Below are 109,736 nucleotides of genomic sequence, written 5' to 3' on the forward strand. Positions count from 1 at the left end.
AGGTGTGTTGAGATTGTTGTTCAGTTTAGTCTTTAAACAAAAGAATGGAACTAAATATCGGAGGAGAAGTGTCTTGTGTAAAGGTAACACTAACATCAGAAGTATTGAGTATGTTATTTATTTAGATGAATGACTGCTACAAATAGCTTTTGGTTTGAGGCATTTACAATTGTTTTTTCTTAACAGTGTAATCCAAAAGTACTTTTTTTTCATTCCAGCTGCCTTTAAATTAGTAAAAGATCCTTATAGAAATGAGTTTATGTACTTAGTGAACAGATAACTCTTTTATATTTCCTTTAAAGACTTTACTTTTCACGTTTATGTGACTTGTTAATTAGTAACTGTTTGTGCCGTCCACCTTTGACTCGTAATCTTGGCTTTAATGTGTTGTCACGTGTGCAGAGCATTTGGAAGGGACTGACTGGGAAAGTTATGGATATAGAAATGTTCAACTATGATGGTGAGTGTTTATCATACTGAAGCTGTTGATGTCATTGAGGTGATTGAATGTTGTCCTTTGTGTACCCAGGCTTGACTCCTCTTCATTCTGCTGTGTTGGCTCATAACGCTGCGGTGTCTGGATCCACGCTCTGCTGCTTCCTATGCCACTAAGGTTTATTGTGTTGATGGAATAAAGCAGAGTCAGGTGTTTGTCGACTAATGTGTCATTTGTGCAGGACCTGTTTACACATGGCAGCTGAAGAGGCCAACAGTGATGTGTTGAACATGTTGTTTGATCAGTCTCCTTCACTGCCCGTTGTAAACATCAAGGTCAGTAGTGGTAATAGTAATATGATATTTTTTGGATATTCCCCATTGAGAATGAATGGGCTTATGCAAGAAGATAGAATTACTTTGAAGGAATAATTGTTCCTGCCATAGTTTACCAAACCTTTCTTTCAAAATAAAGTATTTAATTATGAAAAGATTGTGATAGTTGAGACACCTCAGACTTTAATTTGCATAGCAGTTAAATACTAATTATTTAATGGTAAACACTGACCGAGAGTGTTTGACTGCACGGTGGGTGTTTTTATTTTAGAGTATACTGTTGATGCATTAGATTAAACTGTAGTCAAGTAAAGCACTGTCATTTTCATGCATATCTGTTTTGTGTTGCAGGTTTCTCCACATAGCAGTGGCTCAAGGTAGATGGGCTATGGCTTACGCGTTGGCCAGATGCGGCTCCCTGGATCACAACGGACAGGTAAGGATGCTCAGGCCTAGTAGCTGTAAATGCGTAAAGGTTGATATTTTTTTCCCAATCTAATCTGTACTCTGTCTCTATCGCTGCGGCCACCAATCAGCACCTGATTCTGCATGGAGCTCAGATCAACACCAGAGACTTCTGGGGTCGCTCTCCCCTGCACGCTCAGAAAGGTCATTTGTCTCGTCTTCAGGTGTGTTGTTGAGTTCAGCCTTTAAACTAAATATAGGAGAAGTGTCTTGTCTAAAGGTAACACTAACATCAGAAGTATTGCGTATATTATTTATTTAGATGAATGACTGCTACAAATAGCTTTGAGCCATTTATAATTGTTTTTCTTAAGTGTAATCCAAAAGTATTTTTGTTTCACTTCAGCTGCTTTTTAAATTACTAAAAGATTTATGTACTTAGTGAAGAGATAACTCCTTTAAAGACTTTACTTTGCATGTTTGACTGTTATGTTGTATTGACTTAGCTGCAGTTAATCTTTGTGCCATCCACCTTTGACTTGTAATGTGTTGTCATTTGCATGTTGTTGCTTGTGCAGAGCATTTGGGCTGGGAAAGCTATGGACATGTTCAACTATGATGGTGAGTGTTTATCATACTGAAGTTGTTCATGTCATTGAGTTGATTTAATGTTGTCCTTTGTGTATGCAGGCTTGACTCCTCTTCATTCAGCTGTGCTGGCTCAAAGAGATGAGGTGTCTGCTGCATCCTATGCCACTAAGGTTCATTGTGTTTACAGAATAAAGCCTAGCAATGTGTTGAACCTGTTGTTTGGTCTCCTTCACTGCCCATTGTAAGCATCAAGAGCAATATTTTTGGAAATTCCCCATCGGGAATGAATGGGCTTATGGAGGCCCCACGAAGATAGAAGATAGAAGATAGAAGATAGAAGATAGAAGATAGAAGATAGAAGATAGAAGATAGAAGATAGAAGATAGAAGATAGAAGATAGAAGATAGAAGATAGAAGATAGAAGATAGAAGATAGAAGATAGAAGATAGAAGATAGAAGATAGAAGATAGAAGATAGGTTCTGCACCTCTGCCTAGCAACCGAAAAAATTGCTGAAACTGAAGTCCTTCACACATGCCATTTTATTGACTTTTCTAAACATTACAAATAAAACACATTACATTGCTTTCTTTACAGACCTTCAATGGAAAAACATTGTTAGCTCTTTACAATGTCACAATAACAAATTTGTCATGAAAAAGAGCAGACCCTGGAATAAAAAAAAAACAGTGAAAAGGTAACATCTCCAAACACTTGACATTAACTTTAGCATTACAAACTCAATGCTAACATTTGCTTTTGGTCCCCCAGATCTTAAGGGAAGAACACTGTTAAACAGTCAACACAATGAAAATTTTACTTTTTAACCATTAGCTTTACTTTAGAAATTCATGTATTAACTTAGATTTAGTTACTTTTAAGAGCTTCACTTTGTTTACCATTGATGCCAAATGTACTCTGCAATAATACTCAATTACATATGTTGGATACTAAAATTTTATTTTGGGTTTCAACAATAAAAACATTCAAAAGTGACAGGTGGAGTAGTTTCTTAATGGACTTACATACTAGGGCCTCCGTCCAGTACTCTCAGAGCCTACAATGAGGGACAGACATTTGCAATCATGAATGAAAAAGGCAGCACTTTCAAATAGAAAATGATTCTGGATAATAGTTCTCTGCAGTCTTTGCTCACCTCAAAGCGAGGGCGACACCAAGCTCACCTGACGCAGAAGACAACTTTGTAACTCAGCTGATATCGTTTAGGAAATCAAAACTTTAACACTTGGAAAACTTTTCCCTTACCTGAGCCGCCATCAGGACCCAGACCAGCACGTGGACAATGTTGCGTTTACGGATTTCAGACTTCAAGGCGACGCTGAAACGAACAAGAAAGTAGTTGACACAAAACAGACAGATACTTTATGCATCCAGTAGCAGTAACAAACATTGAACATACAATACAAAAACTATATAAAAATAGAAAGTAACTAGAAATAAAGTGACCAGTAGAAATAGTTTTTCTTATAGCTATGAGGACTGTGTGCACTTAAATGAAAATCACACACGTGGTAATGACAGTGTCCAGTAAGTGGTGCTAAAAGATATGTCCATGTTCAACATGATTCAGAGAGGGACACAATTTTACCTCATCTGGTAATGACAGTCTGAAAGCCATGATGGAAACCTAAAGACAGAGTTAAAAACACATCAGGCAAGACGAGGACTGCATGCATTAATGGTAGATCTGTAACACATGGCAGGGAAGCAGGACCTCTTAAATGCACGACACCTGTGCTTACCTGCAGTGAAAGGACTCATTAGTAATGCAAGAAACACATTGGAGATAATCCCAGGAATTGAGATTCACAGCTGCAGACACCTTGTTAATCAATGGCAATTTCATTGATTTAACAATAAAGTTGTCTCGAGGCAACACAGAAGAAGGAGGAACAACATTCAGGTGACGCATGTTACTTTAGTTTACCAAACAAAAGTGTCAGCTTAAAAGATTGCAAAAATCAGGTTTAAGTGGATAACTGCAGGCCACAAAGACTGGGCTGCTCGACGACCACAGGTGAGGAGCAGCTCCACTGCGCAGGCGCGTCATTCACAGCTCCTGCTTTAGCATGTCCAGTTAGCACATTAGGTTTTACCACTTACCCGTTTCTTGGAGCCCTCTCAGCTTCGCGCGTCAAACCTACGAGCAAACCCTACGTCTTCTTTTAACTTACCATCGTTCAGATTACTGTTAATTGCAACATTTACAGCAAGACAAGTTGAGCTAACGAGCTAAAGCTAGCTGCAGTAGGTCAAACATACGGGAAGCTTAGCACAGCTTTCACATAAACGGAAAGCCACGCTGCCAAACAGACACGTATCGTAAAATAAAGTACTTCTAGCATAAGTTGAAGCACTTACCTGCTATATCTAGCCTTCATAAAACAACGTTCCGACTACAACGCTGGCTAAAAAGCATCTAAAGCCGGGCGAGAGGGGTATATTAAGCGTGAACGGTGGACAGGAAGTATGACGTGTCGACCTGCAATTGGTCCCCGTTTAACTCTTCCCCTTCCTCCCTCTCCTGATTGGCTACGCGTCAGGTGTTTCCGTTTATCGCAGTGATTGCAAGTGCAGACGTCACCCGAATGTGCCAGCTGCAAAACATTTGTAATTTAACTTCTATGGATTTTAACTGGAAGTTTAATTAGGAGAACGCAACCAATAGGAGGTTAGCAGATGGGTGGCAGGAAAATGCCAAAGTGTTGTGCAGTATATGGCTGTACAAACCAGGGAAAACAAAAAAGTTTCTTTAAAATTCCCAAAGAGGTAACGCTACAGTAATTACACTACTTAAAGAGCTGACTAAAACTGTCAAAAATACAGAGCAGGGTATTATAATATTACTAGAAACATACACATATATATATATTGTCTGTCTACCTCTGCTACATGTGGTGACTGTGATTTTCATTCATTTTTTTAATTTCATTCATCTGTTTACAAACTAATTTAATTTAATTGCACACATTCCCCCCCATCTGTAGCTCTCATATTTATAACAAAAACCTTCTACTTCTACTGGTCACATTTTATTTTTAACATAGTTTATAGTTGTATAAAACATTTTATTTCTAGTTACTTTCTATTTTTTCTATAGCTTTTGTATTGTCTGTTCAATGTATGTTACTGCTACTGGATGCTTGAATTTCCCTCGGTATTAATAAAGTATCTTGCTATATATATATATATCTATATTTGTGATTACCCTTTGAAGTTCCAACGTTAAGCTATGTGGCCATCACTAGTGTCGTTGTTTTTAGCATTGCTAGCTAATGTTAGCTATCACGACCAGTGGTTCTCAAATTGTAGTCATTGTCTATCTATGTACAATACAGTCTTGGTAGTCTGGTCAGAATCATCTAACAAAAAAATATTGTCAGATCTCTGATTGAGACGGCCCTACGGACATAATAGGAAAACGGTAGAGAATTATTTCAGACTGTAACAACGTGATGTAAACTACAGTTGTCCCTCCTTCCTCTCAGTTCAGGGTGTTAATCACATTTATTTTATCTTGGCTGGCCAAGTGCTGTCCCTGATGTAAACTCTCCAGACTGGTCTCCTACGTTCATCTTGTCTACCAGAGAGGTCAACCAGCGACAGAGGCGTCACGACGACGTGAGGAAAGATTGAGGGCCAATTACCACCGCCTTGATGAATACAATTTGTAAATTATACAACTAACCTTTCTCCCTCTCGTCCTCTTTGCAAAATATATTCTATATATGAAATTAAAACGTTTTTACACAAGTGTCTGTTCATCTAATTGAGTAAAGAATGTGTGTACTTTTGGCACCGCTGTATATTGTACATGTGTTTTTATATTTGTCTTCTTACAGATAGGTATTAAGAATATTTCATACTTTGTTTAAAAACTGTGTCATCACCCTGATATGCTTCCAGTGAAAGACGACAGACAATATTGAGTCATCACCCTCCCGTACTTAATTCATAACAGTTCTTTAAACTGACATCACAAAGTGGGCTTGGCATATTTCAGAAACTCATTTATTCTTTTGTGATAGATACGATTTTGACCTGTTGTGGTCACATTCTATGAAAACCTATGGACATACATGTAAAGACGTGAGAACATATAAACATTTGATTCACTCTTTCATTTTAACACCAGCTTCAATGGAACTGCTCCAACGTGTGAGCAGGATTCTGACAATCTGTTGGTAAAAAGGACAGAGAAAAGGAATTATGCATTTACAGATAAGATCTGTTTTTCACAGCACAGTGATACTATTAAGTAACACAAACAACTGACAGACTGCTTTGTTTACGTCGCTGAGAACCTAATTTTACATACAGACGGTGTGCTTCTCTGCTTTCTGAACTTACTCTTAAACACCAGACAACTTTAACTGGATATTACTGTACCTGGACATAACGAAGTCGATGTCTTCGAGTCTATTTATGTTGTTTTTTTTGTGTTTTTTTTTTTATTTTCTCTTCAAAGACTCACAATTTATTTTATTTTCGGACAAACGACACGTTAGCTTGAGACACAAGCTGCGTTGTTAGCTTAACATCAATCAGACTAATTAGCCGACACCTGTTCACTACTTCCTGTTTCTTCTTCTTCTGATGTTTAATAGCAGTTAGCAAACCACCTTAAAGGTGCATTACCGCCACCTACTGGACTGGACTGGAGGAACATGAGATTACAGGAAAAAAAGAGAATTAACTGTTCCTCCAGGTGGTTTTCCTGAACATCCTGTCACAGCATTTACAAATCAACATGTCTGTACAGGGTTTGAGAACATTTGCAGATAAAACAATTTATTAAATATATTAAGGATGAAGCAGGTGCAAAGTTACAGAATATTTCTTCTTTTTATTACTTCAATTTTTATTGAATTTTCACATGTATATAGGCAAAAAAAAAAAACCATACAGCAAACAAGGTACAAGTTAGAGTAACAGTAATAACACTAACGTACTGTCTGGAGATACTACTGTTCAGTCCACTGTTCCATTTAGCGTTTGTTCAGTTGGTGTCACATCTCATGTAAATGTTCAATTTTTCCCAGTTTCTTTCAAATACATTCTCTTTGAGTCTCAACAGGTATGTCAATTTTTCCATAACAAATATTTCCTGGACAATGTCCAACCACTGCTCCTGGTTTGGAGTGTTCACATTGAGCCAGTTTCTTGTGACCGCTTTCTTGCTTGCCGCAAGTAATACTTTAGTCAAGTACATATCTTCTCTCATTACAACCTTCCCAATATTCCCAAGATACATTACTGGACAAGTATTTGGGATTTCATATCCCAAAACATTTTTTACAACAGAGTTAACATTTTGCCAGTATGTCCTCATTTTTATACAGTTCCAGAAGATGTGTGCATGGTCTGCTTCAATGCTCCCACATAATCTCCAGCAGTCTTGTTGTATGGCAAGCTGCCTGGATTTTATCTTTGGTGTTATAAAGTAGCGAATTAGGTTTTTCCAGCAGAACTCCCTCTATATTAATGAATTTGTTGATGTACATTGTGTCTCACACATGTGGTACCACTCCTCCTCTTGTATTTGGATTTTTAGTTCTGCTTCCCATTTTGCTTTTATATAAAGCGTTGAATCCTTCCTGCTCTCACCCAGAGCTCGACAGAAGGCAGAGATGGGCCGAGACCCCTTCTGTTTGTATGAATCCATAATAACGGCAATCACCTTATTTATAGTTTCATTTGACCTTATCTCTTTTGTGAAATAATCTCTCAACTGCAAGTATCTATAAAAGTCTTTGTTTTCGAGGCTGTACTTTGTCTTTAAATCTTGGAAACTTAGGAACTGTCCACCTTCTGATACTGTACATATTGCTGTCACACCTTTTTGTGTCCATTCTTTGAATGTGGAATCATAGGCAAACCACCCCAGATTGCATATATTTCTCTTAAGTTTGTATTTTCTTTCAACAGTGCTCCATATTTCAAGTGTAAATGCTACTATTGGGTTCATAGCGTGTCTCAAAGCACCTATCAAATGTTTATCCCCCACCAATATATGGGTTTGAAAGAATATTTCTTTTTAACCCTCTTGCATAATCTCTCTCCGTCTGTCCATTCACTTGGGGTCCCAGAGACCCCGAAGGTAGCACGAGGCTTAAATTAAGCAAAACAACACAAGCTACTCCGCTATTAGCTTCGAAGCTAACCGGTAAACACGAACACGTGGTCAACTTTAACTGAATATTACTGTACCTGGACATAACTCCCAGTTTCCGTGTCTATTTAAACTTTTTTATTTCCTCTTTAAAGAGTCACAAGTTATTTTATTTTAGGACAAAAGACACGTTAGCGTGTTACGTTGTAAACTTCACATCAATCAGACTAATTAATCGACACCTGTTCACTACTTCCGGTTTCTTCTTCTTCTGATGTTTAATAGCGGTTAGCAAACCATCTTAAAGGTGCATTACCGCCACCTACTGGACTGGTCTGGTGGAAAATGAGATTACAGGAAAAAAAGAGAATTAACTTTTCCTCCACGTCTTTCTACGTCGTCTTCTCCTGTTTTTGTCAGTTTTGATTCTAATAGTTACCAATCTGGGGAGACGGGGTGGAAAAAATGAAAGAACAAGGAGCCAAATTTGATAAGCAACACTTTTAGGAAGCTGTTTAATCACATATCAGCCTCTAAACAAGTGAAATAAATCCTGGACCCACCCTTAAAAGAACTCCTCCGTGGTGCAGCTCTGAAGAGTGGGAGGATTTCACGTCTGCTGAAGCTGCCTCCAGGAGGACGTCTGCTAGTGGAGCCTTTGTGCTTCGGTTTCTTCTTCTGGGGCGAGCGTAAAATAAAGTAAAATGATCGATTTAACGCCCGACGTCATCTCTTTACAGGAGTCAAATGAAATACTGAATGATGTTCTGAAGAAGTGTGCTTCAGCTTCGCAGTGTTGTTTTGTTTTTTATTTAATCTGTGTAGTCCCAGTGGCTCGGTGCTGTCCACCTTAGAGCAGGTGAAGACCTACCTGCTGACGGATGGAACCTGTAAATGTGGTGTTATAACAACTCAAGGTAATTATCATTTAATAATTTAGCCAACCGTGGTCAGGCCATGAACTAACGGACAAACGTGACTGCTCCCACTTGCTGGACGTCCAATGAGAACGAGTGTTGGCCGAATGCCTCTTCAGACGGCACGTTGTTTTAATCAACTCTTGACACGTCTTGGCCCCGAGATAGGACATGTTTCACTTTCACAACCCGAAGCTCGGAAGGTGGAATGACCTTTTCAGCATCCAGAAGTCATCCTTTTAAAAACTGTGGTCATCCTGAATTAATGCCGGCTACGGTCTGTGTAGAGACCAGATTTCAAGGTGGGGAAAAAGCTTTCAGACCCGCTCCTGCAGCATTAATCCTCTTCTCCGCTCAGGAAGTATGAAATAAATTCAAGCTGGCCGCTTCACTGATTTCTGTGCAGCTACAGATGTTGTTGTGAGGCGTCCACTGTATCACGTTACATGAGGTAACCCAACCGATTATCCTTCTCGATGCTAAATTTGTCCCCAAAAACGCCCCATGTTTGTCGGATCAGGACATTATGGGTCTGATTTAGTTTCATCTTTCTGTTGGACGCTCCAGAATATCCTCCTTCCTCCTGTATATACTTTTCCAAGATGTAGGAACTAAACGAATGATTACTTTGGGATAACCCCACAATCCACGTCTTTTTCCAAATCACCTCACATCCCTCTTTTTTTCCCCTCAGGTGTTCAACTTCGACCCCGGGGCGGCCGTGAAGCTGAGGACAGCGGAGGACGTGAAAGCAGATGAAGACGTCACCAAGCTCTGCATTCACAAGAGGAAGCTCCTGGCCGTGGCCACGCTGCACAAGAGCATGGAGACGCACCCACCTCTGACGCTGACCAGTCCGGGTGGAGGTACGGATGCACGCGACGTACACATGAAGCCTGAAAATCACACACGTGTTCTTAGCGTGTAGAAGCAAACTGGTTTGTGTTTGCGTTTCAGGTACATCGTCTGTGGTCGCCGTTCATTCCACGACTCAACGAGCAATAAGGACTAAACCCAGCGATGGGCTGCTCAGTGCTGTCGGCCCCGACTGCAAGAATTCCTTCAAGATGATGATGGCAGCCGGACAGCAGCAGCAGCAGCAGAGGCTGTATCCGCCCCAGGAGATGAGTGGAGCCCAGCAGCCGGAGCTCTACTCTGGGTACCACAGGCAACAGAGGCTGAGCAGTGGGGAACCAGGCCCCAAATCTCCTTACCGGTCCGGGTACGGAGGCATGTTGAGCCCACCTCCCTCCGGTGCCAAGCTGTACGGAGACGGCTCGCAGTCTCCCAGCGCGGACACTCTGGGGAGTCCCGAGGGCTTTCAGCGGACCAATCCCTGTGGGTTTCCTGGAGCTGGTAGTCCCGGCTCAGCCTCCATTCACGGGAACACCAGGACGCCCCTTTCTCCCCCCGGCCTGATGCTCCACGGCTCCCCTGCGGGCCAGGTCTCCTGTGCCATGACAGGGAGGACTAGTACGCCCCTTTCCCCAACGGCCACTGCCAAAAGCCCTGTCATGAACATGAACATGCCAAGAGGGAACTTCCCCCCTGGCATGGATTTGCCACGTGCAGCGTTTCACCATAAAACACAGCCCCCCGTGCACCCCGTACCCCCCCCACCATCCATACCGCCATCCTGTGCGCTTCAGAAAAGGCAGTTGACTTCTGAAAAGGACCCCTTAGGCATCCTGGACCCCATTCCCAGTAAGCCGGTCAGCCAGCCGCCTGCCAACACCCAGAACCCTTCCAACTTCCAGCCTAGCATCCACTCTCAGGTACCAATGATGAATGTAAACATCCCCCCTCCCGCCATCATTCCTTTGCCAAGCAACTTACCTTTACCCACAGTGAAGCACGGGCCTGTGGGGCACGGTGGCCACGTTCAAAGGACTCAACAGGGTGGTCCGGCTTCCTCCATGTCCCCCTCCCCCGTCACCTCTCCTGTCCACATGGCTGGACCTGCGCTTGGGAGGATGGAGGCCTCCCCCCATCGCTCACGTTCATCCTCCACCTCTTCTGACCACGGGAACTTTGCGATGCCCTCAGGGCACCAAGGCCCGTGCGGCAGCATGAAGGTTCCTCCGCGTTCCCCCAGGTCGGCTATGGGGTCTCCCCGGCCCGCCATGCCCTCAAGCCCCTCCACCAATAAAACGGATCCACTCCACCAGTACAAAGACTCCCAGCTGCTGCCTGGGATGGGAAACTCGATTGGCGCCCAGCAACACAGCAACCCCATGTACTCGCCGACCTCTTCCTCTTCGTCGTCATCTTCCCTGGCAACGCCCAGCGCTTCCCAGAAGGGCCACCCAGGACTCCTGGGGATGCCCCTCAACCAGATCCTCAACCAACAGAACGCCGCTTCCTTCCCCACCAGCAGTCTCCTGTCAGCTGCAGCCAAAGCACAGCTAGCAAATCAAAACAAACTCAGCGCTGCTGGCAGCGGCACTGGTGGCATGGCTGGTGGTGCTGTTGGTATGTCGGGCATGGGGGCAGGGGGCGGAGGAAACGGAGGCGGCGGCGGTCACCCTGGCTCTATGAGCGGCCCTCGAGGCTTGGACGGACACAGCGCTTTAAACCCCATGCTCCCTCCAAACTCCACCATGCTGCTCAACACTCCTGAGGGCCGGAGCGGCCGGGCGGCGCTCAGAGACAAGCTCATGGCTCAGCAGAGGGACCCCATGCGCAAACGGAAGCAGTCGTCCGGCGGCGCCGCTGTAAACCACGACAGCAGCAACAACGTGGTCTACAGCATGCTTAATAAACCCCACATGCCGGGGCCCAGTGCCACCGAGCAGCTGCGTAAAGTGGGCAGACAGGGAAACCTCCACCCGAACACCTCCATGGCTCAGCTGCTCCAGACCATGAGCTGCCAGAGTTCCCATCGTCCAGGCCTCAGCCCCGGCCCGGGGTCTGGTGCTCCAGGATCTGCACCTCTGCACTACAACGACAGCACAGTCATGGTCCCCGGTGGCCCTCAGCAGAACCTCCTGGTCCAGCAGAGGCTGCGGGGTCCAGGAGACGCCATGCAGCACTGCCAGAGCATGGACACCTCCGGGGGCCATCTTGGCTCCCGTCAGAGCCAGTTCCCTGACATGATGGCTCAGATGCAGGCGTCCTCCATGAGCAGCTGTGGCCCTATGGGGCCGGGGGTCATCGGGCCGGACGGCATGCCGCTGGGACGCCCCAACGCTAACCCCCCACCTCTGTCCCACCCCGGCCCCCACCCGTCACAGCTTCACAGTATGGGACGGACAAACATGGTGATGCCACACGGAGGTGGCGATGGCAGCTGTACGCAGACCATCTCTGATACAGGTGAGACATGAGCGACCCCCTCCCCAACCCTTGCCCCGGGGCAGAGACGTTCAGGGCCCTCGTCTAGCTGTCACTCAGCCAGAGTTGTGTCTCTTTGTTCTATTTGTGCGCTCGCAGTCAGTCAGCGGGTCGGTGTGAGGAGATGGAAACGGGATCTGCATCACGCTTTAAGGGAAGCGGCCTCTAAAGAGCTTCTCCCCGGCAAGCTGGTCGCTATAGTAACCCTGAATAGAGACCAGAGTGAAGCCTTTGATGAGGGTTTAGGCCTGTGTGTTACTACTTGTGTGTGTGTGTGTGTGTGGGACCCAACCACCACCAGCAGCAGCAGCAGCAGCAGCAGTTTTATGTATTCGCCGTGCGTCCCCCGTGTCCTCATGTGGTTTATAATGGAGATATCAGCGAGGTCTGCTGCAGGCCACCTGTTCTTATCACCGGGGGCCCTGGTGAGCCCAGGCGGTGAGATTCAGGGGGTCTGGTGTGGGTCAGGGGGGGTGGAGCGGGACGTTTGTCACCAGTGGGAAAAGAAAACACCACTTATTATTATTTATTTAGCCTCCTGATTGGCACAATAACTGCTGCTGGATTATGTTTCATATAGTTTATATCATGACAGTCGATTAATACTTAAAATTAAAACATGCTTAGTTGCCAAAACATTAGGTACACTAGTGAAAGTTAATAATGGTCCGTCGTCCTGGTATCACAGGATAAGATAACGTAGAGCTCTGAAAACTCCCGGGCCTGGTGGTCGGTGGCGTCTTAGCTTTAGCCTCTAGCCATCTGTTTCTATACAGCTAGCCCCCCCCCCCCCCCCCCCCCCCCCCGCCTCCTGAATGTTCAGCTCAAGTCTACAGACTAAGACCTACAAGTCATGACGCTGAACATGAATCAGAATAAGTTCAGGTATTGCACATCTTTAGCAGACCGCCCAAAAATGCACTAGAATGCTGGAAACCACATCTACTTAATCCAAAATCTCCTGGGGGTGGACCTTCAGCTATGTCTGCTTCACAGAATGTAACCAATATTGTCCATCTTCAGTGGGCTGCCCCTATCAACAGCTTTGGACCTCCCCACAAACCACCAGAATGCAGGGTACAACATGGGTACAACATCAAATTAATTCCAATTATCTTATATCTGAGCCACCAATTTGTGTGACTGCGTGCGCGGCATAATTTTGGTCACCCACGACAAAATCTCACTCCAAGGTTTTTTGAAAAGTTGGCAGGTATGCACTCGGTTCCCATGACAACCTCCCCCGGCAACAGCCGTCACTATATCATAGCAGTAGCGGAGGATGTGGGGAGGAAAGAGAAGGGGGGAGGGCTGGCCGAGTCGTGGCTCTCGGCGTTAAAGAGAGAGAGAGAGAGAAAGAAAAGAGGAGGAGGAGGAAAAAAAATGGAGAACACACACAGCTGCCCTTTAGCAACGCAGCATCGCACCAGCTGCTCCGGTCGCTGCTCGTCCACACACACACACACACACACACACACACGGCGGCGGTGGCGGCGTCAGGCCTCTGAGAGCTCGTGTTTTGCTCGGGCTTTGTCTGCGTCACGTTGCTGCCGGCCTCCCTCTTCATTCACTGATACACAGGGGCGCCGCTAGGGATTTTGGGCCCCATTAAAAGAATCTTTACAGGGCCCCCCAACACAGCGGCGAAATTTTTTGATGCTATTTTACATACAATTATGCATTTTAATGGTATTTTTGACTATCATTACAATATTTGTGAAAGAAGAACAACATGACAGTTGACATGTACAGTAGGGGAAGAACTGAGCACTCTGAATACAATGGAATTCATTTTGATTCATTTATTTGCTGCAACATTGATTCTTAAATTGGAAATAAACTCTTCCATGAAAAAATAGCAATTATAATCAGTGGAGAGAAAAAAATCTCAGCAAAAACAAAAACACCATCAAAATACAAAATGGCCATATATGATTTCTCATCATTTAAGTAGAACTTAATATATGAAAGAATGGCAAATATATAACGTTGCCGACTGAGTCAAGCTTCCTTTTGCAACCTTTCAATCACCACCATTTTACATAAATAGGGGGGGGGGGGGGGGGGGGGGGCCCTGCAGGCGTTGATGTTGCCAAAACAAATAAAGTTATTGTTACCAGGATTATTTGTTAGTTAATAACTTAGTGTCATTATTTTTTTCTGTATTATAATTTCATCATCATTAGGGGCCTCTCTGGGCCCCCCTTAATCATGGGCCCCTAGAATCCGTCTCCTTTACCCCCCCTTTTCAGCGCCCCTGCTGATACATCTGTGGCCTTGATGTGTTTTTGTTCCCGCTCTCTGTCCTTGGATGCTGCGGCTGCACGCTCCATCTGTTGGCGCCGGACGCAACAGATTGTTAATGTGTGCAACTTTTTCTCAACGGCTTTTAAAAACCTCTACAAATTCCTCTGAACTGATCTTTAGAGAGGATTACGTAGATTTAGTTTTACAAATTCTTTTTTTTTTTTTAATCCAGGAAACCCGTCGTCACTCGGCTGCAGCATGAGCGCCCTGCAGCCGCACGTCGGCGCCGGCGGAGGTCCGATGTACCAGCGGCAGGTCCACCAGGGCGCCATGCAGCACCCGGTCTACCAGGGGCAGCAGCACTTCTCTGACGCTAACTCCGGCTCCCTGCCCTGCCTCTACCAGAACTACCAGATAACGCTCCACTCCACTCTAACCTCTGCAGCTTTTCATTTGTCATCGAGTCGTCACTTTAACGTTGTGTCCACAGCAGGGGATGATGTCGCACCCACAGTACGGGGAGGAGCAGCAACCCCAAGATGAGGGGCTTCCGTCGGGCACGCCTGGCTCCGACAGGGGTCCCGGTGGAGGCCCGGAGTCGGTGGACGCCATCTACAGAGCCGTGGTGGACGCCGCCAGTAAAGGTGTCCACGTAACCATCACCACCACGGTGAGTGGGACCACACAGGCCAGTCCGGTGCCTGCCCTCAGCGCCATGAGTGCCTTCACTGCCTCCGTAGGGGAACCCGTCAACCTGCCCCAAGCGGTGAGCGCTGTCCTGCACGGACACCAGGAAGGGGAGGCCATGCCCCCCCAGCAAGCCAGGCCGAGGCAGGTGAGGCCAGGGCGGGGTCAGAAGAAACTGGATCCGGGGAAGAGAACTCCAGACGGCCCAGAGGCTGGGGACTACTTCCGTTCTCCGGGCAGTGGGACCCCCAGGGGCCAGTGGGACGGGGAGACGCAGCACGGAGGAGGCTTCGACGGTCACAGCAACAACAGCGCTTGGGGCGGCGAGGAGTTTCTGGAGTGCTCGACCCAAGTAAGGAGTAGTCCCTGCAGTCTGGCCCCTGCTCCACCGTGCCCCACCGAGGGGGCCAACGACCACGGACTGGCCCTGGCCCATGAGAAGGCCTTTCTGGACAACGGCTACCGGTTCAATAACTGCAGTCGGACGCCCGCGAACTACAAGGAACGTCTGGAGCAGACGGTGGAGCGCTGCACCCACATCAACGGCACCACCCCCCACTTCAACAGTCGGGCTTACGGAGAAGCCCTGGGTCCCCCGCGGCAGGAGCTGACGGGGGACGACCAGTCGCCCAGATCCTCCACGAGCCTGGAGGGGCCCCTGGCCACAGCCAAAGACTACAGCCACTACAACGGCCACTTCAACGGCATGGCCCCCAGCCCCTCGGACACAAAGAGCCCGAGCAGCGAGGAGGACCTGCGGCAGCCGGACTCCCCCTCGTCAGAGCTGCTCCGCTACCGCTCCAGGACCTTCAACATGGGAGAGTTGGTCTGGGGCCAGCTGAAGGGCTTCCCACCCTGGCCCGCCAAGCTGGCCGGGGACGAACAAGTGCACAGTGCTGCTATGCAGCTGAGGGAGCAGGCCAAGGTGAGACACCAGAGAGCTCCCCGTAAACAAATAAGATCAGTTTAGTCTTTAGCAGATCAGAATAAATTAACTCCAGATGGAAAATTGTTTCAGTGCTGAAAAGTCAGAGGCTTGTTTTTGTGCAGCAGCCATGGTGGCAGATGGATCCCAGCGTCATACCTGCCAAGTGGTAGAATAGAAACGGGTCCGACTAGAGATGGCTGCCAAGCTTTCTGGTAACATGTCTGGGACGGCTCTGAGTCGTCCAAGAGATTGAAGAGTTTCTTGAAGATGTTTTGTCCTTCAGCCCTTTAGACATGAAGAAGCTCCTTAGAGGAAACGTCTCCGCTCTGATGAACTCTGGTCTGTTTCTGAGCTTGTTCCTTGTTCTTCCTGCAGGTGGAGCCAGAGAAGCTAAAAACACTAACTCACGACTTGGAGGCACTTGACCGAGCCGCCAAACGAGGCCTGAAGTAAGTCGCCTCCACCACGATTAAACACGGCATCCTAAAAAAAAAAAAACAAGTTTAATGTGAATGTTTTCATCCGACAGGCCGGGGAAACTGAATAATCACTTGGAAGCTGCTATCCACGAGGCCATGAGCGAGCTAGACAAGATGTCAGGCACAGTGAGTATCCTCTCTGATAACCTCGCAGACCGGTCGTCCCCTTTACCTCCACGCCTCACCTCAATGTCTCCCCCTCAGATCCCATCCCGGGACCGTCAGGTGAAGCTGCCCAAGCCCAAGAGGAGGAAGATCTCCAGATAACATTGAATGTGTCGTCCTCAAAAAGCCTTCGGAGGCGCCGTGCGTCCGAGCTCTCTAACAGGTGCTACGCATGGACTTTCACTGGTACATCCTCGTCCCATGATCTCAATGAGGTGCTGGAGATGATCCAACCACCGATACAGTTTCAACTGTAGTAGGAGAAAAACACAAAACGGAAAAAAAAACGAAAAGAAAAAGACAGAAAAACATCGGTTGCAATTTGTCTACAGCTCACTGAATAATTAACTATTTTTTTCTAGTATAAGATAGTAAAAGAAACAAAAAAAAAACAAGCATTACCTAACATATTTAAGAAGAATAGACAGTCCAAATATTTCTGATACATTTTCAATATGTATATAGATAATCCTGAAATTTCCTGCTATTAAGAATTGTATGTAAATATTGTACAATGTCATGTACAAGCGTACCTAATGCACATTTTATCTTTTATTGTACAAAAACAAAGCAGAAGAAGTGTACCAATGTCTTGGTTTCTATTCAGAAATGATGCGGTCGGCCGCATGCGTAGGATAAATAAGAATACAGCCTAAAGCTTTTATATGATCACCTGTAAGACGACGAGCTGGGTTCCTTTACTCTTTAGTTCCTTTGGTTGTTTGTTAGTTTTTATTTTTCAAGGCGACAGCAGTGGAACGGACATGATCTCCATTACAGTTAAAAAGATGAAACCACAGAATGAACTTTACCAGCAGAAAGTGTTCAGTTTCCTTTTCGTTACGAGCACCAAAACAAAAAATACATAAATAAATAAAAAGGCAAGATTTAGCTGCTGATATTTCTCAGTTTGAAGTTTGAAGTCATGTGTTCCAGTCCCAGGATCAGGAGAGAGGTCGATGCACGATTCAAAGAAAAGGGCTTTAATTTAACTCCGCCATATTTTTAAACCTCTTGACGTAGAAACATCTGTAATCGTCTGGAAAATGGAAACACAACAGGAAACTTGGGACGTCCAGATCCAGGTTGTTCCTCCTCCTTCTTCTTCTGTGGTGGCAGTAGACTAGCATCAGAGCTGCCACAAAAAATCCCAGAAGAAGAGACAAACTCTTCTACCACCACCACTACTACTACTACTACTACTACTCTTCTTCTTCTTCTCTTATAATGATGGTTGGACAGCGTTAAAGCTGCCAAAAATCCCAGAAGAAGACGACGACAACAGAAGAGACAGCGTCAAGGAGAAACATCTTCCAGAGAGGGTTAGGGAGTTTATGGCAGCGTTGGATGACCAGAACATTTCTGGAGTAGAGAACACAAGGTACCAGCTACCCTCTCCACACTACATTAACACAGACAGACAAAGACAGACGTCAGGAAGCTACAGGAGACAAACTCTAGGACATTTAGGGCCAAGGATTCAGCGTCAGAGGTCACTTCATTCATTTCCTCCTCATAGTTGGGTGGCTGTAAAGAGAGCAGCTCCATCGTCTCTCATCTGCTGGTTGTGATCATGTTTTCGTGCTCGTTTGTACAGTGACGACATATATTTTTATTTCCTCTCATGACTGTAGTCACCTAGAGCTTTAGTAGCGACTAGCTCAGAGTCTAGATCATCACAAACACTAACTGGGTTTTCAGGAGCGTTGAAAGCATTTCTTCTTTAGGGGCCTTTTGTTTTTTTGTTTTTGTTTCTTTTTTAATTTTTTGATGTAAATTATTTCTGTACAGTACTCCATATTTATTTTAAGCTTTACAAATATGCTAGATGGCAATAATTCTACCAAGAGTTGAGAACTCAAGCCTTATATGTGTATATGTATGTTGTTGTTTTCTAACCAGTGAATAGATCATGTATCCAGAGGTCAGAGGTCATATCCCCTCCCTATTTAACGCAGACGACACTCTTTTCTTTTGTTGTTGCTACGGATTGTGTCACTGAGGGTTAAACAAAAAACACCATATTATTTCCGACGCAGTTTTTGACACTACAAGCGATCCGTCTACAAACTGACAAGTGTTGGGAACTCACACCTGAAATCACTACAGAGAAATATCAAGTGCAATATGATCAACCCTTTCCTTCTTTTTACGTTGCTCCAAAATGAAGTTTTTATTTCCAGACGTGCCACAACCCCCGCAGAATAAAACCTTTACCATTACTTGAATTTCTTTCTTTTCTTTCTTTTGTTGTAGTAAGAAACTAAACGACCTAAAAACCAAATAATCCACTAAACAAACCGATGATCCGTTCGTTAAAACATATCTTAGAGACGCTTTCACCTTCAAGTCAAGTTGTACTGTATTCTCTGATCTGAGGTGTCGTGTGCACGCTGAGAAAAAACAAACAAAAACACTTTTGCCCATAAACATTATCTTTATTTTTATCTTTATTTTCAGCGTGCACACTTTCACAGATCTTTACTGTAAACCGTGGCGAGGAAATCTCTTCCAGCCGTTTAAAAAAAAAAAAAAAAAAAAAAAAAACTAAATAAAATGTGACGTGAGCTCTTTCGGTAAAGTTCATTCTGCCTCCTCCGTTATTTTTTTTTATTTTTTTTGTGCAAAGACGAGCAGGAGCCCGTGGATCTGTTCTATCGTGTTCTCTGTTAAAGAGGTGGCGTGTGCAGTCTTTTTATTTTCCTCCTTCCACCTGTGATCATGTGTGTGAGGCGTGAGTGTGATTTCTTTTTGCTCTTTTCGTTGTCAGTATTTTATTTCCTCAACTTGTAATTAAGTATATATTTTCTCACTAATATATACTTTACAAAAAATAGACTTGCGTGAAGTATGATGTGCACTTGATTGCTTTTTTTTGTTTGTTATTTTTATTTTTTTTGCATTAACGTGGGCTAGGGATAGTTTGTCCATTATTTTGAGATTGTTTTTTTTTTTTTAATGGTTTGATGTAAGCAGCATTTTTTTGTAAATATTGTGAAACATTACAGGTCATGCAGTGATGTAACATTTTGAATAATGTTGCACAGATGTTTAAGATATTAAAAACATGGTCACTCTTACTTGAACAATCTGGTTTGTGTCTTTGTCCTCTTGTTGCGTCATACTGTCCCCTAGTGGACGAACAGGATAGCACACCTTTAATATGTCAACTAACCAAAATGGTCCACCGACAACGCTGCATCATTGATGAGGTCTTTCGTTAGCGAAACGAGGGTTCGATTCTCATTTGTTCTTTATTATTTATTTTATTGTTATATGTATATAATTTTCTTATAATAAACTTCAAACCACATATCCATGTAACGTAGTCGAATAGGAATGTGCATGGCAAATCAAGTCCCGTACAAGCATGAACCAGTAAGACACGTCTCCATTGCACTACATTTTATTGTCCACTAGATGTCCTAATAGAGCACTGTGTCACTGAAGCTTCGAGCAGTGAACCTTTTTTTGAATCACGTGTCGAGGCTTCAACAAAGCCTCGATTGCCCATCACTAATCATGAAGACTCCCACCAGCAAGCAAGGAAACGTCATCCTACTTCCATGTGTGTTTTCCTCCATCTTCTGCCCAAATACAGATTGCCAACACAAGCAAGTAGAAGATGATCATCATTAATGAAATAAAACATCTTTCCATCACCGTCTGACTTTTACCTACAGGCTGACATCTTACTGACATCTTATGATTTTCAAACTAGATGCTGAAATTGTATGAATGCATGTAATGGACATTTTTATATGATTATGGTTTACAACTACCAGACACCGCTTCTACAACTTGGTACTGTCCAGCTCCCCCTTCTATAAATCACATTGGATTCTTCCACTTCCTGTTTGTCAGTCTGGCCTTCTACCTGGACAGGTGTGGATGGAGCACATGGAACAAACATTTGGGTAATTTGAATTTACGAGTGAATGAGACTGAATGTGAATGTTTATTTCTCTGAGTTAACCTGAAATCCTTCAAATCAAACATTTATCAATGAAATCATTTAATAAAAGTCCCAGATTAAAATTCATTGATGCCCATTCAAAGAAGTTTAGCGAAGAAGTTTAGTCCCCCACCACCAGTTGTAAATGTGAGGATGAAAATCAACTAACAACACAGGAAACCACAATTAAAGAGACGCCAAGACAGCCACTGCTACTTGATGAAAGACTGAAGTTGTGACGTTTTGTTGAAAGTTTAATTATTATTGGGGCCTGAGCAACGAAGTAGCAGGGGCCCAATGGGGCCATGCAATGGGAGTTGAAGGACCCTATTGTTTTCGTACTGTCCGCGTCTTTCCTCCAATGAGATCATGTCTAAACATGCACAAAAAGTCCTGAAAATCTGCAGACGCCTGTGTTCGCCTGAAAAATTTAATGTATAAGGAAGGGCCTTGAGCACGGGGGTGGCAAAATGGCTCTGTAGCGCCATCTTTGGACCACCCCCTGAAGCCCGTTGGGTTTAAAAATCTGGAAATATGTCACATATATGTAACATCCCAGGACGCACAAAAAAAAGTCATTTGGAGCCATATTCTAAACCCAAAAGGAAGTCTGTTATTTTGATAAAACAGTGAAAGTTGGACAAAGCTTTGGTTGTGTCTTGGTTGCCCTCAGGCTAGATGCCTTATCAGATTGACTTCAGAATTTGGAAATAAGTTGTTGAAAGATAGGCGAAGGAACCTGACAAGTTTTTGACTTTTCGTCAAAGTGGCATGGGTGTTTGTTAGTGTGACCTGCTGTTACTGTCAGGGTGATTGGATTCTCTTCATATTTTATCAGGACAGACTTATGCCCATCGTGATGACTTACTGTGAAACTTGTGAGTTTTCGTTAAACTTTGGGCCTGTTCTGGTTGTGAAAGTGAAATGAGTCACTGTCTTACTAATTCCATCATCATTTCATGTAGTGTGCTACTTTGTCCAGCAGATGGAGCCACAGCATTTCTCTCTGGTGGCTGTCAGTGTGTGTGTGTGCGTGTTGGTTACCCTGTAATAGTTGGTGAAGCTGTTTTAATGTACTTAATTATACAAATATTATAGTGCCACCTATTGAGAACAGGAAATGTCTTATTTTGTAGCGTGACCTGCTGTTACTGTCAGGGTGATTGGATTCACTTCAGATGTTGACGGGACAGCAGATAGAGCCAAATACATTTCTCTCTGGTGGGTTGTCTGTCTGTCTGTCTGTCAGTGTGTGTGTGTGTTTCTTAGAGCCTTTCAGTCTTGACTGACTTTGTTTTTTTGTTGTTGTTTGTGGAACTGGATTCAGCATGGTGTGTGTGAATCATTGGAAGGCTGCTATATAGTGTCTGTCTTTGAGGCTTTGAAGCTTTTTTGAGGAAGAAGCCCTAAAAGCTTCCTCCACCCAACTCCAAGCCTCTAAGCCAGAGCTCATACAACACTTATACCTATTTTTACATCTTTTCAGTCTGTCACCTTGGTATTAATATTCAAAATGGATTTATACATCCAGAGCTTTAACCCAGACCTTCATAATCTCTGAGGAAAGGCTTCACATCATGAGCCACAGCTCCAGAGCCACTGAGGAGAGAGGACCTAAGAACAAGGAGTTACTAGGATATCTATAGATGTAGTTACTGGCGGTGACCACTGGAGGGCAGTGATCGCGGTAGTTTCTAACCACTTCCTGTCCTCTGTGTTGATTACATCGATCAGGATCAGGTGTGCCTCTAATGCATCTGAGCTTCATCACTCCTCCTCCTCCTGCTCCTGTTCCTCTGGATGTTTCAGTCTCAGCGTCGTGGCTTCTTCTCTCCTGCTGAAGGTAAAAACGTTTCTCTCGTTCTTCTCCTTTACTCTGGTGTCGGTTTGTTTGCAGTGTTTGTGTTGATGAACGGGCTGCGTTCACCTGCGCAGGTGAGTCTGTTTTCAGAGCAGCGAGCGTCCTCCCGCCTCTGCCTGTTGAATTGACTCGTTAAAGAGTAAAAGCAGACTCTGCAGACTGACCTGCTGCTTCCTCTCAGTGTTCATTACTAAGTCACTGAACTGACTGACAGTTGGTCAACTCACTGTAGAAACATTAAACCAACACACGGACAGAGTCCACGTGTTGCTGCTCCGCTGTCTCCACTTCCTGCTAAATCCGCTGCGTTCAGGACAAATCGGACATTTCAGACACGTTGGTGAAATCCACCTGCATTTAGAAAAATAATAAACTGACAAAATAAATGTTGATTTAAAGCAGATTTTCTGTATTTTATCAACAATAAAACTAATAAGTAAAGTGTGTGATCTGATCACTGCAGAAACAAATGTCCTGACAGTTCAGTCTGTTACTGATCATCTCAAAATTATAGAGACAAGGGGCGATTATTTAAGATGAGATGAACCTTTATTTAAAAGGGATGCATCAGAAATGTAAAATAATAAAAATCATACACCTGTCTCCATACAGTCATGTCAGAGTTAAATCTGACAGGAACTTGAACATCAAGTTAGTATCTGTCTGTAAATAAGAAGAATAATGTAGATGGAGAGTTTAAATCAATACTTGGTCTGTAAATTAAAATGTTGAGGCTCCTTCTGTAAAAGCAGCTATAATTAGATAAACAGCGTCTCTAATATTTTGGACTTTCTATCGCATATCTTCAACAGGAACAAATGATCAACGTCTGAGGTGGGAACTCCTGGTTGACTCCACATGGAACGTCCTCCTCTTGTTTGTTTGTAGCTGTTCATGTCATTTAGACTGAGTTCAGTCATTTTTCAGATTAATTCGAATTTTGTGGACGTTGATGAATCCTCTAAATGTTTCTGTGTCTCTGTGTCCTCTTCCTCCTTCAGTCAATCCAGGATGTGTCGTTGTCTTTTCGTTTCGATGAGTTTCCAGATGAAAACTGAAGATGAGTCGTCGTCTGACTTCGTCACCTTCTCATACTGTACCTTTCCTCAGAGCTCGTCTCATCATGAGCTTCACAGAGAAACCTTCTGACATCAGGTCAGCACAGTCTCCGCAGAAACGGTAGAGAAACTAAGATAGACAGATGGATAGGTTTTATTTGTCGCATGCACAGTGAAATGTATTGTTGTACCTGCAGCCAGTAGTAAAAAAAAATAAGGACTTCAGTGAAACGGTAGTAATTGTAAAGAGTCATTCATTGGACAGATTTATTTTTCTTAAATGATAAAATGTACTTCCACAGTGAGGCCTAAGAGGAAAGTGTATTAAAATGTGATTTGATGTTTTTGGAGAAAATAAAAGCTTCTCTGTCAAACAAAGAATGAATGATTTATTTTTTTATCTGGATTGTTCATAATATTTTGTCCCTGTTGTAAAAGTGATTTCAGCAGCAGCCAGGTTTTGTGGTGAAACATCAGTCTGAGGCTTTAAAAGGACGTCTGTCTGTCGTTCACGTGTGGTGAAGTTTTGGAGGTTGTGTGTTCATCTCCAGGTCAGACGGTCCTCCTCACCACCTGAGTTATTTCAGAGAAAGAATCATAGTAGGGTGGGTGGGTGGCATAGCTCAGTGGGTAAAGCAAGCTGTCCACGAACCATAAGATCAGGAGTTCAATCCCCAGAGTGTCTAGCTCAAAGTATCAGTTGCGAAGACAGGTGAGAGGTGGGGTTGGAGAGGCTTCGCTTCGCTTCGCCTCTCCAACCCCACCTCTCAACTCCCTCCCACCTCCCAACTCCCTCCCAATGACAGGTGAGAGGGGGGAGGTGGGTTTGTGAGAGGCGGAGCGAAGCGAAGCCTCTCACAAACCCACCTCCCCCCTCTCAACTGTCTTAAATTGGCGTGGTTTGTGAGAGGCGAAGCCTCTCACAAACCACGCTTTACCTTTTGTTAAATTCTCTAACAGTTTAACTCTCTAACAGCTAAGTGTTTTAGCTTTACTTTTACCTTTTGTTCAACTCTCTAACAGCTAAGTGTTAACAGCTAACAGTTTAACCCTCTAACAGTCAGAGCTGTAGAGTTCATGTTTTAAAAAGCAGCATTCTCTCAATATTATCAATGACCAGAAACACATCCAGCTGTTTTTTCTGACTTTTATTAAAACATTCCATTTAGTCACAAACACACATGATATGATTGGCAGAGCTGCCCTCAGAGCGTCACGTCCAGGTTCTTCTCTGCAGCGCTGTCCTGAAGGCTGCAGTAGATGTGGACGAACTGGACCGCGCTCGTCCATCAGCGATAGTGATCTTCAGGCTGCAGACTGCTGGTCAGACAGAAAGAAGACAACAAAAAGCTGAACTTACCATGAAGAACTGGATGCTCCTGATGCTGTTGAACAGTTTCTCAAGTTGGAGGAGACCAACACATGATGCCCATCACGCTGGCAGCAACCAGGAGAATCCCACAGACCCACCTGAAACAGAAGGAGGATGTGTTGATGTCTCATGTCTCACGTGATAAACATATTAAACTTTAGCTCATGTTGATGCTGAAAGTTAGTGTTCAGTTTCTTCATATCATATTAGATCTACTCTTCCAACTGTCACGACCTGGCTCAGAGGAAGGACAAAATGTGGAGACCACACACGTTTCTTTCAAAGTAAAACTCAAACAGTACTGCACAAAAGCGAGAACAATCAAACCCTTGTGTTCCTTCAAACCACAACCCAGAAAGGAGAGAGAGAGAGAGAGATTGAGACTGCCTGCCCCAGTATATATAGGTGGGCGGTAACAGGTGTCAGCAATAAGGGAAAATAAGCCCCTCCCCAGATCCTAGTAGCCATCTTTAACAGACAACAGGCCTTGAGGCCCACAGGGTGTCACACAACAGATCTTCCAATAAAGAAGAGACATCCTCTCATTAAAGGACACATGTAGATGATAATTTGATCATTAGTCAGTGGATAAAGAGACACTAATGACTCCTCAGTCATATTCTCGTCAGCAGTGCAACAAAAGTTGATGAAACCATTTCACATCATCCTGAAACATGACTGTATCTGACAACAGCAGCCAACACACCTGCAGTTAGACGCTGGCTGCGTTTCCTCCTCCAGATCAGACACGTATCCTGGGCTTGGGTCACTTTCCAGCGTCCTGGTCAGTCACCGCTTGGCTCAGAGTCACAGAAGAAGCAGAGGGATCATCTGTCGGTTTGGTGAACACCACGGAGCGCTTCTAAGATCTGTCTCTCCGTGAGTCCATGCTGAAGTTAATCTGGAACAGAGATGAGGACATGCACAAGGGTCAAATGAAATCAAAATGTTTTTATTCATTTAGTGTCAACTGTATGAATCCTGAATCCCTGCAGGATTTACCTTGAAGTCTCTGACCTCTCCGTCTTCTCTGAGCAGGATTTCAGGAGTAACAACAGGGCTTGGTCCTGGTGGAGACTCACTGCATCACTGACTGTTTTCCTGAACATCATTTATTAAACATATTTATAAATTTAAGTCTTGGCTTGGTACTGTATGGACATGTTAACATTTATTCAACTTTGTTCAAAATATAAAATAACAGTAAACTATTACGATTAATATTGAATCAACACTCAAACCAGTTTAATTTCAGAAGCAGGTGCAAAGCTACAGAATATTTCTTCTTAACTTTAGCAAAACAACACAAGCTACTCCGCTATTAGCTTCGATGCTAACAGGTAAACACGAACTGTACCTGGACATAACTCTGTCTTCATGTCTATTTTAATTATTTATTTTTTTAATTTCCTCGTCGCAAGATATTGTATGTTAAGACCAACAACACGTTAGCTTGAGACCGAAGTTACCTCAGGTAATTAATTAATCAGGTTAATTAACCGACACCTGTTCACTACTTCCGGTTATTGCTTAGATCCAAAATCTAAATAATAATAAACTCCTCAGGTGTAGCTACTCTAAAAAAGTACTCGTCTTTGTTATTTAAGTCCTAATTTTAATAATTATTAATATTATTAGTGACTTTGTACTGTCGGGTAAACTTGTTTTATTCATCAACATAATCATAAAGTCAGTGCTTCCGGTTCATTTGATTTTATTTTATTTAAAAAAAAAAAATAATGTTTGTTCTTTTTGTCTCTTCGATTGAGTTACACGAAAGCATTGCAGTTAAATGTAAATATCTCCTCCAGGTGCATAAAATAATTAATTAAATATATTATTACTTTTAAGTCTTAGCTACAGCAAACGTTAACATTTCTTCAACTTCGTTAAAAATATAAAATAACAATATTACGATTAATATTGGTATTTCAGACGAAGCAGGTGCAAAGCTACAGAATATTTCTTCTCAACTTTAGCAAAACAACACAAGCTACACCGCTATTAGCTTCAAAGCTAACAGGTAAACACGAACAGGTAGTCAGGGCAGGTAGCTGCTGTAACACGGAATATTACTGTACCTGGACATAACTCTCGATGTCTTCGTGTCTGTTTTTTTTTTATTTTTTTATTTCCTCTTCATAGAGTCACAAAATATTTTATGTTAAGACAAACAACACCTCGAGACCGAAGTTACGTTAATCAGGCTAATTAACGGACACCTGGTCACTACTTCCGGTTAATGCCAGTATCCAAAAACTAAATAAAATTAAATAAACTAACTGCTCAAGTTTTTTAAAAAGTACCCGTCTTTGTTATTCAAATCCTAAATTATCATAATTATTAGTATTATTAGTGATTTTGTACTGTCAGGTAAACTAATGTTTTATTCATCAACGTAATCACTTATACAATAAAGTCAGTGAGTTGCTTCCGGTTTACGTTCTATTTTATTTATTTATTTTAAAAAAGTGTTGTTTCTGTCTCTTCGATTAAATAATTTTTTTTTTTTTAATTTTTTAAAATTTTTTACAACGTAGGCTACTACACCATAACATTTTTATATAATTTAATTCTATTGTGTGATCTTCCTCTATCTCCTCCAGGTGCATAACATTTATTAATTATATTGTTATTTTCAAGTCTTGCCACAGTACACGTTAACATGTCTTCAACTGCGTTAAAAATATAAAATAATAACAGTAAACTATTAATATTGATAACTTAGATGAAGCAGGTGCAAAGCTACAGAATATTTCTTCTTAACTTTAGCAAAACAACACAAGCTACACCGCTATTAGCTTCGATGCTAACAGGTAAACACGAGCAAGTAGTCAGGGCAGGTTGCTGACAAGTTTAACACGGGATATTACTGTACCTGGACATAACTCTCGATGTCTTCATGTCTATTAAAACCGTTTGTATTAATTTCCTCTTCATAGAGTCGCAACTCACAAGTTATTTTATTTTAGGACAAAAGACACGTTAGCGTTGTTCGTCGTTCACATCAATCGGCCTAATTAACCGACACCTGTTCACTACTTCCGGTTTCTTCTTCTTCTGATGTTTAATAGCGGTTAGCAAACCACCTTAAAGGTGCAATACCGCCACCTGCTGGACTGGACTGGTGGAACATGAGATTACAGGAAAACAAAGAGAATTAACTTTCTCTGGTTTGGTCACTAACTGTTAGCCTGGTCGTTACCATCCTACGTTTCCGCCCAGACCGAACAGGATGGTAACGACCAGGCTAACTAACTGTAACTTCTTGAGTAAAAACCTTCTTCTCTAAAATCGTAGAAATCAATTTAAAACATGAATCAACGTTAAACTGACCTGTGATGGAGATATGCGGTGAAACGATGAACTGCATGATGTCGCTTTAATAATAACACATAGAAACCATCACGATCACTGCCCTCCGGTGGTCACTGTCAGTAATTACAACTCTCCACATCCAAAATCATACTGCTCTCTCTCTCTCTCTCTCTCTCTCTCTCTCTCTCTCTCTCTCTCTCTCTCTCTCTCTCTCTCTCTCTCTCACTCTCTCAATTCAATTCAATTCAATTCAAAATGAGCTTTACTGGCATGAAATTTTCTTAAAAAACAATATTGCCAAAGCAAAGCATTAAAGTACAATACAATAAATCAAAGATATATACATTATGAACATTCTATTAGTTATATACAGTGTGTGTGTGTGTGCGCCTCGATCACTCACTGTCCCTCAGGGTGTGGCATGTTAACACATACTGGGCAGCAAGGTGTGCCGGCTCTCCTTCTCCGAGGAGTATTTTTAATGTGGAGACGTCGTCCAGCTCTTTGAAACCTAGAACCAAAGAGCTGAACTTGTTCCAATAAATTTCTCAAGTGTCATTTAATTTTGTACATTGTCGGAGAAAGTGCATCTCCGTCTCAACCTCACCTGTCCAACAGTGACCACATGTTCTGTTTTCTTTTGGTTGCCATGATTTTTTGTGTCTTCCTGTTTGGATTGCCAGTTTGTGGTCACTGAGCCTGTACTTGGTTAGGATCTGTCTCTGCTTTCTATCTCTGACAGTAGAGAGACATTCTGCTAATTCATAATCTCTTTTAAGGGCAAGGTAACATTCCAATCTACTTTGGCTTTTAGTTGTTTCTTCCCAATGGTCCAGATAGCTTTCTTTACATTGTGCTATAATTTGCTTTACTCTGATTACTGTTTGTAGAGCAGTGTTGTTGTGAGGCTGGTCAGACTGTGTCTGAGAGGGGGCAGTTAGCCTCAGTACCAACTGACATAGGGGACTCTTCTCTGGGCTCAGCTCTTGGGTTTGGAGGGCTTTGGAGTAGAGGGTGTCTCTGGGGCTGGATTTCAGGTGGTTAAAAAAGTTGAGCGTTCTCTTCTGAACGTTGATTATCAGTGGGTATCTGCCTAATTCTGCTCTACGTGCATTTGTTGGTGTGTTTCTGTGTACGTGTAAAATGTATCTGCAGAATTCTGCATGGAGAGATTCTGTTGGATGTTTGTCCCAACGGGTAAAGCTCTGATGACTGAGTGGACCCCATACTTCACTACCGTACAGCGCAATGGGCTGGATGACAACATCAAATATTTTAAGCCAGATTTTTATTGGAATATGGACATTATAAAATTTTCTCTTAATTGCATATAGAGCTCTTGGAGCTTTTTCTTTTAGTGCATTCACTGCCATGTTGAAACTCCCTGATGCTGTTATAGTTATACCAAGGTAGGTATAACTCATGCTGTGTTCAATGACATGATTATTGATGGTAAATTGGTGTTTGCTCTCATGACACCTGGGGCGTTTTTGAAAAATCATGACATTTGTTTTCTTCACGTTTACTGCCAGGGCCCAGTTCTGACAGTGCTTTTCTACTACGTCCAGCTGTAGCTGTAGTCCTTGTTCAGTAGGAGACAGTAGAACAAGGTCATCAGCATAGAACAGAGACTTCACCTCTCTATCTCGGAGGGAGAGGCCCGGAGCAGCACGTTTATCCAACTCGACAGCCAGTTCGTTTATATACAGATTAAATAAGGTCGGACTTAGGTCGCAACCCTGCCGAACGCCTCTTCTCTGGGGGAAGAAATCAGTTAATTTGTCTCCAATTTTAACAGCGCACATGTTTTCCGAATACATCGATTTAACCAGATCGTACATTTTGCCACCTATGCCACATTTTAAAAGTCTGTAATAGAGCCCTTCGTGCCAAATAGAGTCGAAAGCTTTCTTGAAATCAATAAAGCAGGTGAATATTTTTCCATTCTTAGTTTGTTGTACATGTTTGTTGATTAAAGTGTGAAGGGTATACACGTGGTCGGTGGTGCGGTGTTTTGGGAGGAAGCCAATCTGACTTTTACTTAAGATTGACTGTTCCTCAAGGAAATCTAGTATTCTTGTATTAAGAATACTACAGAATAGTTTACCCAGACAGCTGCTGACACAGATGCCACGGTAGTTATTAGGGTCTGATTTGTCCCCACTCTTGTGAATGGGGGAAATGAGCCCTTTGCACCAGATGTTGGGGAAACATCCTGCCTGTAGTATAAGGTTGAACGAATGTAACACTGCGCCCTGCATTTCTGGGGTGCTGCTTTCGAGCATTTCATTTCTAATGCCGTCTGGACCCCAAGCTTTCTTTGGCTTCAGACGTTTTATCTGTGTGGTTATTTCTTCCCAAGTAATTTTGAAATCAAGGGGGTTTTGGTTGTCTTTAATTGTTTCTTCTCATTTTTGGAGTTTTTCTTTCATAATACACCGATCTGAATTGATTTGATTGATTGGTATGTCTTTGTATAAATTTTAAAAATGTGATCTCCAGATGGTACCGTTTTGGATGGGTCATGTCTGCTGTTGCTTTGTGTTGAACTTGTTGGTTAATGGCATTCTCAATATCTTCAAGTTTCAATTGGGTATAATTTTTTTTTTGGATCCTAATTGTGTGTTTATATGTGTTTAAAATGTCATTGTATCGAATGCGCGGGGCTGGGTTGTTCGGTTGGCGGTGTTTCTCGTTGGCTATTTTTCTCAGCTCTTTTCTGATTTCTTTGCATTCCTGATCAAACCATTTGTCGGTATTTTGCCTTTTAACAGGTCTCCGTCTTTGCTTTACGAGGTCAGCCCTCATAGCTGCCTTATGAAATATCATATTGATATCATCAGTGGCCTTGTTTACCCCATCTCTGGTGGGGACATAATGATTTTGAGTCTATATTGATATGTAGTTCATCAGATCAGGGGAGTTTAAAGCCTTGGTGAATTTGTCTCCACTGTCTGGGGCCCATCTGTAAGAAGGATTTAATTTATGCAGCTTACTGGGCTTCCTTTTTGTGTCACTAATTTGACCTGACAATTTAAAGAACACATTAATTTGGTTGTGGTCTGAAAGGGGGGATTGCTGTCTGACAGTGAATGCACTGATACTTGAGGGGTCCGTGTCAGTGATTGCGTAGTCTACGACACTAGACCCGAGAGCTGAGGAGTATGTGAACCTCCCCAAAGACTCCCCTCTGAACCTACCGTTAACTATGTACAGGCCTAAGGCCCGACAGAGATGCACCCTCTCCCTGCCACTTTGATTTCAATATTGAGTCAAGGTTATTCCGACGGGTGATGTTTGGTGTGGTAAACAGGGGGGCCTGACCAAATACATGGTTGTTGCCCTGTGTGTCAGTGATATCAGGTTCAAGTCCTGCACATCCATTTGGATCTCCAGTGAGAAGTACATTTCCCTGGGCCTGGAAATAGGCGATTTCTGAATTTAGGGTGTCAAAAATGTCCTCTTCAAAATAAGGAGAATCCACTGGGGGTATGTAAATTGCACAGAGGTATAGATCCCTATCGGTCATGCCTGGGGTTTGATCTAACCTCAACCAAATGTGCGATTTACCCTGTTTTACTGGTGAGATCTCCTTTATACCACACCGAAATCCCCCCCGATGTTCTGCCCTTGCGTATGTTTTTTAGTTTTATGGAGGGCACCGGGGGCTGGAGATAGGGGGGAGGAGGTCTGTGATGGTCTCTGAAGCTTCTGGTAGAAGAGAGGGTGGAAGGGCTGCGTCTTTGCAAAGATATTCACCTTCTCTCTGTGTAGATGGAGTCCGTCGTAGAGGTCCCAGGTGCCGATGGTCGGATGGAGGGCCAGGTGGACGTTGGGTAAGGTGGCGCGACCTCTTCTGATCTCCATATTGATGTCCTTTCTCAACAGCTTCGTTGCTTGGCCAGTGCTGCTGCAACGTTTAGACAGCGCTTTCTTAGAAGGAAAAAGCTTGTCAGTGTCCAGGAATTTCCCGTTTGAGTCAGCCAGCAGGACCACTTGTGGGGCTTGTTCTTCGGGCTGAGTGGAGGGCAGCTGGGATGGACGGGGTTGGCTGCTGGGAGCTGGCTGTGTGGGTGTTGGTAGGGTGCAGAGCAGAGATGGTGGGACAGAGACAAGGGAGGGGTTTGGAAGACTAGCAGGGAGAGTCTGTGTCTCTGTCTCTGTAGTTGTCTTTTTGGGGACTGATGAGAGTTGATCTGTCAGGTGTCGGACTTGCCTGATGAAGTTCCTTTCTCTGTTCTCAGCGTCCTCTTTCACTTTGGCTAACTGAGCCCGGAGCACACTGTTCCTCCTGTTTTAGTGCCTCTACACTTCCTCTTAGCTCAGATGTCGAGGCCTGGTTTTCACTCTTGAGCTGCTGGAGCTCCTCTTGAAGCTGCTGCACAATGTCGTCTAGGGGGGCAGACAGCCTGGCCTGGGTCAGCTCTTTGAATTCAGCAAAGTCCAGCTCCAGCAGGGCCATACTCTCCTTCAGCTGGTTGGTGGAGCTGGCAGGCGTGGGAGGGGCAGAGATGGACAAGGTGGTGGGGTTCTCTTCTCTGTTGGGCTCTCATCATCTTCACTGCCACAGAGAACATTGCACCTCTCGGTCTCCACCTCAGCTTTGATCAGGGAGAATACTTCTTCAAAGGATTTCAAGTTTCCCCTGGACCATCACCTTTCCCTTTGTGTAGTAGGTGATGGTGAGCAGGGGGTCGTCCTTGTTCATGTGTTTATCCTTGCAAATCTTCAATCGGCCTCCTGAGCCGATGCCCTCGCTGGAGATGTAAGGATATTTCTTGCGTAGACTTTCCTTCCAGGTGTATATGGAGTCTGTGAAGAATATGAGGTTGTTCTTCTTCCTCCCTTCTTTGCGTAGAGCATAGTCCGTGAACAAGACTTCTTTGTTCTCCTGAAGTGTCTTTTCCTTAAACTTCTCCCTGGCTGCTGCACTCTTGCACAGAGCAGGGTATATAACCTCCCTGCTCTCTGTTCGCTGCTTGGCTGTTTCCATGGCGACCGCTTTGTTTGTTTACTAGTGGGCTAACTCTTTACTGTTGCTTGCTTTTTTAGCCTTTAAATACAGTTATTAATGTTATGGTTTTTGATTTGTTCTTTTCTTCTCCTCCTTATCTTCATAAAACACCTCTTCTGTTATCTCTTATCTCTTTCAGAGACAGAGGATTAGGAAGGCCCCGGGACCCGATGGTGTGTCTCCGCCCTGCCTGAAAGTCTGTGCTGACCAGCTGGCTCCCATCTTCACTCAGATCTTCAACAACTCCCTGGAGCTGTGCGAGGTTCCCTCCTGCCTCAAACGCTCCACCATCATCCCGGTTCCCAAGAAGTACCCTGTCACAGGATTAAACGACTACAGACCAGTCGCCCTGACATCTGTGGTCATGAAATCCTTTGAACGACTGGTGCTGACCCATCTGAAGGACATCACGGATCCCCTGCTAGACCCCCTGCAGTTTGCCTATAGAGCAAACAGGTCAGTAGATGATGCAGTCAACATGGCTCTTCACTACATCCTGCACCACCTAGACTCTGCAGGGACCTACGTACGGGTCCTGTTTGTGGATTTCAGCTCTGCGTTCAACACCATCGTCCCGGAGATCCTCCACCAAAAACTGTCCCAGCTCACCGTGCCCCCCTCCACCTGTCAGTGGATTACCAGTTTCCTGACTGACAGGAGGCAGCAGGTGAAACTGGGTAACTTCACTTCCAGCACCCGTTCCCTCAGCACTGGCGCCCCCCAGGGATGTGTTCTCTCCCCACTGCTCTTCTCCCTTTACACTACTGACTGCACCTCAAGGGACCCCTCTGTGAAACTCCTGAAGTTTGCAGACGACACCACCGTCATTGGACTCATCCGGGACGGCGACGAGTCTGCATACAGAAGGGAAGTGGAACAGCTGGTCCTCTGGTGCAGTCAGAACCACCTGGAGCTAAACCCGCTCAAGACTGTGGAGATGACAGTGGACTTTAGGAAGAGACCCACATCAACATCTCCTCTCACCATTCTAAACAGGACAGTTCCAACTGCAGACTCATACAGGTTCCTCGGATCCACAATTTCACGAGACCTGAAGTGGACCTCCCACATTGACTCCATTAGGAAGAAGGCCCAGCAGAGGTTGTTCTTTCTGCGTCAGCTCAGGAAGTTCAACCTGCCTCAGGAGCTGCTGACCATCTTCTACACAGCTATAGTCCAGTCTGTCCTGACCACATCCATCACTGTCTGGTTTGGATCCGCCACCAGGCAAGACAGGGACAGACTGCAGAGAACAGTCAGGTCTGCAGAGAGGATCATTGGTACCGATCTTCCCTCCATTCAGGACCTGTACCGGTCCAGGGTCAGGAAGCGGGCCAGAAAAATCACCACAGACCCCTCACACCCTGGCCACAATCTGTTCAGACTCCTCCCCTCAGGTCGGCGTTACAGAGCGGTGTACGCCAAAACCACCCGACACAAGGACAGTTTCTTCCCCCGGACTGTCGCTCTGTTGAACTCTGAGTAGTCACAGAGTGTGAGTCCATACACATGATCAATAAACTATTTTTGTATATACTCACTGTACAATAACCCCAGTTCGGTGTATATATTATCCTGTTTTTATGTGTACAATTTGAAGATTTATTTTATTTTTATCTTATTTATCTTATTTTTTTTATTTTTATCTTATTTATGATGCTTGAGTACTAGAGAGGAAGGTGCCGGAGTCAAATTCCTTGTATGTGTCATACTTGGCCAATAAAGCTGATTCTGATTCTGATTCTGATTCTGATTCTTATTTAGTCTGGTTCCTCCTTAGAAATGTTCTCCACTGTGGCAGGTGGTAGCCCACAGCAGTTGATACGCAGTTGCCGGCTAGCTTTTGACAGTCAGCTGGTTGTTTTCATTGAAAAAATATATCCAAAAATGGTATTTTCTTTCTTCTGTTTTGCTGATAAAGTGTTTACCTTTTCTTTAGAGTCCTTTTTGAAGAAAATTCGATGGTCTTGTTTTGGAAAATGTCCAACTTTTCAGGTCCATGCTTGAGATGAATTCAGGAGCACATTTTTCATGCAGCTCGTCTCTCTCACGTTCTCTCTACTGTTTACTGCCCTCTGGCGGTCACAGCGAAGAACTACAGTTAGCAACCACATACAACATATAATACATATAATAAACCAGCGATACACTGGATAGACACTACTGTGTTCACTGAGAAATCAACAAGTTCAACAAGTTTCAGACAGGGAGTTGGCAACCCTATACGCAACACTTCAGCAACCCGGTATATAAATGGCATTTATTACAATAGGCTACTGTTACGAGCTTGCTTTTGTGTTCCGGTAAGGTTAACTAACGTTAGCTAGAAGCATGCAATCAACTCAAGCCGACATTAACGCCTGGTCTGGTAGGCTGCTATTATAATTCATAAAGTTAGCCAACAAGATTTCTTGTTGCAAATGTCTTAAAGCGGCGTGGTTTGTCAGAGGCGAAGCGCTTTCCCTTTTGTTTAACTCTCTAACAGTTTAACTCTCTAACAGCCAGAGCTGTTTGAGTTCATGTTTTAAAAAGCAGCATTCACTCAATATTATCAATGACCAGAAACACATTCAGCTGTTTTTTCTGACTTTTATTAAAACATTCCATTTAGTCACAAACGCACATGACACGATTGGCAGAGCTGCCCTCAGAGCATCACGTCCAGGTTCTTCTCTGCGGCGCTGTCCTGAAGGCTGCAGTAGATGGCGCTCGTCCATCAGCGTGTTCCCCCACCTGCTAAAAACATAGATCAGTTTACTGTTTTTGATTTCAGATCATTTACAACAGGTGATTAAATAAAAATGCATACTTTTCCACCTTTGGTTTCTATGATAAACTGAGATAGTGATCTTTAGGCTGCAGACTGCTGGTCAGACAGAAAGAAGACAACAAAAAGCTGAACTTACCATGAAGAACTGGATGCTCCTGATGCTGTTGAACAGTTTCTCAAGTTGGAGGAGACCAACACATGATGCCCATCACGCTGGCAGCAACCAGGAGAATCCCACAGACCCACCTGAAACAGAAGGAGGAGGAGGATGTGTTGATGTCTCATGTCTCAAGTGATAAACATATTAAACTTTAGCTTATGTTGATGCTGAAAGTTAGTGTTCAGTTTCTTCATATCATATTAGATCTGCTCTTACAATAAAGATGAGACATCCTCTCATTAAAGGACACATGTAGATGATAATTTGATCATTAGTCAGTGGATAAAGAGACGCTAATGACTCCTCAGTCATATTCTTGTCAGAAGTGCAACAAAAGTTGATGAAATCATTTCACATCATCCTGAAACATGACTGTATCTGACAACAGCAGCCAACACACCTGCAGTTAGACGCTGGCTGCGTTTCCTCCTCCAGATCAGACACATATCCTGGGCTTGGGTCACTTTCCAGCGTCCTGGTCAGTCACCGCTTGGCTCAGAGTCACAGAAGAAGCAGAGGGATCATCTGTTGGTTTGGTGAACACCACGGAGCACTTCTAAGACCTGCCTCTCCATGAGTCCATGCTGAAGTTAATCTGGAACAGACATGAGGACATGCACAAGGGTCAAATGAAATCAAAATGTTTTCATTAATTTAGTGTCAACTGTATGAATCCTGAATCCCTGCAGGATTTACCTTGAAGTCTCTGACCTCTCCCTCTTCTCTGAGCAGGATTTCAGGAGTAACATGGTTGTGCTGAGGGCTTGGTCCTGGTGGAGACTCACTGCATCACTGACTGTTTTCCTCCAGGTGGTTTTCCTGAACATCCTGTCACAGCATTTACAAATCAACAACATGTCTGTACAGGGTTTGAGAACATTTGCAGATAAAACTATTTATTAAATATATTAAGGATGAAGCAGGTGCAAAGTTACAGAATATTTCTTCTTAACTTCTTAACCCTCGTGCTACCCTCTTGCATAATCTCTCTCTGTCTGTCCATTCACTTGGGGTCCCAGAGACCCCAAAGGTAGCACGAGGCTTAAATTAAGCAAAACAACACAAGCTACTCCGCTATTAGCTTCGAAGCTAACCGGTAAACACGAACAGGTGGTCAACTTTAACTGAATATTACTGTACCTGGACATAACTCTCGGTGTCTCCGTGTCTATTTAAACTTTTTTATTTCCTCTTTAAAGAGTCCCAAGTTATTTTATTTTAGGACAAAAGACACGTTAGCCTGTCACGTTGTAAACTTCACATCAATCAGACTAATTAACCGACACCTGTTCACTACTTCCGGCTTCTTCTTCTTCTTCTGATGTTTAATGGCGGTTAGCAAACCATCTTAAAGGTGCATTACCGCCACCTACTGGACTGGTCTGGTGGAACATGAGATTACAGGGAAACAAAGAGAATTAACATTCTCTGTTTTGGTCACTAACTGTAACTTCTTGAGTAAAAACCTTCTTCTCTAAAATCGTAGAAATCAATTTAAAACATGAATCAACGTTTAACTGACCTGTGATGGAGATTTGCCTCCATCTCGCGGTGAAACGATGAACTGCATGACGTCGCTTTAACGTTAACACATAGAAACCATCACGATCACTGCCCTCCAGTGGTCACTGTCAGTAATTACAACTCTCCACATCCAAAATAATACTGCTCTCTCTCTAGTGTTTATTGCCCTCTGGTGGCCACAGCAAGGAACTACAGCTAGCGCCCAACAGATGCACTGTAAAAAATGGAACCGAAGAGCTGCACTGCAATACATCTACTCACAGGATAGACACTACTGTGTTCACTGAGAAATCAACAAGTTCAACAAGTTTCAGACAGGACAGCCATATCAAGCAAAACAGTGAAATTCAACGAGGAAGCATAAAAGACCACCGCACTAAAATAGGAATACCTTTGGCGATAAGTGAGACCAGTATACATCAGGAAGCTCTTTTATATGCTGAGAGTTAAGTTAAATAACATTATATCAGATCCCGACTGATCTGTTATTGAATTTAATGAAGCAAATGATCAACTAAAGATGAACTTCTTGTTTCTGCTGCTGCTGTGATGCTGCAGGTGTTTATTAAATTCAAAGGACAGACTCAGACATATTGTGGTAACAAACTGGACATCAGCCGGTTTATTAATGTTTCTGTAAAATCCAGAATTACAAACACTGACACCTGAAAAACATTATTTCAAAGTTCAGACATAAATCTACATTAACAAATTTCAGATCTGCATAAGTTATAATAAAATCTATATTTTGAAAGATATGTCAAAAGCTTATGCAACAGAAAGTACATAAAAAATTAGAGAAGAAGCAACTAAACCATATAACAACGTGCAATAATCCTTATGGAAAACCTAAAAGTGCCATTAATTGTCCCTATTTCACATTAAAACATTACCTTTATGTTTTTCTAACTGTTGATGCTGGTTTATTAATGTGTCTAAATAATTCAGGAGAGGGACTGATCTTTACTTGTTGGTGCTATTAGAATAGTTTGTGCAGATCTGTTGAGGATCTTAAATCTCTTCACTCCACCTCCCAGTAACATGGTCCAGTCAGAGTCTCTCTACACACAAGCTGCTGCTGATTCAACCTCTCTGGATCGTCAGGACTCGGCTCATCCTCTCTCACCGCACATCATTATGTTCACCCTCATATTTGCAAAGACCACTAGCTGTTGACAGAAGAAGAACAACAGGAGATACGTTCGTGTTTACAGAGAATCACTTCATCAGAGCAGCTACGGATATTCACAGTTCATAGGATTCTTGGGCTGTGAATATTTTGAACATTGAAGCACAATCTGTATAGTTTTACTATTAAATATACTTAACTACTACTACTCGGTGTTAACTGCACCAAACACCAAGACAAATTCCTTGTGTGTGAACACACGTACATAGAAATAAATCATATTTTGACTCTGGAGCAGCTGAGGAGCTCAGCCAGCTTCCTTTCAGCTCTCATGTTAACATGTTGGAGCTGGAAGGTCACAGACCGGCAGAGACTTTTAGCATCAAGTCTGTTTCCTCTGCAGATTTCTCTCAAGTCCACAAAGGAAATAAACTGCTGAGAGTCATGAACACTTCATTACTGCACAAACACTTTAGTGATGGATATACAGCTGTTCAATTTACATAAAGAATCTGAGTGTTGATGAACATCTCATGTGTTTCTGAAGCATCAGCTGACTAATAAACATTGAAGATATCTGATGAAACTAATGACAGAGATACAGATGTGATGACTGGACCTCGGCAGAGGTTCTGCTCTGTATAAAGACCGATGGTTACTAAATGTAATGATGGTTCTGTGATTTACAGGCTTCAGTCAGACTGATCTCAGAGCTGTGACAAAGATGAAACTGATCAGTTGGTTAGTTTTGTGTTGAGAGAACAAACAGTCTGAGATCAGATTTGATGAATGAGGACCACTGTCTCTATTCATCTAGTAAGGCTGTCAGCTGGAATCCAGATTTATTTCCTGAAAACATGAACACAACAAGCTTCAGGATGATCTGATTGGCTGACTGTTGTCTCTGTCTTTCTGTCCAGTCCTGAAGTTTGCCACCATTCTCCTCTCACAGCTTCACAGAGGAAAACAGCTGCATGTTTACAGGAGATACTGGATATTATATTAGGGCCCGAGCAATGAAGTAGCAGGGTCCCAGCTGGGCCATACAACGGGAGTTGCAAGGACCCTATTGTTTTCATACTTTCTGCCTCTTTGCTCAGCTTTATCAGTGCCTAAACATGTACAAAAAGTCCTGAAAATTTGCAGACGCCTTCGTTCACCCAAAAAAAATGAAATCTGCGTGCGTCTTGAGCATGGGCGCGGCAAAATGGCTCTGTGGCGCCATCTACGGACCAGCCCCTGAGTCCTGTTGCGCCTAAAAATCAGAAAATTTGCAAAATTTGGAGTAACATCCCAGGACGCACAAAAAAGTCAATTATGTCCTGTTATTTGATTGAAACTGTGAAAATTGGACATATTTTTTGTTTGGGTTTTTATACCTCCAGGCTTGATGCCTTATCAGATTGACTTCAAAAGTTGGAAATAAGTTGTCAAAAGACAGGCAAAGGAAAATTACATAAGTTTTTGACTTTTCATTGAAGGGGCGTGGCCGTTCTGGCCCATCAACGTTCCACGACTCGCCATGAAACAGGAAGTTGCATTAAACGTGCTGTAATTTAGCCATACTTTGCCCAAACTGCATCAAACTTTACAGTATTGTTAATGGTCCCTAACTTCACACATCCATATGTTAATATTTATATAATTATTGTAGCGCCACCTATTGAGAACAGGAAATGTCTTATTTTGTAGTATGTTGTGTGACCTGCTGTTACTGTCAGGGTGATTGGATTCACTTCAAATGTTGTCAGGACAGCCTTACGCTTGTCATGATGACTTACTGCAAAACTGGTGAGTTTTCGTTGAAATTTGGCCCTGTTCTGGTTGTCAAAGTGAAATGACTGACCGTCTCCTTAATTCTGTCATCATTTCAAGCAGTGTGCTACTTTGTCCAGCAGATTGAGCCATTGCATTTCTCTCTGGTGGGTTGTCTGTCTGTATGTGTGAAGCTGTTTTAACATACTTTGATGCCACAGAGAGGATACATTCAAAACAGCCAAGACTTACAGCTGTCACAGATGATGTGCTCTGAAAAATATTCAACTGCACAGACTATGCATCGTGCCACAGTGCATTGTTACTCCAGTGTATCCCCTGAGATCTGCAGTAACCACGCCGTTGCCAGTCCCCGACGGGTGCGGGGTGCGAGGTGCGAGGGCCCGTTTAGCGCAGCTCGCAGCTTTAATTCTACCTGTGTTCACTACAATGCTATGGAAAGAAGCACAAGATAAACTTATCCTTTATTTATACTGACCTCAGAGTCTTTAGTCTGCAGTCTGGACTCTCCTTAAGATCAGACAGCTGCTTCACTTCAGAATCCAGCAGCTTGTTTCCACGCAGGTTCAGCTCTATGAGATGGGAGGGGTTGAACTTCAGAGCCGAGACCAGACGATCACAGCTGATTTTTGACAAACTGCAGCAACTCAAACTGAAAAAGGAAAATGTGTATATTTAGAGGACATGTACAAAACATCAAAAACCAAAGTGATGATGGTTTGAGTCGTTGATCAAACAAAAACAATACAAGTTTTTCCAGTTTGTTCACTGTCTAGATTTGCTTTATTCTATCTTTCACTCTAAAGACACTGCCTGGCCAAAAAAAAAAAGTCACCGCCACAAAAAAAGGCCAAACACTCTAATATTTCGCCTTTTGCTTTGATTACAGCACTCATTCTCTGTGTCATTGTTTCAATAAGCTTCTGCAATGTCACAAAATTTCCATCGAGTGTTGCATTAATTTTTCACCAAGATCTTGTATTGATGATGGGAGAGTCTGACCACTGCGCAAAGCCTTCTCCAGCACATCCCAGAGATTCTCAATGGGTTCAAGGTCTGGACTCTGTGGTGGCCAATCCATGTGTGACAATGATGTCTCATGCTCCCTGAACCACTCTTTCACAATCTGAGCCCCATGAATTCTGGAATTGTCATCTTGGAATATGCCATAAGGGAGGAAAAAAATCCATTGATGGAATAACCTGGTCATTCAGTATATTCAGGTAGTCAGCTGACCTCATTCTTTCGGCAACATAATGTTGCTGAACCTAGACCTGAGCAACTGCAGCAACCCCAGATCATAGCACTACCCCCACAGGCTTGTACAGTAGACACTAGGCATGATGGGTGCATAATTTCATCTGCCTCTCTTCTTACCCTGACGCCCCCATCACTCTGGAACAGGGTAAATCTGGACTCAACAGACCACATGACCTTCTTCCATTTCTCCAGAGTCCAATCGTTATGCTCCCGAGCAAATTGAAGCCTTTTTTCCCGGTTAACCTCACCGATTAGTGGTTTTCTTAAGGCTACACTGCTGTTCATTCCCAGTCCCTTGAGTTCCCTTCACATTGTACGTACAGAAATGTTCTTACTTTCACTATTAAACATAGCCCTGAGTTCTACTGTTGTTTTTCTTCCATTGGATTTCACCAAACGTTAAGGGATCACAGGTCACGATCAATCAGGATTTTTTTCCGACCACATTTCTTCCTCAAAGACGCTGGTTCTCCACTATCCTTCCAGTTTTTAATCATGCGTTGGAGAGTTCTTAACCCAGTTTTAGTAGTTTCTTCAGTCTAACTGGAAAAAATGCCCCTCCAAAAATAAGCAAAAAAACAACAAATAGAAGACATTTTTGCTTGAAATAAGCAAAAAAATCTGCCAATGGAACTAGTGAAAATTGGCTTGTCAAGATTTCTTGAAATAAGATTTGATATTTAGGACTTTTGAGATAAAGGTGATCTTGAAATTAGCCAGAAAAAAAATTATTTTGAGCTATATTTTAGTGTATTTAACTCATTTTAAGTTCTAAAATAGCGACATTGTCCTAGATTTCAGACCATCACCAACTTGAAATAGGATTAGGAAGTGATTATTTAAGCATTTTAGGATAAAATATGCCTTGAAATTAGCTGGAAATACTCATATAATGCATTTTTTTAATCATATTAAGAAGTGCTTTTGTATCGTAAGACACAATTCATCTCAATTCAAGTGCATTTAGCTTATTTTAAGTTCTAAAATAGTGACATTGTCCTAGATTTCAGGATAAAATATGTCTTGAAGTTTCATTTTTATACTCATATTAAGAAGACAATTCATCTCAATTCAAGTGCATTTAACTTACAGTAAGCTCTACAACTAGATTTAAGACAACCACCTACAATGAAAACAAATCTTGCATTAAACAAACAAATATTTATTTTCTCTGCATAAGAAAGAACATGCATTTTTAGCTCTGAAATGCAGGAGTAAACAGCTCTTACAATTAAGTGCAGTTAGTCAGTTACACTGAGACTTCACAGCATGTAGTGTATGACTGGAGCAGTCATGTTTTGGCTCACAGTATGTATGGGACTGTAATAAAATAATAATAATTCATAAAAAAAAAAAAACATAGCAAAAACATAGCATAACATGCCATATATGTGTAACACATGGATTACAGTCAGACATGAACATCTGACATCTGTCCCCTCAATACACTTACAAAGTGCTTATTCAAGTTAAGGGTCTTGGGCTAACATTAACATGACTATCTGACCAATGTGTCTCTCAATACATTAACAAAATATTATTGCTACCTTAACATTGGGCAACATTGGGCTACATTTGCTAAATTACGAATACGAATGGAAACAGCTTTATTCACCAACAAAAGCTTTCCAGTCAGCCGTGCCCTTCTTGAAAGATGGTGTGAGGTCTCGCTCATGGATTGTGTCCAAGAGGACCTCCGTTTGTATGACAGAAAGCAGAGGAGCTACACACCTGGGGTAAGTAAGATGTAAACTTTCTGACTTCAGGTCAGCACAGTCACCTCTCAGAAACAGTCAAGTCGCTTTCTGTGGACAGATTTCTTTTTATTAAATGTGAAACTGAAGCTTTAAAATTGAACAATTTCAAAATGCGTTTCTGCCTTCTGGAAAATAAGTATCGAGTACTGAGGCAGAAATAATGTTTGTGGGGAAAAATAAAAGGTCCGTGGCGTCGGACTGGTGTTCCCGATAAAGCGCTGCATTGAGGTTTGGTGGTGAAACATCAGTCTGAGGCTTTAAAAGGACGTTTATCCGTCGTTCACCGTGTCACTCAGGTGTGGTGAAGTTTTGGAGGTTGCGTGTTCATCTCCAGGTCAGACAGCGACTTGAAGGAAGTCCTCCTCACCCAGAGGAAGAATGGCCCTCACCACCTGAGTCATTTCAGAGAAAGAATCATCTGATGATTCAGAGAGGTGAAACATCTAAGAAGAAGCAGCTGCCACATGCTGAAATGCTGAAATTGTATGAATGCATGTAATGGACATTTTTGTATGATTTACAACTACCAAACACCCATTCTACAATGCCCAGCTTGGTACAGTCCAGCCCCCCCCTTCTGTGAATCACATTGGAATCTTCCACTTCCTGTTTGTCGGTCTGGCCTTCTACCTGGACAGGTGTGGATGGAGCACATGGAACAAACATTTGGGTAATTTGAATTTACGAATGAATGAGACTGAATGTGAATGTTTATTTCTCTGAGTTAACCTGAAACCCTTCAAATCAAACATTTACCAATGAAATCATTTAACAAAAAGTCCCAGATTAAAATTCATTGATACCCATTCGAACCAGTTTAGCGAAGAAGTTTAGTCCCCCACCACCAGCTGTAAATGTGAGGATGAAAATCAACTAACAACACAGGAAACCACAATGAAAGAGACGCCAAGACAGCCACTGCTACTTGATGAAAGACTGAAGTTGTGACGTTTTGTTGAAAGTTTTCTTGTCACTTTTATGCTCGTAACATAACCAGGCAGACCAGAGACTCTGGTATTCACTCAACAAAACCTTGTCACAACTTCAGTCCTTTATCGAGCAGCGATAGCTGTCTTCATGTCTCTTTAATTTTTATGTGAAGGTCCAATGTCAAAACTTTTTCGTTGCAACTTCACATTTATATATTAAAATTCATTGATACCCATTCAAACCACCATAGTAATAAAGGCCAGACTGTCCCCCACCACCAGTTCAACCGCAACTAAAGACACACGAAGACAGCTAGTGCTAAGTGATGAAAGACTAAAGTTAGACTAAAGAATACACGAGTTGAAGAACGTGAAAACATTTGCCTTTAAGCTTGTAACATAACCAGGCGGACCAGAGACTCTGGCAGTCCTTCATGTCTCTTTGTGTTTTTGTTGCTGCTTCACTTTTACTAAAATGTCCATTTTCTTTCAACATGCTATACTGTGACATTATGACTTCTTTTATAATAGCAGAGTAACAGGTTGTAAAAAAATAGTAATGTTTTTTGTTGCAACAAGTCAATCTTCTAAAAGCATATATCTAAAACATACAGTATTATATGATGGCAAACTCATACAAGTATGTTATTTTCTATAAAAGAAAAAAAAATCAAGCATTTTAAGATGCACATACTGCAGATCCTTTATTGTTGAGCAAACACAACATTCTGTTTCACGACCCTTTGTTTCACGCGGATGCCATGTATAGTATTATCCAGCAGGTGTCGCCACATTTAATTGTATCAAATGCTTCATGCACCTGAACCATTTCAAAACAACTGCTTCAGATTGATTCAGTGGTTCAGAAGGCTTTGGTTTCTCCATATGTTTCCTCTCTTTCTTAGAGCCTTTCAGTCTTGACTGACTCTGTTTTGTTGTTGTTGTTGTTGTTTGTGGAACTGGATTCAACGTGGTGTGTGACTCATTGGAAGGCTGCTATAATTGCAGACGACCATTGGGTGTCACTGGTAGTGTCTGTCTTTGAGGCTTTGAAGCTTTGAATCTTTTTTGAGGAAGAAGCCCCAAAAGCTTCATCCACCCATCTCCAAGTCACTGAGCCAGGGCTCATGCAACACTTATCTATTTTTATATTTTTTACATCTTTTCAGTCTGTCATCTTGGTATTAATATTCAAAATACATCCAGAGCTTTAACCCAAACCTTCAGAATCTCTGAGGAAAGGCTTCATATCGTGATCCAGAGGATCCAAGAACAAGGAGTTACTGGGATATCTATAGATGTAGTTACTGGCAGTGACCACTGGGGGCAGTAATTGCGGTAATAGTTTCTAACCACTTCCTGTCTTCTGTTGATTAAATCGATCAGGATCAGATGTGACTCTAATGTATCTGAGCTTCATCACTGCTCTTCCTCCTCCGCTTCTCTGGATGTTTCAGTCTCAGCGTCGTGGCTTTTTCTCCAGCTGAAGGTAGCGACGGAGAAACCGAAGCTTTCTGAACCACTGAATCAATCTGAAGCAGTTGTGTTGAAATGATTCAGGTGTTTTGAAGCATTTGATTGATACAATTAAATGTGGCGACATCTGCTGGATAATATTATACATAGCATTCACATGAAACGGGTCGTGAAACAGAAAGTTGTGTTTGCTTAAACCTCATACCTGATTTTAAAATAGTTACGTTGTTACCACTAAGGGACAAAAGTGTCCTCTTTTAAAATGCCATAAAAATGGCACATGTTAATATTTTTTTCTGCTTTTTTTTACATAAATCTTTTCATCTACTTCAGTCCTAATCATAAATACCAAATGTTTGATTATTTTCAATATTTTAACCCTTTATATGCCAGTGTTTGTGATGGCATCCAAAATTTATCGTAAAAAAACACACAAAAAATTAAATATTTTCAATAATCTAAATGCAAAGTGGATTTTTCTTGGGGGGATTATTAGAGCCTTGGATATGTCAATAAATGGAAGCAAGATTGATTTTGATGGATTATTATTAGTAGTATTAGTATTGTTTTTTTGTGCTGTGTACAAACAACTCCCATTGAAATCCAATGAACCTACTGTTTTGTACTTTGCACCTGCGCGTCTTTGAAGTAAAAGGATACATGTTATCGATCAAACGCCTCAATTAGACACACACTGCAAAAGGACACTTTTGTCCATATCAGGGTTAACAATAAAGGATCTCCAGTATGTGCATCTTGAAATGCTTGATTTTTGTCTTTTATATAAAATAATAATATACTTGTATGAGTTTGCCATCATATAATACTGTATGTTTTAAATATATGCTTTTATAAGATTGATAGAAATACAAAAATATATTTACAAAATGAGTGAAATGCTTGTGCATCTGGGGACGGTGATGACGGTAGTTGTACAAAATGCTTGTGAAACTGGGAAGGGGATTTGGGTGGTTCAGAGATTTTTATGATAATTTCAGCTGAGTTAGGCTTTAGTCTGTTCCTCTTCTCTGTATGTATATCAATGTACAGTGTGTGAATGCAAGTTATGTTATACTAATCTTACCTTAAACTTCACTCTCCACTATTATCACACTACAGGTGAATGGGACTTTTTTTTCCTCCTTTATAGATAACCTCATAAACTTCTACCAGTTTAATCTTCATATTAAGAGAAATACTTTTTGTATTACACTTTGAAAAATAAAATAAAATATGCGTACATATAAACTCTTGAAGCTACAGATTTTCTGAGGTGTTTACAATGACCATGTAGTGTAAGAATTCTGGTTTGATATGTTTAATTGTGTTTCTGTAGATGTTCAGTGTGGATGTTGTGTGTGTGGGGCTTTTTAAAAGAATACAAGCATTTGATTAATACAGACATTTTATATCCAACCTTGCTATTGTCATTGGAACATTAACTTAAAGTGAAAAATACAGAACAACATGTTTATTCTCTGTGTTGCAAGGTACAACTTTCAACTTTTTCTCAACAGAGTCCAGGTATGGGGATGATGAGAACTCATTCAGTGATAGGATTTTTACAACTATTGCCTCCCTTGCATTTGCAGTACTTGCAGCAACGGATACAAGCTACCCGACAGGGGCAGCCATTCATGTGTGCACACTTGCCACACGAGCAGGGATTTGGCAAACTTTCAGGTTTTGAGATTACAATCTCAGGGACTAATAAACTGCCCTTTCTTACAAAACCATAAGCATCTGCATTTAAGATCGAGGTGGCGTCTGTAAATGGTGCTTGGACCCAAAGCTGCAGTTGATAATAGGCTCTTTGTATATGTTTTCTTGCCTTAGTTGAGGTGCAAGCGGTCCTCTCAAAGTCCGCCTTAAGGGCATTACTGTCGGATGCAGCAATGCGCAGGTTGTCAAATGTCTCCATGTCCATTGATGGTTTGAGACATTTGAATTCCACTCTCTGTTAGATGTGGACAGTTGAAATTGAGAATCAAAGAAGAGTTGTCTGGTTTGCGGACAGTGTTCAGAGCTGCAAGTTTGGTTGATATTTTGCTGGTTGTATCGCACCCAGTCAGCGCATGTAGTGCTGGGAGAGCTTTGGTTAATAAATAACTGTCAATTCCTGTTTGTTGCTAGTTTATATATGCATATTTAATGAGATATTTCCTCATTTGCATATTACATTTTATTGTTTTTTTAGACAAAGTGTAATATAAAAAGTATTTCTCTTAATACGAAGATTAATCTGGTAGAAGTTTATGAGGATATCTATAAAGGGAAGAAAAAGTCCCATTCACCTGTAGTGTGATAATAGTGTCACCTATTGTGGTCATTTTTCAGGACTTTCGTCCCGGGTAGAGATTTTGGCACACATCCCACGTTGTTCTGTGGGGTCATATTAGTCTATAACAGTTGAGATATTCTCCGCTAAATGAAGTGCATACAAATCTTACCCAGGACCTCTACTATTTACTCTGGTCTGGTGTCAGTTTGTTTGTGTTGATGAACGGGCTGCGTCTGTTTTCAGAGCAAAACCAGACTCGCCTGCTGCTTCTTCTCAGTGTTCACCATTAAGTCACTGAACTGACAGTTGGTCAACTCAGTGTAGAAACATTAAACCAACACACGGACAGAGTCAACGTGTTGCTGCTCCGCTGCGTTCAGGACAAATCGGTGAAATCAGCCTGGGTTTAGAAAAATGATAAACTGACAAAATAAATGTTGATTTAAAGCAGACTTTCTGTGTTTGATCAACAATAAAACTAATAAGTAAAGTGTGTGATCTGATCACTGCAGAAACAAATGTCCTGACAGTTGAGTCTATTACTTGATCTATAAATTAAAATGTTGAGGCTCCGTCTGTAAAAGCAGCTATAATTAGATAAACAGTGTCTCTAATATTTTGGACTTTCTATCACATGTGTTAACTCTTCAACAGGAACAAATGATCAACGTCTGAGGCGGGAACTCCTGGTTGACTCCACATGGAACGTCCTCCTCTTGAATGAATCCTCCAAATCACAGGTGTCAAACTGATCTGTGAAAGGGCTGCTGCAGGTTTTCAGTCCAACCATGCAGCACACCTGTCTATATCAAACATCAAGGTCAGTAGTGGTATTAATATTTTTGGATATTCCCCATTGAGAATGACTGGGCTTATGCAAGAAGATAGAACTACTTTGAAGGAATAATTGTTTCCGCCATAGTTTGCAAAACCTTTCTTTCAAAATAAAGTAGTTAATTATGAAAAGATTGTGATAGTTGAGACACCTCAGACTTTAATTTGCATAGCAGTTAAATACTAATTATTTAATGGTAAACACTGACTGAGAGTGCTTTTATTTTAGAGTATACTGTAGTCAAGTAAAGCACTGTCATTTTCATGCATATCTGTTTTGTCTTGCAGGTTTCTCCACATAGCAGTGGCTCAAGGTAGACGGGCTATGGCTTACGTGTTGGCTGCCAAGATGGCCAGATGCGGCTTCCTGGATCTAAAGGAACACAACGGACAGGTAAGGATGCTCAGGCCTAGTAGCTGTAAATGCGTAAAGGTAGATATTTTTTTCCCAATCTAATCTGTACTCTGTCTCTATGCGCAGATTGCAGATCGCTGCGGCCACCAATCAACACCAGAGACTTCTGGGGTCGCTCTCCCTTGCACGCTCAGAAAGGTCATCTTCAGGTGTGTTGTTGAGTTCAGCCTTTAAATATAGGAGAAGTGTCTTGTCTAAAGGTAACACTAACAGAAGTATTGCGTATATTATTTATTTATTTAGATGAATGACTGCTACAAATAGCTTTGAGCCATTTATGATTGTTTTTCTTAAGTGTAATCCAAAAGTATTTTTGTGTTTCACTTCAGCTGCTTTTTAAATTACTAAAAGATTTATATAGAAATGAGTTTATGTACTCAGTGAAGAGATAACTCCTTTAAAGACTTTACTTTGCATGTTTGACTGATGTTATGTGACTTGTTAATTAGTAACTGCTGTAGTTAATCTTTGTGCCATCCACCTTTGACTTGTAATGGGTTGTCATTTGCATGTTGTTGCTTGTGCAGAGCATTTGGAAGGGCTGGGAAAGCTATGGACATGTTCAACTATGGTGAGTGTTTGTAATACTGAAGTTGTTCATGTCATTGAGGTGATTTAATGTTGTCCTTTGTGTATGCAGGCTTGACTCTTCTTTATTCAGCTGTGGTCTCTGGACAAGCCCTGTTCCTACATGTTGATGAAGATGTTTGGTGACTGCATCAGATGGGTGCTTCCTATGTAACTAAGGTTCATTGTGTTTACAGAATAAAGCATAGCAATGTGTTGAACCTGTTTGATCGGTCTCCTTCACTGCCCATTGTAAGCAGCAATATGGCTTCATTTTGGGAAATTCCCCATAGATAGAAGATAGAAGATAGAAGATAGAAGATAGAAGATAGAAGATAGAAGATAGAAGATAGAAGATAGAAGATAGAAGATAGAAGATAGAAGATAGAAGATAGAAGATAGAAGATAGAAGATAGAAGATAGAAGATAGAAGATAGAAGATAGAAGATAGAAGATAGAAGATAGAAGATAGAAGATAGAAGATAGAAGATAGAAGATAGAAGATAGAAGATAGAAGATAGAAGATAGAAGATAGAAGATAGAAGATAGAAGATAGAAGATAGAAGATAGAAGATAGAAGATAGAAGATAGGTTCTGCACCACTGCCTAGCAACCGAAAAAATTGTTGAAACTGTCAAACCTTCACACATGCCATTTATTGCCTTTTCTGAACAGTACAAATAAAACACATTACATTGCTTTCTTTACAGACCTTCAGTGGCACCACAACACATTGTTAGCTCTTTACAATGTCTCAACTGGAGGCTGTTAAACTGCTCATGAAAAAAGGAGCAGACCCTGGAATAAGAAACATTGAAAATGAACTGCCTTCACAACTTGTACCTGAGGGGCCAATTGGTGAAAAGGTAACATCTCCAAACACTTGACGTTAACTTTAGCGTAGCATTACAAACTCAATCAATGCTAACATTTGCTTTTGGTCCCCCAGATACGACAGATCCTGAGGGGGAAACACATTCACACTCAACACTATGGAAATTTGCCAGCTAAAGGCAGATGGTTGTGGTTTCAGTGAAACATCTCAATTGTTTGTTACCATGTAACATTAAACTTTACTTTTAAAAGCTTCACCTTGTTTACCATTAATGCCAAATGTACTCTACAATAATACTCAATTACATATGTTGGATACTGAAATTTTATTTTGGGTTTGAAGAATAAAAACATTCAAAAATGACAGTTGGAGTAGTTTCTTAATGACTTACATACTAGGGCCTCTGTCCAGTTCTCCCAGGCACTTGACACTCTCAGAGCCTGCAATCATGAATGAAAAAGGCAGCACTTTCAAATAGAAAATGATTCTGGACAATACTTCTCTGCAGTCTTTTCTCAGCCACACTTGAGTTCATTTCTTCTTCTTGTCCTGCGTGCTGGTGAACCACTGATCCAGCAGCTTCTTGCTGTAGTAGATCTGCCAGCCGTGCACCTGCACAGCGATGACGATCACCAGGTACATGACCGTCACGGCCGAGAAGCCGAAGATGAAGCGGTAAGCTTTGCCGTGGCGATACAGCTGCTGCGCCACCGGGAACATCTCCATGCTGCCGTAGATCAGAGGGGCCACGCAAAACAGTCCGCCGCTGATCATGGACACCACCTGGTAGCTGATGTTGTTACGGGGCAACGCCAAGAAGCTGAAGACCGTGGGGATGATGCTCAGGAGGTAGGGGTACTCCCACTGGTACGGAGAGGCCACGATCTTGTGGGACACGAGGCTCAGCTGGCTCACCGTCACCTGACACGGAAGACAACTTTGTAACTCAGCTGATCTCGTTTAGGGTATCAAAACTGAAACGCTTGGAAAACTTTGCCCTTACCTGAGCCGCCATCAGGACCCAGATCAGCACGTGGACAATGTTGAGTTTACGGATTTCAGACTTCAAGGCGACACTGTAACAAACGAGAAAGTAGTTGACACAAAACATGGATACTTTATTGAACATACAACACAAAAAACTATAAAAAAGATAGAAAGTAACTACAAATAAAATGTTTTATACAACTATAAACTATGTTAAAAATATAAAGTAACCAGTAGAAGTAGGTTTTTTTTATAACTATGGGAGGACTGTTTGTAAACAGTTGAATGAAATGAATAAATGAAAATGACAGTCACCACATGTAGCAGAGGTAGACAGACATGGTAATGACAGAGTGTCCAGTAAGTGGTGCAAAAAGATATGTCCATTGTCAACATGACTCAGAGAGGGACACAATTTTACCTCATCTGGTAATGAGAGGCAACACGCTCCCTGTGCTGAAAGTCGCTGCCGTCTGTGCCCGCTGCTCTCGGACCTTCTCTGGAAGCCATGATGGAAACCTAAACAGAGTTAAAGACACATCAAGCGAGACTAAAAATGCCTGTTCAATCAGAGCACTGCATGCATTAATGGTGGACCTTTTCAATGCACGACACCTGTGCTTACCTGCAGTGAAAGGACTCATTAGTAATGCAAGAAACACATTTGACATAATCCCAGAAATTGAGCTTCACAGCTGCAGACACCTTGTTAATCAATGGCAATTTTAGTGATTTAACAATAAAGTTGTCTCAAGACAACACAGCAGAAGGCGGATCATCATAATTGTAGAATCTAATACAACATTCAGGTGATACACGTTACTTTAGTTTGCCAAACAATTCTTAGCTGAAATGATTGCAAAATTCAGGTTGAATAGATAACTGCAGGCCACGAAGACTGAGCTGCTCGGTGAGGAGCAGCTCCACTGCGCAGGCGCGTCATTCACAGCTCCTGCTTTAGCATGTCCAGTTAGAACATTACGTTTTACCACTTACCCGTTTCTTGTAGCCCTCTCAGTTTCTCGCACCAAACCTACGAGCAAACCCTGCGGCTTATTTTAATTTACCATCGTTCAAATTACTGTTAATTATTATAGTTACAGCAACACAAGTTGAGCTAACGAGCTAAAGCGAGCTGCAGTAGGTCAAACATACGGGAAGGTTAGCACAGCTTTCAGATAAACGGAAAGACACGCTGCCAAACAGACACGTAGCGTAAAATAAAGTACTTCTGGCATAAGTTGAAGCACTTACCTGCTATATCTAGCCTTCATAAAACAACGTTCCAACTTGAACGCCGGCTAAAAAGCATCGAAAGCCGGGCGAGAGACGTATATGAAGCACGAACGGTGGACAGGAAGTATGACGTGTCGAGCTGCGATTGGTCCCCGTGGAACTCTTCCCCTTCCTCCCTCTCCTGATTGGCTACGCGTCAGGTGTTTCCGTTTATCGCAGTGATTGCAAGTGCAGACGTCACCCGAACTGCCAGCTGCAAAACATTTGTAATTTAGCTTCTATGGATTTTAACTCCAAGTTTAATTAGGAGAACGCAACCAATGGGTGGCAGGACAACGGCAGGAAAATGCCAAAGTTTTGTGCAGTATATCGCTGTACAAACCGCGGGAAACAAAAAAGTTTCTTTACAATTCCTAAAGAGGTAAGGCTACAGTAATTAAACTACAAAAAGAGCTGTCTAAAACTGTCAAAAATACAGAGCAGGGTATTATAATATTATTAGAAACATACATATATATATATAGCCTGTCTACCTATGCTACATGTGGTGACTGTGATTTTCATTCATTCATTTTTTTCATTTCATTCATCTGTTTACAAACTAATTTAATTGCACACAGTCCTCCCCATCTGTAGCTCTCATATTTATATAAAAAAATAAATTAAAAAAAACCTTCTACTTCTACCGGTCACTTTATATTTTTAACATAGTTTATAGTTGTATAAAACATTTTATTTCTAGTTACTTTCTATTTTTTATATAGCTTTTGTATTGTATGTTACTGCTACTGGATGCTGGAATTTCCCTCAGAATTAATAAAGTATCTATCTATCTATCTATATATGTGTGTGTGTGTGTATATATATATATATATATATATACGTGTGTGATTACCCTTTGGAGTTCTAACATTAAGCTATGTGGCAATCTCTAGTGTCTTTGTTTTTAGCCTGTGAAGGTTCTCAGTTATCCAGGTCATGGTGTATCCAAAAAAGGCAAATGGACTTGTAGATTTTTAGAGAAGACGTTTCACCACTCATCCGAGTGGCTTCTTCAGTTCTGGGGGACTGGTGGGAAGTCTGAGGTTTAAATAGAAATTCCTCCTGAAAAAACTTGCTTGTTTAGCTGTAGTTTCTGGTTATTAGCATAACAAGCAAGTTTTTTCAGGAGGCGTTCTTATTTAAACCTGAGACTTCCCACCAGTCCCCCAGAACTTTAGAAGCTACTCGGATGAGTGGTGAAACGTCTTCTCTAAAAATCTACAAGTCCATTTGCCTTTTTTGAACCTTTTTTTTTTTTTGGGATATTTGTTTTTAGCATTGCTAGCTAATGTTAGCTATCACAACCAGTGGTTCTCAAATTGTAGTCATTGTCTATCTATGTACAATACAGTCTTGGTAGTCTGGTCAGAATCATCTAACAAAAAAATATTGTCAGATCTGATTGAGACGGCCCTACAGACATAATGTGAAAACGGTGGAGAATTATTTCAGACTGTAACAACATGATGTACAGTTGTCCCTCCTTCCTCTCAGTACAGGGTGTTAATCACATTTATTTTATCGAGGCTGGCCAAATGCTGTCCCAGATGTAAACTCTCCAGACTGATCTCCTACGTTCATCTTGTCTACCAGAGAGGTCAACCAGCGACAGAGGCATCACATCGACGTGAGGAAAGATTGAGAACCAATTACCACCGCCTTGATGAATACAATTTGTAAATTATACAACTAACCTATCTTTCTCCCTCTCGTCCTCTTTGCAAAATATATTCTAGATATGAAATTAAAACGTTTTAATACTATTACTTGAGTAATAAAGTTGTCTATCTAAATGAATTTGAATCAATCGAGTTACTTTTGTGAGTCTGTTTTTACACAAGTATCTGTTCTTCCAACTGAGTAAAGAATGTGTGTACTTTTGGCACCTCTGTATATTGTACATGTGGTTTTATATTTGTCTTCTTCCAGATAGGTATTAAAAATATTTCATACTTTGTTTAAAAACTGTGTCAAAATATCCCCAAATCACCCTGATATGCTTCCAGTGAAAGATGACAGACAATACTGAGTCATCACCCTGCCGTACTTAATTCATAATTTATTTAAATTGACATCACAAAGTAGCCTTGGCATATTTCAGAAACTCATTTATTTTTTTGTGATAGATAAGATTTTGACCTATTGTGGTCACATTCTATGAAAATGTATAGACATGAGAACATACAAACATTTGATTCATTTAGACAATGTTGGAGAGTGGGTGATATACTTAGATATCCACTTGCACTTTTCCATAGTACAACATTCACTCTTTCATTTTAACACCAGCTTCAATGGAACTGCTCCAACGTGTGAGCAAGATTCTGACAATCTGTTGGTAAAAAGGACAGAGAAAAGGAATTATGCATTTACAGATAAGATCTGTTTTTCACAGCACAGTGATACTATTAAGTAACACAAACAACTGACAGACTGCTTTGTTTACGTCGCTGAGAACCTCATTTTACATACAGAAGGTGTGCTTCTCTGCTTTCTGAACTTACTCTTAAACACCAGACAGTCCTCTATGATACAATATATCACACATGGCCAGTTTACCACAGAAACTAAAGTCAATATAAGCTAATATCTCACTAGAAACAAACTACAGTATTCTCACAATAGCTGCTCTGCTGTCACATTGTTCAAACAACTGGACAAATTACTAAAGCAGGGGTAAAGGTGGCCTAATTCTGAATGTTTACATGTTGATTAGGTGTTCATTTATTATGATTTACCAGTGGTGGACAGTAACGAAGTAAATTTACTTGAGTACTGTACTTAAGTACAGTTTTTGAGTATCTGTACTTTACTTGAGTATTATTTTGGGGGGACACTTTTACTCTCACTCCACTACCTTTGAAGGACAAATATTGTACTTTTTACTCCACTACATTTCTGTTGATGTGCTCGTTACTCGCTACTTTTGAGCTTACGTCAGCTGATTATTTTTTTATTTTATTTTATTTTTCAAAATTGTGAGAAAAAACAAATGATATCACGGCCTACAAGAACTCGTCTTCCAACCTGAAAAAGCACCTCGCGGTATGTAAAGTAGCTACTGACGTTAGCTAGCTTAATGTTTGTTAAATTGCTGATGAACATTTTAAACGTAATTGTATGAGCTAGAGAGAGAGAGAGAGAGCTGATTCAATAGACTTTGTTATAAATCTTGTTCATTTAAGAACATTAATCTAATGTTGTGATACATATTTGAACTGGCAGGATAAAAGCTAATTAGCCAACCAAAGGACACACTGAATGTTACAATAAATGTTTAGGTATTGGTAAATATACTTCACGATGTCTTCAAATGTAACCACAATATGTAAAAATTGCATTTGTTGATGAATGCAGCTGAGTCTGTGTTCTGAGGCTTCTTGCCTTTATTTGTTCATTTTTGAGCTATAAACATATCTGTAGCAGAATCGCATCAGTGGATTGTACAATGACAATAAAGCTACTTTCCTGTATTTCCTGAGATACTTTTTAAATACTTTTACTTAAGTATTTTTTTAAGCAAATACTTTAGTACTTTACTTAAGTAGTAGTTTGAATAAGCTACTTTTACTTGTATTGGAGTAATATTCGACAAGGAGTATATGTACTTTTACTCAAATATTGAAGGTGTGTGTACTCTGTCCACCTCTGTGACTTACCCAGCCAATACAACGGCAACGTGCTGTATCAACTTCTCCGTTGTCCTTAGCCACGACCCACGTTTTCAACGGTGTCTCATTAGACCTCATTAGAGAATGGTTGCCCTAGCAACATTAGGTAGAAACCAGTTAGCTACAGTTAGCCAGCTAGCTTGTAGCCTGGTGCCAGCGGTGCATTCATGTAACGTTACATTAAAGTTGAAACCGCAATGTAAAGAGAGTGAATTACATTTACTCACCCGGGCAAAAACAAGACAGGAGCCATTCAGTGCTGCTTTAGGATCCGAGGCCGCTGACCCAACCACTTGTACGCCTTCATTTGGCTAGCGGTGTTGTAGGAGGTCTGGAGGAAGAGGTCATTTGTGATGTCGACGGCCTCGATACGAGGCTTGTCCGACAACAGGTACGAAAAATCACCTTTACTTAGTGTGTATGGGTCACATCCTACATATTTTTCTACTTTTTCGTAATACCTGCTACGTGCAGGCTCGCCCAAAGCTTTTGTGTACTCGACTTTCCAACATTTCTAATCACCTCTCTCCACTTCCTGCCCCCATCTGAACTTTGCGCGTCATCGGAATCACGTGACTGCAAACCACAGTATGTAAAAACGCCGCTTCCGGCTCGTACCGGAAGTCTCGCCCATAATTCACGCAAGTGCTCATGGGAGCTAGGAATAAGGTGGATACTGGAGGATCTGCTTTCTCACAGTAGACCGTTCACTAATAAAATAGTGAAAAGGATGACGTTCCATTTTTGGAAGTCGTGGTTTATATTCACAAGCCCTTCAATTCAGTTTAACAGCAACACAATCTAAACCCTCCAAAATGCTCATGAAGTTCAATTTTTGACATAAACTGAACGGCCGTGAAGCTGGGACTTAATGCAGTACTGTTATATTCAATTCAATTCAATTCTAATTTATATAACGTCAATAACAATACAAATCGTGTCAAGACGCTTTACAAAACCCGGCCTGAAACCCCCAGAGCAAGCCTGAAGGCGACGGTGGCGAGGAAAAACTCCCTTTTAACAGGAAGAAACCTTGAGCAGAACCCAATTCATATGGAGGGACCCATCTGCCTAAGGCCAGCCTGGTGGAGACAGAAAAGAGAGAGAACAGCAGGAGAAACGAGATAAACATACATCTGTCATAGATACATATATCTGACTAAAGCGTACATGCGGAATCTCATGATATAAACTGACGATGTGACATGACAGTTTGAAAATGTAAGAGGAATCAAAGGCAGGTTGGAGAACTGTTCATTCAGGTAGGAGTACATAACTGCAGGAGGCCATGAAGACCGGGCAGGATGATGAGACCACGACAACAGATGTAGTATAGAGCTCCACATATCAGTGGCGGCTCCAGAGATTTTCTGTTGCAGGTGCTGTGGGGATGCTCAACACTGAAGAGAAGGTGCTTTGAATTTTGGTGCGTTTCATTATGGAGGTCGCATCGGACCACCCTTGGTATATATACAAACACGTGCACGCCCGCATTAACTATACTCGTTCCGCGAATATATGTAAAAGTATTCAACACAAGTAGGGTTGCCAACTCCCTGAAAAATAAATAAGGGAAACCTCATTGTCAGGGCCGGTTGCCCTCACCCATGCTGGCGTGGTGAAACATTTTAGCCCTTATTTGTGTGTGTGAAATTATATTTTAACTATTTGACTCGAACCTAAATTGAATTAAATTCATATTTTTGAGTGATATGAACACATGGAAAACAATTATTCAACTATTTATTTTTTAAATAAAATAAAATTAAATAAATATCTTTCTTAAACAGAAACCTGTCCTGCTCAACTTAAAACGGTATAAATTAATAGAAAACAATAGGAAGCAGAACATTCCTCTTGTAATAGTGCAATAAGAAAAGTGCAAACATAAAGTGTGAGGAAAAGTTGTTGCTTTGTTGTCTTCCGGTATCTTCTTCTCAAGCGACAGTACCTCGACCAATGACATGGTCACAGAACAGGAGACGGGCTGGGAATAAATTTACCGTAAATGTTCGTATAAAGCGCCCTGTCATTCATTCATTCCACTGACATTTTACACTCTATTTTGGATTCTCACGGTAATACGGGACAAAGTGAGCTGAAACGGGACGCGTACTTTTGTTTCTAAATACGGAACGATTCCATTTTTCAAGGGACGCTTGGCAACCCTAAACACAAGGGCTATAGATACAACATACTTAAGCCTGATAATGTAAACCTCTGAAAATAATATTTCACACAATTCTGTCACAGTCGAGCCCTGAATACAACGGAGCAACAAACGGCAGCAACAGAAGGCAACAGACACTGCGCACGCTTCGGCCTAAAATGCTCCGGTCACGGAATCACACAGCCAGTTACCAACACTAGTATGATGAATAATTGCTAATATCACCTGCAGCACAAACCAGAACGTCAGCATCCTCAGTTGGCCAAAGAAGATCACCTGTTTGGGCCTCTTGTTTTTTTAGACTAAAATATTTTTATTATTATTGTTCAATTCACATTTTTAAACTACATGAAAAAGACTACTCAAATATGACATTAAAATATAAATATAAAAAAATCCCAGACATTTCTTGGGGGTGCTGGGCGGGTGCTGTGGCTATTATGGGGTAATGTGAGCGTTCAAGCTAATGTGTATAAAAAAAATCAAAGAGGGACAAATGTTTCACTTTCTTTATTAATCCCAAATCGAAGCAATCCAAACGACACAAATCGACATTCACATACTTTGGCCACAGCTTTAATTCTGTGCACCGTTGTCCAGCGGAAAGATAAAAAAAAAAGGAAAAACATTTAAAAAAATTTCATTCCAAAACGGCACATCCACAGTTTGATGAAATAAAAAATATATATAAAAAAAACAGGCACATTTTGGTATGCGTGAACATAGTTTGGGAATACGTTTCTCCACAGTGTGTACGTTGTATTCTGCATTTTGGAATGAACTCCCTCATTGACCGTTTAACACACAAGACAAATCCAAATAATCAGTAGTCGAAAACATAAATTACAGACAATACTGACAGACCTTTCAAAAGAAGTCATATTCAAGACAAACAAAAAAAAATAAAAATATCTACGACTCCCAACGGGTCAAAGGTTCTGGAGAAATTTGATGAAATACTCCGCCAAATGCTCATCTTATCCTCACCTAAATATGAAATATATTGTTAAATGTGCGTGAAGACTTTGGTTTATTCGAAAGCTGTGTGTTACAAATAATACAAAAAGACTAACAATAATTTAATAATTGCATGATGAGCCCACCTACTTTATTATTACGAGTAAATGACTTGTATAGTTTTATGTGCCCAACGTACAGTTTGAAACTGTAAAGCAAAAAAACGGTATCCTGTTATCTTATCCGTATTATGAACACTGGTATATTGTGCGATGATGGATATAAGAATAAACGAGCAATGTAAATGTAAATGTACACGTCGACGGACTGTGTACGAACCGTGACAACTGTGGTATCGGTTGACCTCTGCTCCCAAATGATGTAGCGTTCCGCTTACGTACGAAGGCTTCCTCTGCCGCCCCTCATTGTAAACCGTTTAACAGGACCCACATTGTACCTTCAGTCTGAAGTAGTTTCACCCTCGTTGTGGTCAGATTTACCGTCGTCGCGTCATCGTGCTTGGCTTTGTTTTTTCTTACATTGGGTACAGTAAGTATCCCGAAAACGTGGAGTGGACGTACTGACCGGCGTAAAGTCCCGCCGCCTGCTCCGACGGCAGCTGCATGTGCACCGTGTCCCCTTTTCTTAACGGGAGTACCGCGCTCCCCGAAGCCTGGTCCAGCAAGCCCTTTTTGTACTCGTCGTAAGTGTACATCACCGGCTCGTTGTTCTTCATCAACGCCACCCAAACGTTACCTCCTTTGCAGTGGACGTGGTAAGCAAAGTAATAGATCCCCGGCACGCTGCAGGTGAAAATACCGCTTTGGGGACTGTAGTCCTGGTTGCCGTTGTGCAGGAGTTTGTCGAAGACGATGGGAGAACCCACGGGAGGGAACGGGTTCGTGAGCTTGGCGGTGAACGAAGGCATCTCCAGGCCGGCTCCCCCGATCTCGCCTCCGTTCTTCTTGTGACTTTGGTTCGGGCCGGTGTAAGGGCCCGTCGCCGGGAGAATCTGTCCCAGGTCGGGCGATACGGCAGGTGGTCCCGGAGGACCGGGAGGCCCGGGCTGTCCCGGTTGCCCGGGAAGTCCGGGAGGCCCGCTCGGACCGGGGATGCCTTGAGGGCCGTTGTGACCGGGGGGTCCCGGGTTTCCTTCGCCGGGATATCCAGGTTTACCGGGAACGCCCGTTTCGCCTTTTTGCCCCGGAAGCCCGGGAGGTCCGATCGGTCCCCCTGGTCCCATGAGCCCGGGAATGCCTTGAGGTCCCTGGTGGCCTTGATCTCCAGGCTGCCCCCCCTCTCCTCTCGGCCCCGATAATCCCGCTGCGCCGGGGGCGCCGGGCAAACCCCTACCCCCGGCTTCGCCTTTAGGGCCGATCGGCCCCTGCAAACCTCTCGGCCCCGGCTGTCCGACTTCTCCCGACCTGCCGGAATGTCCCGGAAGGCCCGAAGGCCCCATTTCACCCTTTATTCCAGGAATTCCTCTCGGTCCCCCGGCGCCGTCCTCTCCCTTTTGTCCCGGGAAGCCGAGACCGCCGGGGAGCCCTATCGGACCGGGGGGACCCGGCATTCCGTTCGGACCGGTTGAGCCGATGACCCCCGGGGGACCTCCGTGACCTTTGTCGCCTTTCGGGCCCGGCGGTCCGGGAAGACCGGCGTGTCCCTTGTGACCCTTGGGTCCCGGAAACCCCGGTTTACCGTAACCCGGCAAGCCAGGGCCGCCCGGAAAACCGGGAGGGCCCGGTTCCCCTTTCCCTCCGGCGAACCCCGGCTGCCCTCTGAAACCGTCTTTTCCCGGTTTTCCAATTCCCGGTACGCCGGGTGGTCCCGGTAGGCCTCTTTCGCCGGCCGGCCCCGACAGTCCCGGTTCTCCGGGAGGACCGGGTTTTCCCGGGATCCCCGGTTGCCCGGGGAGACCGTTCAGGCCGGGTTTTCCGATGCCAGGCATGCCCGCGTGGCCGGGCGGACCAGGTGGACCGCCGGGTCCTTTCAAACCCGGAAAGCCGGGCACGCCGAGTCCTTTCTCTCCCTTGGGGCCTGGAAAACCGGGAGGCCCCGGTAGACCTTTTTGGCCGGGCTCTCCCAGAGGTCCCGGTGGTCCCGGCAGCCCTTGACCTCCTAGTTTGGCAATCCCGGGGAGTCCCGTGGGACCGGGGAGCCCCGGCTGACCTGGAAGACCTGTCGGTCCTTCGCCGCCGCTGGGACCGAGGTCGCCTTTTGGTCCGGGTAAACCGGGTCCTCCGGGTTTTCCAGGCAATCCTGGCATGCCGGGCTTTCCTATTCCCGGGTAGCCCTGAGGACCGGCGGGCCCCGGCTTTCCCGGCAAACCTGGCAATCCTTGGCCCGGTAGCCCGGAGGGACCTTGCGGTCCCGGGGGTCCCGCTGGTCCCGGCGGGCCCTGAATTCCTTGCGGTCCCTCTCGGATACCTTCTCCGCCGGGAACGGGAGGCTGTGGGCCTTTGGATCCTCTGGGGAAAGTTGGTCCTGTAAACGTAAGGAGATGGAGTGTGAGTAGCCGTTACAGGTTTGAAAGTGATAGTATTCCATCTAAAGCGGCGTAGGGTTGCCCGTTTGTTTGATTAAATATAAAGACAACGCAGAGTAGCTGAGAGGAACTTTGCTCATTGACCTCACCTTTGCTGTCGGTCAGCGGTCTCTCTTTGCCCATTTGCAAAGGCAGTTGAGGAAACTCTTTCCCGTACTGAGGCAGCAACGGCGCCTCTTTGCCGTACGGCAGGTGTGGCATCTCGTTCCCTAGGAACTGCTGCTGAGGATATCCGTCGTTGTACTGTGGCAAGGGCTGGGGCTGGTGCTGCTGAGGCGGCTGTTTATGTCCGTAATACGCGCCGCCGTGAGCCAGGTGTAGTAAACATAGCTGGAACGCTGTGATGAGTAGACAACAGGGAAGGAGGGGGACGGCCACCATTTTCTGTAAAACAAGCACATTTAAAGTATTACGCCGCCTTCGTCGGCTTCAAGTTGTTGCCGATGTTCCATCCCTCATCGTTTGAGGTTGCTCAAGTTAGTAATTTACTTTCCAGCAGGACAGAGATATGAAATAAGAGTACGGTCCCGCGGTCTGTTACTCACCAGTGGGACATAGATTGTACAAACAGTGTTTAACTCTTCCATAAAAGCAGAGAATCGACACTGCGGCTCTTAGTGTTGTCTCTTAAATCGTGCAGCTACAGAGATAAATCCGTGAGCCAGCAGCACGAGTGTTATGAAACAGAATGTGGTCAAACTGACAAAAAAGAAACTGAACCCCTCCGCTGCCTGTGTCCTCCCTTCCTCTTGTTTACAAATCTACTCAAACACGCTGCGTAAAAGCCTCCGACTCTCGTATCCTTGAAGTGAATTACACGAGTGTATTCTGCAATTAAGAGGGCACGCGGTCAGTTTCGAACATAATCCTTAATCCTTTAAACATGTGTGCGCTAAAGAGGTTGGCAGAGCGCTGCCGAGAGCGCTGTGTGAAAACAAACGGCGATGGGCGAACGTATGTTTTCCTCGGCTGCGGTATTTGTGTGTTCTGAAACGGGACCAAAGAGATGAAAGATCTTGGAGAGCTGCAATAATTGGGGTAAGAACATTGCATTCTTTAAGCCAATTATTTAAAAAAAATTAAATAAAAAGAAGCAAGCTACAGCTGGATGCCTAGAGTGGAATATTTTTAGAACAGAGGTACTTGTCTGTGCAGTCCAGCTGCTCGATAGGCAAGTCACAAAAGATTCAATAGTGAGGGTGAGGGTATGGCGGACTGGTGAGTCTCATACGTACGTCAGTTTGAGTTTAACTCCAGATTTTCCCTCCTCTCAAACTGAAGGTCCTCTTTCCCCCCCTCTGGCCCGGCCTCCTTAGTCAAGTTCCTCCTCTTCCTCCCCTCTCTTTAGGTCTCTTCTCGGGGTCTTTTCCAAGGCATGAGTGGGGCTTCGTCCCATGCACGTGATCCGGCCAGGTGGTGGGAGCTGCAGTCCCGCTGGGCCCTGGGAACACACGAGCATCAGCTTCAGTGAATGTCGGGAGGCGACCTTTCGCGGATGCCTGGAGTTTGTAACTCGAAGCCGCCATCCCCACCTGGCAGACACGCTCACTTGGCATGTGCGATATAACCTTATCTAAAGGTTAGAGATCTTCCTCAGTTATAAGCCAGGAGGCTGAATCTGACTCTTATGTGTGAAATCTTGCTCGCTTTAAACTAATCGGATCGAGTCTTCTGGGTCATTACGTGTACAACGTATACATCCAGCACCATGGACAGTGACTGTTACGCTGACAGCCCCTATAATGTCTCTGGTGTGATCAAACCTGAGTAAAGGAAATGCAAAAACGATAGGTTCAATGGTGTCCACGAGGAGACGGCAAACTGTCAAAAGTCCAGCTTTACATTTCTATTAAATGTTTTGAAGACTTCGCCGACATGGGAAAGTTCCACGCAGACTCGATTTAAAGCAGCTCGACAGCTGACTAACATTCAGTCATGTTTTGATGTCACATGCTATTAAGGCCACACTCAGCCAGTTGCTTTTCATGTTTCCCCAAAGTCCAGCGCCGGAGCAAATCACTTCCAAAACATCTTTTTCCTATAGGAAACCAGCAGGAGCTCGACCCTCGCGCGTCGATCTCCCAAATCGAACATGATTTCGCCCGCCGAGACGTGAAACCGAGCGCCGCTGCAGTCAAAACGTCTCGGACCCGAAGCGAGGAACACGTGCTTGGCGAGAAAACCAGACGACCACCGTATAAAACAACAATAAGTCGCCCGAAACAAAGAGGAACGGGGCCGGCGCTTTGAAACTCACCCGACCACCGAGGATACGCCAAACTGCAGGGCTTACTCAGACGAAAACACATCTTGTTCCGTTTACAGTATGAGCTGCATGAGTAACAGAGAAGGTTTGAGTCTCCAGGACACATGTGACAAGGTTACAGTTACCAATTACGTCAAGTATGATGGCTAATTGTTTTTATAGGATCTGTCTTGCACTACACAACAGTAGCTGGCGCAACAACAACAACAACAGTTGTTTTGCAGATTTCCTGTAAAACGAATTGAAAATGTGGATGACTCATCCCGTATTCGGGGGCGTGTATTAATTCTTGAATTTTCCATTTTTCCCCTCCCCCCGTGTCTCTCTCCTTCTGGCTTTAGGTCGAACATGAATGTCAGGCTTTTACCCGAAACACATCCTATGCTAGCTGCTTTTTTTGTTTGTATCGAGATTTCGCGACTGTTAATTTGTGTTTTATTGGTGAAGTCCAAACAAAGATGTCCAACATAGCTAACGTGGATCAAGTCCAACAAGCTACAGTACGTGCACTACGCGATTTCAAGAATTACACGCTGGCAATGTGTCGAGAAAATTGGACAAAATAATCAAAACGCCAGTCTCCACATTTCTTCAATCTTCAGATACACAAACGTTTCGTGGCATTCACTCTTGCGCTGTATGCCTTGAATGCCTGGACCGGGCTATTTACTCCACTATAGCTACCAATTGCCTTTACTACACACAGGCTTTGATTACACACAGTCCGTATCATCAGTCATCTTTTGGTTTCCAGACAGTGTAATGGGAAAGCCATTAAAGAGTCTGGACCACAGACCGAAGCCGCGATAAGTATTGAATAATAAGAAGATTACACCGTCTGTACGTTGAGCTTTCATACAACGTATAGTGACTCTGTTATGGTTTCCTGCTGTTGTCGGGCTCTTTTGGAAGATTTAACAGGAACATGATTTTTGATCAGGAAACATGCAGCGATAGGTCTTCCAAGATTTATTGAGCAATTTAAAGTCTCGCAGAGCTGGAATTCAGTGCCATTTCTGATCTATTTTAAAACTCAAGTCCAAGTTCTGATGTTTCGTCTGATGCTTCCTGTTTTTTGAATTTTTGACTTTTTGAGGGTTGGGTGGTTTATATTCATTTTCCTTTTGCTGGAAAGAATTTCCCAAACAACACACCAGACGGTTTGTGAAGAGTGAACCATTTACGATGTAGCCTTAACATGCACTCCCATGTTTATTGTTCTTTTTATCATCCTTGTTATGGCTGCAGCAAGTCGCTGAATGGAAAATATACAAGCTCAACAAGAAACTATCTCCTCTCACCAGCTACAACCAGTCAGAATCCGCTTACGACCCCGTTTATTTTCTACTCTTTCGCCTTTCATCTCGCCCTTTACCGAAATCTCTTCAGACACCTCCACGCCCCTCGCCCTGATGACAATCCCACGCAACAAAGAATGCTTGCTGGTTCCTCTGAACCTCCCTGCCAACGCTTACAACCGCAGCCCGCCCCGCTTGGTGATGAGCCACGAGTCTTTTATCACCTCCAGCTCGGCTTTGAAAATAATCACATTTCCATTTCTCCTCCGTGTTCCTCCTCCTGACCGATTCCAGATGGGGGGACTCGACCGCTCCATAAACAAACGATGAGGAAGAGAGGCATGTCATTGCTTACAGGCCCGAGTGCCAGTCTTAATTGCTTGTGGTCGGGTCTGCTGGCTTTTGTGCAGAGGCTCCTTCTTTTCCAATGAGAGCGGGACGCTAATACGAAGTAAAATGAAGACACGCGGGTCCAGGTTAAGAGTGATTTCGGGGGACTGTGTTTCCTTCCTCACGTCATCTATTGGTATCGCCTATACACCGATCAGGCCTAACATTATACTAATAATTGTGTGTGTGCCTGTGTCAGGCTGCGTCCTGCTGGGGATGGCTGCTGCCATCAAGGAGTGTCATTGCTATGGGGTGGGGGTGCCTGGTCTGGTCTAGGTGTCAGTGGTTTTAATGTTACGGCTGATTGGTGCATTAATTAACCTGCAAGATATTGATGTTTTAGATATTGTGCTGCAAGAAAATAGCTTCGTCCCTATTTTATGCTAGCCAAAATCACTGTATTTGTGGATGAACCCATTCCTAGATCGTACTCAACTGGTTTTATGCAAATTATATTTTTTCCAAAATAACATATACATTAATTTTAATAGGGAGTATTCTAACGTTTAACTTAAACATGTAAACATGATAATTCTGCTTAATATTACATGCAAATTTAGCTTTACATCAATTTGACTTGGATTTGGCTTTTTATTATTACTGATATTTCAACAACGTAGACATAAGATTCAATTCCTAGATCAGTAAAGATGCTGTTCTTTCTCTCATCTTTGCACCAGTAAATATGTGCAATTTTTCAGTTTGGATAATGCCATTTGGTAAATTAGATTATTATTATTATTATTTTTTTACAGTCTTTTCAAAAACTACCTGCGAGTATTTTGTCAGGGCACTGTGGAAAAGCTCCCACACACATGCTAACAAAACCAAAGGAATGCAACAATCAGCTGACAGCAGCCCAGCAGCCAAGACAACATCTGGGGAAAGCACCTGTGTGTGCGTGTGTGTGCGACTATCTGCGATGCTGTGTATTACATGACCTTAATAAGAAAAAAACACTCCACCTCTACAGTTACTCTCTTGGGTGACCGTCGGGGCTTCTGCTGCAGGTGTGCTCGGAGTTTCTGCAGGCAGACACTTGAGGCCAACAGACACTCACTGTATCTAGAGCGGAAACTATAAGCCGTTAATCAACGAATAGAACATTTTAAATGTTTTTTTTTTTAGAAGATACAGGGTTTTCTTTTCCAAAAGCCCAATCACAATGCAACTATAGCAGGTAGTAAGGCAGTCGGGGCATTAGGGGGCGCCAAACTCCATTTCTGAATTAAACCTAAAAGCCATCAATACTCTGAATCTGTCAGTCTGTGTTGTTCTCTGGTATTTTCCAAAGACTGGGTGGAGAACTAAAAGTGGATTCCAGTGGCGAGAAAACACCTAATCATCCTGACAAAGGTTGTGTTTGTTGGCTGATATTATTTTAGTTTTTTGGTGATATTAACACCGGACATTGTTTTTCGTCCATTCCCCATCTCTCGTGAAGTCACATTTAGAGTATAATGTTGTTTTTCTTTGCTGCGTCCGCGCACTTCCCCGTCTCTGAGCAGGTGATTTATCCCAGCTCAATCGGCAAGCAGCGTTTCCTTAACAGGAAGGGAAAACATTCAGTTTTCCACACACTCCGAGTTGACAAACGGAGCAAAAATGCACGCGTCTGCTCCACCCTGTCCAGTTCCTCTACATGGTATGTTGCTCTTTTTCAGCATTCCTTCACACCTACTCGATGTCTCTACGGAGCTGAGGCCGGAGACGTCCGCATCCTCAAATTGGGCGACGAGGGCGAGGGGTTACCTGACCTTCAGGTGGATTGAAAAGGCCTATTTCACGTTCCAGGCGACAGCGAAGAGGAAGTAACACCCGGCTTACTGCCCCACTGACCTTTGACACAAACATACCTACACGCACGTAGTCGCGCTCACTCCATCCGCAGAGTCTCTCCGACCTCTTCACCCATCTCCATTGACAGATTTTCCCTCCCCTACAGTTCTGGGAACCACAAGTAACCGAATGTCTGGCCACAATTTTCATCTCAGGCAAAGACTGGATCGGGAGGAGAATTATTTTCCTATTAGCCTTTGAGTTCTGTCAAAACAGAGTATCTGATGTCAGTGGACGGCAGTTAATAGCGACTCAGAACTAAGAAGCACTTCAGACTTTATGCACTTCTCCGGACGTTGTTTCCGTGTTTCCAGGCAAAGGATCGTGGGAAAATATTGACTCTCATTTCACGTGACGTGTTCCGCTGTATCGCACAGCAGGAAGGTGAAACTTTTTTTTTTTTTTTAGACATTTCTTTGACTCTGAGCGTCGGATTAATCCCAGTCTTTGCCTGAACTTTTTTCCTCGCTCGCTCTCATATTTGCACTGGCTCTGGAGCGGACGCCGCACTGGGGGATGAATATTTTTATAGGCGACAACAATGTTTGGCCAATAATGGGATCCGATCACTTATAGTATGTATAAAACCACAGAGTCCGCTGGGGAATTGAGCAGTTTGCAGCTGCATAAATATATTTTTGTGTTATGTAGCAATCAAAAAAGAGTGGGGGCAGAGACCTCTCCTCCTCTGTCTTTGACCCTTCCAACTGTATGTCACTTACTGCATTTAGTAGCTTGGATATTGTCCTTCTTACGCCACGAAACGATCTGATAGTTGTCTAGTTAAAAACCCTGTTAATATAATAATGTTAAAGATTAGAGAGGCTCCTAATCTTTGGGGCAACAGGTGACATTTTACAAGTCTAAAGTCAAGTCTCCAACACCGCAACATTTCCAAATGTGAAAAAAAAACAGGTGAATGGAAATGTTCCACTAAATACAGAATTCTTCCCTAAACTTTGGAGAGGAGTTCATTTAAATCGAGTACGGAGGCCTGAAGAGGAAAAGTGTTATTTAGTATTTCGTATAAAACGAGTGTCAGATTAAACTCTGAGAAGTGACATTACATTTGTGCAGCAGATTTAGATTTATTTTGTGACCAAACAGAGCGTGAACACACGCTGCTTTCACATTAATGCAGCACTATCAATAATCAATCCGCTCTGTTACGCTCTTTTACTCAAATAACACGCAGACAGGGGATATTTTGAATGCTAAACTTTAACTTTTTACTTCAGAGATTTGAATTATGTTTCAAGATGCTTCTTCCGCCTCCGCCAGCGAGTCTGATAAAGGCCCAAAAACACTTCCAAACAGACCTGAAAAACCCGCAGGAGACTTCCACCGTCGTAAAATTAATGCTTTCGCGATTCAAACGTGCAAGACATCAAAAATATAGCACGAGTGGGCAAGTGGGAGTCGTAATTGGTGTAATTTGGAGGCTGGGAGCAGTATAATATTCAGAAATGACTGATTATATGTTGCTCTGAGAGAGGATCTCTTTGGGTTTATTGCTGGCAGTTTCACTGGCGTGATGGTTTCCTCAGAGAAGGCTTTGCATTTGCAAACTTTCTACCTTCTTACACGCATGTCAATTTATTGAGCCCATAAAGCGGCCAGGGGAACATTTACGCTCTGCCGCAACATGCGTTTGCTGCCTGACCGTTGACGGTAACGCGATACGACGACAGTCCTGGAAGGCTTAATGGGTTACACAGTCACACCATAAAATGTGCCACTCAGACAAAAATATGATCCTCCCTTTCCCTACTGTCCAGATGTTTTTGCTGCGGAGTATTTACGAGAGATAATAAGGGCTACGACTCCATCCACTTAGGAGTTTAGATAAGAGATACTTTGCAATAAATCTGCAAAACTCAAAGCCCCGATTCCAGACTGATGTTTTTAAAAAATAAGCAAGCACTCATGGCACAAAAGGAGAGTGTTTGCAGCTAACGGGAGAGATGCAAAAAAGAAAATGCAAACCTGACTTCATATTTTGAAGCATTTCTACGGCTGCAGAGGTGTGCACGGTGGCACTGTTTGGGAGAGAAAAACTGTCAGGAGAAACTAACAAATGTATAAAGTAAGTCACAGCATGCTAACAAAACCATCAGCAAAATCTGCAACCTGGATATATGTTATGTGCACGCTTTTAATTAATGCAAACAAGAGGCATCTAAGAGCATCCTGTTGTATTCACAATACACTAAAATAATGTAAAATTAAAGGAGCACTTGATTTAAATGGTGATAGTGTAACAAGACAAGAAATCACACCGCTCTCGTATCTGTAAATGCAATAGCTATGTAGCAAGAGCAGCTAGTTAGCCTAGCTTAGCTTAGCTCGAACGCTGGCAGCAAAAGGAACCAGCTTTGCCTATTTAATATTAAATTAATAAAAGAAAAGCCAGGTTTAAGCGTCTCTAAAGCTCTTGTGTTTCAGTCTTTCTAAGCTAACTAGCTTCATATTTAGCATGCTAACGACGGGGTGTCAGTTTTTGATTCATACAAATCGTTTTTCAGCAATTTGAACGTTTTCAGGCAGACTAATCGCAAACTCTCTAACACGCTAACCAAAAGTTGCGGAGATATTCCGCCATCTGCTCTAATTTCTTCTTCTGCAGTCATTTCATGTGTCACAGTTTCTTTTACTGGACAAAAACATTATCTTCTGTCAGAAGTCAGGCCTCTGTGACCAAAAAAACAACACAGCACGTGCCTTAGTGACAGCTATTTTTAAGGACCTGAACCCAAAGCTTTTTAGGCTCCATCCAACAATAATGATCACAGTCAAGTGCTACATGTTATTCAAGCGCTTATCGCCTCATTGCATCAGACAGGCCTGTTAGGCTCAGGAGCTGGAGTCCAAACATTTCTATTGCTTCCGTGCTCTTGCGAGGTATTCTGCAGCAGAAAAGAGAGCCAAGGAAACAAAAGCTTCATCTTGTTTAATCCGTGCTGGAGCGAAACAGGGATTCCCAACTGTTTCCTGGCAGGTGCACGTTCGCGTATACCGCGCTCGAGCTACGCCCGAGAGGATAAAGAGAGGGCTTCTGGTCAGGTTTGCTCTCGCATCATCAAAGCGGTTTTTAACCTGACTCAGGAGCCTCGTGATTGAAAACACTCGCTGCATGATAGGAAAGGACGGAATTGTTTCCTGAGGCCCGACATTTCCACCTCTGACTCATTTCTCAGAGCCACCGTCCTGCCAGAAAGCCCAGAAAGCCTACCCCTCAGTAAAAGTGTTTTTTTATTAATCCAGGTCTTCTCTTATTTATATGGGACGCTGAAAACTACAACAACCATAACACTTAATCCTCTTCTTCCTCGGCCGCTGGATGAAAAAGGGGGCCTGCATTTTTCCGTCCTTCGGCGCTGAAAGACGTGCAACTAAAATTTCTAAGATGTTAAGACATTCCATTAACTGCTGCTAAATCCTGTCAAGATGCTGCACCCTGCATTTAGTTTAACAAGCTTAAGACTGAGTTATTCTTCCCAGGTGTCTCTTTCGGGTTTTCTGGATAGCTGTCAAGCATTATCTGCAAAGACTCCTGTCCCAGGCGGAACCACGCTTGGTGAAGTGGAGTCTTATGAAACATTTGCTTCCATGTTGAATAATCCAAAAAAAAAAAATGAATAAATCAAACAAAGAAGAAGAGGGAAGTAACAGAGGTCTGCACCGGAATCCGGCAAACGCATAACTGTGCGCTTGACCGTGCCTCGGCGAATGCATCAAACCCCTGAAAGATCCTGCTGTGCCAGCGTCGACGCATCACTTACCTCTGCGTGCGCTGCTGCTGCTGCTGCTGCTGCTGCAGGGTGGAAGTACCACAGAGCTATGAGGAGCTTGAGACAGACGCTGAACAGAAGCCCCGGTGAGGGCTTGGCTTTTATCTACAGGTGGGTGGAGCTGCACGAGCTGCGGATCTGTGCATGTGAGAGAACGGAGGGAGGAAAACAGGATCCGTGTGAGAGAGAGAAACCGCCAGTGGAGCTGCATGTTTGCAGCATTAGAGGTTATTATACACAGACGCAGAGTGCAGGGGGAAACAGGAAACCCAATCAGCTGCACGGCTATTCATCACGAGGAGGAAGATTCTCGTTTGACTTGGACCCCTCGCCGCATTCTTTGCATGCAGAAAGATTTAAGGGCAGGGTTTTACTTCGGTTAGCCAGCCCTGGCTGAGGTCAAGCTCAAGCTGAGAGGGGAGGTTTTTGTGGCAACCGCAGTGCACACACAGGAGTCCATTTTTCTAAGGACTTCCAAAGAGACACGGATGACAGACCAGAGACACTTAGTTTACACTTAATTTACTTTCCTCCTGTTATTTCACCTCTGCTTTCTTTTTCATAATAAAAGTCTACAGCCGGCCTTGCAACTTTGGGGCGTGCAGTCATTGTTCCGACTCTACGTGCTTTTCAGTCGGAATGCAGAAATTGAACGGGACGTTTCTTTGTATTTCTTTGCTCCGAGTGTTACAACAAGACCAGAGAGCCGTTTCCAGTGTGCGCGCGGGACGCATGATTCATTTCAAGCATGTGAATGTTAATCATTAAAACGTCTGCGTTCGCTCAAAAATGTTAATGTTTGGGAGGAATGTCGACAGATTTGCAGAACTTAATGGTACTTCTGCCATGTTCCTGCAAATACCACGTCAACAACTCATCGAGACTCATTTTTCCACTTTTTTTTCCGACGTCACACGAACACCCAGCTCATTACGGCATGAATTCATTCATTAAAATGCTACTACCGGTGCCGCTCTCCTTGTACTGTATTAACTAACGGCTCATAGAGGAGATGTGCACCAAGATCGCATTCGAGACAAAACAAAAGTTTGGGAGATGGATCTTGGTCTTGAATGTGATCTTGGTGCGCCATCGTGGTTTGCAATCATAAAAACTGGTGCCAAAAAGTCAGACAACCGCCAAGTCTATTTGGGAATCATATTTTGGATGCGGCGGACGTTTCTGACAAATTTGACGCCAATGACGGCGGTGAGATGTTTCTCCACTGCCCTGAAATCCACCACTAAGTGGGATTTTTGCTGCCAAACGCCAAAGACATTCAAGGCTTGACTCTAAACGAGACGAGCTGAGCTAAGCTAAGCTAAGCTAAGCTAAGACCTCCCACGCAGCTCTTCCCGAGGTTGAAAACATTTTTTTTGCTTTTATCCAAATTCTTCGCTGTGTCAAAGTAAGAACCGGAGTCGGCGGGGGAGAACGCGCGCGCTCTCAGCAGCTGGTTCAGATTTGAAGGAATTACTCTTTGTGCTTTTGTTTGTGTTGCTATTTTAGTTCCTTAACGCGTTCTCATGCCGGAGCTGCTTGGAGAGAAAACATTTTGGTTTAGCCCCCCGGACTGATTTCACTGTCAGCCGAATCTCACGGTGCTAATTTGTGCGACTTCGCTCGTTGATCTTGTTAATGTCAGACAGAAAGGGACAGTGACGCACTTCTTTGTGCGAATCAAAAAAGCAGTATTTGTATCACTACTTAAAAACTAATCTTCATTTATCACTATCCGCAGAGTAAGAATCTGTTTTCCCAGCAAAGTCTAACAAGACACATTCAGCTGCATGGAAATACTGACCTCATACCTGTCTGCATGCATAATTCCTGTTCGTGTGGCTATTAGCCTGCCGCTTAGATCTCAAGGCCAAGTTGCTGCAGCAGCTCAGGCAGATTCTTATTACTCCCTGTTTCCTGTTCCTCAATCAGCTAGCTTTCATCTCCAGTTGGCAGCTTGTAGTCATGAGCAATAGAAATTGTGTTTTGTATCTTGTCTATTGCTTGTTTATGTGCTGTGAAGTGGAATTAATTACTCATGCGGGATTTCAATTGGAACTATCTGACGGGCCCAGTCGAACAGCCCCCGACTGTGGAAACGTCTTCCATATGATTTGACTGAAATGCAGCTAATGTAGTCACCATGGATGCAATTTGCCGGCGGGCACGGATTTTGCGCAACATTTTGCAAAAACTCGAAATATGTTGCGCTCCAAAACCAACACCACATGAGAACTAAGTAGAGAGGACATAGAGGGAAAGCGGTTCTGTTTCTTTTCCTGGCGCCTCTCTCTGACATGATCGTTTGAAGGTGGAATTATTCCTGTCGAGGTGCAAAGAGTTTGGTGCTACACTGGTGATCGGGATGGCACTTAGTACCCCCCTCAAGAAAGACTGGAGCAAAGAGAAACGCACAAAAACAAGGGGGGACAATTCAGCAGTGTATACCGACTTCATATTGGTCACCTGACTTTTTTCCATTTAGCAGACCCACACCGTCTGGAGTTAGAGCATCTCATAAAGTCTCAAAAAATCTGCAGACCTTTCCTTTCTTCCTGTGCACGTCATGGTTATTCGGTAGAGTAAGGACCCAGGAATTCATTTAGATTTTATGAGCGAGGAATACAGTGGAGCAAGCATGAATTTAAGCTAATTTGCCAGCATGAAATGGTCCGTTCTTGTCTTCCTCCTTCTAAAATGTCCACCTGCTTGTCTATAGGCTAATATGAAAGCGACCAAACTACCAAATAATCTGAGATAGATCAGAGAAACCCTACAGACGACTCATCTTTACTGTCCGTCAGGTTGAATGTGTGTGCTCATACTTCATGCACTAATTTGTGGACAGCCAGTCTTACATCCTGGATCTGGTTTTTGTTCCTTGTGGAGATTTTGGCTCATGAGAGACTTTCAGCAGATGCGGCTCCTGACTTTAGTTACATGATGTCATGACATGAAACGATGCAAACGAATACCAGTTACAGCTGCAGGCCAAGAGGGCTGGGGTTAGTCCTGCGTGTATATAGTCGCAACGTACAGTACATATGGCGCTCATAGTAATAGGTTGTGCATCAGTCAACGCCGTCTGCAGGACTTCCTCGCGGCGGAACAAGCGAACCCGCTGATTCCTGCTGGAAGCAGTTACTTACCGCGTTGACGAGCTGTTTGTGCTCTCGCGACCGCCTCCGAATTTTTCTGTCTGGCTGTTAATCCCGTCGTCTCAGAGGCTGCAACCTGAATGTTCCTCTCCATCTTCTTCCAAGGGTTTGGGGAAGGCACTGAAAGAAATGCAGAAAAGATGACATATACTGTTCATTTCATCGGTTTAGAAGTTGTTGAGTGGATAAAGACTAGAAAGCTACAAACGTTTATTCCAATTGGAGACTTGTGCCTAGGTAAATTATACAACTAAAAACAACTGCTCTTACTGTTCAAAGCAGCAGTCTCTCTGTTACTAATAACATGCTCCGTTCAAGTGTGCCTCCAAGCCACGGCGGGGTGACAGTAAGGCCTTGGTTTCTGGTTTTCTCTCATTTACATATCAAGCTAAAGTGTCCCAGTCTAACTAAGATTGAATCATCTCCATCTGAACTAAATGAAGGAAGAACATTTCCACCGTGCGCCGTGTGCTTCGAGTTAACGGAGCATGTTCGACTGGAGTTTAGCCGCAGTGTCACAGCTGTCTTGCCGTCTCTGGATTTTCCAAGCTGTCTGGTTTTCATGATCGCTAACAATGCAGCATGTGCTTGTAATGTTTAATCATTTCTTGGATTTTAACTTTATACTCTGGCATATTATTTCTGGGCAGAGGTGCTCGCAGTCAAAAGGAGTTTATCCAATCCAAACATGCAGCTTCAGGGCTCTTTAAAGCAGAATTTATGTGTCATTCCTGATTATATTTGTACAGTAAATTTAATGTACAACATATAGCATGACAGCTTTAACTTAAAATAGCACTTGGTGAGGTTTTTGAGGAAAAAAAAGAGAGCTGTCGCAAACAGCAGACTTTTCAAAAAATCTAAATAGCTCCTATGGTCAAATATTATCATTAGCATCTAGCAGTGATGAAGCCTTTCACTGTAGCATGAGACATACGGGGCTTGTGAAAACAGAATGCTGGTCGAGCCTCTTTGGGTTGGAGAAGAAATAGAATAAAGTGTATTCATGTTGTCACTAGCGTGTTTTCCTCCAGGCCAATTACAGGGCAAAAGCGCGCCAGTTCCACGTGATATCACAGGAAAAGGGTCGTTAGCCGCTAACCACGCTTGCCGTCATTTCCTGCGGTCATTAAGTCTGCAGAGAAGGGGTTGTTCGGGGACAAACTGCCTCTACTCCGCGCCGTCGGCCCCCCGTTTCTGGCTTCGCCTGTGTCGCTGTGCTCTCTACAACATGTGGAAGGTGTACGGACAACATGGACGGCGGCCGTCCCGTCTGAATGTTTTCCTAAGTATGAGGCAACCGTCTAGCTTCAGCAGACCAGGATGCATTAATGACTCCAAACTGTTTTGCTGGCTGAAGAAAACAGTTGAATTAGATGTCATCCAGGGAGCACTGCAATGAAGTTTCACATACTGGTACACTGTTAGATATCATCGGTTTGTGATCAAAACGATTCCAGATGTGTTGTTGTTAGCTTGTTTCGGTACAGCCTCAACCTGCAATGCGGTGTAGGTACTGGTTTCTTGTAGTTCCCTGAATTTCAACGTCTCGAGAGACTGAGAATTGTTTTGCTTTAGATAAACTTCAAGCTAGGCATTCAGGACAATAACATATGGAGTTGGTCTTGACCGTTTTCCGCATATAAGGACCGTCACGTCATTCGTAGGATTCCTGAAGTGTGGTTTATAAAGTCAAAATGTGTGGCACAGGCCGCCGCCATCTTGCCAGGGCCTGACAAGATGGCCTAAAAGTGAAAAAAAAATTACAAAGCAGCCAAGAGTAGTCAGCTACACTGTCGCCGACCATTTAAAAAGTAACTAGCAAAAGAAACGTCACTGTGGCATTTGAGCAAAGAAAAAATTTGAAGGCAGCTTAACTCTGATACGTAGCATGATGTCCGCCACCCCTTGCTTGTCCATTGTAGCCTGTTGCTCTTCCGTCACTCGTGTGAACCCATCATAACTCCTGGCTAATTCAAAAATGATCAAAGAGGCGGAGGGTGAGTGGGGCTCAGGCAGACAGCTAGCATCCCATGAGGGCACCCATGTTTTGTTTACACGCAGCTTTAGGCCTTTATATGGTTTAAGTTGGTGGGCTATACAATGATTTATCCCCATAAAGTTGTCATTAATGGAGAACTTAGTTAAAAAGAACAAAACAAGTTTTCATACCTGGCTGGAGACATATTTATTTATGCTGTAAAGTTGGGGCAATGTGGGGACGGACTCACTTTTGAAGACAGCCTCTAGTGGACATTCAAGGAACTGCAGTTGATTTAAAGGCGGAGGCAGCCACCTTCCCGAGGCCTTAAAAATGAGATCGGATCTGGAGACACATTTGGAGATGCATGTCAAAGGGGAATTACTATTTTTTACAACCTGGACCTTATTTCTGGCATAAAATATGATCGTTTACTCACCCATATAACTTTGGTTTTATTTAGAGTCGTTCGGAAGATATTTAGATCCAGCGGAGTGCCGTGTATATCCATATAGTGGGAGTGACTGGGGCACCGAAAATTCAGCCTCTAAATGATGCATTATCTGCCGCGAAACTCGTTCATTTGACCAATATTTTGTTATGATAGTGCTATTCCCCCGTTGAGTCCACTAAAGCTGGATCTGACAGCAGGCCCAAAGTCCCTGTGAGCACAGTCTCCTGATTAGTACTACTGTTTATGGAGAAAGCCCCCTCTATTGGTTGATTGGTACGGCCTATATTAATGCTTCTTGCTTCCTAGTATCTCCCTCTGATGTCAGGTAATCAATAGCTGGCCAAATACTTGTAGAAATGTGAAAGGAACACATTACAGGCGAATAGAGATGCCCAGAGATAGATTTAAAAACATCATGGACGGATTTGAGGCCATGAAGGTGGATACATCTAGGCATTTGATGCCTTTTTAGGGTTGGTATGGATGTTTCCCTAAAACACTTCTAATGTAATACACTTCCCAGAATGCAACTCCATCTGTTGTTATGCCATGAATATAGTAGTTAGTATAATTAATGCTTTTTGACATAAATGTTGCTCAAGTGAAGTTCAAGGCTACCAAATACAAACTGTACAGATATTTTTGCTCATGACTTCAAATCTTTCTCCTTTCTGCTGTCTTTAATGTCAGATGTTTAATTTAACCCTTTCAGCTCAAAAAGCCTGAAGTCTCCAAACCTTGGTCGAGATAACCTACAACGAAACCAGTTTTATGTTCTCAGTCAAGGCACTGCAGAGCCACGGAAGACATTAAACAACCGTTTTCATAGAGGCTGAAAAAGCCTCGGTCAATAGACCTATTGTGTACGGTTCTCTGTCTCCGTGCTTCTGGGCAGGAATGTTATGGTTACTAACAGCACCGCTGGAGTAAATCCATTTAAGAAAATGACCGAATTTAATCCGGGGCTGTTTACCTTTTCTGCTTCTCTGCTGTCTGTCAGTCAGCAACTCCTGCTCGCTGCTCTTACTGTATGAACGCTCACAAAAATGCACGCGCACACACACAGGGACGTAACGGCAGCCAAGATCCCTTTACAAATAAATTTACTAGATGAGAGTAATTAGATTAAAAACACTGGAAAAATACGTCACTACCTGCATTTCAATTGAGTTAAAACACTTTAACTGATATAATTTCGAATCCTTAAATCAGTCTTCCTTGCTTTAAGTTTTTGGACATATATTATGTTAATACCTACTCTGAAGATCAAACTTTCCATGGCATATGCACAGAATTATAGTACTTTCCACACTCCCATGTCAACCATGTTGTTATCTGACTCTACTTTGTCGGCCTTGAACGTGAAGGTAATCTCTGTCCGTCAAGATTACTGCATGAACACGAGAGAATACCGCAGCTTTAGGAGAGACTCCCTATCCGATGTTTTATTTATTTGGCTGTGAGTTTGAGCCAAACGCTTCGGTTTGCGTCTCATTCCTCTGCCGCCCTTGGAATGGAGGCCAAATATGTGTGGACTGGAAACCCCCGGAGTTTTGACGGTGGGAAGTAAATTAATAAGTTTTAGGTGGATCTGAGAAAAAAAAAAAAAAGGAGGGTGGGCTTGCTCGTGGCTTAAGAAGCAGCTGAGTCACTGTCTGTTCATCTGGTTCTGCGTCTGGATGAAGTCTGGGCAAACTGGGAAGAAGGGAAATGTTTGCCCTTCGATCTTGGCAGAAATGATCAGGGCAACATTTGGAATGAAGGAAAATGTTTAAAAGCTGGTCCCTAAAGGCCTGAGGACTGCATCTTCGAATCACTGGGTTAAAATGTGTACTTGTTTGACATGTAAATAAGCGTAATAAACTGAAAAGTGTTCAGTATAAACGCCCCCGCACAAAGATTGGACTCTTTCAACTGGTATTTCTTTTGCAACACAATTCTAAAACGATCCAGACGGCATGAAACGGGACATAAACGAGTGATAAAACGGGTTTAACAGCGCTCCCTTTGGGAGAAGTAGCGGAGCAGAACAGTGTGGATAAGGTTGCAATGAGAACTCGTGTCCAGGGGACCAAATAAATATTGGCTTTGTGTTAAACTGTCCGTTCTCACACTCAGATGACCTTAATGCGGCTAAAAATAAGATTAACAGCATGTTATAGACTTAGCGTCACTGAACTCAGTTCTGGATGAGGGCATTTTCAAAATTAAGCTTCATTTATAGGCTGCACTGTTTTTAAATTTTACCTTTCAATCTTAGACTGTTTCAGATTATTTTTAGCTTTTGTCTTTATGTGTTCTTGTCTCTTAGGTAAAGCAATGCAATTCAAAGTAAGAGGGTTGTTAAAGTCTTCTTCCTACTTCATTAACACACTACAAAGCATAGATTGACTCAAGACAAGCATGTGAACAAATAAAAACATAATTAATTAGCAGATAACTATATGTTATTTTTTTCTGATTTCAGGCCTCATATCTTGGCAAAAAGGTGACTAAACTACTAAAAACAGCTGTTTAATGCACGCTATTTTGCCAATGTTTTGTTGACCCATCCATCCACCACAACCTCCTCCCTCGCAGACTCCTTTGCTCCCTTATAAAAAAATCCACTGTTCTATCTTGCAGTCAGAAAATGTGCGTGCAATTATTTTCAGTGTTATTTCAAAGCCAGGACTGACAGCTGTGACATTCACATAAAACGGGATGAAGGTGTGAAATATTATAGCTCAAAGAAGCAGAAACCGAGCCAGACTCTTGTCTCTTTTCCATGGACTGTCAGAGCTGTCCAGGCAAATGAGAGGATCATTTTCACACAAACCCTTTTTCTTCTACTCTACCTATTCACGGAGGTTAGGCGGCGGTGGGTGGGTGAGAGTGAACAGCCACCTCCTTAATGGGGAATTTATACATCGCACGCTTTGAACTATGAGGAGCACAAAGCCACAGGTATTTCGGCCATGTGTTGTGAAACAGTCAAAGGAATCATTACAGATTCGTGTCGAGTGCTTTCAGGAACATTTGTCAAGTCAGAGAGCATGATGTTGAACAGAAATCCGTTTTTTTGTGCATGTGACCGTGGCAAAAAGGCTGAATTCCTTCCTGCTTTTGTGTGTCGGACGAAGCCACAGCTCCCTGCTTTATTTCTGAACTTGGCAAAATGTTGGCACTAATGTCTTTAAAACACTCTCCGCCTCGCCAAAGAGAACCCTGCCAGCGCCAGAAACCGAACATTGATCCCAGATTCTGTCTACTGCGCACACACACACACACACACACACCAGCTCTATCCAACACCATTAAGGCAAACAGGCTGCAGCCGTATCACCAAAGACGCTGTACTCTTTACCACATAAAACACAGATGCATGAACCGTCCTGACAGGCAAGAGAAATGACTTTATGCGTGTGGATTTGTACGAAACAGGAGTACTGGGCCGGCTAGAAGCAGCAGAAGCAGAAGCAGACAGAGCAAACAATTCCCGGCATTCCTCTGAAGAGCAGAGTAAACTGACCTCGGCCTTCGTTTGCCACACAGGCCGAGACCCTGGAGCCTGAGCGTGGATGCGTCCAGTGCCACGACAAAGAAACAAGGAGATGTTCCTCAGTAGGTCCGTTTCCGGGCCAAGACCTTCGGCTGCGAAGGCCGGCCGGTCTCTCCTGACTCGTGCTGATCACTTGGTCTATGGTTTATTCATCTTGGAGGTTCAGATTACATAATCCAACAGCCAACCAGAGCCAGTCTCCCTGAGGGACTAGCTCCACAGCTGTAATGCCACCAACAGGCGATCAACTACTGCTAACGGTGCAGGACACACCTCAAAAGCTAGGGCCATAGATGCCAACCGTTGACTTGGCCTTTAAAGAAAAATTTTAGCTACGATAGGTACTCAATCTGCAGTACCTACGGTAGCTGCTCGTTGCACTCCTACTAACTGGAACAAAAGCTCCAAAACAGCCTCTTAAAACGTAATAAAATCAATGTCGCAAAATCAGCTCCTTTGCTCTTGCTTCATAAAAACCACTAGCACCACGGCATCTGTTGTTCGGCCTTCGTCGTTCTGCGGGGGCCAATGTCTTCCAGACGGTGGTCGCAGAGGAACGCTGATTAATAAAACGACCAGAGTTCAGTGGAAAACTCTGGTCTCCGGAGCTTTAAGAACAGAAACTCCCAATTATCACGCCTTCGACTGGTATAAAATTGAGCCTCTAAGCCAAAACCACAACTTCGATCTGGAACTTTATTGTCAGAAACAGGCTGCTGTAGCCTAATGAGGCCTCCATGGTGGACCGCCTGTGCTAGACGACTGCATAACGATGAAGGATATTCTGAACACTAATGTCCATTAAATAAAAAGGAATAAAGAGTATCGCTTAACATTCTCTGGAAGATTGATGTGCGATTGTTCTGGATCTCAGAGCGCGAGTGTCATTTGAAAGTGTGAACGAGTCAAAACAGAGACGGAGCAATAATAAGAGCGCAGCCAGGGCCAGAAAAGGAAAGAAGAGGGCTACTGTTGGTGTTCGCTCTGTCTGGACCCTGTTTGTCCAGCTTCGACGGACCCTCTCTTCGCCTGCCAGGGGAGCGAGTTTTTACTGGCTCGGCCCGGTCGCACGCAGGGAGATTACGCACAGAGTGTTGACTGAGAACGCCGCCCGAGAAGACTTGAGAGAGGGGCCTGGTGAAGTTTACAGCAGCTAAAGCCGAAGAGCAACAAGTTTGTCTGCGCGTCTCGGTGTTTACAATCCCTAAAAGAAATGAAGCAACGTACTTAGGACCTCATGTTACTCATTACAAACCCTTTGTTTGCACTCACACACAACGATTTTGACTTGTAACATCCAAACTTGCGGCTCCAGAATCTACAGTTTGAGATGTTATCGGTGAAGACGTGACAAGTACAAAAAGCGTTGAATTCACGCTCATCTGATGGAAGTGAACTTGACTCTGATACATGAGATCCAGCAGGCAGAGGGACTAATTGACTACAGGTGTGTGTGGAGGCGGTTTGCCTCCTTTTTTGGGCTACTGGTATTTATAGCATTTTCTCAACGCTGGCCGACTGAGAATGTCTTAATATCTGACAGGGGTACAGAGTGTTCCTCATCCAGACCACCAAAGACGTGATATCGGCGGTGGGTTCACACGCGGGGTCAGTTGAAAATCATCTTATCGTATGTGTTTTGGCAAGTTTAGATTGAAAATAATACGTTTTAATCTCTCAACAGTGATGCCATCATTTTGCATTTAACTTCCCAGCTTTGTTCAGAGGTCAAGGCTTCGTCCCAGCTGCTCACAGGGACTCAACCAAACAATGTTCTCCTCACCCTGTTACTATGCACATAACCTTTTTGAGCATTGTCCGACTGTTTAGTCGCCTTTTTATTATTTTGATTCCCGAACAATACACCCTTCCTTCCCGTCTTCTCTTTTTCCTGCTTGATTCAGCGTAACGGAGGGAAACAAGTCCCCACAGCGTCTCGCTCTTTTTCGCACATCGGCCCTCGCTATTCTTCTCACCAGTTTTAATTTGGTTCAAGGTTTCTCTACTTTTCCGATTACTTCGAGAAAATGTGGCTCGGGCCCTTCGCGCTAATGCTCAACCCAAAGCTATTCTGTGTCTGCGGTCATCTCTGGCATTCCCAAAAACCACATTTAAGAGAGACATCCTCTCGTGAAGTGCTCTCTCTCAATTTGGTATTTCAGTGCGACTGGCACGGGGGCTAGAACGGCAGCAGCAGCGGCGGCAGGATTCGCACTTTGCCTCCAAGCGGAGACCTGGACGGCGCGTCTCCCCGCCTCGCGACGTAGGTTTGGCACGTCCGCTCGTACATGTGTCACGGGCCTCACCTCATCTGGTCTCGGCCCTAATATGTTTTTTACAGGGTTGTCTTTGGCAGGGGCGCGGAGGCCGTCTCTGCCTCGGCGTCCAAGCCAAACAGTGAGGAATTAGAAGGGGAGGGCGGACGCTTCGAGGCGGCGCAAAGAATCTGAAACTAAATAACTTTGTCACAGTAGAGACAGTCTTCTGTTGGATGACGCTCTTTAAGCCGGACAGTAATGTTTTAACAGATGTTAGCTCAGATTATTTGTCATCATTTCTTACTAATAACCACTAACGCCACCCTAAACTTTGCTATATGTAGATAGCATATAATGTCACAAGGTATGCCTGTTTTGTAAATAGGAAAATATATTAAGAGGGTGGAAAAGGTTTCTGCAGCCACAAGGTGAAAGACAGCGTGCATGTAATCCATGACCCACAATTCCTCGGGCCCGGATCCCGGCTGTCTCCTTGGACCGCGTCAGTAAACAAGATCTGATTTCCGAAATTGACGCACTTTGAGGTAACATTCCCATGGTCTCCATTCTGAAGAGCAGTTCAGGGTTCCAGGTTTGGCAGAGGCCGGCAGAGACAAATCAGAGGAGCGCCGAGCCGCAGAGACGAAAACAGAAATAATGCAGGGATATCGACAAACTCAAACAACCGCCTTCGCAGTGAGTTTTCTAGAGGAGGAGAGCTGATTTGATTGAGATTAGACTATTATACGTAATAGCAGGATATGAATGGTTTGTGTTTCTTCGGTCTTGGCTGGGTCGCTGCGCTTGACCGTTGGACAAAAATCTAAGCCGGGGCGTCGGGTCGCCAAAATGTCGAGTTCAAGCTGCAAGGAGAAAAAGGGAAATCCCTCATCGGGCTGAAAACGAGCCTACCAGAACGCAGGAAATGTCAAGGATCAAGACCCAAGGTGGAACAATACAAATTAGCTCCAATTGTTCTGTTTGGGGAGCGAATCCTGGCAAATGATGGAGATCTGACCGTCAGCTCAAAATGAATTTGTAACTCCAGAAGGTGCTTTGAAACATTCCAACTATGTTTTTTTAATTTTTTTTTTTTATTTCCTCGCTCAGGATTCACAGACAGCCAGTGAAGGATATTTTTCTTCCTCCCCACTTAGGCCAATTGATTGGGAGCTAATGCAAGATTAACGACGTTACACCAAAAAAAATTACTAGAGGGAAAATACGACGCTCGTTTCCAACTGTGACAGCGAGAAAGAAAGAGAGATGGGGTGTGATCAAATGTTCCCTGGCTCCTCCAGGAATCGAGTGTTGGCTTTGGAAACGTCTCGTAAACTCGTGTAATCAAAGGATTAGCTAAATGACTGATCTGTGATTAGATTGTGATTACAAAGTCCTGGCTCCGACCATAAATCAGGAATCGCTTTGTGAAAAAAAATAAAAATAGCCTGGAGGGATTTTTAATAGTAAATTAAACATCACTTTAACAGAGTTTGTCAGGGAGGGTTTGGGCTTCAGGCCACGCTGCTGAAGTGTTCGCTCCGCGTGTCCTCGAGTCGACATTAAACCTCGATTCAGCCCTAATGTTCCCGCTCTGTAGCCGAGTGACCTTTGACCACCGTTTACAGACTGGGATTTAAATTTTAAACTATTCAAGCTTAACACGGTCTTCTTTCAATACAGCAATCACTTCAGTTCTCTTTGTCCTACTTTACTTCACTGGGCAGCTTTAGTCCACCACTGAAACCTCAGAAAGTTTCATGAAAAGTTCCATTTAATTTTTATACTACAAAGAAAGGCAATATACAATGGATACAAGTATAAAGATAAAAACAAACTAAAAATCATAAAGCCTATAATGCTAAATCTAACGCTAGCCTGAACACTAGCATGCTAATAACGAATAAATAAAATGTTAGCCAAGGGTGCTAGCATGCTAACATTCACCAGTCTAATAAAATTCAGGGGGTCGATAACAGTTCAAGGATCCAAATCAGCTTCAGTATTTTTTATATTATCTCATCATACTCCCTTCACCTCCTGCTAGCTATCCTCTTGGATCTTCTCAAGCCGAGGTTTGTTGCCTCCTCTCCTGCATCATCTGCAGCAGCAGCAGCAGCATCCTTGTTCCTGGGCGTTTTAGCTTCTCCAGTCTTCACTTGGTTTTTTGGTTGTGAAGTCGTGCTCTGAGCATTTTCAGCTGTCTTTCTGCTCCCTCTAACGGCTTGTGAATTTAATCCCCGCTCCTCTGCTTTCTTCCGTTTCCCCCTGGCTGATTTAACCGTCGGCTTCTCTTCTGCCGATTTCTGCTTCGGCTCCTCTTCCCTCGGCGTCTTCATGGCTTCACTTTTGTTCTTATTTGCAGTTTCACTCTTCGTGCGTTTACTCTTTGGGGATTTAAGTTTGTTTGTTGCGTTTTGTAAGTTTTCATCAGTTTTGACTACCTTTTTTCTGTCCTTTCCTCCACGTTTCACTTGACTTTTAGTGTCTTTTAGTTCCTCTATATATTCCTCTTTGATTTCTGGAGCTTCTTGGGTGTTGATCTGCGTTTCTGTGAATTTATAAGCTTCCTGTGAAACCATATAACATAAAGAGTTCAGTTAGTGAATGCAGTAGATGATTGCTGATCAAATCAAATACTCACCTCTCGCGCAAGTTCAGATTTAAGGTCTGATAACTCTCTCATCAGCCCTTGAATCTTCATCTGAAAACAGACAGAAACAGTCAAAAACAACCTGAGAATGTGGTGAAACTAATCCAGTGGTCTCTTACCTGTTCGATGGTTATTTGCTTTTCGAGTTCCCCTCTCTCTTTGGCCTCTTTCTTCTGCCTGTCATTAGAGAAGATGAACTCGTATGGGAACATTTCAACAATCCTTTTCAAAGTGGCACCTGTACAAGATTATTACTTCTTTTTGATTGCCTTGTTGATCTCAGTGAGCTCAGTCTTCTTCTCATTCACGGCGCTCTGGGTGTTTTCCATCGTCACCGTGGCGAGGAGAGACTTGGCGTCCAGGTCCGTAATCTCAATCTGCGGCGATGTTATTCTGAGGACCACCTTTAACCACTCAGTCAGCTCTTCACAGGATGGAAACTGAGGAGAAAGGAAGATTTATTAGAATCTGTAGGATGTTTTTGAATTTATTTCCAGGGACATTTCAGATGCAAACAACTTGCACGCTACGTTTATGTAGAAAAGTTGTGGATTCAGTCTGCCTTTTAACTTTAACTGTGCTTTTGTGGGTAATTTCCACAGAATGTTATCTAGCAGACTGTAAACGTCAAGGGGGCGATCTGAAAGGATCCATCATGTCAGCGTTTATACCAGCTTTGAGGGGAAGACATATTTTGGAAAGTGCCAGTAAAAAAGCCTGCAGCAGACTAAAGCTTGAACCTCCAGGTAAGTTATTATGGTCAGATGTGCGCGAGTATCAGCTGCATTTTAGGATGATGACGGCTCACCTTGCTGAGCTCAACCTGCGACTTCTCCCTGGAAGCACACGCCAGCTCAAAGGCCATCGTTTCCTTCTTCAACAGCTTCTGCATCTCTTCAAGGTCTCCCTGAGAATCATTAACACACGTAATAAACCACACAACAATTACTGCAATTGAGGTGCAACTGATGGCCGTGATTGTGAGATGTCAAATATACCTGCAGCTTTTTCACAAGTTGTTCTTCTTTCATCTTTTTAATAAAGTCCAAATCTTCGTCAGTCAGCTGATAGCCCTTCATCCCTTTCAGCATGGAGTTGGGATCCACTGGTTCTGAAAGGTTTTCTGAGCAGACGAAGAGTGCATTCAGTGCAGGAAAGAACTCAGAAAAACAACAAAAACAAGCAGGCAGTAATGAATGGATCACCTGTCTCAAGATGGCTGGGATAATCTGCACTGTTTTGGTCACCATGATCTCTCTGTCAATAACAGATGTGATCATGTGTCATGTCAATAAAACAAGGTCTGATTTTACTTTTTCAAAAAGAGGCCTTGATATTATACACATACCTCCACATACTGCCGCGGGTCCTCAAAATTCCCCTTTGCATCCTTCTCACAAAAATCCTGCTCCCTCGAAGGAGGAGTCCTGGGGAGCTGCCGGCCTGACGGGATAGAATTCCCCATGGGGTTGCTGCGTCTCCGGATTTCCAAATACCTGTCCGCCATGCCTGTTTTCCTCTTCCAGAAACAATTTTACATTAAAAAAGCTGCAGGTCCTGCTGAGCTCTGCAGAGTCCTGCTTGTTCTTTCCTTGCTGGCTTTCAATCACTGCAGCATTGTTTTCAGCTGTGGCTCAGAGCTGGCTGATTCCTCCTTTCGGCCGCTAGATGGCGACAGATTCTTTCAGTGGAAGTGTTATGCACAATTTACATGATTTAATGAAAGAGCATTGTATAAAGAAAAAACAAATGAGATGAAATATAAAATGATTAAGGTAGCTTACATTTAGATTAGAGGTAACTATTTACATTCTTAATGTGTATATGCACTACTGGGGTCCATTTAGACATACATTTAATTGGAACACTGCTAATTATAGATGAGAAGTGGTCCAAATACATATTCATCAGTGCTTTAGCTGCACAGGAAAGACAGAGAGACAGGCAGGTGTGCAGACAAACAGATGGACCCCGACACTAAATAAGCAGAACCAAACCGGCGTCTATCTTTAAACTGAGCCGGTGGTGTCACACAGCCCGTCCAGCATGTTTAGTGGAGCTCCAGGAACTCTAGAGGAGAGTGCTGAGTCGTAAATACCTCTGTTTTTAAACCGCCCGCTCCCATAATGCAGAGGGAGAGAGGAAGGAGGAAGAGGGTCAGGGAGTGTGTGTGTGCGTGTGTCGATAAATCGGCGCTTTATGACACCGACTTGGCAAAGCCCAGTGGAAAACATGCACGTCAGCTAACAAATCATTCCTCGATAAAAAAATCAAATGAAAAATTACGTTTCTCATGTGCCTCATACCGATAATTCCTCTCTGGTGTAAGTATCTCTGTCTACCATGTATCCACTTCCTCGCTGGCAGTCTGTTAAGCTGCGCCTTTGCAGTTCTTGGATTGTTTTAACTGCAGTTTTTTGTTTTTTTTTCAGCAAAATTTATCAAAACACTGCAATGTTGTCAAGCTTTAAAGTCAGCGTGTTTTTATGATTGCATGATTGCACTATACGTCATCTGTACACCAGTATCTGCCCCGACACTGACACCAAAATAGTTTTGAGTCATAGCTTGATTGTGTTTTAGAGTTTGTCATTTCCTGAAAAATGATTTGAAAATGCTGATGACTCATCCTGCACTTGGGGGAGTGTACTAATTTTGTATCCAATGGAACGCTTTCTCAAATGTAAAAAGGTTGCTGTTTATTTTCTGAAAACAATAACACATAAGAAAATGAAGGCTGGAATTATTAGCATGTCCAGCTAATTCCATACTACATAGACCTAAAGTTAGCTGTAAGGATAAAGAGTCCATCATTTGTTTAGAGGGTTTTAGTTTACGCAGAAATAGCCACTATTCAGTTCTAGAACATGATTCATCACAGTGCAACAACAGACTCTATTTACATCCAAAGTCTATAAGATGTCATTCGGACCATTACACACTATTTGTGGACACACATCACAGGTCCGCGCTAGCCATTGTGTTCTGTAAAAGCTCTCCCGAGTGGCGGGAAGTGTCCCAAAAAGGCCATTTACAGCTGCTCCAGCGCACGCCGTATTGAACAAGAAAAGCAGACAGGTCGTAAAGAGACTGATAAAACGGCACCCATGGTGGCTGTGGATGAGTGCGGATTGGACAAAGACAGGTGCTATGATTTAGCAAGAGACTAATGGAAGACGGGTTAGTGCCATTATGGTGAGACAGAAAGGAATAATGTACTAAATTGTATCCTGCGCATGAAAACCATTATCATACATTTGTCACTGATGTTTTCTTTTTCAAATGCTTCCTTTATCTAATCTTATCACACTTTTTCTTTTCAATTTAACCATCCTCAAAGTAAACAGACTTGTTGACTGAATAAGGTAGTGAATGAAGAGAATGAGAGTAATGTAACATGACTCTCCTGAGCATGTGCACATTCACGTGCGCGGCTACATGTCCAAATCACAAACACACGCTCACGGCCATTTGTGAGTGATGAGAGATGGCTAGTTGGAAACTTTGAGGCCTGCACTTTCTGTCGTGCCGCCCTCTGAGCTGTCAGTGAGGTTAATTTTGTGATGTTTGTGATTAGTGACTGGTCTAAAGTTACCGCATGCCTCGGGCCAGCCAGGACTTAATCTATAATATGTCTGGACTTGACAATAAGGTATGTTTTCTAAGTAATATGTCAGACAGGCATTTGTTTAGTCTTAGTCTTATTTTTTTTTATCTTTTATTCCCCACTGTGTGCATCTGTCACGAACATTAGCCAAGTCTACCAATCAAACTTTCCTACATTAATCCTCCAGTCAAAAGAAATCTCAAATAAAATATATCATTGTGAACCATTAGTGGACTATCCTGTACACTGTACATAGGGTGAAGTAGGAAGCCCAGTCCATGTGTAAACCTATTTTCTGTCGCCTGTTGCTTTGTAACAGACAGTTGGTCGCTAGTGGATGTTAAAGACTTTGGTTGCCTAGGTAACCCTTGTGTATATTTCCCACACCCAATGAGTAAAACAGGCGGTATCAGTCTTGTTGTGTATCAGTCACTCCCAAGAATCATCACCTCAAAGTAGAGATTAGTTCAACTTCATGTTGCTGAAGGTTTTTTGGCCCATCATCGCTCTGTGTTGAGTGTGCATTGGCACACCCGAGATAAACCCAATAGGAGCCGTATGCCTGTATAAAATAGAATTGGTTATTGGTATTGTAACCCCTGGTTCTATGAGTATAAAGACTGTTGCCTTAACAAAACAGAACATTGGTTACACATTGTAACCTCTGGTTCTATGAGTATAAAGACCGTTGTCTTAACAAATCAGAACATTGGTTACACATTGTAACCTCAGGTTCTATGAGTATAAAGACTATTGCCTTAAATAAAACAGAATATTGGTTACACCTTGTAACCTCTGGTTCAATGAGTATAAAGACTGTAGCCTTAACAAAACAGAACATTGGTTACACATTGTAACCTCTGGTTCTATGAGTATAAAGACTGTAGCCTTAACAAAACAGAACATTGGTTACACATTGTAACCTCAGGTTCTATGAGTATAAAGACTGTAGCCTTAAAAAAAACAGAACATTGGTTACAACTTGTAACCTCTGGTTCTATGAGTATAAAGACTGTTGCCTTAAAAAAAACAGAACATTGGTTACAACTTGTAACCTCTGGTTCTATGAGTATAAAGACTGTTGCCTTAAAAAAAACAGAATATTGGTTACACCTTGTAACCTCTGGTTCAATGAGTATAAAGACTGTAGCCTTAACAAAACAGAACATTGGTTACACATCGTAACCTCTGGTTCTATGAGTATAAAGACTGTAGCCTTAACAAAACAGAACATTGGTTACACATTGTAACCTCTGGTTCTATGAGTATAAAGACTGTAGCCTTAATAAAACAGAACATTGGTTACACCTTGTAACCTCTGGTTCTATGAGTATAAAGACTGTAGCAATAACAGAACAGAACTTTAAAATATGTACAATTTATTACTAAGACAGCCCCTTTGTTTGAAAAGTCAGGGCAAAACAATATCAGTTGTGGCTAAATGCCAAAAGTGAAGGTGTCAGACTAAAACCCTGCATACTTTAGAGCCCCTGGTCTATTATTATCTCAGGTTAGTGTATACCGTCGCATATGCAGAGCTAGAGGCAATCACATAGAGCTACAAAACTTTGAAAGACTTTGCACACACAGCTTTATAAGCTTTCATTTTCTGATATAATTCAGTCTTTGAATTGCACTTTCAAACGAGCAGAGTCAGCCACATCTGAGCTTATGACAACCTTGTGATTTTTTAACATTGAGGCAAAACCTTTGTGTAGGTGTGCGCCCCATTTTGTAAAGCTGCAGTCCGAACAGCTGAGTCACCTCTCTTACTCCACTCTAGATAGGTACAAAATATGTTATTAAGAAGTATCTCACGTCCCTGAATAATTTCCCCTCTCCTTTCCAATTTTATCCACAAGCCTTAAATGTAAAGTGCTACAGACAAACAGGCCACACACACACACAGACAGAAACGCACAGACACCTGGGTAAATAGAGGTGAAAGAAAAGAGATTTGGCGTGGAGATTTACGGCAGCGTGTCAAGGAGAGGAGCCACTGACAGCTGGAGGACTCTGCAAGAGACTTGACGCAATTTAGGTCATGCAGACACCCACACATGAAGAAAGACACTGTCACACATATCCACAGGTCAACCCTTATTTGGTTACTTTGGTTCGGATGTTTTCTGGTCCAATAAAAAGCAGACTTTGAATAGAAAACAAATACATTTTCAGTGCTGTTTATTTAAGCCCTGCATGCCATCTAAAGCCGAACAATGCCCATAATTCTATTACAGCTCTGACGTCTTGTCTGTGACTCAACCGTCTGTGACCCTCCTGCCTCAGACTGCATCAGAAAGTAACCCAGTTTTTCAAAAGAAGCGCAGGGGTAGGGACTTAAAGTGTCAGGTACCTATTTTTGGTGCAACCGCACCCATCTCCAAGGTGAACAAAAAGTCACTTAAAGGTTTTTTTTAAAGGGGTACTCTCCAAGACCTCTCTCAGGTCTTGGAGAGCTTTGCTGCATAATGCGAGTCGTATGAACACCTTTGCGGATCCAGAGGGAGCTGTGCAGAATTTGATAAGTTGCCTCAAGCGATGGCAACTGAGTCAGACTTGGTTTGAACTGAAGAGTGTAAGTCTGAATAAGAAAAAAAACTGAATGACAGGAGGTTGGTGCCAGTGAACTGTCTGGCTGCCAGATTTTAACATTTCTGGATCCATTTTTTGGCACCATCTTTTTACTCGTTGTCCAGCCATCTAAAATTCGACCTAAGTTTTGCTCCTGCCATCCCCGTCCACTTCTCTCACTCTCTCTCTCTCCTCAGGGATAGTCACAGACTCCCAAGGGCTCAGTCTTCAGTCAAGAGCCATATGGTACAATCTCTTGCGTCCGAGTGCGTGCTGGAGAGGGAGGGCAGCCGTAGCTCAAGGTGTCAGAAGGGAGGGTGGTTTAAATTTAACTGCAACAGGGCTGCTATCTGCATGGCAGGACCTGTCTCTCCCCCTCTGCTCTCTCTCCTTCACACAGTCTGTCTTCTCAGTGCCACAGACACCATCACACACACAGCAACAGCAGCAGCAGCAGCGGCAGCAGCAGCAGCAGCTCCCTGGGTCTATCAGGAGACGCTCCTCTGCCTCCTCTTCCTCTCTCCCACTCGTCAGAACACCTAGATGGTGCAAGAGGCCGGCTGAGGACGCGACGGAGCAGACAGAAGGGGCACTTAACTGTCGGCGAAGGAGAGCCGGGCAAACGTTCACACTGAGGATAACACTTCATCTGAGCCGGCAGGCTGAAGGCACAGCCAGTGGCACTGCAGAGGCACGACAGCACAGTGAGCTAAAGCTTTGGCCGCGAGAGGTAAGACCGGGGCTCGTCTCAGAGAGGCTGTGTGTGTGAGTCAGGAGGTGTAATTGTGTTTTTACATGCTCAAATCCCAAGAGACAGAATTTACATCTCTTTCCTTTGGAGGCTTATATGTAAATGTATAAATGCCTGTGTGACTGTGCAGGGGGGCTCACATGACAAATGAACAATAAATCTAAGATAATATGAAAATACATGTAAACTGACATGTGCAATATATTTGGAATATTTCCAAATATCTCAGAGTGTGACATTTTTATTTTAATCTTCAGTATTTCTGCAAAGACACAGCCTACTGAGAGGTCCGAACACACACCTAAATACAGGTGCAATGAAATGAACTTCAGAGGATTTTTGGCACAGAGCGGGATGTAATCTGCATTGTGGCAGCTTTTCTGCAAGGTTTCTGCTAATTGGACAGATACGGAGATTACATGCCAGAGGATATCGGAGGGTCTGGGGATCACCGTGAAATCCTACTGATCTTAATTTAATCTAATTGGATTGAATTTGCTCTAACTGGGTTGAGTTTATTTGGCAGAGAGACAGATGATCTAAACAATTTGCTTCTGATTCTAATGACATAAACTGATTCGTCTTTCACTTGCACTTGGCTCTGTGTATTTTTGCTGAGACGCATTTGAAGTCGCACTTTTGTTCTGCAGCCTTCATTTGCTGAGGAGGGCAAACATGATACCGCCCTGGCTGTGGCAGCACACCCTGTGGTCAATTTGCCACCACATCAAAGCCGATGGTGATAATTCATGTGCTCCTGTGCAGTGATACCGCCCGAGTGGACGCTGCTGTTACACGCCGGGTCGTATTGGTTGCAGCCGGGGAATTTCCAAAGGGCAGCGTGTCCATGAGAACCCGGAGCAGTGTCATACAGTATCTGCGGGCATGGGGGACGGGTGAGGGAGGGAGGAAGGTCAAGTTACCAGGCCTGCACTCGGGTCTCAGTTTGGAAGCATAAGGGGCAGCGTGAGAGAGAGAGACAACAGTCAAATGTCAGGCCGGTAAAGACTTTTCACCACATGAGAGTTTAATTATGAATTCATACACAGACATGATTGTTGTCCATTTGAAAATTCCAAAGCAATTATCACTTGATATGAGCGGATCTCCTTCGCTGGCATCTGCAGTTTGATGATGTGTTACTACTTAAATGGATTAGCATCGGCTTCAAAGATCATCATCAAACATTATGGTTTCAGGTTGAAGCTTAATGTTGACATTTAGAGTTCCACAGATGGCAGTCTGATAGATGTGGGCTTTTGACACCGGACTCTAGGAAACCCCAATTTTCCTGACATTTAATAGATTACAACAAACATAAAAAACAATCGACAGGTGCCGAAACATTCCTTCCCGACTCCCACTAACCTCTCTCCAGTGAGTAAATATTTGGACAGAAGGACACCCCAGCAGCACGCTCCCTCCAGATGCAGCTTTAAAAGGCTTGGGGTTTAGCGTGGCACTTGAAAGACAGGTTAATCTGTTTAAGTACGTACGGTAGCAAGGCGGAGAGCCACCGCCTTCTGGTGCTGGTAATCTGCTGGCAGATTGTAGAGTGAGTTTTGGGTGAATGGCGTTTGTAGGGTGAGTTGGAGTGGAAGGTTTATGTAGCTGCATTACGCATAGATACATTAGTATTTCTAAGGTCATGTCAATGATGGGTTAAAACACTGGGAACCCACTAACAAGCTCCTCATATGTCTAATTATTGGAAAAGATTGGCCTACTTTTGAATACCAGATCTACATGAAGCCTTTTAATTATCGTTTACATTTAAAAAAAAAAAATCACTTACATGAATGAGTCAGTAGCATAGACTGTATACAAATATGGAGCGTGCATCCCAAGTTCCTGCCAAACTGATGCTACTTTCCAGGGATACGGGTGCCGCCATCTTGCAAGTTTGGAGCCAGAGTCTGCACATTACGTTCCGAGAGTGGAGCCACGTAGAGTTGCGTTATCGATGACCCCGCCCCCACTTCCGCCAGACTCACTCACGTTTTTCGTATAATTAGTACTGCGCTCTGCTCTGCCTCCACCAGTTACAAAGAAATGTTGGATCATGTGCTGTACTTAATTATTTTTTTATATGGAGCGGTTGACATGGCAACTGGTAGTCGTCATAAGGTCACATCCTGTTTCTATAGCATCAAATAAAAAAAGAAACTTCACAGAAAAACTGACACTTGAACAAGCATCAGCATTATACTAACTACCTACAATGACAGAAACCATCCTTGAGTAAAATGATTTGACTATCTTAGTGTTTTAGTTTGGCCCGAGTCCCATCCACCAACATGGAGGGGGTGGAGCTTATGACCTATACTGCAGCCAGCCACCAGGGGGAGCTGTACTTGCTTTGGCTTCACTTTTGATTGGGTGTTCTGCCGTCCATCTTTAATTACAGTCTACGGTCAGAAGCCTTAAACCACTGCAGGAAAAAATGCAGATGACTAAATATTCTGCATTTTCCACAGTAAATCACCTAGCTACAAACTCCTTGGCTTTCAGGGTGATTGATAGTTTGAGGATAGTGGGGCAGGGTTCATTAAACAAGACCTGCATTAAGGCAAACCGCCTGGCACCCTGGGCTTCACCAGCTGTAGGCAGGATTAGAAAGCCTGGCTCAGAGGCTTTACTGAAGGTGTTTGATTCATCAATGGGAAGAGAGTGGTAGCGTATGACGCACTAGGATGAGAGAGGGGGTGTATGAAAGAAATCAAAGCGGATCTGTTGTTGATTAGCTCTTAAAACACAGACGAAAGACGCTTGAAGCTGAGCCTCGACTGATTTTGGATTTGAACTAAGCTTTTTCTAATCAGCTGAAATATTTTGTAATTCTTTGCTTTCGGCAAAACGCTGAGAATGTGGGGAGGTTACCATCATATATCAAAGGTTTCATGCTCATGTTTGCAAAATAGAGTATGAGGACATATTTAGGGAGAAGTTTACGGGTCATAGCTGTTATTCGGCCTCGGTGACATGTGACGCTTTGGAGCCCGAGGGCACTTTCTTTGCTGAAGGGATGCCAAGACAGGAATCAATAAATGAGTGTTTGGATCAGGCTCTTAATGTCCAAGGTAATCAGAATTCCTAAGCTGCCTTTCCCTGAGTTGACTGAGGTGAGTTTTCGACACAAACGTATTTTAGTCTGAAAATAAAAGGATGGACACACTGACACCTGAAGTGGACAGGTCAAGAGGAAAGCATAAGACTTTTACTAACAATTGTGCCTGAATCAAACTAACTTTTGAAAGGAAATGGTGAATGATGTAAAGTATTGGCATTCTTGTAAGAGTGCATCGAGGTCCCTGGTGGCAGAGCAGGCTGCTGAATTCCAGCCTAATACAGTGTCAAGGTTGACAATGATCTAAAATAAGCCTCTAGCAGATTGTTTTATTAAACTTAAGGACTCAGTGGATGAGGTGGGGTCAATCAGTCCAAGCGGGGCACAGACTGAGGGCAACATAGCCGCAGGAATAGTGAGTTGTTTCATTCGTAAGGATCCTGTTTCTCTCACAGAATACCAGCCGCTCGGAGCTCTGGGAAAAGAGCACTATATATACCGGGAGAGAAACCCCAGTGTTGTCCAACATTAGCCTCTCTCTATCTCTCAGAGCACGACCTGCAGCCCTCTGCTGTCAGGCCGAGTCAAAATAAGTCAGCGGAGATCAGTTTGGACAGCGGGGTGGGCACTGAAAGATCAGCAGGAGTGTGCTTTCGCAGAAGCCCTTCCCATGAGTGAAGATATAAAGAGAGGCTCGAGGACAGATGACTATAAAAAGAAGAGAAAGGACTGTAGCATGTGTCTCAATTATTTAGTCCCTCTAGAATATTTTAAAACTTTAAGACTGTCATTAAACCAAGCATTCAGTGTTAACTTTGGGCTAGTTAATCGGATAAAACACACTTTGGAGTTCAATTATCTCTATGCTCCTTCAGCAGGGACTTGTCCCCAGGTGCAGCGCTATGAAAACATTTTGACTCCAAGCGCATCAATAATTCACTCGCATAGCTTGGAGCTCGCACTGGACTGAGTGGTTACAGCGTGATTTGCAGCAGCAGCAGCAGCAGCAGCAGACACGGTCGCTGCTCATCTCTGTGGAAGTGTAAAAGTGAGTAATGCTTGCGCTGCATCAGTACACCATGAAGCATTAGTGATGGACGGCTGCCTGGGCTGCATTACAAACGATCAGCAGGGGGTGATTGCCGAAGGCTTGGATTTTTTTTTTTTTTTTTTGTGGGAAAATGCAATGTGGGGAAATCCGACTGAAAAAAAGCAGAATTTTCTTCTTCAAACACACTTAGAAGTTTACACTCGTCCTTTACCGACTCTGTGAAATCTGATTACTCGTTCACCCAGACAACTCACATCGAGTGTTTTTTTTTTTTTTTGTCAGGTCTGAGTCACATCCGTTCTTCTCAGATCAAATATTAAACACATTTACAGATTTGTCTCCAAATCTTCCGCGGCTAGGAAAACCAAAAAAGGAGGAGAGCCCGCGAGAGAACGTCAGAATGAATAAAAAGCGCTTCCTCTCATGAGACGGTTCTGCACCAAAGTTTGAGATGAAGATGACAGAACAGGAAACAAATGAACTTCACAGAAAACGTACAAGTCAATTGGAAAGCCTGCATCACTTCTATGGCAACCAATGCTGCGATGACGGGAAATAGGAAGCTTTTTAGGATCAGTTTACTACTGACTATAATTCATACAACCAGTACTGGACTAGAAGGATGACAGGACTGAAACGAAGCTACGGTAGTATGAAACTAGGAGATGGTGAAAAGGAACTCTGATATATGTGCCACCCAAACAGACCTTGCTCATGCTATTAATGTTCGCCATTTACATTGTTGGCATTTTCCGGTGCGTCATCACCTTTACTCTATGTAGTTTGTGTATAAATATACATCGAGTGCTGTAGTCACATTCCTCTGTAAGCTGCTTGACGGGGACAGTGCTTTCCATGATGCAGCAGAAACTGTCAGGACGACGTGCGTAATCTCAGCTGCCGTTGGTTGGTCAGCTAAACTATGCTAGCTTATATTTACCACATATATATAATAGATTTTGTACTGCTCCTTTAACAATAAAGCATGTGTTTTTGTCACCTTTCCAGTGCATTGTTATGTAACTACAGATCTAACATTGGGAGCTAAATCTGCACCCAGGCGAGGCATGGCTTGTTCTCCATGGGTATTCAGCTTAGCTCGACTCGCTTTTTAGAGATACATTCTATAAATGCAATCTTTACAGAGCTCTGTCTCACGCCAACCTCAGCGTGAACCTGCTCTCATCTCGCTGCTATTCCTGCGTCATATTCCCACCAGGCGCTCGGCTTTGGTTGTGAAATTCTTGGCATATGTAACATGATTGGATAAAGCGACACAGGTGGCAGCCTGACGCTAAATATGCACCGGAGGGACAAAAAACACAGAGGAGCCCCGCTGCGAGCGCTACCTCTCTGAGCTTAAGCCTCCATTGTTGCTGCTCTCTGTTTGGAGTTGCTATAGAGATGGATGCGGCCGAGATGAGAGGGCTTAGCTCGGCTCTGTGGCTTTCGTGTTGGGTAAACGACGGGGTCAATTATCGGGCTATTTTCTGACGACCCACTAACATTTCCCCTGCTACTTCTGATTGAAAAGACGCGAGGCATGTTGAGAGCAAACAGGAATAGAGGGGAAAAGACGGGGGTGTTAACAGCGGTGAGAAATGTCAGCGTCACACAGGGTGAAAGTTGATTTACCAACCCCCGGCCTGAACAACGCAGGAAACATTTGTCCTAAATTTGCGCAGAGTGGGATTATGTTTGGCAGAAGTGCTGCAGTGTCAGTGCGGGACGAGGCCAAGCGCTTGACAGCGAATAGTGTTGGTGAGGGTGACGCAGGGTACATTACACCCATCTGCCAAGATGACTCACATCCAGAGAAGGGGGCCAAAGCCACAACAAACAGTTTGGGAGTTTGGTGTCCAAGCTATGAATATGCACGGTTCATCCTTTACTCTTTAACTCTGCATGCTCCTTGTAGCTGCTCATCTTTCAGCCTGAACCGAGGATTCGCAGAGAGATTTATGCACAATCCAAATAACATCTGCTGTGCAAGAACTATCCGAAACGCACACATTCTAAAATGAAGGATAAGACATATGTTTTAACCTATTGTGTACTCTGCACTGATGTTTCGTATTGTTACGTGGTGCAAGACAAAGCACCGATGTTCAGCCAACAAGACACAGCGGTAGCACTGATTGTACAACGCTTGATCTTCCAAACACGTCATGACTCAGCTCGTGGAAAAATGCTGGTTTGCTTTTTGGAGCAGTGCAGCCACTGAATAGTAACTAAGCCAGATGAAGAGCCAAAGAAACTCCTCATTTTCCATGCAGTGTACCTTTGGAGAACATTGATTTCTGTGGCGCACAAGATGACGAATGACTGACCAGCCTGAGTAATACTGAAATGAATCCGAGGCCCTGTCTCCTTCTAGATAATGAGATCCCGATCCCCGGTAATAGGGTGCTAACAAACGGCTTCGGGACACATCGGCTGCACCAATATTTGCAAATTACACGCACATCACACGTACCCGTTTGTTTACAAATCAGATACAGGCCGCCACGTCTATTTGCTGATTTGCATTGTGAAGCAGACGCGGTGTCGTCAACTCCACACTTCGATTAAAACCTCGTCATTTTACTTGTACATGGCCCGAGGCGTGACTCATCGGACGTAGCTCGCCGAGGGGGTTGCCGGGCAACGGCGCAAGCAGGACCGCGGGGACAAATAGATGGAAGGAGGCAAAGCTCACATTTAATTATAATTTAAAATATGTTTTAGAAGTTAAGTGCTGAGGTTGCATCCACTGAGAGCTCCCTGGATCGGGATGTTTAGACTAAAGCTTTACGAATACTTAGTAATCTAATGTGGTCCCAGTTACACATTTATAATAAAGTATCAGGAACTCTTAAATCCAGCCTGATACCAGGTGTCGGACATCTGGACTTTAGGTGTTTTTAGGTGGTTTTTAAGTTTCTAAAAGTCTGAAATACTCCAAAATCATCCAAAACTCTCCCTCATTTGTAAACATGCTAGCAGCTGGAGGTGGTGAAGAGCCTGACCGGTGACATTTCCCGTTCAAACCCTTCATTTTACACAATCCTCACTCTACTCTGTGATTTAAGATGATGAGTGGAAACTACCTTTAAACACCTGACAAACGAAACTGCTGAAGGGTAAATGTAGCTGACTACAGTAGAGTTCCTGCCTCAGTTCTCGCCTTCTACCGTGCAGGGGATTGGATGACCCCCCCCCCCTAATTTTAGCCGCGAGGTTTGTCGTCTGTGTGAACAGTTTGGATTACAGGCAAAACTGAGCTGACGCAACGGTCGTCACAGTTGGGAGATAACATAACATTTCTGCTTCATTTACGACCGCTGACGAACAACCGACGCTGGTGAGGGTGGTTTGATCTAAAGCACGGTGCAGGGATGTAAACTGATGCTGAGGTTTTTAGTATTACAGCAACGTTAGCGATTTCTGTAAGGGCAGGTTGAGGTAGAATGGTGCTTTGTGCTAAATGCTAAGGTCAAGACAATGCTAACATGCTTGACGCATTGTTTTATTGCCAACATCTGATGTCGATCCTAGACATTAGGCCTCTTTATGTCTTTGAAACATGGATTCTTCTCGTCAAACCCAATGTGCAAAATGTCATCGTAGAACTTGAACGTTTCCGCCAATGACCAATGACAACTTGACTGACATGTTAAACGCACCTTCTTTATTGCACCGAGGGCAAAGCGACAGCATGTGGACCGGCTGATGGATGCTGTGACCCTGTAATCCTCTACTGTCAATCCTCCGTCACTACACAGATGGATGGACAGACTGGGAATGCATGCATGAATGAATCCATGGATGCCGATACCTGCGTTGGGTCTTTCTGTACCCAACTGCCTCCCTGCTATTTTAAGAGGAACTGCCAATTTTGGTTTTACTTTTACAACATAAAATTGACTGAATGAAGGAAAGGGTGCTATGGCGTGTCAAAATCATTGCTTGTTTGACTCGGTTGTACCTTTTCCTTAATGACCGGACACACCAAGTCGCCAGTTAGCCATCTGCCAGTGCCGTGTCGGGCATTGATGTTCGTTTTGGGACTCAGTGCGTCCCAAACCTTTGCAACTAGTCCGACGGTAGCTTTTCAGACATTTATGCATGTTGAATAGGCTGCAGAGCTACTATAACCAGACTCCAGCTCTGTCCGACGGCTTGTAGCTCTTCCTAGCCCTCCCAGCTAATATTAACTCTTCCGGTTTGCCCTTTCAAGTGACGAATACAGACCAGCGCTGTCATGAAGAGTTATTTCCTTTCATAGGTGCAGAACATACTGTATGTGCCAGCCGAGGATAAAGCTGAATAAAGCTGAACGGACAAAGCAGCGACGGACAAGACGTAATTATTTATGTGCTGGCATTTGCTGAAGATTTGCGTGCGCGTAGATCACTCTGCGCGCAATTGCTGCAGACAAAGTGACAGCCTGCCGACCAGCTGATAAACTCTTTGACTCTCTAATCTGCAGACAGGCTTCGGTCGGGGCACAAAACCTTGAGCCCACGTTACTTTAAAGCGTGACGTTCTTTGACACTAGAGGACACAAGTGAGTCTCCAACAAACACTGTGCCGGCTGATTATTCAGTTTCATTGTGCTGATGAAAAATCCAATATTCTTTTCAATGTGTGTCACGAACACAGACTTTTAACAACCCATCACGAGGCTCCAGAAGCTATTCTGTTAGAGCATCGTCTTGTTTTCTTCACAAAAGGGTATTTGACAATGCAGGTTGTCTTCAGGCCACTAACGCAATGATCCATTTAACACAGAGTAAACTAAACTCGCACTACACTGAGTTATGGAAACATATAAGAAGATGTGTGCTAATGATATTGTAGTATAGTCAATATGGACATAGAGGAAGCTGAGCAGCCTCATTCAAAGGCCACCTCCAAAACTATAAAAGTGCTGCCCTCTGCTGGCTGGTTAGCAGGTCCAGGTAAAGACCCCTGTAACCCTCAGCACAACATTTTGAGGCCAGTACAAGGTAACTATCTCAACCTAAAACTGAACCTGTTAAAAAACACTGAGCGTACAAGGCGTCAGACACAACCAAAAAGCTACAGCAACTTTAATATGGCAGCAACATTGGGCCACTATATATATCTCTTCTTTGTGATGTGAAGCCGTTTTTTTTTTGTTCTGGCTGCAACAATGTTCTTCCTGATAGCCCCGTTTGCAAGCAGGGACCTGCACAGCGCTGTACATATTCACATCCCAAACCTATAATTCCCCCAAGCCCCACAGCTGCACTCGTCTGCTTAATATTACTCGGAAAGCACGTTCGTCCTATAAATAGTGCAAGTGCTGTTTGGATGAATGTGAATCACTTCCCTTCAAGCAGAAGCTGCGTAAGCCTGGGTTTAATCGCAGATTCATTCATAAGTAATATTTAGATGTTTTATGCCAGTGTTTATGTGTGCGTATCCTGGGATAAAGCAGAGAGGAGCGTGGTGTTGGGATGTTGGGACTCGGGAGGTGATTCGTCTTCTCCCCTGGTGGCCCTTGTGGTGACAGGCCGTTCCAGCTATTCACACCTCCACAGCATCGGATCTGTCTGGAGCTGCGCTGTCATGCTGGGCACAGATGACCCTCAGAGGGAGCACGGAGCACGGACAGAGGATCAGATTTTAAAATAAGGAAAGCATTTCAGATGCTCTTAAGATGTTGCAGAGTCAAGGGAAAGATGGCGTTTTTGCAGAACAGCTATGTTGAAAGTGCTTCCTACTCATCAGAGAATGGACATGGGCCTTCTGAGGGTGTCCTGTGGTGTCCGGCAACAGAATGTTGTTAGTGGGGGCCTTTGAGGGGAGGGGCCTCTGTGGATCATCCCACAGATACTTGATCAGTTTGGGATCTTGTGAATCTGGAGGCCAGGTCAACACCTTGTGCTGTTCTTCATGTTTTTTTTCCTAAAGTGTTTTTGTGTGTGTGTCTGTGTCAGGGTGCATCCTGTTGGGGATGGCTATTGCCATCAAGGGGTGTGTTCAGTGGCCATCTCAAACCCCCTCAGCTCTCTTTCTCCAGGACACAGTTTAGGTCTGACGACACCGAGCACGGCAGCACCTGCCAACGGATGGAAGGCGATACAGGATATTAAGTACGCGGGGCATGTTTAGAACATGTATTGAGGCTGACATGGGAGTTCGTTGGGGCTAAACATAGAGTGTGTCTTTGGGAGTGTGAAGAGCAGCAGCGGTTCACTTCAAGTGCGTCATGTTCTGTTGTGGTGATGTTTGAATCAAAGCAGCATGACGGCCGCTATTAAAAAGTCATTTTGGACTTAATTCGGGCTAAGAGGTTGCAGAAATCGTGCAGCGCTGACTGCTTTTTTTTTGTTTTTTTTCACTGTAACCCATGTATTTTTAAAGATGGAGGACAAGAAAAAAAGAGGCTTGGCTACGTTTCTCGTTTCAAACTGGGACCCGCTCCCACACTCATTTAAATGTAATTCTGGCCGAGGACGCATGAATCCCAATCGATGCTGTCTTTACTCCTGTTTTCCCGGAAGATTAATAACCTCCAGCTTCACGGGCTACCTGGATGAGCTCAGACATTGTAAAGAGATTTATTTGTTTTGGTTCAGACTGTGTTATCTCAGCCTCTGTCAGTGATTTTTATTATTTTCTACTGGGGCTTAATATTTTGTCCTGAGGTTGAGCTCAGATTGTCTGTTTTGTTTCACTGTCCTTCTGTCTCTGTTTTTTTTTTAACTTCTATATTATTGCTTAAATCTCACTGTTTGTTGAAGCTTATTGTTCCAGTCATCATTAGATATTTATTCTTATAAATTTACCCCTGTATGTCTGATATAAAGACTCATAAATGTATTTTGTGAATTAGAAATTCACTGAGTTTGAGCTGAAATACATTTCTGTATTACATAGTATTTCTTTTGAATACTTAATGGACCCATGGCGCCCCCTGCTGAAAAGAAGAAGCTCTTCTACTGCTCATAGTGTATTAGTATATTGTCCTTAGTGAAGGTAAGACAGTAAATCAGAGTATCTTAGCCCAGCCTCTGCATGAAGTCAGCGTGATGTATTGTCAGTGCTTCATTTGCAGCCTGTCTTCATGATGTTTCTTCCATATCATCAGATTTACAGATGCAAACTGGAACTGCATTGTTAATGAACACGATGCCGGCCTCTTGAGACATGTTTGCTTTGGAAATGCAACACTCTGGCATGTCAAGAGATTTCCTGGGGTTGCATCATCCTGCACAGTGTGTGTTCTCTTTCACCAGACGGGCATTTTAACAGCAATAAGCCGTGTGGGAGCGAGTCGCCGTCGTATAGCTTTCAATAACGCCGTGCCTCTGCGTGAGCTGAAACATCTCTGTTTGTGTGGCTGATGGTTCTGGTGGTGGTGGTGGTGGGGGGCTGCGGACGACCTCAGTGCGGAGGAATTCCCAAAACTACTACTCTTGTTGCTTTACAGTCCGGCAGGAAACATCTCCGACGGTTTTATGGCACCTCGTCCGACCTCGAGGCCACAATGCTGATCGCTACATGTTGCCGTGGCAACCCCTGCTCTGTTTGTAAACATTTCTCTCTCTCTTTTTTTTTTAATTCTCTCGATGATGGAAGCCCGTCCAGCACAGCGTGCAGCTCTCTGACAGCCATTCTCTGGCTGCTGTGAGCTCCACTGATGCATTTAACACTGTTTAATAACACTTTAAGTGGAGCAGCAGAAACTCTACAACTAGATTTATAGTTTACAGTGGAAAAAAAAACTATTCTCACACCTATTTCCACAGAATTTGTCTAAATTTGTCCTTGAGGAACATATTTAAGGCCACTTAATGGGTAATAGTGAAACCATTCATGTACAGTACGCCTGTAAGACATCTAGGTGCAGAATTGGTTGACTTATCTAGCATAGCATCCAGAAAGTAGTTGTAAACAGCTAAATTCAAAACCCAACAGTCTTGCACCAAAGAAAACACATTGTACAAACTCTCTTTCATATTCTTATGAATCTTTTTTCAAGATGTTTTCTCTCTGGCCTGCCAGATAAACTCGAATGTCACCTCTGAGCCAAAAATGCAATGCGGTAATTTCACAAATCTCAGCTTTCTGACCTCCTCTGGCTCCGTTTGTAGTTCAGTCATCACTGACACTGAAATTCACCCGCTTTTATTCCCCCGTCTTTTTTTTTTTTTTTTCTCTCCCCTCACTCGGCGCAAGGCCTCGCGTACACGCGGAACGACACCATTACGACTGTGAATAATGACGTGCACGGCTGAAAAAGAAGACGAAGCCTAGTTGTTGTTCACCACATGTGTTAAAGAACAATGAATGCATTTCACAATGCAAAATACAGATGTGTGTTACGGTAAATCAAAGCATAAAAACCAGACTGAAAACTATAGATGGGATTCAGTTCACGCAACATAAAGCCGCGTCTGAACTCCTCACTGCCAGTGAGTTAACAGTAAATAAAGATGGAGAGATGAAGCGTACATTCATCACACCCAATTTGAATGGAGTGAAAAACGGACGATCGGAGATTCTCTGTAGCTCCCCTCCACCTCTGCACAGTTACTTCTGATCCTGCTTGGCTCCACTATAAATGCTGGGGTGAAAACAAGAATTTGATTCACCATACCTTCCACTATGTGGAAACCAGCTTCCTCCTTCATGTGATCAGTTTTTCATGGGCTGTTTCAGAGATTGTACCATGTACAAATCTCATCTCAGCCTTCAAAGGTTGAAATAATTTAAGATTTATACCACGTCTGTGTCTGTACAGTAAATATGAAGCTACCTCTGGCAGGTTTATAGTGCTGGGAATAGTGTCTCTTTGAAAGGGAACTGGATCATTTGTTTTTTTCTTCGTGGCAGAAGATTGTTTGCTGAGCTGGTTTTAAACATTACATTTGTGATTTAAAGCATCTAAATGCTGGTGCTAGTCTAGCAGTCTATGGACAGTATGCATGTGAGGCAACATTAGAAAATTGTATCTACAAAAAATTACCTGGGATATTACACTCTCGTCCTCTAAACAAGTGGCTTGTACAGTGTTTTGCTGACATTTTCAGCTTTTGTGCTAAGCTAACCTAAAAAAACAAAAGCTCAACTTTAGGCACAGCGTGAAACATAAAATATAGAACAAAAATCCTTCTTTTGGATGCAGAATGCACATGATGCAAAAGCAAACATTAGCCAATAAACTAACTGGCTGTCCCCATTCTGTTTTTTGCTGAATGAAAAACATTTGTGTCAAAAAATGTTTTTAGAACCACCGAGCATGTCTGCCTTGATCCGGCGGGATTTGGAAAAGGTGGAAAAATGTAACAGAACCTACTCAAAGCACCTGAAAGCACTTAATGCCCCGGATTTAAACCCCGAAGTTGCCTCTTGAAATTATTGCGAGCGGTGATTTAGTCCACACTTCGCGTACAGTAAGCTGCAGACTACCAGGAGATCCTGCAGAAGATAAACTGCCGCTCCTCCGTCCCTCCCTCCCCTCTCTTCCCTTTCTCTGCTCCCTTTTGATCTGCGTTTCTCTCGCCCTCAATCATATTGACAGCGGCATGATGTCAGGCTGCAGGAATTTACTCTGTAATTTGTGTGTGCCTGCGCAGCGGTGGGCGTGCGCACGCATATGTTTCTGTGCGTTTTCGTGCTGGCATGCCAGCCGTCCACACGGGCTCCCCGTTTGTGTGGGAGAAAAGAGTGAAGAGGTGTGTTTTTTTTGCGGCACACCTGCTTCCTCACCTTTCACCCTCTCGACTTTAACGGCCCTCCCTCCGCTTCGCTTTCCCCTCACTTGAAAAGTGAAGTCATCACTAAAGAGCCTTCTTCCTCAGCTTTCAGCGCCAGCATTGTAAAAGACCCCGGGCTTTCGTTTACTTTAAAGTATATCGAACAAAGTTTGGACACCATCTGGGAAAGGCTTTGTATGTGTGACAGGGTGTGGTGCTGGTTTGATTGTGAGTTGCAGCCGATCCAATATCGTAAAGCTCCAAAATATTAAGCCTAATCACTTTCTGAAGAGTTCACATGTGTGATAAAATGACTTGATGGCCATTATACATGGACTTTCTGAGGGTTTATGACTGAGCGAGAGGCTGGCGGGCCGGCTTGGTGAGTTCACTGTGAAAACTCTTTGAATGAATGAGCCTTTTGACCTGGTAGCTAGTTGGAGAAACCTTGGTGGTCCTCGCTAGACAAGCCCAAACTGCCAACTGTTTCCAGTAACAGCTTTGGCTTCGGACACTGTCCTCACTGCTTAATGAGAGGTAATGGAAGGGCCTCAGGAAAGGGCCTCAGGAAAAAAAAAAGGACTTATGAATAAATTCCCAAACGTTATTATTAAAATTACTATATTTTAGCCATGCCAGGAGCGTGGCTCTGTGGGCAGTGTTGGTCTGTTACTTGCACCACTTCAGCCCGGGCTGAAATATTTCGAAAACTATTACAGAGATGGCCATGAACTTTTGTACAGACGTCCATGGTCCCCAGAGGGTGATGACCAAATAACACTGGCGATCTTTCGACTTTTCTCAACAACTGAATTAGTTTTAGTTTATGTATAAACGTTTGAAAAAGTGATGACATTTCACAACTATTTTAAACACACCAATCAGCCACAACATTAAAACTAAACCACTGACAGGAGATGTAAATAACTCTTGTGACAATTCAAAGTTCTGCTGGGAAACTTTTGGACCTGGCATTCATTCATGTGGATGTTACTTAAGACATGTACCACCCACCTAGACCAGACCAGGCACCCCCACCCCATAGCAATGATGCTCCTTGGTGGCAGCAGCCAGCCTGACACAGGCATACACACACAAAAATGGTTTAGGAACAACTCAGAAAACATGAAGAACAGCACAAGGTGTTGACCTGGCCTCCAAATTCACTTGATCCCAAACTGATCAAGTATCTGTGGGATGATCCACAGAGGCCCCACCCCTCAACCCATGGGACCCAAAGGCCCCTCCACTAACAACATTGTGTTGCCAGACACCACAGGACACCCTCAGAAGGCCCATGTCCATTCTCTGATGAGTCGCAACTGCTTTGGAGGCACAAGGGAGACCTACACAATATTAGGAAGGTGGTCATAATGTTATGTCTGATCGGTGTATACTGTCTTGAACCTTTGTTCATACATTCATGGCCTTTAGGCGGTGACTTCCAACAACTACAAACAATTATTTTGCTTGGTACTAATGAACATTTCCAATGGCTTTGATATATTCTTTCATTAGCGTCAAATGTTAGCATGCTAATGTTAGCTCAAAGCAGCACAGTGCCGCAAGGGTAGCTGTAATACTTCCTGCTTCCTGAGCTAAACTGCAAACAACAGTTGCCCTCCCTTAGAGATTTGGTGGGATGGTCCACTGACTCTTCTATTGTCTTTACTGCCAAAGCCCAAGTAGGTGGCTGAGCCCGCTGAATCAGATCTGAGCACCTGCTAACTGTGCCATCACCTTCTGGCACAGACAACATGATAAATGACTGGAGTTTATTTAAACCTGTTCTGACAAAGTAAACGGCTGACGCTGGCTGGGATTAGCAAGAGGACAAAGAGAGGTTAGGTCATCTTTGAACAGTGTTACACGTGTCGCACACCTGCTCGGTCATGCTCTGATTGTTAATAAGCAAATCAGCAGATGGAGATGATGATGTGGTAGTAGTGTTACGTTAGAATCGCAGGTAGCAACACGATAGCTGGAGGTTCGCAATTGGCCAATACTGCCGCTTCGCCTTCGTGTTTTGATACGTTTTCCAGCTAAAAAGACATTTTAAAGACATATATTAAGTAATTCTCTGTCCTCATTGAACCCCCTGAAAATGTCCTGTATGGATTTGACAGGGTTTCTCAAAGCTGACATGGACATGTGAAGTATTTAAGAGCATTTATGTTTCTGTTTCTCAGGTGAAGACAAGCCTGAGAGATATTTAATTTGCCACATCTCCTTGTGTTTACATAGACTTGGAGTGTTGCTTAAAAACTGATAGCAGATGATTGGAATTTCTTGCTTAAATGTTAACAATGACTAACTCTGGTTTTATCATCTCAACGGTCAATCTGCAGCGTCTTTTTCCTCACAATTTGATCGTTTACTCCATAAATATCAGCGACAGTTTGATATTTAATGGTCATTGTGCTGATTTAATAATTTCAGCTCACTCTTAAGTGCACTTCAGGTCTTCAAAGGACAAATCCTTTAATGCAGTCATAGTATTTGGATAATGGAAGAAAGGTGTTTTGAGCAGTGTAACTACAAATTAGTTTCACATCTGTCCAAGAACACAAATCGACTCGGCCGGCCAGCTTTTTTAGACTTTAGTTCACCATTCTTGAGTTTCCAATTCTTATCCGAATTTCTTCCAAGTTTCCTATAACCAATAACATCGCAAAAAATCTGGACTATCACTCACCAAAGACACAACGCTGATCTAGAAACTCATTTATCCGACTCCCACCTCGGCAGCGAGGGGCTGATTTGGAGACGTGTCAGATCCGAGTTATTTTC

The 109,736-nt window shown here is 43.3% G+C and overlaps 5 protein-coding genes across 8 annotated transcripts; 2 read left to right on the forward strand and 3 right to left on the reverse strand.

The window, feature by feature from the left end:
* The first annotated feature begins 429 nt into the window (after positions 1–429).
* Positions 430–16,974, forward strand: LOC311509516 (methyl-CpG-binding domain protein 5-like). Its single transcript, XM_084574755.1, is given in 15 exon segments — positions 430–460; positions 678–771; positions 1,123–1,207; positions 1,308–1,400; positions 1,755–1,797; positions 1,867–2,008; positions 8,686–8,812; positions 8,814–8,816; positions 9,511–9,682; positions 9,774–12,131; positions 14,629–14,843; positions 14,845–16,008; positions 16,387–16,460; positions 16,541–16,616; positions 16,695–16,974. Coding segments are annotated over 13 exon segments (4,578 nt in total). The 5' UTR covers positions 430–460; positions 678–771; positions 1,123–1,159; the 3' UTR covers positions 16,758–16,974.
* Positions 2,291–53,306, reverse strand: LOC311508998 (protein jagunal homolog 1-B). 2 transcript variants are annotated; one of them, XR_014699776.1, is made up of 5 exons: positions 53,188–53,306; positions 52,355–52,452; positions 51,950–52,022; positions 51,338–51,867; positions 2,291–2,436 (listed from the first exon to the last, which is right to left on the reverse strand). XR_014699776.1 is itself a non-coding variant. In XM_084574007.1 (4 exons), exons 2-4 carry the CDS (start codon positions 52,441–52,443, stop codon positions 51,478–51,480), a joined length of 552 nt encoding a protein of 183 aa, XP_084430133.1. In that variant the 5' UTR covers positions 52,444–52,452; positions 53,188–53,306; the 3' UTR covers positions 50,749–51,477. The 2 variants fall into 2 exon arrangements, 1 of the variants encoding a protein (XP_084430133.1); XM_084574007.1 differs by lacking the exon at positions 2,291–2,436 and having other exon boundaries at positions 50,749–51,867.
* Positions 43,975–50,398, forward strand: LOC311508999 (uncharacterized protein). 2 transcript variants are annotated; one of them, XM_084574008.1, is made up of 5 exons: positions 43,975–49,115; positions 49,418–49,523; positions 49,611–49,693; positions 50,072–50,115; positions 50,185–50,398. In XM_084574008.1, the coding sequence occupies exons 1-5, from the start codon at positions 49,084–49,086 to the stop codon at positions 50,256–50,258; spliced, it is 339 nt and encodes a 112-aa protein (XP_084430134.1). In that variant the 5' UTR covers positions 43,975–49,083; the 3' UTR covers positions 50,259–50,398. The 2 variants fall into 2 exon arrangements, with proteins under 2 accessions (XP_084430134.1, XP_084430135.1); XM_084574009.1 differs by having other exon boundaries at positions 49,618–49,693.
* Positions 53,307–59,416: 6,110 nt separating the features above from the next.
* On the reverse strand, positions 59,417–72,345 carry LOC311509375 (uncharacterized protein). 2 transcript variants are annotated; one of them, XM_084574559.1, is made up of 4 exons: positions 72,130–72,345; positions 63,790–63,995; positions 62,644–62,938; positions 59,417–62,493 (listed from the first exon to the last, which is right to left on the reverse strand). In XM_084574559.1, the coding sequence occupies exons 3-4, from the start codon at positions 62,933–62,935 to the stop codon at positions 60,545–60,547; spliced, it is 2,241 nt and encodes a 746-aa protein (XP_084430685.1). In that variant the 5' UTR covers positions 62,936–62,938; positions 63,790–63,995; positions 72,130–72,345; the 3' UTR covers positions 59,417–60,544. The 2 variants fall into 2 exon arrangements, with proteins under 2 accessions (XP_084430685.1, XP_084430686.1); XM_084574560.1 differs by lacking the exon at positions 63,790–63,995.
* Positions 72,346–84,896: 12,551 nt separating this feature from the next.
* Positions 84,897–87,778, reverse strand: LOC311509396 (uncharacterized protein). The gene is made up of 8 exons (XM_084574591.1): positions 87,532–87,778; positions 87,389–87,440; positions 87,182–87,306; positions 86,992–87,090; positions 86,439–86,623; positions 86,303–86,360; positions 86,175–86,234; positions 84,897–86,100 (listed from the first exon to the last, which is right to left on the reverse strand). Exons 1-8 carry the CDS (start codon positions 87,688–87,690, stop codon positions 85,564–85,566), a joined length of 1,275 nt encoding a protein of 424 aa, XP_084430717.1. The 5' UTR covers positions 87,691–87,778; the 3' UTR covers positions 84,897–85,563.
* Between the last annotated feature and the right edge of the window lie 21,958 nt (positions 87,779–109,736).

The sequence above is a fragment of the Chelon labrosus genome (assembly GCF_963514085.1).
Source record: "Chelon labrosus genome assembly, chromosome: 24".
In the NCBI taxonomy this organism is placed as follows: Eukaryota; Metazoa; Chordata; class Actinopteri; order Mugiliformes; family Mugilidae; genus Chelon; species Chelon labrosus.

Coding starts and splice junctions, on each gene's coding strand:
- LOC311508999 (XM_084574008.1), top strand. CDS start 49,084: ATGCAGCACACCTGTCTATATCAAACATCAAG. Junction 49,694..50,071: donor CTCAGAAAGGTCATCTTCAG/GTGTGTTGTTGA, acceptor TTGCTTGTGCAG/AGCATTTGGAAGGGCTGGGA. Junction 50,116..50,184: donor TATGGACATGTTCAACTATG/GTGAGTGTTTGT, acceptor TTGTGTATGCAG/GCTTGACTCTTCTTTATTCA.
- LOC311508998 (XM_084574007.1), bottom strand. CDS start 52,443: ATGGCTTCCAGAGAAGGTCCGAGAGCAGCGGGCACAGACGGCAGCGAC. Junction 52,023..52,354: donor GCCTCTCATTACCAGATGAG/GTAAAATTGTGT, acceptor CGTTTGTTACAG/TGTCGCCTTGAAGTCTGAAA. Junction 51,868..51,949: donor GGGTCCTGATGGCGGCTCAG/GTAAGGGCAAAG, acceptor CTTCCGTGTCAG/GTGACGGTGAGCCAGCTGAG.
- LOC311509375 (XM_084574560.1), bottom strand. CDS start 62,935: ATGGTGGCCGTCCCCCTCCTTCCCTGTTGTCTACTCATCACAGCGTTC. Junction 62,494..62,643: donor ACCGCTGACCGACAGCAAAG/GTGAGGTCAATG, acceptor TTACGTTTACAG/GACCAACTTTCCCCAGAGGA.
- LOC311509396 (XM_084574591.1), bottom strand. CDS start 87,690: ATGGCGGACAGGTATTTGGAAATCCGGAGACGCAGCAACCCCATGGGG. Junction 87,441..87,531: donor ACCCGCGGCAGTATGTGGAG/GTATGTGTATAA, acceptor TGTTATTGACAG/AGAGATCATGGTGACCAAAA. Junction 87,091..87,181: donor AACTTGTGAAAAAGCTGCAG/GTATATTTGACA, acceptor AATGATTCTCAG/GGAGACCTTGAAGAGATGCA.